The sequence below is a fragment of the Rosa chinensis genome, chromosome 2 (genome assembly GCF_002994745.2).
Source record: "Rosa chinensis cultivar Old Blush chromosome 2, RchiOBHm-V2, whole genome shotgun sequence".
Taxonomy (NCBI): domain Eukaryota; kingdom Viridiplantae; phylum Streptophyta; class Magnoliopsida; order Rosales; family Rosaceae; genus Rosa; species Rosa chinensis.
Genome location: NC_037089.1, coordinates 52,086,534 through 52,196,330, shown reverse-complemented (window position 1 = coordinate 52,196,330; position 109,797 = coordinate 52,086,534). Strand labels below are relative to the sequence as shown.

General features: G+C 38.7%; 11 protein-coding genes and 2 long non-coding RNA genes across 52 annotated transcripts; 11 read left to right on the top strand and 2 right to left on the bottom strand.

Moving 5' to 3' along the window:
• The first annotated feature begins 4,528 nt into the window (after positions 1 to 4,528).
• Positions 4,529 to 7,391, top strand: LOC112190185. Its single transcript, XM_024329607.2, has 5 exons — positions 4,529 to 4,973; positions 5,221 to 5,308; positions 5,449 to 5,548; positions 6,449 to 6,537; positions 6,858 to 7,391. The coding sequence occupies exons 1-5, from the start codon at positions 4,802 to 4,804 to the stop codon at positions 7,102 to 7,104; spliced, it is 696 nt and encodes a 231-aa protein (XP_024185375.1). The 5' UTR covers positions 4,529 to 4,801; the 3' UTR covers positions 7,105 to 7,391.
• Positions 7,392 to 8,114: 723 nt separating this feature from the next.
• Positions 8,115 to 9,506, bottom strand: LOC112184495 (lariat debranching enzyme). Its single transcript, XM_024322758.1, has one exon. It carries the CDS (start codon positions 9,504 to 9,506, stop codon positions 8,115 to 8,117), a length of 1,392 nt encoding a protein of 463 aa, XP_024178526.1.
• A 718-nt stretch (positions 9,507 to 10,224) lies between these two features.
• On the top strand, positions 10,225 to 14,192 carry LOC112187255 (E3 ubiquitin-protein ligase KEG). Of its 2 annotated transcripts, none has more exons than XM_024325976.2 (5): positions 10,225 to 10,432; positions 11,381 to 11,747; positions 11,882 to 11,973; positions 12,053 to 12,526; positions 13,030 to 14,192. In XM_024325976.2, the coding sequence occupies exons 2-5, from the start codon at positions 11,385 to 11,387 to the stop codon at positions 13,955 to 13,957; spliced, it is 1,857 nt and encodes a 618-aa protein (XP_024181744.1). In that variant the 5' UTR covers positions 10,225 to 10,432; positions 11,381 to 11,384; the 3' UTR covers positions 13,958 to 14,192. The 2 variants fall into 2 exon arrangements, with proteins under 2 accessions (XP_024181744.1, XP_024181743.1); XM_024325975.2 differs by having other exon boundaries at positions 11,378 to 11,747.
• Positions 14,193 to 16,276: 2,084 nt separating this feature from the next.
• Positions 16,277 to 18,465, top strand: LOC112188645. The gene is made up of 4 exons (XM_024327802.2): positions 16,277 to 16,435; positions 16,619 to 16,764; positions 17,210 to 17,729; positions 18,016 to 18,465. The coding sequence occupies exons 1-4, from the start codon at positions 16,377 to 16,379 to the stop codon at positions 18,182 to 18,184; spliced, it is 894 nt and encodes a 297-aa protein (XP_024183570.1). The 5' UTR covers positions 16,277 to 16,376; the 3' UTR covers positions 18,185 to 18,465.
• A 2,516-nt stretch (positions 18,466 to 20,981) lies between these two features.
• Positions 20,982 to 24,355, top strand: LOC112189306. The gene is made up of 5 exons (XM_024328607.1): positions 20,982 to 21,295; positions 21,640 to 21,772; positions 22,715 to 22,935; positions 23,172 to 23,345; positions 23,873 to 24,355. Exons 1-5 carry the CDS (start codon positions 21,128 to 21,130, stop codon positions 23,957 to 23,959), a joined length of 783 nt encoding a protein of 260 aa, XP_024184375.1. The 5' UTR covers positions 20,982 to 21,127; the 3' UTR covers positions 23,960 to 24,355.
• Positions 24,356 to 26,424: 2,069 nt separating this feature from the next.
• Positions 26,425 to 48,491, top strand: LOC112185244 (chaperone protein DnaJ). Of its 7 annotated transcripts, none has more exons than XM_024323494.2 (11): positions 26,425 to 26,915; positions 27,395 to 27,463; positions 28,359 to 28,451; positions 29,421 to 29,536; positions 30,184 to 30,379; positions 31,939 to 32,114; positions 32,983 to 33,112; positions 33,516 to 33,676; positions 34,204 to 34,295; positions 34,539 to 34,599; positions 48,184 to 48,491. In XM_024323494.2, the coding sequence occupies exons 1-11, from the start codon at positions 26,631 to 26,633 to the stop codon at positions 48,227 to 48,229; spliced, it is 1,425 nt and encodes a 474-aa protein (XP_024179262.1). In that variant the 5' UTR covers positions 26,425 to 26,630; the 3' UTR covers positions 48,230 to 48,491. The 7 variants fall into 7 exon arrangements, 5 of the variants coding, with proteins under 5 accessions (XP_024179262.1, XP_024179260.1, XP_024179261.1 ...); XM_024323492.2 differs by having other exon boundaries at positions 26,426 to 26,915; positions 34,506 to 34,599; XM_024323493.2 differs by lacking the exon at positions 48,184 to 48,491 and adding an exon at positions 34,939 to 35,253 and having other exon boundaries at positions 26,426 to 26,915.
• On the top strand, positions 39,563 to 42,308 carry LOC112185248. Of its 4 annotated transcripts, none has more exons than XR_002930186.2 (5): positions 39,563 to 39,981; positions 40,091 to 40,171; positions 41,444 to 41,599; positions 41,751 to 41,828; positions 42,049 to 42,308. It is a non-coding gene; the product is annotated as an uncharacterized LOC112185248 (long non-coding RNA). The 4 variants fall into 4 exon arrangements; XR_002930183.2 differs by having other exon boundaries at positions 39,565 to 39,981; positions 41,417 to 41,599; XR_005806466.1 differs by having other exon boundaries at positions 39,568 to 39,981; positions 41,519 to 41,599.
• On the top strand, positions 43,482 to 45,379 carry LOC121051707 (putative disease resistance protein RGA3). Its single transcript, XM_040514724.1, has 2 exons — positions 43,482 to 45,104; positions 45,233 to 45,379. Exons 1-2 carry the CDS (start codon positions 43,482 to 43,484, stop codon positions 45,377 to 45,379), a joined length of 1,770 nt encoding a protein of 589 aa, XP_040370658.1.
• LOC112185251 lies at positions 45,525 to 47,915 on the top strand. The gene is made up of 3 exons (XR_005806467.1): positions 45,525 to 45,797; positions 46,368 to 46,653; positions 47,399 to 47,915. It is a non-coding gene; the product is annotated as an uncharacterized LOC112185251 (long non-coding RNA).
• A 264-nt stretch (positions 48,492 to 48,755) lies between the features above and the next one.
• Positions 48,756 to 102,039, top strand: LOC112185241 (putative disease resistance protein RGA3). Of its 30 annotated transcripts, XM_040514605.1 has the most exons (13): positions 48,756 to 52,068; positions 64,290 to 64,292; positions 91,067 to 91,197; positions 92,098 to 92,281; positions 93,043 to 93,276; positions 93,363 to 93,447; positions 93,553 to 93,563; positions 93,988 to 94,071; positions 94,209 to 94,461; positions 94,690 to 94,929; positions 95,049 to 95,334; positions 100,617 to 100,834; positions 101,342 to 101,954. In XM_040514605.1, the coding sequence occupies exon 1, from the start codon at positions 49,011 to 49,013 to the stop codon at positions 52,038 to 52,040; it is 3,030 nt and encodes a 1,009-aa protein (XP_040370539.1). In that variant the 5' UTR covers positions 48,756 to 49,010; the 3' UTR covers positions 52,041 to 52,068; positions 64,290 to 64,292; positions 91,067 to 91,197; positions 92,098 to 92,281; positions 93,043 to 93,276; positions 93,363 to 93,447; positions 93,553 to 93,563; positions 93,988 to 94,071; positions 94,209 to 94,461; positions 94,690 to 94,929; positions 95,049 to 95,334; positions 100,617 to 100,834; positions 101,342 to 101,954. The 30 variants fall into 30 exon arrangements, with proteins under 30 accessions (XP_040370539.1, XP_040370536.1, XP_040370542.1 ...); XM_040514602.1 differs by having other exon boundaries at positions 93,049 to 93,276; positions 93,363 to 93,563; XM_040514608.1 differs by lacking the exon at positions 93,553 to 93,563 and having other exon boundaries at positions 93,372 to 93,447.
• LOC121051680 (putative disease resistance protein RGA4) lies at positions 86,832 to 91,008 on the top strand. Its single transcript, XM_040514620.1, has 2 exons — positions 86,832 to 90,647; positions 90,752 to 91,008. The coding sequence occupies exon 1, from the start codon at positions 89,267 to 89,269 to the stop codon at positions 90,617 to 90,619; it is 1,353 nt and encodes a 450-aa protein (XP_040370554.1). The 5' UTR covers positions 86,832 to 89,266; the 3' UTR covers positions 90,620 to 90,647; positions 90,752 to 91,008.
• On the top strand, positions 87,728 to 88,938 carry LOC112184494 (putative disease resistance protein RGA3). The gene is made up of 2 exons (XM_024322756.2): positions 87,728 to 87,955; positions 88,000 to 88,938. Exons 1-2 carry the CDS (start codon positions 87,728 to 87,730, stop codon positions 88,936 to 88,938), a joined length of 1,167 nt encoding a protein of 388 aa, XP_024178524.2.
• Positions 102,040 to 107,169: 5,130 nt separating the features above from the next.
• On the bottom strand, positions 107,170 to 109,151 carry LOC112185247. The gene is made up of 2 exons (XM_024323497.2): positions 108,818 to 109,151; positions 107,170 to 107,551 (listed from the first exon to the last, which is right to left on the bottom strand). Exons 1-2 carry the CDS (start codon positions 109,076 to 109,078, stop codon positions 107,348 to 107,350), a joined length of 465 nt encoding a protein of 154 aa, XP_024179265.1. The 5' UTR covers positions 109,079 to 109,151; the 3' UTR covers positions 107,170 to 107,347.
• Between the last annotated feature and the right edge of the window lie 646 nt (positions 109,152 to 109,797).

The window sequence follows — 109,797 nt, the reverse complement described above, 5'->3', positions numbered from 1 at the left end:
AAGGTACACAGATGTTGTAGTAAGAATTTTGAGATATCTGAAGTCAGCACCTGGAAAAGAGTAAATGTTCCCTAAACATCAACACCTTGATGTTAGTGGATGCAGATTGGCTAGTTGCATCATTGACAGGAATTCTATATCTGGTTACTCACCTTTGTACGTGGGAGGTAACCTTGTCACTTAGAGAAACAAGAAGCAGAAGGTTGTTGCAAGATTAAGTACTAAAGCTTAACACAGAGGTATGACACATGGAGTGTGTGAGCTCTTGTGGCTTCGTAGTTTGCTACGAGATTTGGCTGTAAACTCAAATCTGCTCTGCAACTGTTTTGACAATCAAGTTGCAATTGAAATCTCTCAGAATCTTGTGCAATATGATCGAACAAAGCATGTGGAAGCTGATTGACACTTCATTAAGGAGAAGTTGGATGCGAAGTTGATCACATTTCCTTTTGTTCCAAGTTCCAACTGAAGAACAATTAGCAGATTTACTTACCAAAACTGTATCTAGCAAGTTGTTCTATGACTCACTGGACAAGTTGGGTCTTCGAGACGTACGTTTATGCCCCAACTGAAGGGAGAATGTTGACTTGTGAGTCATAATTAGAATTATTAGGAGAATATATGTATTTAATAGTTACCTTATATGAAAAGGTTTTCTATATTCAGTTGCACTTCGGTTGTATTAACTTGTAGTACAATTGGTTGTGTAGTACTTTACGGTGTGAATAATACATTAGAAAATTCTCTCACAAATATTTATCTTCTCCAACTCAATATTTGACTCCATATGACAGATGAGTGAGTGAGTGAGTACTACCCTGCAAAGTCTTTTAACTTCTTCCATGGGTCACTTTGATCATCTTCTTCCACTGTTTCATCTGTAACTATTCCCACCTCAATTTGGGTATTTACTGTAGCATGAAAGAACAAATTCAAGTCGATCAGATAAAGCTATACACTTAATCTGAAAGAAAAGCTCTGTCATGCATATTGTCAATATCCATTCACCCTTATTTTCAAAGTTCAAATATGTTCACCAAGGGACTTGAAGATCTCTGAAGATGAGTGTGCACAGAAATGCACAAACTGAGAGCACATTCTCAAATGATAAAAGTGAGCATGCACCAATTGGCTGGGACTTGGGTTGAGTATGTGAATGGCTACCGGTAGTATTACTGAGTAAAGCAAGTTCTTCAAGAAATTCACGTTCCTTGACAGTAAAAATGAAAAGAAAATCTGTGGGTTAAATTCCAATAATAATGTCCATTATTTACAGCTTACAACATTATGTAGGTTTATATATCTCCTCTCTCTACTCCCCCCTCCTCTCCCATATCTTACAGCTTAGTGCATTCTTCAGCCTCCGATTATTAGATGAATCCAAAAACCTCAAGTGCACCAACACGCCAACCTCGTCCGGAACTTCTTCGATATTGTTGTCACTCAAATTCAACGTCCTCATGCATTTTAATTGTAATATCAACACTCTGTTAAGAGTTGTTATTTTTTTTTGTTTTTTTTTTTTAATTAAGAGTTGGTGTAGCTACTATTAAGCCTTGATTAATGAAATCGCTGAATATAAGGGGGGAGACATTAAGTCTATACCTCTGATTGCAATAAGCATATAGAGTATTTCCCAAAATAATATCAGGAATCTCTACAAAATACATGTATTCTAACAAGCACCAACTAGCAAAGAGTGCTCTACTGGCTACTTCATTCGCTTGACATGGTCGTGATATAACAGAAAGATAACTCGATATGTAACCCAATTACAACATAACATAATTACCATATACACAACTTTCCTATTATGTTGCAGCGGGATAATAGATTTGACGACACTTAGCTTCACCTTGCCACTAGGCGGCAACGACCATTTGCGAAGCAAGGAACTCGATGCCTACCTAGAGCAGACGTGGCACTATGAGTGCACGTACAGGCACAAAGCAGACTCACCTTACACAACAAGTGTAGGGACTTATTACTCGCAAAAAGCGCAAACGAACTAAATAACATAAATAAATAAGAATTTTAAAGAAAAAAACAGCTGGGGCAGGACCTAAGAATGGAGCCCAAACCCAAACACTAGTAAGGAGATCATAGCCATGTAAGGCCCAACCCAATTCAAGCACAACCCATGACTGCCTATCGTCCTCGTAGCCCCTCCTATGTCTGGCTGCCACTTCCAACAAGCCACCAACCCAATTGCCCAATGGTTGCTCCACCACCCTCGCCCTCTAAATCCGATGCACCATGACCTACATCCTTCCAATCCAGATCGAAACTGGAAACACAAACCCAAGAAAGATCGGTGTCAATCCAGAGTAGATCACAACCAGAGAAAGGAGGCAAAAACCTCGATTGCCCTATAGTGGTCCGCGTTCCACCAACCAACAGCACTGAATCCGTCGACCATAGATAAACCCAGCGGTGACACTGGCCTCCAACCCCCCCTACAAGAATCGAACCACCACCCGACAACAACAACCACCACCTCCACCACCTCCCTCAAATCGCAGCGATCCAGGTCAGAATCCCAACGAGTGAGGACACTACTACCTCACAGCAAGTCCAGACAACATAGCCCGTCTAACGACAACAGCCGAACGGAGAGGGGAAAATTTTTCTAAACCCTAGAGCGCGTATAGAGAGAAAAAAAGCTGTTTCAATAAGATGCAGATTCTTTTAATAATAATGCTTTTTTTTTTTTCTCAAAAAAGGAATATATATTATTTTTATCTTATTAAAAAATTAACAATATTTTAAGATCTTTAAAATTGGAATTTGAACTTAAAACCTCTTCTTCTATTCCGAGGGAGTTAGATACCACAAAATAAATATTTAGTAGGTTAAAATATAAAAACTTTGTGTGACCCAAAAAGGTAGAAGAGAAATGTAATAACTTTAATCCTTATAAATCAAATTCTTGGTATGATTTTAATTTAATTCTCGCTCTTTCTTACTACTTGGGCTAACCATAAAGACTTAATCCTTATATTGTTATTCTATTCTTTACAGTCATCAAAGTTACTCATTAGGTTCGATATAACGTAATGTTTATACCTTAAGAGTGAAAAACTTTCGCATTGCACCAAAGTTTATACCATTTGGTCCTTATTGTTACGCTAGATGTACAATTCTTAGGTTCGCTCCTAAGATGAACGAACATATTCACCCCTATTGTCGATTAACATACTTTTACTTAATAAATTCATAATCCAACGGTCCATATTTTAAATAAGCCTTTAAAGATCATCTTTGTGAAAAATCAATCGAATTAGAAATTGTTTAATTATCTAATTGAATCAAACAGATGTATGGTTTTAACAACACTTATTACTATTATGATGAACCCTTCATGTATTTCATAGAAATGAATAACTAAAAGGGTCTTCAATTTGATTGGTTTTTTACAAAGTTAATATTTGTATTACGTTATACAACATGAATGGTCGGATTAAAAAATTATAAAGTTATTATGCCTTAATCGCAAGAGAGGGTGAATATACTAGTTCATCCCTTAAATGAGTCTAATTAAGAATTGTCCCTAGTTTCATCGATTACAATTAAACAGATGCAGGTATCTAAAAGGAGTTCGAAAAGAAAATAGGGGACGGATTGATAACATCTTAAATTATAGTTAAGATTATACTTCAATTTCTGTCTATTAGATTCTTATGTAATTAAATGCTGAGATTAAACATTTTATTTCTTTGTTTTCATGTTTAATTTAATTAAATTAATAGACTGATTTTTAATTAAATAAAAAAAGTAAATGGAAAACAAAGCCATAGCTGCCCTGAGGATTCAAAAAGGATTAAGGTAGATGAAGATGCCTCCTACTACGTCTTCTTTATCCCTTGATGGAAAATCAAAAGGGATTGAAGAAAGCCCAGGCCATTATCATACATATCTAAACTAAATAATTATCACCAAACCATGTAATTAAAACCCCAAAACTAGAGCATATTTGATGCTTTGCGTATATGCAACACAAACGCATACAAAACCAGCCAACCATGAACAAAACCTACCATATGCTAGATGTTCGGCAAATTCAATCCCAGAATATAACGTAAACTTTTGCATCATAAGTATGAAGGCGAACAAGGGGTGCGCTGATTAAAGTTGAAGTGAGGACGGAGACCTAGTCGTTAAGGTGGTGAGGACGCCAATGATGGCGGAGGTGGCCAAGAGAACAGCTTGGTGGGTGGGACTGTTGGGGGAGGGATTGGCGACTCTCTCTGGCAACAGGCAAGAAAAAACTGTTAAATGATAGTTTCTAGAATTTAAAATTAATTAATTTACTTTAATATACAAGATTTAATCTCAGCCCTTAATTTCGTACTAATCCAATGAACTAAAATTGAAGTATAATTTTAACTATAATTTTGTATGCCATTGATCCGCTCCCAAGAAAATATATAGGGGCTTAAAAAAAAATCCTCCACAATAGTGGCTTTAAAGTAATTTTGAAAAATAGAAAAGGTCGCCGTGCGCTATAACTGACAAAAAGAAGCCGTTGGGGGAAACTTTAAATCCTCCCCCACTCTCAGTAAATGTCACGCGCGCACCAGAGAGCCAAATGCTTCGATCAAACCATAACGGTCTCTCCGCTTTCAAACCCTCTCTCTCTCTCTCTCTGCAACTCTCTCCCAAAAACCCTAATCACCACTATATTGGATTCTGATCTATTCCAAAAATACTCTGTAATTTGATTTGAGAAACTTTGGGCTTGAATTTCAAGTATTTAAGGCTCTGGTTCTCACAGAATCAGAGAGAATCTGCACTAGTATATATGAGGGTTTTGAAGCTGATAGAGCGGCGGCGTTTGGCTCCGGTGAAGCGAAACGACGTCGTTGATGAGAACGAAGGTGTACGGAGCAGGAGCGTCACTCACTCGTATAAGAAACTAGCTCCGTCGCCATTGCTCACGCTCTCCGTTCTGAAGCTCGACGGCTCTGTTTTCGGTAATTCGTATTCCTTTTTTGACTTTCTTATAAGTCTCTGGCTCTGCTTTGTGGAAACTGCTTTTTTGGAATGGAGAAAGTGGATTTTGGAAAAGTGCTTTTGAAAAAAAGCTCTTACTTGTCTCAAAATGGTGGGACTTGAGTAGAGCCCCTAATTGAAGGAACGGTTTCTTGAAGTCAACCCAAAAGTGCTTTTTGTTCTCTTCTGCATTCGTTAAAATTAGTTGATGAAATTTCGATTCTACAGAAATTCATGTTGGGAGGACAGCGACTGTAGCAGAGCTCAAACAAGCAGTAGAGGTGGTGTTTACTTCTTCTATTAGCAAGATTCCATGGTAAAGCTCTCGGATTATATGTAATCGATTTCGTGAGGCCTTTTCGAATTTGGGATTTTTTGATGTGCTTTGGTTGGAGTAATGGTGTTTAACATTGTCTCTAAGATGCAAAGGCTATTTGATGATTTTTGTGGAATCAGGTCACTAGTTTGGGGGCATTTCTGCTTGTGCCATGTAGGTAAGAAGCTAACTAATGACAGAGCGCATATTCGGAATTTTGGGATCAAGGATGGTGATCAAGTATGTACCATAGGAATATCAACTTTTTTTTCAATAAAGTGTCTCCAGCCTTTTTTTTTTTTTCAGTTGCTGCACTTTTGAATCACAATGCATATGTCCACATCGTCAAATTATGTTTGCATATTTAAAGATAGCTATGATCGGATGACTTCTGTACCGGTTATGCAAATCTATAGTATTGACCCTCAGTTGTTCTAATTTTACAAGCATTTATTTGGATATCATTGTCCAAACATCCGACTCTTCCAAATCCTTATTTTGATCTTTATAATTGCTTTCTGGTAGAGAATCCTTTTTGACATATGTCTCTTGTGTGAAAGCTAAGTTTGAACCACTAATACAGTAACACTTTGACTTATACCATAGAACTAAGTAGGAACCTAAATATGGTGATCAACTTGTATTCCATTCCATTTGTACCTTTTTGGTAGAACTCTAAGGCGTAACAGATATGAAATATGCAATAAAGATTTAGCCCTAAAGTGGATGTACCCCTACTTAGGATGCACAGTGAAGTGATATGTAGTGAATTATTCAGAATTTCTACTTCTACATGATATATATTGAATTACTCAGAATTACTGTCTTAGCTCATTTAGCAGGTTGTGGAGTGAAGTTTTACCGCACAAATTATCAGTGTGCAGCAATGTATGAAAAGTATACCAGCATTTATGTGTGCCTATAGTTCAACCCTGTTTTATGTCATCTATTTATGCTCTGATGGGAATGGAGTAAGGGATGTCAATATCATCATGTTTGTTTTAGTTAATTTTTTAATATGCCATATTGCAGTCAATAACTGTTAGCCAAGTAATGCCATTCCTTTTTCAAATTCATCTCCATGTCTTTCCTTGAAGCTATTGCCGGCAAATTCTTAATGTTTGTTCTCTGGTAATGCAGATTGAATTCATTAGGCATATGTCCATCAGCAACATGCCTTTGGAAAAAGGGTCTAAGAATGAGACTGTGCCATACAAACAGCACTTAATGTAAGAATCGCTTCCATTTTTTTTACTGGGTAGTCAGGCTCAAGATGCATTCAATGATATTTATCTGTTCTTAACACTTTGCATAGACAATCTCTAGCATCAGGGTATAAAGCACTTGTAGGAAACATTTGAAAGATTCTCAGTAAATATTGAAAATAAGATAAGAAGGCTTAGCTCTAGAGTTGAAAGGGCTAAATTAGCTAACTGGTTTGGATCTCGCATAAATTCCATCTTCTTTCAGTGCACTATTTTTCTTCTTTTATGTTTGCACATTTTAATTCATGTGTAACTGAGAAATGGAAATACCTGTTGACTTGAAGGTTGTCATATGGATCAAGTGGTCATGAGGAGGAAGTACAGAATGGTTCAGAGGATTTTGACAATAATGTAAGTCAGGAGGACAACTCTGAGTATCCCAATAGAGCTGTGAAGGAAGGTCCTGTGCCTGACTTTAAGTTGCCTCGTTTCTGGAAAGGGTGGCTCTCCTACTCCAAGGTTGTCGAAGGTTTTAAGAGAGGGCAGGAATTATTGATTGAGATGCCTGAATTCCTCAGGAAGCGGATCTAGGATGATGCATCGAAGGGTACTTAGCCACAGCCACAGCAGTAGAATCCATTTCAAATTCAAGTATGACCTGTTTGAGCTAGATTTCCTAGGCATATATATTGTATGAAGTTATTCTGTCGCAGATTAATGCCTTTGATGCTCCCTTGGTCCTACACCTATTTTCTGCATCTAGGCAAAAAAGTGAAAAAAAAAATGAGGCTGTATCTAAATGATGCTTGTGTAAGTACTAACTTACTAATTCTAATTCCAATATTCTCCTAAAACAGATCTTGTAAGTAAGGATTTTTTTTTTCCCCAATTCTTAGATGAAACAGGAATTTGGGCTGTCTGAACCATGGATATTAGGCAACAACTATGAATTTCAATTTGACAGGAAATTGCTGAACTGTATGTCTGTATGAGTTTTGTTTAACATAAATCTTAATCTTTGCTCCTCACTCTTTTGTGTAAATTAATTTGGATGTAGATTTGAAAAAGTGTTAATGACAAAATCAAGAATAATGAGGCTGCATGCCAAAGGAGGAGTGAACAGGTCCATATATACCAGTGTTATAACATAACATTAGCATTGCTTGCTTGACTTTAACAGAGGGGGTTGTAACATCAATTTTGGCTGCTTTAGAGTTTAGACAATTTATCAATAAACTGAAACTCAAGTTTCTCAGATCCCCTTGGATTAGCCCAAGTGGTGAGGGGAGTCTAGAAGTGGATTAAGATCAATAATTCCATTAGCTGTGAGTTTTATCAGATGCTTTACTATATTATCTGAAGTAAATTGTTTACATAATTCTATTTGTTCCAAAGTAAATGGTATCTTTGTTTAGAATTCTCTGGGAAGAAAAAGAAATGTTGCCTTTGATTAGACTTTAGACTTAATTTTGGCACTAACAGAAGCTAGCACCAAAAAGGATAGAACTATATAATTGAAGAATTTTTACAACCAAGGATCACCAGCGTACTGGATTTCCAAATATTTTCATGTTCAGCATCCACAGCCTCTTTCAGCAAGGTCATTCTTCTGGATCTGAGTCATCCACATCATCAATAAAAATCTCTTCGGGGTTATTGTAACTACTGCTTGATGGAAAAAAATTTCTTGCTGGATCTGACTCATCCGCATCATCAATGAAAATCTCTTCGGGGTTATTGTAACTACTGCTTGATGGAAAAAAATTTCTTGCTGGATCTGACTCATCCGCATCATCAATGAAAATTTCTTTGGGGTTATTATAACCATGGCTAGATGGAAAAGAATTTCTTGTTGCATCCGAAGATTCTGACATGTTATCAAGAAGGTAAGGAAGTTCCAGAAACTGCAACAAAGATTCTGTTTGAGGATTCCTAGGACATACAGGAAAGGCACCACTTGAGTCATCAGATTTCTTAGAGGGATTATGGGATGGAGCTGTCTGGCAGAATTCAAAAGGTCTGGCTCCTCTTGCTTGTAGCTTACTCCTCACCCAGTTTCGACAAGCTTCCTTGTCAAGATACACATTACTGAAATTCGCACTTGCGATGGTGAGAGGGAAAGCAGGGTTAAACCGTCTAGTTATTTCGAGCCATTCCTCATCATATTGAATCTCATAAGGCCCTGGCCCTGATTCAACATCAATAACCTGCAGAAAGTCCCTATGTTCACCACACTTATCAAGAGCAAGAAAATTCGTCACCGGACCCCCTTCCCCACCGTGTTGAACACGAGCTGCAAATTTGCAGTGCAGATGAGCTGAAAACCAATAGGGTGGTTTCAGTTTCTCTAGCAAGTAAGCAGCAGCATCACTTCCCAGCTTTTTCTCCCGAACCTCCTTCGTAAAAAATGGTTTCTTTTGAAGGAGTTGCTTCAAGTCTCCATGATCAGTGATGTTTACAGGCCAATCATGTGAAAGAAAAATATCTATCGGTTCCTCAACCTGCATGAGTTTGTGTACGTCATACTCGCGAACATGATATACAGACTTGATGGTCTGTTCATTATAAGGAGGCCTCTCATAGTGTCCTGAACTATAGTGATCTCGCGATTTATAAATACCAGAGAGGCCACCAATGCGAAGGTGTCCGAACTTGACGACCCCAGCAAACCCTAAGAAGTATATGTTAGGTGCGGCCCAACCTCCGTAGTAGAGTTCCCAGAGATAGTTAGAAGCTTCGTGGTTGCCGCCGATGAATATGGTGGGATAGGGAGCGATGGCCTCGCCGGAATAGTACTTCCAAAAGGAGTTCATCTTCCGGTGTTTTGGAGACGCCTTTAAGCTCTTCAAATCGTGTTCATTCCTGACGGCCTGAAAGTCGCCGCAGCAGAGGAGGAGGTCGATTTTGGTGTCGTGGATTCTTTCGATATGTTGGAGGGTCCTGTAGACATTGTCGAGGTCACCATGCATGCAACCTTCTACTGCAATTTTCATTCTCAAAAGGGATGGCCAGAGTCACAAAGTGCAATGTATTATTGGAGGAGTGGCAAAGCAACCTTGTATATATCGAGAGTTTCCCAATCTTTAGAGGAATGGAGTTTTGGGGTTTTTCCAATGCCAAGAGGATTGGAGTTTTTCTGAATACCCAGAGAATTGGAGATTTCCAAATGCCTAGAGAATTTGAGATTGATTGTTTGTTTGTTTTTTTTTTTCCCTTTAATCAAACAACAAGTTTGTAGTAAACCATCATACCCAATCCATATAAAAAGTGACTCTCATAATAGGAAGAATGTTGAAATTTTGCCATACTTATTTGGCTCGAGTGCAGTCTCTGAAAAGATGTACGTAGAGTCTCTCATATTGATCATCATTGCAAGATTTTTCATAGAACCACCAAGTTTCTTCTATTTTTTTTAAAAATTTTATTCTTTTATTTTCTATTTTGTGATTTTACTATGTTGTCCCTACCGCTGAGTTATACTTTTTAATAAACGAGGATTATATCGGTAAAAAACATTCAATCATATAGAGAGTCTAGCCAAGAAGATATGCTTTGAATGAATAGAAGACGAACGGTTCCGTTACAATCCAATCTCAAATATAAATCCAAAAATATTGGGATAGGGTGACCCATAATTTCCAGTGACGTGTCTCTACAAGTAGCTCCATCGCTGGACGTTCGTTGATGTGGCTATCAAATTCGGCCCGGTGCACCGAAGATTCGGTACCCCCTCACGTCACGATTCCATTCTATTCTCTTCTCCTTCTTCTTCTTCTTCAACCATCAAAACAATACAAAACACCAGTCGCGCTCCCACTCGCACATAAATATCTCACTCTCATTTTATAAAAAAACGAAACTTTTTCTGGTCTAGTTCGAGTTTCGCTCCCGGACGTCACAGAGCTTCTGTTTCTCTCCGGTAACTCTCTGCTTCAATTTCAATTTTATTTTCATCTCCGGTACCTTTTGCTTCCATTTTGATCGGTTTTTGTTTACAAAATTGGGCGGTTCAAGCTTTTTGCGCTGATGATTGATGTGTTTTGGGGTTAATTATGACTATTCCTGTTTACGTAGCTTTGATTGGTGTTAGGGCTTGGTAGTCTGAGTCTCCGGAGACTTGCAATTTGATTGTTAGATGTATATTTTGTTCAAGTAAATGATCTGATTTTTTTTAACCATAGGTGCAGTTTGTTCAAATAGCACTTTCTGTTACACTCAATCCATGAATTGGAATCTTTTGTACCTTCAGTTGTTTTCGTTTTCGCATTCGCCTGATACTGATTTGCAGTATCTTCACGCACTGGCGCTGTTAAGACTTAAGCTTGCTTCTTGAGTAGTAAAGCTCGTAGAGATGAATTGGAGTGAAGAACTAATATGTAATGTCATCGTGGTTGTAGTTTTCGCATTGAAAGCCTCGAGTTCTCTGTGAATATTATGTTTGAATTCTTCTCCTTGTGTCATTGTTATTCATACACCTCGTTCCTTTTAACAGAGTATTCATGCCATTTCACAGACTTCTAATGTGCTAACTAATTACAGCTCCTCAACTAACGAAAAAGTTACTCTACTGCTAGTAATGACATGCCACCCCGCGGCTGGAACTTGCAACATTATTAGTGTTTGTAAACTTAAATATTCTCATTGACATGGTTAACAGAAGTTAAGCGTAACAACTGTGTGTCTCGGATATTTATTTCGTAGCCAGACTACTATTTCACGCTCTTGGGGAAATTTCTTCCATGTTTTTATTATTAGTTTCTCTTTCTGTAGTTACTTTGCATGTTGATTGTATATTTTATATGGCAATAAAAAGGACTTGGAGATTATTGACTTGGAGCCTGTTGGTTCATCAATGTATTTATAGCAGCAAAATGGAGCAGCAAATTGCAAAAGAAAAGCCTGCAATTGCTTTCGAGTATGAGCTCTTTGAAGACCCTGATCATCTAACAACTGTTGTAGCTACACTCACTCCAACTAGTCCCTGGATCGATCCTGCCTCATTGAACTTTAAGTACCGAATTGGACGAGGCCCCTTTGGTGATGTATGGTTAGCAACTCATCATCAGTCAGCGGATGATTATGATGAATATCATGAGGTAGCGGTTAAGATGTTGCATCCTTTGAAGGAGGAGGACAGAGAAAAGTTTCTGAGCAAGTTTGAAAAGTTATTTTTCAAGTTCCGCAGACTGTGCGGTGTTTGTTGGTTTCATGGTATCTCAATCATTGATGGAAGGGTGAGTCCCATGGCACATCATTTTGCAATATATTTAGTCATATTTTTACTTTTTCACTTTTAACTGGACGAATTCTGTTATTTGTCCTTTCTCTTTCATAGCATTGATTAGTGGTCATTCAAATGTCTTGGCAGATCTGTATTGCTATGAAATTTTATGAGGGGTCAGTTGGTGACCGAGTTGCTAGGTTGAAGGGTGGAAAACTTCAACTTTTTGATGTTTTAAGGTTAGTTATATGTCTTTTCTGTGTAGCATATAGTTGGTGTTATTAGGAAATCATAACCCATTGTTGTGAATGTTTACAGGTATGGGATTGAGTTGGCAAAAGGAATTTCAGAATTGCATTCACTAGGGCTTCTGGTGCTAAATTTGAAGCCGTCCAACATCCTTGTAGATGAACACGGCCAGGTGGTCCTTGGAGATTTTGGAATCCCATTTCTACTTCTTGGGGCTTCATTGTCTAATCCTAATATGGCTTTTAGACTTGGCACTCCGAACTACATGGCTCCAGAACAGTGGGAACCAGAAGTGAGGGGTCCTATATCTTTAGAAACAGATTCTTGGGGCTTTGGATGTTGCTTTGTAGAGATGTTGACCGGTAGTCAACCCTGGTTTGGGAGTTCAATTAAAGAAATATATCATTCAGTTGTGATCAAGCGAGAAAAGCCACCTGTTCCAAGTGGTTTGCCTCCTGCAGTGGAGAATGTTATCAACGGCTGCTTTGAGTATGATCTCCGTAATAGGCCTTCAATGGAAGATATCATACGTGCATTGGAAAGGTATGCACTCTCTGGATATAATAATACCACTTATAGTAGCCAAAACCTCATCGTGTAGAAACTTACTTGAAGACCAGAAAACTACTTTTACCCTTCTACTTGACTGTGCGTACCCATACCATAACAAACTGTGCCTTTCTTGCTTGTTACCCGTCCCAAACTCTTTAACATTTTATTACGGCTCTTATGACCTTCCTATATTTAGCTATCTGTTACCCGCTCATACCAGCTAGATTCTCTTATTTCTGATAAGAAACATTGCTACATCACTAAGTCAGCACCCCTTATTCTATGAATCTATTTGATAACTAGAAACAATTTTATACAATCCAAAATCCTATGTAGTTGTTAAGCTTCAAACTGCTTCTTCGTAGTCTTTTGTTACTGTTGCAGCTTCAAAATGATGCTCATAGAATCTATTACTTTTAGTTTTCTCTTATGTGAATGAAGATATTAAACTTCAGCATTTCTTTCATGCTGATTATCTGCTAATAAACATGCAGCTCACAAAAAGATGTTCAAAGCGATGGAGAATGGCTTGGTTTAGGGAGCAGCACACCTGCTGGAAAACTTAGTAGCGGCAGTTACAGTGCGTGGCATCTCTTAAAAGATGATCTCCAGGTTGGAGACATAGTTCGCTCCAGAAAGCCAGTAAATGCACGCAAGCGTCAAGCTCTTGATGTCCCTGAAGGAATTGTAACTGGCCTGGAAAGTGATTCTTGTAGTGCCCTGGTGAAGATCCCTCGAGCGCGCAAGCCTGTCAGAGTATCAGTGTCAACACTTGAGAGAGTCACATCTGGCTTGACAGCAGGTGATTGGGTGCGGTTGAAGGGAGAACTGCACAAGCACTCTCCTGTTGGAATTCTTCATTCAATACAACGTGATGGAAGTGTTGCTGTTGGATTTATTGGGCTAGAGACTCTATGGAGAGGGAAATCATCTGACATTGAAATGGCTGATGCATATTATGTAGGAGAGTTTGTGAGGCTGAAGGTGAATGTGGTTACTCCCAGATTTGAGTGGCCTCGTAAGGGTGGAGGGGGGGTATGGGCTACTGGAAGGATCTCACAAGTCCTTCCGAATGGTTGTCTGGTTGTGAGGTTCCCTGGAAGATTGGAATTTGGAGATGAAGCTCGTAGCTTCTTGGCAGATCCATATGAAGTAGAACTAGTGTCCTTTGATACTTGTCCTGGTCTGGTTGAAAAATATCAACATGTTGAGGATTTTCACTGGGCAGTCAGGCCACTTACAGTTGCATTTGGTCTCTTTACAGCCATGAAGTTCAGCTTGTTTGTTGGACGAAATGTAAGCGCAAGGGTGAAAGGCCGAAGAAACTCAGTACAGGGCCAGAGTGGTGGAAATTCAGCTTGGCTTCCTCCACCGGTTGCAAATCTTTTCAAAGAAGGTTCTTCTACTGCTACTGCTAGGTAGTAGTTTATTATTGTCATCAGGCCAAATAGGAACGGGACTGGAAGATCATGGTCGAAACTCGAATGCTCTCAGGTTAAAGAAAAGATGTGTCCATAAGTAGAATGATGCAATGTGTAAATATTTTAAAAACTGCAAGTTGTACGTACTTTTTTTTTTCCTTTGGTACAGCAGTTTCTACATACTTTGTAAATATATAATCTTATGTGGAAATGCCTACTCTATCTGCATTGCATCATGGACTTGGGGGAGCCGAGTTTGGGTGAATCTGAAACGTGAAAACTAATTTTACCCATAATTGGTATCCGGAAATCTAATTGGGTAACAGGTTCAGCAGCAACACTATTCAATTATATTTGGGAAAATCCTTGACTGATGCAATTGTCAGTACGGGACACCATCCTACAGCTCAAGTTTTGAAAAAAAATCTTTGCCATTATCTGCTTGTAATGCTCACTTGTTTGACAGTTTGTGTTTAAGTTGTACTAGGGGTTCAGCTCTTTAGTTGTTTTATTTCTTGTATCGAAAAAAAACTTTATCCTATTATATTTGGTCACTTTTCTTAGTATCTACTTAAGGAATAATACTTTATACCATAACATTGAACTTGGTAAAATGAAATGGTTGAATAATTGAAAGGAAAAAGTCACAAACAGTATCCCAATTTAAAGTCATTTTACACTTTGATACCTCATCTTCTAAATATATCACTTTGATACCTTAACTTATTTTGTATGCATAAAATTCATACACGTCATTAATAACACCGTTAATTCAAGTGTTATGTAGCTTTTTGCTATGGGTATTTTCTTCAATTTATGTTTTCCCACCAAAAATTTCATGGGAGATGATCTAAAATTCTTTTCTTTTTGCGGAAAATAAATCTGTCATCAAAGAAAAAATTATATCTAGGTTTATGGAAGATCAATTTAAGTTATTGTACTGGAAATTTTGACTTATTGTTATGATCCCAGGAAACATAATAATTAAAATGAGAAGAGGTGAGAGATTTATCGTTTTCCTGCTAATTCACAAATAGAGAGTGATCTGGATAAGATCAGATTGTCTGCTAGCTTTATTAATTGTTGATTCTATATCATCTTATTTTAGCTCTTCAAATGTAATTTGTTGGGTAGATACTAGTTTCTTTCAAGTTTAGGGTTTGAGTCTTTCCCCTTTTAATTGAAGAACTCTTCAGACAAAGAAGGAAAAATGCTTGTTCAATTCATTATGCATAATCAATTTCAATACCAATCATAGCAGATTGTCTCTAGTAGAGTTGTAGAAATTGCTCGAAACTTTTAGTATTTATGGTTGTTGTAGTTGGTTGCTTACTCTTTAAATATAGATCCATGTTTATTTGGTTTCATCGGCAATGAAGAAAGATGTAGCAAGTGTTTTTGTTGTATTTTTGTTTTTTAATAAAAATAAATATGAATTAACAGAGTGAGTTTTTGTTAAATGGCAAATAACATGAGATTTTTGGTGGGAAAATATAAATTGACGAAAATACCCATGACAGAAAGCTACATGACACTTGAGTTAACGATGTTATTAACAGCGTGTATAAATCTTATGCATAAATAATAAGTTGATGTATCAAAGTGATATATTTAGAAGATGAGGTATCAAAGTGTATAATGACTTTAAGTTGGGGTACTGTTTGTGACATTTTTCCTAATTGAAAAATGAGATTATTCAGGAATAAACATTGAATGCAAAGATTATGCATTGAATTTCTGGTAGTAGATCCATAATCAAAAAAGTGTTTGTGATTGTTCCAGAAGAAATGAAGTTTGTGATTGTTCCAGAAGAAATGAAACAAAAGATACAATAGAGCTAGGACAGTTATTGTATGAGGTCTACACAATGCTAGATGCAAAGGCGTATTATAGATCGATATGAACATTATGAGCTGTCTCGTAATAAAACCGGTTGTTGCTGATACTTGCTTCTCGGTTCCTTCTTCTCCTTCTTCCATAACCCGAGCTCGAAGAAGAAAGAGATAAGAGGGCCCTATGGAAAATGTGGTCAGAAATCCAGAGTCCGACACTCCCTAACTTATTTGAATTGGTTGCCCTTTGTATAATTTTAAGATTCAATATACTAAAATTCATGGTCGGACTTGTTGCATTTTCGAGCACGAGCCGAATGAGTTTCGACTCGAATTGTAACGAGTCTATTTACAGGAATTACAGCCCTAGTTAGAACCAAAAAAAAATTACGGTTTCAAATTAAAAGATATGTAAAAGGTAGGGTACCAGAACAAATACCCAAAATAATGTAGGGGGATAATAAGTAAATTACTCTTTTCCTTTTTCTTTGTGTCCATTTTGCATTCTCGCTCTGGAAAATCAGTTACAGCCAGTCTCGCAGTTCAGAGTCGAGAGAAGTGTGAACGCCATTAACACACAGAGAGAAAATGCTTCAGAAAAAAGAAGCAGCAGCGATGAAGGGGATGGTGCCATCTCAGCCCTCCATGTAAGTCATTTCGCCACCTCTCTCTTATTTGCTTCTTGATTTTTAGGCACGGAACCTCTGGGTTGCTGAGAATTTAATCAGGACAAAGAAAATGTGGGTTCTCAAGAACCCTGAATTCAATTTTGGGTGCCAAGAAAAGAAGGCAACCAAGTTTGAATCTTTTTATTGATTTTGTTGCTTCAGGAAATACCCAGATGAAGATGATGAACATGAAGTGAAAGAAGGAAATGGGGGGTTGCCAGTAGAAGGTGGTTTTGCAATTGAGGACATTTCTGAAAAGTTTCAGTCTCAGTGCATCAGCCTTTACAAGCGAGACCTCTCAAAACGAGGTACGTTCTGATAATGCATATTTGAGATTTGAAATGCTAGCTAGGAAGAGATTGGTGCTCATAATTTGAGTAGAAGCCTTTTACTTGCTTTGAATCATTTCTTGGAAAACCGAGTGTTAATCTTTTCTGGGCCAAGAATGAAAACCACAAGTTTTCGGGCATTACATGATTATAGATTCAGTCTTAGGAAACTGCAATATGAGTCTATTGGGGGTCATCAAGATTGGTAAATATTTCTAATATAGAGGCCTATTTATATTCTTGGTGCCGGTTCTCGTAACGGTGGTTTCTGTAGTATTAGTGGGAGGGTGTAGAGCTTCTTCTGTAAAGAACCAAAATGTGGATAAGTTTTCGACTAAATGATGCATTTTGTATGTTTGAATGGAGGCTGTTATTTTTGCTTGGTCTGTGTTGTAGACAAAATGTAATCTTATATGGTTTTCAGGTGAAGAGCTCACTTTTGAGAAGAATGGTGGGTGGAGGCAAGAGCAGAAGGGCAGAACTGCAAGGCTGGAGAAACAGCTCAGGTTGAGGTGGGAACTTGAGGAGATAATTGAAGAACAAGTGAACAGGTTCCATGCACACTACAACTTGGATATGGTCCCAACCCGCCTCAAAGACATTTCCCAACTCCTCATGCCCAATTGGACTCCGCCTGATGAGCTTGCCTCCATAGGTTGGTTTGGTGATTGGCGGCCCTCTTCCATTCTGGAACTTGTGCGTTGCTTGTCTGCTTCCTGCTTTCCAATCTCTGCTAGCACAGACCACCTCTTACTGCAGCTCATTCATGAGATTCGGATCGAAGAGGCAATACTTGATGAGGAGATGGCTGAGATTCAGTCTACATGTATCCTCTACCTTCCGTTTGCTCCAATCAACATTCAATCAGGTGGATCTGCCTTGGCTTGTGTTCACTCTGAGTTCAAGAAGATTGAAAGGGTTATCACAAAAGCTCAGCAACTCAGGTCTATTTTCTTTCCTTCCATAGTTTCTCTGAAATTGTTCCACTGTTGCAACTTCAAGAAACACGACTGTTAGCAATTTATATCATCTCAGGTCTAGTAAATACATGTGTTGGAATACCCTATACTATAGGGGTTTGGTTTTGCTTCTCTGTGATGATTGTTTGATCTTATTTTTTGGCTTTCCCCCATACTTTGTATTCCTAGTAAGTAATAACTGTATATCCTCCACAAAGAGATAAAGGAGAGGATAACTAACTACCAGATATGTGATACTGTATGCTAACAGGTTCAAGGCACTGGAATTGGTTTTGAAGAAGATACTGAATGAAATTGATGCAGCAGAGTTCTTAGTGGCATTTGAGGGAATACAAGATGCTATTCACCAGTTTGCAGCAAACCAGAGGTTCCAGAAGGGTCCAGTTGCTATGCCTGTCAAGGCTTTGGGGTCTGCCTGAGAACAAAGGAGATAAAAGATCGTATGGAACTTGCTAACCAAATCAGAAACAGTACTCACTGAAAGAAAAAAATGACAAACCTCTTTTACTTGCCGATTGTTGCTGTATGATATGATATCTTATCGTAGTCTTAGCTTTGATGGACAATCTCGTGTTGTCTAAACAGTGTGTGTAGAGAACTCAAAACAGGTTTACAGTGTCATTCATTCGAAGCTGTTCATGTAAATATGTACAGAGCATGGATTTCGAGTATAGTTTGGTCTGCAAGGGGCCAAATTTTGGTGAGAAGCATGTAGTATGCCATTGTTGTTGCACGTAGACGTAGTATGCCATATTCAGATCTCAATCATCTCATGGTTCCCACAGTGGCTCGGTCCAACAAGTCAATATTGGTTGATAAGGTTGGACTGCTTAGTTGATTGTTAATTTGGACCAAATATTATTATCTCTAAACGAACTTGGAAAATGTTAGATTGTCCAATTCACATGTATAATTTGGAATGAATTTGATTTTAAGCCAACTTCTTACAGTGAAGGGTGTCAAATTACCTTTGCCAATCCCACGAGATTAATGACTTTCTATTCACAATTTAAATTTGAATATATTCATTTTTTGAACGGTTGACTCAACTTAGGGTTTAGAACGCGCGGGAGGAAAAAAGAAAAAAAAGGAGTGTTTTCTCTCCCGGCCGAACGCTGCCGGCGATCTCGCCGCCGCTTTTCTGGCTCGAGAGAGGATGTTGTTTCTGAATAAGGGCGGGTTTTTCGAGCAAAGGTGCGATCCAGGGATGGAGGACGGGGTGTTGTTTTCGGGTTGGGCAGATCGTTCTATCCCTCTCGAATCAGGGGTGACGGAGGCAATGGTGCCGCGATGTGCTGGTTCTTTCCGGCGGTGGGATCTGGCGCTTCCGACTTAACGATCTGTGCTGTGGAGGTGGAGATCAGAACTCGGCGGGGGAGATTTCTTTTAGGATCTGTTTCGTTCTTGGGTTTGGATCTGGTTGAGGCTTTTAACAGGGTGCCGGGTATGTCTGCAATTTGGCGAGGCAGAGTGGCAGCGTAGGGATGTAGTGAGGCGAGGTTGAGGAGTTGGGACGATGGAGTTCGCCGGTGGCAGGAATGGTTGTCGAATGCACACTCTCTCTATTGGGGGAAAGGTCGTTGGGTCGGGCCTTTGCTTTTGGGTCGTGCTGGTGGTGTTTTGGTTTCCAGTTTTTCAGGCTTTATTTGTTTATTTTCAGTTCTGTTTTTGGTTGGTTTTGTGTTAATAAGTCCCTACTTCTCGGAGCTAGGGGTTGGGTTCCTACTCCTTTGAGCTAGGATTAGGTCTAGGTGGTATGTTAGGTATATGGTGTCATTCCCATGGACAATTTGGTTCTATTCTGGTTTACCTTTGTTGTCGAGTCGCTGGCATGCGATCCTTTACATGTGGTCTGGTACTTTTGGACACGGTGTTGAAGAGGACGTTGTCGTTTTTGCGGTTGATTACGAGGTTTTACTGGAACTTTTGGGTAATATGTCTCAAGGTAGCCCTGGACATGGGCGTTTGGCGGTTAGAGTTTGGGCCTTTTGGCCTGATGGTTTCTTTAACTGCGGTTTGGGGTTGTGGTCATGTCCTCCCCAATGTATTGCTTTTGGGTTGAATGAATGAATGATTTTTGGTTCGTCTAAAAAAAAAAATAAATAAATAAATAACAGTTGACTCAACTTTATACATGAATAGGTAATACATACATCGGGAAGTACACTCCAACCTTGTACTTTCCCCAAAATAATACACATACAAATAACAATTATAGTTCACTATTCAGTACCTTCTAAAGCTCTACTCCAAAACAATACACACACACACACATATTTTTGCCAAAAAAAAAAATACACATACAATTATACAAATAACAAGTACAGTTCACTATTCATTATTCAATGAACCTCTTATCTTCTAGTCCACATACAAATTATACTAAAGAGACAATAGGATTGTTTTTCAATACGTTTAAAAAACCAAAGAAGAACCGTCCCTGCCACCACTTGCACCCGTAAAGATTGCAAAAGCCATTGGCAACCAGATTGATGCCTAATAAATATCCAGTGGGTTAGAATTGACCAAAAACAGCCGTGCACTCTCCACCGCCATCGCCCTTTAATCATAGGGGTGGTCTGAGTAAGCCTAAAATGTCGATGCTCGATGTGCAAAAGCCACCTTTGTTCTCTACTAGAAACTGTAGTAGAGCTTTTTCTAGTTGCTTGTTTTCATAAAACAATTTTAACATAAAAAGTTATCTTGATATTAAAAAAAATAAAAATAAATAAATCACGGCAAGTATAATCCCCGAGCTTGGGAATCCAATTCCCTAATGTACTAGGTCATCCCCTTTTCAAATTCATTTCAATACGTACTCGATTTCTAAGAAAATAAGATGTATCAATATTTGCGATAAAAAATAATTAAACTACTTCATGAGTTATTTTTCTCGATAACAACATTAATTTTTTTTTTCAGTTTCTAAATATCAGAAAAATTAGGCCATATACAATGCATGTGATGATTTCTTCATAAGGAAGGTATTCAAAATTCCAACACCCTAACGTCTTTCTTTATTTTTTTCCCAAATTTTCTTATAATCGCCAACAAATCCCGATCATTACTTTTCAAAAAAAAAAAATCGTTGAAAGTTGAATCCCCAACATAAAAGCCAAAACTCCCATAAACGCGCCCGCAGAGCGCGTGCACTGCCGTCTCCTCGACCGTCTCTGTCGCCCACCACCACTCAAATACATATAAAATCGAACAAAAGCTCCCCCATAACCCAAACCAAAAGGAAAACCTAACCCCAAATCCTGGAAACCCCAAACCCTAATTGTATCTCGCTCTGAAACAATCGGATTCAATCAATCTGGTCGATTCATCCGCAATCAGGAATCTTGAGAGAACCCTGAAGGATGTCTGCGGCAGTGTGCGGAAGCAAGAGGTCCTTCTTCGAAGAGCTTCCTCCGTCGCCTCCGTTAACCAAGAGACTCCGCTGCTCTTCTTCTACCTCCCCCGTTCGATTCTCTTCTCCTTATCTCATTGATCAGCTCCGTTCCGTCTTCCCTCACATGGACCCTCAGGTAGTCTCTCTTTTATCATTTGTATAAAACTATGCATACATAGGGTTTCGATTAGGTTTTGTGAAAGGTTTTGGATTCCTATTGTTTGTTTTTGGTATTGAGAGATTGGAATTTTTCGATTTGTGTTGCTTGCCTGTGGTTAATTTCTCGGAAATGATTTGTTATTGTATGTTTCGCGGTAATGCAAGAACTTTCTACTGTGATTGGTCAAGTAGATTGTTCGGGTTTTTTTTTTTCTTTTTCGAATGAAGTATTTTGATCAAATGGATGGATTTAATGAATATTTTCTTGATTTATTGGGAAAAATTGTTAATGATGCTGGCTGTGAAAATTTGATCTTTCAGATTCTTGAGCGAGCATTGGAAGAGTGTGGCAATGATATTGATGCTGCTATCAAGAGACTGCATGAGCTTCACATAGGATATGGGGATGAAAATGCTGTTCCTGCTGCAGAACCGAATGATATTTTACAGAAAGGTATAATGTCTCTATTTTGTGGCTATGTTTGGTTTTTGCTTGCTTAGTAACATACAGGGATATACTTTGTTATTTTTTTTTTTTTCACTTTACCATCATTTGGTACATAATTCTTCATTTGTTAGCTTGGATAGGACTTCAATGATCATTTATGAGGTTTGTGATTCAATTTATGGCTACTTGTGGATACGGATTGGTATAAAAGGTCTGTCATGGTCTGAGTCATGCAACTATACTAAAACACGGTTTCTTGTGGATCCATCTCACAATATGTTTACTAAACTTAACCAGTACTGTCTCCCGTTTTTCTGTCATGTGTTTCGTGGTCTTCAATGAACCGAGTGAGTTTCTTAGTTGCTAATAGTGCACTCATGTTGGTTGTAGCTGAAGAAAGACCTTCTGCCCCCTCCCTTTTTTTATCCTTTTGTAAATCAACCCTGTAAGGTGTTATAGAATGAATTGCTTGTTTGTGATTTTGAACGATTGAATTAGCATTAGGCATGAACAAAAAAAAAACCACCTGAATTAATACATTTTCAATTGGTTGTATGCTTTTCAGCTAGATGTCCCAGTATAGGGATACTCAATATTCATCTTGAGAACACTGTATAGGTGTCTGTCTGTTTGTCTGTGAACATTGTTCTTTATTATTTTTTTTTTCAGACCCTTGTATGTATAATATATAATGTTTCATATTTCTGTGATTTATGGCCAGAAAAAATTGGTATAGGACTAGGCATATCAAATTGTTCTTTGAAACAGTTGCTCATTATCACCTAAATCTTGTATTATCTGATCAAAGTAAATATGCTAGTAACAATAAGGATGTTGTTTTGTCAATTATGTTACTCTTTTATTCTGTTTTCGGGGAATATGCTTCAGGCATAGTTAATGTTGGGATTAGAGTCTTTTCAATAACTCAAATGCCTGCTAATTTGTCAGGGGTATTAAATGATGAGGAAGCTGCAGCTGCTTCTGAGAACCCATCAGCTCCACGCAACTTGCCTGCAGATGGTGCGGAATGGGTTGAATTGTTTGTCAGGGAAATGATGAGTGCCTCTAGTGTAGATGATGCTAGGGGACGTGCTGCAAAAGTGCTAGAGGTTTTAGAGAAATCCATCAGTTCACGTGCTGGTGCGGAGGCAGCCCAAAATTTTCAGAAGGTGAGTCTTATATTTATGGTTCTTGTACATGCCACTTTGGGTTATCTGTTATTCATGGTATTGTTCTCTATCTAGCTTCTGATAAGAAGCAGATGGGTTTTCAGGAAAAAATTTTAAATAACCAATGGTAGACATCTTCGTAGATAGGATGCTAATAGGAGGGATGGCACAAATAATTTTGTAATGGTTATCTTTATTCCAGTACGCTTTTGTGATAATTGTTTTATGATTATCAGGAGAATATGCTACTGAAAGAACAAATCGAAGGACTGATAAGGGACAATTCAGTCCTCAAACGTGCTGTGTCTATCCAGCATGAACGTCAGAAAGAGTATGAGGGCAGAAGCCAAGAATTCCAGCATCTGAAGCAGTTAGTAACTCAATATCAGGAGCAGTTGAGGACACTTGAGGTCAGAATCTGCACTTACTGCTCACAGTTGTTTAATTATCGGTTTGGATGATTTAGTAAAAGATCTGAAAACATACATTTTTCTTGAATGCTTTAAGAAGATATTGCAGAAATTAAGGAGAAAATGTGAGCCAATTGTGCAATTTGTTAGTTTTATTTAGGGTATATTTTCCTCAGCTAGAGGGATGGACATGTCATTAGACTGGGTTGATGAGGGTAATAGATTTTAATCATATTTCACATGAACAATGGAGGTCGCTATCCAGATTGACTGTAAATTTGGCTGAGTACATTGCTTTTGTATGTTGTTTACTTTAGTAATCTTAAATATGTTCTCTTATGAGGGTAATGGATTTTAATCATATTTCACATGAACAATGGAGGTCACTGTCCAGATTGACTGTAAATTTGGCCAAGTACATTGCTTTTGTATGTTGTTTGGTAATCTTAAATATGTTATCTTCTTTGTGTAAGTTGGCATTATTTTTTCTTTTGCTTGCTAACTAGTCTTTTGTTGTTTGTTGGCAGCTCAACAACTATGCCTTGACAATGCATCTGAAGCAGGCACAGCAAGGCAACTCCATGCCTGGACGTTTCCATCCTGATGTCTTTTAATTAAATAAACAAAAATTAAAATGTGCTTTGTTGGTAGAGTCAGCAAGATATGTTCTGTTGTGAGCCCTGTTCACATTGTGTTTGTCGATGCGTCAGCTTTTGTAAATCGAAGCTGCTTTGCTGTGTTTGTGTTTCAGTTCAGGTCAGTCGGGATGTGTCAATCAATTGCGGAAGTGGTTAACTTTATTGTCTGGTTTAATATTGGTGAATTTGTATTTACATATGTCTAGCTTGTAAAATGAGAACAGGGTGCTTATGGAGATGGATATACTTGAGCTACTTCTCTCTGCCGTTGTCACCTTAGAATGCTGTTTGCATTCTTTTGATCCTCGTAGGCTTACAGTGAACAAGCACACATGCTAAAATAATAAAAGTTGTGGTTTTTTTTTGGTCTAATTTGGTTACCGTGTTAGTGTATGACTCCTTTCCTTTATTTCTTTGGTTCAAATGTATGGACAATTTCTGTCATCCTAATCTTAGAATAATCACTTCCCTACAGAAATCCAATTTTGGTTATCTATTCATTCTTCTGTTTGTACTAAACCTAATTTATCATCTATCCAATCATTGTTAATGGCTTGCTTTGAGGATTATATTACTTTTATAATTTATTTTTACAACTCATTTTATTAGTCATCCCGTTAATGATGTTGCAAGTAATGGTGGTCTCGTTTAGTCAATAACGTGGAATGGTTTAATTTTGGCCTTTTGGGTTATGTAATGGAATGGCACCATTATCCAACATGGTGGTGTCCATATCATTCTACATTCTAGACAGTTGATTCCGCACCTAGTCGAGTTTAATTATCTTCGGATTTAGAATCAAGGGTGAAAAAAAAATAGTGAGGCAAATAAAACAAGTCTATTAGTCTCATGATTCTCTATTCTTGGATTAGGGAAAATGATCATTTACCCGATTTCTGCTTAAAAATTGCCCACTTGCTCCACCAACTGTTTTTTAACCTCATTTACTCAAAACACTCTAAGGGATTATTTCCCCTTTACCCAATTAATTCTTTTTTATTAATTTTTGAGACTTTTTTGCCCTCTCCTTCTTTCTCACTTAGAGGGAAAAGTCATCCTCCACCTTGCTGTGCTCCGGTGACCAGCGGCCGGTCCCGGGATCCTGCGACCGGTGACTGGAATCTGGCGACCAGTGACCGGAATCCGGCGACCGGTGACCGGAATCAGGAATCCAGCCACCTGACTGTTAACCGGATTCCGGCTTCTGAATTTACTGCCCCCTAATAATACCCAGTAACCATATTATTGCCCCCCAGTAATCATATTACTGCCCCCCAATACTCATAATATTGCCTCCTAATAATCATATTATTGCCCCCCAGTGAATTGCAAAAAACTCCCAAAACCAAAATGAATACTCTACATGCACAATTGATCAATTTATATGCATATTATTGCCCCCCAATACTCATATTACTGCCTCTCAATAATCTTATTATTGCCCCGCAATAGACTTGTATAACTACTCAATATTCATTCTTCTGCCAAATTTACCAAAAAAAAAAAAAAAAAAACAGAACGACTTCGTCCTCCAAAATCAACAAATTGCTCGACTTCAAATCCAGATGTGGTCTATTGGGGGGCAATAGAAATATTCTTGCCCCCCCCCCAGTAATGTGATTTTTAGTCGTCTATTGCCCCCAATAGACATTTAACTTCTCTCTATTGGCCTCCAATTTACATTCAAAACATTTTTTTTTCTTTTTTTCTTTCCTTCTGCCCCTTATTTTACTTAAAAACAAAAAAACAAATTTGGGCACCCAGAAAAATGATCTGGGCACCCACATCAAAACCGGACGCGCTTCTCGCCTACCAGGTGTTGGAATCCGGCGAGGTAGGCGGACCAAAGCTTCTTTGTCGTCTTCAGGAGTGGATGCTGCTTCTCCAATCGGCACGGCAGACCGGAAACCCCAAATTGCAAAAATCGACCAGAAGGCCGGTCGCAGAATCAACTGTGCTCGTCGCCGTCCGATCTCAACAAAGACCTCGATCTGCAGCATCTGAGGCGTCGCCTTCGGCCTATGCGGCGTCGTCCGGCCTCTGTGGCGTCATCTCCGGCCTAGGCCGCGTCGTCTGACCTCCTGTGGATCGGTGCATGGTGCGGGGGGAGAGAGAGAGGGAGAGAGAGAGAGAGAAGGGAGAAAACGTAGATCGGAGGGATGAGAGAGAGATAGATATGAGTGTAATTTATAAATTAAAACGAGGGCAATACTGTCAAACACTGTTGAATTGGGTAAATGAGGTTAAAAAACTCTTGGTGGAGTAAGTGGATAATTTTTGGGCTAAAATTGGGTAAGTGATCACGGCCCCTCGCCATGACTTTGCCCTAAAACCCTGACCCGGACCCAGACTCGCCATGGGACTATGGGTGCCCCAAGGCCCAAAGGGTGTGAGTCGAAAGAAAAGCCTTAAATTTAAAACGTGGGTGCCTGAAACGGAGTCGCAGCATTGACCACACATCCTTTGCATTCCAAGCTCTGCCACTTCACCACCAGTTCCTACCACTCCCTTCCATCCAAACCCCCAGACCTCTTCCTCAGCTCTCTCTCTCTCTCTCTCTCTCTCTCTCTCTCTCTCTACTAGTCACCAAGCAATGGACGCTACATTAACCGCAACCAAATCCTCCAACTGATTTCCCCACACTCCGATGGCCGCCGCGGCCCTTTCTCTCCTCCCTCCTTCCTCTCCTCACCTCCTCTTCCCGCCGTCGCCGTCGCCGTCTTCGTCTTCATCTTCTTCCTTTGCTCTCTGCGGGTCCCGCAAGAGCTTCGCCTCACTCAATTGTACTACTCGTCCGTGGAACAAGTTGAGTAGGAAACGCCGCGTTGGGACGGTGTTCGCCGCTTCCGGTGATTACTACGCCACTCTCGGGGTTAATAAAGCCGCTACTAGCAAGGAAATCAAAACCGCTTATCGGAGATTGGCTCGCCAGGTACCTACTTCTTCTATTCCACCATTATTGATTTTCACACTACTAAGAATCTTTTAGTGTTTTGGTGAATTAACTCTTGGCATCGAATTTTGATAGAATGGAACTGTTAATATGTAGTTTGAGGCATTTTTCAGCAGCCAAACTTACTGCAAACTCCGCTAGCTCCTTCAGGACTTTAATCAACCTGTGATAACTTATTAGGATGCTATAAGCTTGATATTAGTTACGCTTTGATTCGCTGTGCTTATCCTCAGTTAGTGGTCTACTTTTGTTTTGTGTTAAGAGGGAATTTGAGTGCCATTGTCATTTATCCGAAACGCATGAGGTAGAGGAGCTCTTTGGTGGTTGTGATTATAATTAGTAATTACTAAACCTGTATTCAGTATATTTTTAGTGCAATATTTACAACTGGACTCGTGTATGGTCTGAGTTTCTTTTATGTAATTCTGACCGCTTATGTGTATCATTCTGCTCTCAAGTTCCACCCTGATGTCAACAAGCAACCTGGAGCAACTGAAAAGTTTAAAGAGATCAGTGCTGCATATGAGGTATGCCTAATTCACACCCCCTCCCCCCCTCTTATGTAATCTGTATCAAAGACATTTTGTTGCATCTCAAGACTATGGCGTGAAGTGATGAACTAAATTCTGTAAGATGGGTTTCATTGAAAGTGTATTACTGCATTGTGTTGGGTATACTTGTGGTACTAGTTCTCTTTAATTTTGTTCTACTGACATAAGCTTGGTAAGTGCAGGAAAAAAAAAACATATATAAGTTTGAAATACAGGAAAGAAATTATCAAATTCCAATCAGAAAATTTTCAATATTTTTGTTTTGTAGTTTTATTTTATTTTATTATTATTATTATTTTTAGTTAAGCACTTGTAGGTCTTGTGTTTCACTGTTTGGTTCCTTATTTTGACCATTAGTGTTTCAAATTGTTTTGTAATTTGTTGCCCAACATTTTTTCTTTTTAGATATGGTTCACTGTTTTATATTTTGTACAAAGTTGATCTTTTCTATCATATAAGTAGTTTTGTTTACAGAACTGCAGTGGAAGCATAGGCTGCATAACTTTAAGTAGATTATGAATCATTGAGAAAAATTCTGTTAAGTTTGTGCCTGCAGTGTTGAAAACAGTCCATCTCCTCTCTGTCATTTGTATCTTCATATATGTCATTTTGCCCATCATTTTTTCAAGCTGTTGTTCCATCTCTATCCCTGACATAAACAATTTCTGGGTTTTTCTTCCATATGAATCTTTAAACATGATAAACTCTTTTTGTTTTTCAGTTAGTCTCATACTCTCATTAGATCTGGTGTTAGTTTCCCCCTGCAGTGAATATAATTCTAATATTCTCCCATGAAGTATATTATGTTGTTCATTTCTTCATTTCAAATTTATGATATTGTCTTTTGAATTCTGAAGTACAACACTGTCAGGTGCTATCAGATGATAAGAAGCGGGCTTTATATGATCAATATGGTGAAGCTGGAGTTAAGAGCACGATGAGTGGGGGATCTTCAACCTATACGGTAGTGGACTTGGGTTCAGATTTTGTTTTTTTTGTTTTTTTTTTCTTTCAAATTTCATCTTGTATATTATAGATTTGAAAAGGTGGCAGGTTCTTGATGCATGTGCAAATTTGCATGTCAACGATTTGCCATGCATTATCTATTGGTGGATATGTTCTGAGACAATCTGGCCTCAATTTGATGATTATGTCTTTATCTCAGGATTTAAGCAAGCACAATAACTATACCTTGCACAACACATATATACCTTTTGGTCTTTGCACATGACAGCCCACTTCGCTCCAAGTTCCGTCACGATTAGTGAATCAATTTTTGTTTTTTTCACAATTAGCCTTATTTAATATTTACGGTATATGCTACTTCCTCGGCAACATTTGTACACTATAACAGTATTATTTGAAAAGCCATAGACTATATGCCAGTGTCTGTGCAACATTCTCTATAGAGCAGAATTATTTCAAAAAGTAAGCATTCTCCGTAGAAAAATTGTTTAGAGTATGTATGCTATTTTTGGACAGTTGCTTTGTTTGTGAAATGTGTGCCCAAGTTTACATTTGGGTTGATTTATTGGTTATTGTTCTTGTTATTTTCAGTACTTCTCTTGAAGGGCCTGTAGATTGTGTATATATACTTTTAGCAAATGTTGCTTACCTGTAATCCATGGAAGAGAATGCTCTCTCAGTTTCTATGCTGATTTCCTAGTTTCTCATGGATATGTTAATTTCTCTTAATCTCGAAAAACTACCTCTACTTGTTCTCCAATTGTTAATCCGAGATATCTGATGAATGTTTAATTTAGTTAAATGCAATGTTGTTCTTATTTTTGACAGGGCTTACAGTATTATTATGTGGTACTGGAATAGACCTGTATAAGCAACTATAGAGTTGTAAATGGTTTCCATAGCCAGTTGCTTAATGATGCATATTATATGTTTAAAACTTACACAATTTAGTTTTGTTTTTGTGCAGACTAATCCTTTCGATTTATTTGAGACATTTTTTGGGTCAAGCAATCCTTTCCCTGATATGGATACTCGTTTTGAAACACGTCGTCGCAGTACTGTTACTAAGGGTGAAGATATACGGTGAGTCATAATGTTGCAGACAAGAGTCATTGGTTCTTGATTAACATCATTCATTTTTGCATGAATGATACAGAAATTGTATAATTTGAGTTTAGGTGGCCTTTCTTCTTGACAATGAGATGCTATGGCGATTCTAATTTTAGTTCAAATACAATTGCTGCTATTAAATATTTTTTTTCCTCATTTTTCTAAAATGTCAAACCGCTTGTTAGAAATGAGTCTAAATTGGAAGGGCTCTTTGTGGATACCTGATTAGTGATTTGTTCTCCAGGAAAACATAGGCTGAGTAAAAATTTTATACAGAGCAGTTTGAAATTGATTGATTGCCAGAAAAGATTACTTTAATTTAAATATCTATCAAGTTCTTTATCTTGGGTTGCTTAGGCGGGGTTTGAGTTGTTTGCAATAGTCATAGCACATGATTTTTGAAGTCCTTCATTTAACCTGTTTGATAACCTCCAGGATGCCTTGTGAATATGACAACAGATTGATAAAGAATATTAGCGCCTCACTGCTACTTGTTCTTTTCACTACCTTTCTGTGTCTTAGAAATGCCTTTCTTCTCCTATTGTTCAGTAATTGTTGTGATACAAAATGAATATACCATGGACGACTTCTTAGTTGACTCCTGATCCGCGTATGTTCAGTTATGACATCACTTTAGAATTTTCTGAGGCTATATTTGGAGTGGAAAAAGAATTTGAACTTTCCCATCTGGAAACATGTGAAGTTTGCGCTGGGAGTGGGGCAAAAGTAGGCTCCAAAAGGAGGATATGTTCTACTTGTGGTGGGAGGGGTCAAGTTATGAGAACAGAGCAGACACCTTTTGGCTTGTTTTCTCAGGTAACTTTGGGTTTCTGGTTTCTCTGTCGGTGTTGATTTTTATTTTTATTGTTTCTTTCGTTTGAGAAGTACATTTACATATATTCTGAAAAATGAAAAAGTAAGTACTGTTGGCTAACGATCAAATTCTAAAGAAAACTTTGGACTGTTTGGGTTTGATTTTTGGAGACTCAAAACTGCTTTAAAATTAATAAAAATAAATATTTATAAATAAAATAATTGAGGAAAAAAAAAAAGTGACTTGGGTGACTTTTAGAACCACTTAAAAAGTGTTTTGAGCTTCCTGTTAGAAAAACGTTCTTGCAAAATTTAACAAGCGCCTTTAGGCCTTTCAAAAGCATACCCAAACAGACCCGAACATGTAATGAGACAAGTGCATATGGTATAGTTTCCACATTCTATTTCCCGGTCTTTTAGCTGGTTTATTTCCTGTGGTTTAGAAATGTGTCCGGTGTCAAACTGAACTCACCTTAACAGTATCTCAATTGTTGATACTCTTGGAGTGCTTTCAATATCTTTTGGTTATTCAATTATAAAGTTGACATATAATCTTCTCATATTCTTTGGTGAGGAAGTCGATATTTTTTTGGTTGATTTAGACTAACATTTTCTTCAATCAGCACTGGGATATCAATCCTTGAAATGTAAAGTGCAAATTTCTGAGGAAGATATGAAAGTACAATACCAGCTGTTAGTTGTACGAGGCCTTTAACCTTTTGTGTCCTTTTTTTGTCTGTATCTTGTTGGGATCAATTTATATGTATGTCCAAGGAATCAGTAGGAGAAACAGTAGAAGTGGTTTAAAGCATTTGCCGTACGTCAAATTCTTCCTGATGTATAATGGCATAGGTTATGGTTGCCAATGTACTGTCACCAAGTCAATCATGGAATTGTATTTTATGCTAGAGCTTTGTTTTCCTAAGATCGTTGTAGTCTTTTGTTGGGTGGTTGGCATGGTCAGGGTCTTTAAAATGCTGATGCTAAATCAACGAACGTTATGTAAGACAATTAATTTTGACCCAAAATAAAATGTAATGGTTGTGCAACAAAGTCATAAACTATAATTTGTTCTTATATTTTCTCAGGCATGCAACGCAATCAAAATTGGATAAGGGTTTTACAACCTGACATGACATGAGAAGGCACAAATGGTTGCCTTAGATGGCGCCAAGTGGATAAGAAGAATTTACATGTAAATACATGAATGTGGAATAATCACTTAGGGTGCTGTCTGGGAAGGCTAAACATAAAATGATTTAAGTAGTGAGAAATGACATAATGGCCAATCATTACTCTAGGTGGAGCTGATTTGCTAATTGATTCCTATTTGTTCATGAATGCTATGCTGCTTTTGTACATTTTCCAAGTATTTACGGCTAAGGGCTACTTTGAAGTTTATATTGCAACCATATAGATGAGGCCGGTACCCTTTTCCTTTGCCTTAGGGACTTATTCACTCTGTGTAGATTAAAAAACACGATACCTAAATTACTGGTACCTCATCTTCTGGGCAAAAATAATTGGATGGTGGTTTTACGTTGTCTTTCTGTTCATGTTAGGTTTCTGCATGTCCGAAATGTGGTGGAGATGGTGAAGTTATTTCTGAATACTGTCGGAATTGCTCTGGAGAAGGACGTGTTCGTGTTAAGAAAAGTATCAAAGTGAAAGTTCCTCCTGGTGTTAGCAGGGGAAGCATTCTCAGAGTTGCTGGAGAGGGAGATGCTGGACCGAGAGGGTAGGTGTTCGAATTTCGCTGATGTTTGGATAAATCATTGAACAAAATTCCATGTCACTGGATTCTTTTGTCTAAGCTATGATATTTCCATTATAGACTACATGTTCTCGTGATATCTAACTATCTAAGGCTCTGTAGTAATTACCAGGCTTTGAAACAAATGCTGATATCTATTTTTCTTTTCCCCCAAGTGAATATGTTTCTTCTCTCCCCGACAGATTCTCATCAGTATTGATATATCTTAGATGTATCTGTCACTATATTCTTAGGTTTGAGTGCCGATATGTCTAATCATATCCAATATTTTAAACTTTGGTATTTACAATTGGACATCCCTTTACATGGAATTCTTTGGTTCCATGAATATGGAATTATGGATTAACTTCTTATTGTTTCGTTGAGTGAATATTACATCAACTTCTTATTCTATGGCTGTGCAAATATTAGAGGAACTTCAATCAACTACATAGTTTATAAACTCATCATTCATCCAAAAGACAAACTACATTGGAGCGGAAAAATTTGACGATTGCATCTAGGTGGCAAATTTGTTTTGTTATTAAAGTTGCCTTACTCAAATTTGTTATGTTATTAAGTTACCTTATTCACGTATTGTCATGTTGAATATGCACAGTCAAGACAATTTAAGTCTTGTGTGGCCCAATTCATAGTGCAGCAGATTTTCATACCCTTACGAATTTCAGCATCCAGGATTTCATGTTGCTCGTAATTTTGTTTTCAATCCTCAGATGGAATAGTTAGTACTTTTTTTTTGAGAGAATATCATTCTGTTGTATAATTTCAGTGTTTATGCCACATATAATGGTTCATGGTTTAGAATCACTTGTTGATTTTGTTATTCCATCAGGGGCCCTCCTGGAGATCTTTATGTATATCTTGATGTTGAAGAAATAGAAGGAATTCGAAGAGATGGCATAAATCTCTCTTCAACAGTATCTATAAGCTATCTGGACGCCATATTGGGAACTGTTGTTCAGGTGAAGTTTTCATTGGATTATTTCATGCTCCCATTTTATTTTTGAGATTTTTATCCATCATTAAAATGATTTTTTTTCTGTTTTTCTTTTTTTCTGTTGAATAGTTTAAAATTATCTTATCAACAATTTGTTGGTAACCTTGTTCATGATGCTTACTGCTCAAATAAAGTGATTACTCCTTTCACTATTTTTGCACGTGTTGATTTTGCTTCTACCCTTTTAAGACCAAATAGTTTATCATATCTGTCTGAGCTTTCAGAAGGTGAAATTATTTTTCTGGACCAACTTGACTATGGATCTGTTGTAGTACTTACCATGTTTATTTTGGTCCCTTTTTTTAACCCCTCTTCCTCACTTGTATATTTAGCATGACCAATTGATGGAGGTTCTGGCATGTAAACAGGTTAAAACAGTGGAAGGATTAACAACACTACAAATTCCACCAGGCACCCAACCAGGTGACATTTTAGTCCTGACCAAAAAAGGAGTACCAAAGCTGAACAAGCCATCAATTCGTGGTGACCATGTGTTTACAATTAAAGTAGCCATACCAAATCGTACCAGGTATGTCATATTGTATATGGTAGCTGACATTGTCACTTCTTCATTTACCTTCCCCTGTTCATTTCTCAGTTCAGTTCACTGTAAGTCTATTACGTATGTCAAGTATATTTTTGGCGTATGCTCTGTAGAGCCATGTAAGCTGTGCAAGCGTTAGAACATCCTTATGAAAGTAAAAGACACTAACATGCTTGAAAGATAAATTTCAATTAAACAGCACTACTTTGTTGAGACTTGGAAACATGCAGAATATATGGCAGTAGCTTCCAAAGACACTGCGATACTTAAACCTTGAAAAAAAAAAAGAAAAAAAAAAGGACAATCAAAGACAGAATAAAACTGTTGAAAGGCTGGGGTGTCTGCTCACCTGCATACTTGGTCGTGCTGTGCAGAAAATTACAAATAAGTACTCAGAGAGGGAGAGGGGGGGGAGTAGAGGGTGGAGAGAGATGTAGGTTTTTAATGCTGTAAGCTGTAAACAATGGACATTATTATTGGAATTTAACCGCACAGATTTTCTTTTCGTTTAGTGTCAAGGAACGTGAATTGCTTGAAGAACTTGCTTTACTCAGTAATACTACCGCCAGCCGATCACGTACTCGACCCAAGTCCCAGCCAGTTGGTATGTGCTCACTTTTATCATTCGAGGATGTGCTCTCTGTTTGTGCATATCTGTGCACACTCATCTTGAGAGATCTTCAAGTCCCTTGGTGGACATATTTGAATTTTGAAACTGAGGGTGAATGGATATTGACGATATGCATGTCAGAACTTTTCTTTCAGATTAGGTGTATGGCTTTATCTGACTTGAATTTGTCCATTCATTCTGCAGCAAATACCCAAACTGATGTGGGAACAGTTGCAGATGAAACAGTGGAAGAAGATGATCAAAGTGACCCATGGAAGAAGTTAAAAGACTTTGCGGGGTAAGACTCCTCCCTCACTCACTCACTCATCTGTCATATACTCCTAATTTAGTCATCAATTACCGAGTGTAAATTGTAAATCTATTCCAAGGGAGAAAATCCATTGCATACCAATTTCCTGGAGCTATTATGTTAAAAATCTAGGATATACATACACATGCATAGGCTATAGCCTTTGATTGACACGAGATCTTGTCAGTTTTGATGGTATTTTGTTTTCATGTACGGTATTATGTCCATTGGATGCATATTTCTGTATCATTTTTGCTTTTATCTTCGCTATTCAATGTATTCACTATGTGCACTGCAGTTGACCCGTAAAGTTTTTGGAATTTTCAGGTCTGTTGCAAATGGTGCTTTAAAATGGCTGAGAGACAACCTCTAGTCCGGTTTCTGTCAACTAAAATATTGGCACTAGATATATTTCTTCCTGCCAGGTTCCCTTCTATGAGTGGTCTTGAATGAGCCTTGCAGTCAACACTCCTATGTCTTACAAAGTACAAACTGGATAACAAGTAGTTAGGTATTATTTTATTTCTTGATAACATTTTTACCAAATTAATGATGAACAATCGCATGCCGCATGCATTTAGCAATTTGTATCACCTACAAAACTAGTGGAGTTCAAGGGTAAACTTGTTATCTTTACGGAAATCCTTGTGATGCGATTGGGTTTTTTTTTTTTTTTTTTTTTTTCATGTACTACCTTAGGTTTTAGAAAGTTATTCTAGAGTTATTGAACCATTGAGATTCGGGGGATTGGTTTGATACCAAACAGAAATGAAACAGACAGGGAGAAATGAAATGTGAGGCATAAAATGAAAACGGAATAAGTAAAGAATAATCTATTCCTTCAGAAATAAAACCGGAACAATTGAACAAGAAGTTAAATGAAAGAGAGGAGCAAGGAATCATGTTCAAAAAAGAGAAGAGCAAGGAATAACTTTAACTGTTCACTGCCGTGAGTAAGTGGTGGTGCTAGCATTGCCGAAGCATTCTTCGGCCTCATCACTATAAAGATGTTTGGGGGAGAATAACTATAACACCACAAGCCCATAGTTTGTTTCCTTTCCAGATTGTACCATTCTCGTTTTATAAAATTTCTCCGATATCATCAAATATCATCGATATGTAAGATATTTAGAATCCATAAAATGAAGAAATATCTGTAAAATCTGACGAAAGAAACAAAAAAATAAAAAAGTTACCTTAGTTATTCATATAGAAATATACATTATGGAATATGAAGGTTATGTGAGGATATAAAATTTTAAGAACAGATTCTAGTCAGCAAATGACCTAATAAAGAAGCAGCGCAACCTGTTTGGGAAAAATGCCTCGAGGTGAAACCTCTCAAAGCAGATTTAGGTGAGGCCAAGTCCCCTTTGGGTGAGGAGAAATCCCCTCAAAGAGAATTTAGGTGAGAAGTAATTCCCTTAAGGTGAATCTGTGTGAGGCGAATATGGATAAGGAGTAATTTCCTCAAAGCGAAACTGAATGAGGATAAATCTTCTTAAGACGAATCTGAGTGAGGAGTAATCCCCTCGAGGAAAATATGGGTGAGAAGTAATCCCCTAAAAAAGAATCCGAGTGAGGAGAAATCCCCTCAAGACAAATCTAACAATTATTATCTGGAATTCGTACAATAGTCCACAGTCGACATATTCAAAGAGATCTATGACTAATTGACTATCATGTTCATCACTACAATTCGTACTATATAGGTCATATGTTATATGTTTTAGGGGTTGTGACCACTTACCCCATTTTAGCCCAAAAATTGCCCACTTACTCCACCAAGAGTTTGTTGACCTCATTTACCCAATCTAACCTATAGTGACAGTTTTGCCCCCTATTAAACTCTATCATCTCAGACTCTCTCTCTGCCGCGCCCCACCTCCGGCTTCGCTCTCTCTCTCTCTCTCTCTCTATCTCTCTGTGCCATGGTTACTCCGGTAGCTTCGGGCCACCACCTCCATCAAGTCTCCACCGCCATCAGAGAAGATAGGAGCACTGCATCCGGATTCGACCTCAACCTCCGAGCGCCGCCGTCACCCGAACCATACTCTCTCCCCCCCCAAACTCTCTCTCTCTCTGCCATGGCTGCTCCGGCGCTCCACCTTCTGATTCGGGCCAACAACTCAATCGATCCGGCGGATTCTGGGCCATCTAGTCTCTGTTTCTCGATCCGGATCTTGGCCGGGTCTTAACTGGGGAACCCAAGGCGACGAAGACGTACGGTGGTTGAGGTTGAGGTCGGTGGTCCGGTCCCATCAACCTTGTTTCGCCAACTCTTCCCATCTTGACGAAGACGATGACGATCCGACCAATCCTGCACCGGCCTCACACTCGGTGAACCCCGTGAATGAGGAAGGAATTGCAATGTAACTGTGGGGTTTGTTTGATGGTCTACTGGGGGGCAGTAGACACATTATTGGCCCCCAGTAGACTTTGATATGAGGGACAGGGATCACTATAATGTGGTGTTTTGATAAGTTACCTGTTGTTTTCTGTGTATTAAAGTCAAATTATCTGTGAATCCTACAAAAAGGTGCATTTTTGGTGGCCTATTGGGGGGCAGTAGAAACATTGGACTTTGTATTGGGGGGCAATAATATGATTACTGGGGGGCAGTAATATGATTATAAATTGATCTATTGTTCCTGTAGTGTATTCATTTTGGTTTTGGGAGTTCATACAATTCACTGGACGGCAATAATATGATTTTTGGGAGGCAATAATATGATTACTGGGGGGCAGTAATATGATTACTGGGGGGCAATAATAGCCGGATTTCGGATTCCAGTCATCTGTCGCCGGATTTCGGTTACCGGTTTCCTGAATCCGGTCACCGGTCGCCGGAATCCGGTCACCGTTCGCCGGAGTCCCGTCACCGGAGACCGCGTCGGCCACTGGTCACCGGAGCACAGCAAGATGGAAGATGACTTCTCTCTCTAAGTGAGAAAGAAGGAGAGGGCAAAAAAGTCTCAAAAAAAAAGAAAAAAGAATTAATTGGGTAAAGGGGAAATAATCCCTTAGAGTGTTTTGGGTAAATGGGGTTAAAAAACAGTTGGTGGAGCAAGTGGGCAATTTTTAGCCTAAAATCGGGTAAATGATCATTTTCCCTATGTTTTAGTCTAATTATTATATTTTTGTAGATTAGCGAGCAACTTTTCAACTACCTAAAGTCTCTTTTTAAAAGTAGATGAAGTTGACATTCATATATATTTATATGTAAATTCAATAAATTAACTATTTTAAAAATTTATTTTATAAAATATTTCAGATATATCCATCGTATTTTTGATATATATTTTTTAATTTCAATAAATATGTAAAAATTAATATTTTTATCCTTAATTTTAGTGGCAATAAGAGTTATGACCTCTTGTGGTTTGTGATGGCTTCCACGGGAAAGCTAGATCAATATTTTGTGGTGGATGAGAATATATCTTTTGTGAGTCATGCCCTGTAGCTATTAACTTTGATTCCATACATGTAGCTATTAACTTTTATTCCATACATTCAACAAACAATTCCGTCAAATCTTCTATCCGCTTCTGATTCTGAGCACTTACAATTGGTACGTATACATGATTTAGCGGTCACGTCAATTTAGTGGTCACATCAATGTTCATAAGCTCAATTCATTCAGTAATTGAGCAATTGAATTGGTATACACTCGATGACCCATTCATCAATCCATAAATTATGCATCATTTATTGATTTTAATTGGATGAAGGGCATTGTGGAAAAATTTAGAGAGATGCAGATAACATGTTGATTATTTGTAATAGTAAATTTGAGGTCTATTATTAAGTAAAGGAGTCTATTACATTTGAGGTCTATTATTAAAGGAGTTTTAAATGTCAATTTTAAAGATATGAATAGAAACTCTCAAATTAATATTATAAATTTTTTTTTCTTTAAAAGAGGATCAAAGAGTTTCACTTCTTCCCCCATGGTGACTCGAACCCATGACTTCGTACATAGATAGTGAGTGCTCTAACCATTGAGCTAACACCACTTCGTCTAATATTATAATCCTTAATTAATAAGGATGGTTGAAACTTTGTCACCTAATGTCACTGATTAAATTTGACATAAATAAGTACATAGGTGAATTTAAATATAACTTGACCTATAATAAGTTTTGTGGAATATCTCCGGGTATGTTGAAATGGTTAGTTGACGAATTATATGTTATAAAACAAGTCTACAGACAATATCTGTGGCGATGACATTGACAACAATGAAGCAATATTCAAGAAAGGGTGTGTGAATTTGTGCTCCAAAATGGATGACTGATGTCATTAAATAATTTCAGAGGGCTTAGGTTTGACGAGTGCAGTTTAAGTGAATTTGTGCCTCTTTTAGGAAACTTAATGACTTTTAAATCACTACAATTATTTTTTTACATTAAATATGAAAGGTTGGTAGGAGTTGAGTTTCTAATTATCAAGAATAAAATCTTTAGTCCAGAATTAATTGTCTGTTTAATCAAGGTCATAGGTAACAATATCTTACTGTATTTAATATGTGTTGGTATACTAAATGTGGTTGAATTTTTGTTTAATCAAGGCCTGACCAATAATGCATTCTTGTCATTGATCGAACCTGACCAATAATGCATTCTATCCAACATGACTCTGTCGTTTCCTTTCCAACCGTCTTTTTTGCTCTGCAGATTTTATTTCAAATATTTAGCAAGATGACGATTACGAAAGCAAGAGAAATGAACGATTTCATTTTACTGGAATTAAATTTGATAAAGAAAACAAAAAAGTTGAAAAGGAAAGTCTATGATATAAAGTTGAAAAGGCTTAGTTTGGCATTGCTTCCTAGGGTGCTTTTGGAGCTGCTTCTGTTTTTGGACCAAGAGCATGGTGTTTGGTAAAATATCTGAAAGCTGTTTTTGGTTGAAATGACTTCTCCGTAAAGCCGAATTTGGGAAGCTACAATTTGTAGCTTTGAGAAGCTGCTTTGGGAAAACACGGAGGAGCTACAGTGCAATGTTTAATGAAATTTGACTTCATGCCAATTATGTCCTCCTCCTTTTCTGATAATTACATCGAAACAACAGAACCCTATCTTTTCTCCATCTCTTTGCCGTCATTTTCATTATCACTCCACATCTCTTCATCTCCTCCTTCCTCTTCTTCAATTCGTGGATTCTCGCCGGCCTCACCTCCTTCAATTCGTGAGTTTCATCTCTTTGCCGTCATTATCGTTATTATTCCACATCTCCTCCTTCCTCTTCTTCAATTCGTGGATTCTCTCTACAATTTGGGTATTCTGGGTTATGCTTCTTCTCTAAAGATAATCTATCAAACAGAACTCTATTCCTCTGATTCCTCCATAGCTGCACAAAAAGGAGTAAGGTATGTGAGCTTCACTCAGTCAGATCTCCATATCCCAAAGTTTGCTTGACTGCTTCTCTTTACTTTTTATTTCGAGAAATTGATGAGATTTCATTGAATTGTTATATAGGAGAATTCTTGTACATCTCAACATTGGATAATTCGATCCTCATCGAACTTCTCCTCCTTCTCTCTCTGCTATCACTAAAAGGTTCAATCTTGCTCTCTAAGCTCTTTCAGATTCAGTCTTTTTTTTTTATTCGTACCCATGTAATTGGTATTCTTCTGTGAGTTTGGTTTGTGCTTTTAAGATAGATTGAAGCTTGTGTCTTGCTTAATTTGGGATACAAAGCTGAAAGTTTTAATTTTTGTGAAGTATAATTGTCCTGCTTAAGATAGAGATTGGAATGAGGAGAAATTTAATTTTGGTGGATGAACTTTGTTATTCTTATTGTTGATTCTACCTGAATTATCAGGTGGGTTTGATTTGGTTTACTTAACTATGAATAATGGCTATTGGGATGTGAAGCTTTGACAGTTGAAGCTTTCTGGGTTTCTTAAAAAATGGTGGGGAAGATACTTTTCTACTTCTTGTTTGTCATGTGTGTATGTCATGATATCACATTAGTTAACGTTCTGATTGAAAATCTTCCTGGGTATACATCTATTACTTAACTCCATATGTGAGTAGACGAGGAGGTATGTGGGGATTAATCTCAGTGACAACAACGTGGAGAGGTATGCTTATAGGTCTGAGTAGGCCCAAAGGGCTGAAACAATTAGATTTAAGAATTTGAGTTTGCCAATAGATACATATTTCGTTTTGTGATTTGTTTTTGGATTTATTTCTGGGTTTCTCTTTGGTTCTTGTAGATGTAGTTGAGGCGAGAGTACTGTTAGAAACCATTGTCAATTGAGTTTTGAACTTGATTATTTTGTCTTATAGCTTTTTTGCAAAAGAGATACATGATTAATCGGATGGAATTCCAAACAAGAAGCAAGATCTTGTGTATGAATGCGGATGAATGATTAGGAATGCACATTATTAAAAGATTCGGAAGTTTAGGACTTGACGTGTGGGAATGTAAGCTTCAGGTTTGAAAGATCAATCGGGGACATACATGTTACAGGTTTGGTGGTGTACATTCATGTTCTTCATGGAACATATTCGTGAGTGTTTTGAGTAATAAATGGTTTGTCTTTTCCAATATTAGCTCGTAACGGTGAATTGATGCAGTTTTAGGCTTATTCAATGAGTAATTAGGATTACTAATAACCAATTAGCCACTGAGCTAGCTGGGCACAATACGAAGTTTAATAACTAGCCTTAACTTGTAACCCGTCTATAATTGTAGCCAAGTAAGCTATAGAAGATTGCTTCTTGTTAGCTTATACAAGACTTTAAACTGAGGCTTCAAATCTTTCCTAATGTTGTTAGCTCGTGGACCTAATGCAGCATCTGTTAATGGCATATTATATGCAGCATCTGTTAATGGCATATTATATGCAGCATCTGTGTGTGATTTTGGAGTTGTTATGCTCGAATTGTTATAACCAGTTATTGACACCAATCGGCCAACCAGGGAACAGGATCTAGTTGAATGGGCCAAACCATACCTTGCCAGCAAATACCTCACAGGTACTTCCCGCTATGCAAGTGTTAACACTCATCTTGGAATTGGTAAATATTATTTGTCATGATACATTACTATCTAATGCTAGGTGCGCTTACATACCTATAGCTGACATATCTGACTTTCTATGTTCATTGTGTTTAATTGCACTTACAGAACAAAGCATAAGGGATGATTTGGAATCACTTGGTTATGTGGTTATGTATTTCCTAAGAGGAAGGTAAAACTTTCCAGGTAATACAAGTTGATTGGTCTTGTATCAAACTTTCTAGGTAATACAAGTTCATTGGCTTGAAAACATATGAAAAACTTCTTTATATGAGAAGAAATTTGTTGATATCCACTTATTCTTATCTGGGACAAGTGGCCCTCTACTTGGATTTATGCTTTTTTCTTTATGTCATGTTTGTGCTTTCAATGAACTTCAAATTTGTTAACCATAATCTAATGCCAGGTGATGACAAACCAAGAAGTTGTGGATGCCATAAAAAATATAAAGGATTCTCGGGCAGCAGCAAAGCACCTTACTGAAGAGCCAGTCAATAAGAAGAGCTCGGACGATATTTCCTGTGTAGTTGTAAGATTTCGGTGAATGTATAATTTCTGTCTGGCATGTTTGTTGTCTGATTGTACCTCGTTTAACAATGTCTCAGATATGTTTTTATAAAACACCTATGGAATTGAAGTGTGCTTCATCAGTGTGGTATTCCCTTACATGTTGTACACTGACAATCAAGAGGTTTTTATTTTGCAATAGTTTGCCCAAACTTAACCATAAAAACTGATGTCCACTAAGAGGAATACATCAATTCCAAAATGAAAATTGATGTCCCATTAACTACAGAAGATTGAATTACAATGTTGGAATCGATGTGCCACAAACTAGTGCACATCGTGTTTTAGATAGAGATCGATGTCCAGTATAAGTATTGTCATCGATGAAGAAAAGAAAACCGATCGATGTTATGAAAACCTACGAACATCGTAGTGGAAATTACATAAGTGAAGAGACTAGTGAAGATATGGAGGATAATGAACATGATGGAGATGGTCTGGGAAGATAAGAAATGGAGGTGTTAAGAAATACAATTGCACAAAGTCTAATGAATGCTTCTACTAGTTCCATTTAGTTGCAAATTTCAAGCGATTTTAATTTATTTTGTGTAATGGTTCCCGTTGAACTATGGTCGGGAAATTAATCCAAATATTCTATACTTGTTTTGTGTAATAGTAAAACGTAATATGCATATTGAAGGGTTTAATTTATTCGGTCCAACCAAGGGTAGAAGAATAATATATGAGAAATTTTTTCATTTGGTATGGTTACATAATCAAAAAACAGAATTATGTATTTTAGTAGCATATCTTACTATGTATGCCCATTTTGGTAATTATACACAGCCAAACCACTTTTGCCTTGCAACTTACCAAACATCTAGAAATTGCTTTTCGTTCTCACAACACTTTTCAAAACAGTTTACCAAACACCTCAGCTGCTTCTTCTCACAGCAAGTTCGGAAGTGTTTCCTCTCACAGCAAGTTCGAAAATGCTTCCTCTCACAGCACAGCAATCCCAAACTAAGCCAAAGTAAAGTCTTGCCCCTTCGGCCCCCTCATCACGTGGATGTCAGTGGAGCTTATCACCTATGTACAAAGTCAAGTCTGGCGGCAGCATAGGCCCATCACAACATGTGGATGTCGCCCATCACAACATGTGGATGTCGGTGGACCTTATCACCTATGTACAAAGTCAAGTCTGGCGGCCGCATAGGCCCATAATCAACATCTAATGGTATCATGGTATGTACATATATGTATTGACACACCTTATTCTTAGCTACTTTGATCGGTCTCCCCTTCTTTCCACTACAAGTTGATCAATTTCTGATGGCTGAAGCACTCATTTTGGCTGAAGCACTCATTTCCGTTCTCCTAGAACAGTTGGCTTCAATCACCATTCAACAGGTACAACAACAAGTGAAATTGGTAGTTGATGTTAAGAAAGAAGTTGCAAATCTCACCCACAATTTCCAAGCTATAGAAGTCGTGCTCAAAGATGCAGAGGAGAGGCAAGTGAAGGAGGCTACCGTTAAGCTATGGCTGGATGATTTAAAGGACGTGTCCAACGAGATGGAGGACGTGTTGGATGATTGGAACACTGAAATTCTGAGGCTACAAATTGAGAAACAAGAGAAAGAAGCTGGAAATGCTCTTGATACGACTAAGAAGAAGGTATGTCTATGCATCCCTACTGCTTCCTTTTGTTATGGCCAAGTTGGTCGAGTTATTTTTCGTCACGGCATTGCTATAAAGATTAAAGATCTCAATGAAAAGTTAGCAACAATTGCTAGGAGGAGGCAAGATTTTAACTTTCAGTACACGAAAAGTGCTACTGAACATATTGAGCGACAAAAGACTACTTCTTTTGTTGATCAAACATTTGGTCGGGTAGATGAAAAGGAATTATTGGTGCGCAAGTTGTTGAGTGAGAGTAATCCTAAAGGGCAGAGCCCCCTTGTCATCCCTATTGTAGGGATGGGCGGAATCGGTAAAACAACCCTTTCCCAACTGGCATATAATGATAAAAGAGTCCAGGAAAATTTCAAAGATAGAATATGGGTTTGTGTCTCAGACCCATTTGATGAGCTCAACATAGCCAAAACCATCCTTGCACGCCTCGGTGGAAATGTCAATTCCATTTCGAGTGACCTAGACGCTTTCTTCGAATGTCTGCAGAAGTCTATTGAGGGGAAAAAGTTTCTCCTCGTCTTAGATGATGTGTGGAACCAAGACTATATGAAGTGGGCAAACTTGAAGCTACATTTACAGCAGAAAGATGCTGTAGGTAGTAAAATAATTGTCACTACACGAAAAGAAGAAGTAGCTAGGATGATGGGAGCACCCGATAACACTATCAATTTGAAGGTGTTGAGTGATGAAAATTGTTGGTCATTGTTTGCTGGAATTGCCTTTGCCAATAGTAACCAAGATGAGTGTCGAAATTTAGAACCTATTGGTAGGGACATTGTAAACAAGTGCAAAGGGTTCCCTCTTATTGCTAAGACTTTAGGTGGCCTCATGCTTTGTAAGAAAACAAAGAGAGAATGGCAAGATGTTTTGAGTAGTAAGATATGGGAGTTAGACATAGTGGAGCAACAAGTTTTCCAACCGCTATTACTAAATTTTTATGATTTAACTCCAATGATCAAGCGTTGTCTCTTATATTGTGTTATTTTTCCAAAGGACAGTATAATTAACAAAGAAGTTTTGATTAAGTTGTGGATGTCGCAAGGTTTTCTTGGTTCAGTTGGGAACAAAGAAAAGACAATGATAGACATTGGAGAATCATATTTCAATAACTTAGTAATGCGATCTTTCTTCCAGAATTTCAAGAAAGATAAATTTGGAGATATTAAACAGTGCCAAATGCATGATATTGTGCATGACTTTCTCCAATTTTTAACCAAGAATGAATACTTAATTGTGGAGGGCAAAGGTGGTGAGGCGAGAGTAAAATTGCCCAATAAGCTCCGTCATTTGACCATAATGTTTACAATCTATCCTTCTCCCTTTTCTATTGACCACTGCCAACGTCTGCGGACCATTACAACATTTAATTGTGCAATTTCAAGTCTCAGCCGAGAGTGGATTTTACAATTAAAATGCGTGAGGACGTTGAATTTGAGTCACAACTTAATCAGCGAAGTTCCGGACGAGGTTGGCGTGTTGGTGCACTTGAGGTATTTGGATTTATCCGAAAACAAGTGGCTGCAGAAATTACCTGATAGTTTGGGTAATTTAGTCAATTTGCAAACCTTGCGAGTTGGTTTTACTGATGTTGAAAAGTTACCCGAGGCCATGGGAAAGATGATCAGCTTGCAGCATCTTGATGCTAAGAATTGTAAGAGGCTGAAGAAATTACCTGATAGTTTGTGTAATTTAGTCAACAGCTGAAGGTTTTCACCGAATTGAAATAGTGGAACAGCAGAAATGATCCAAAAGTCTCATTTGATTTCACGTTCAAGATTTTTGTGTCATGCTAACCTCTGTATAGTATGGCATATTGAAGACTTTGTGCAACTCTGTTTAATGTAGTGGGGATATTCATATTATCATCCAGTCATATCATTCTCCATGATATCATCATTCCTCTTCTTCATCGTCACTTCTATTTTTCGTAATAATGCTCCAACTCCTGAAGAGGTATATTTGACATCTGTTCTATCCTCCTCTTGAAGTTATATATGCTTAATACTTCTGTAATATTCTGTTTTCGATGAGTGGTCTGAGTAGTTGCTAAGTGCTTGAATGAGTTTGCTTCACTTAATTTTATATAAGGGCCTAGGTCTGCTAAGCTATATTTCCTACTCACTATTACATTTAGGGCAATTGTGAAAGCATACTGAATTTCTGTTTTGGCATACATATTAAGGACAACTCAGAAGAGGAGAGCTGATCCTCGAAGAAATACTGAATACCTACTACCATATCCAAACCTCGAATTCGAAAATACAATGCCACCAAATTGATGCCCCATTGTCTCTGAATAATTCCAAAAGGCTTGAGGTCTCATGTTGGGGGTATATGTAAAGTCTTGCCTCTTTTGGTTTTGGGGAACATGGCGTTGTCCTTTGACTCGGTGCAATATTTGAAGATGTCTGTTGTGAAACAGGTGGGATTTGAGTTACTGATAATGGAATCATCATCATCTTCATCTCATCCTCAACTTTTTTTTTTTTCAAATTTGAAACAATATAGCTTTGTCATTTGCAGGAGTGGGAAGAGTGGAAAGGAATGGCAGCTGGGTCTGGGTGGAGCGGAGAGGTTGATTGTCAAATTAAAGACACCTCTGCGAAATTTGAGGATTATATGTTGCCCAATTCTTAGGCAAAGTTGCTGAAAAAGAGGAAACAAGGAGTGGCTCAACATTTCTCACATCCCAAACATCCAAATTGATAATGAGTTTGTACAGAGAGATGGAGTTTGGATCCTACAAGAAGCTGGCGAAACTGCCCTTAAGTACTTCATCATCAACTCATACATCTTGATCTTCTTTCTGGTAAGTAATTAAGTTATATATATTATTTTCAAAATTTAACGATTTATTTCAATTTCTTTATTTTTATTTTTATTTTTATTCAGTAGTACTTGCTACATACATGTTTGAATAGTACTTGCTACATGTTTGCTGGTTAGAAGAGGCACAAACTGTTTAATTCACTTTTTTACTTTGTAATCATGGTAGTACTGCATATGCTAATTTATTTAATTTGCGTCATGAACATATAAATTTAGACAGTTTGATAAGAATACATGATCATAAATAAAAAAATTGAGACTCTTTCTTCTATTAGTACTGTCATGGTTGAGTAATATATGCTCACCACAATACTATATCAGAACACATTGTTTTTTTTTCCCTCTTTTGCAATTGTAATTCCCTCTTTTCTACCTGTAATTCTCTTGTTATGTACCTCTTATTATGTCTGCCTGTCTGATATCCCTGTTCTATATATCAATTTCTTCTTCTCTAATGAATTGCAACATTTCATTCACTTTTTCTTTCAAAAATATGCATCAAGATCAAATCTGTTAATACTTGAAAAAGATCAAGTCTTCAACCTATTATAATCTTCAATCATTGTCACTCTATTTCACCCCTGTACCTCTATGTCATCCTGAGTATCATTGTTCTGTTCAGTTTTTGTTTTATTCTAGGACTTCTTCCTCTTATCACCTCTCTGCATCTGCATTTTTTTGAAATCTTTTCCCACAATACTAACTCCATTCTCTTTGTTTTAAAGTGAGAGGCAAACCAGACATGGAACAACAACATCATCATCATCAGCACCATCTTTAGCAAGCAAAGTACAAGCTCGCAAACAGAAAAACGACTGAACCTAAATAGCCAGTTTATGTAACTATAACTTTTGCTACACTAACCTATTTTGTGTAGCTGCAACAACAACAACAACAACTGCTCTTTTTGTATAGATAGAATGAAGCAGTTGACTGAAGTATTTTGTATCACTACAACAGAAGCAACCACTGTTTTTTGAATGAACTCCAGCAGCAACTTTTCCTAACCAACCCCAGCATCTAACACAGCTGCAACCGAAGCAATCAGCTAGAGGATTTTGGGAGCAATGACCTTTTTGAACAAGCTCCAGCAACAACCTTTGCTAGATTAGCTTACAACCCTTATATAAAACTAGCATTTTTGTACCAGCTCCAGTTGAACAAGCTTCAACTAGAATGTAATATGTATAATTGTATAAACATTGTTTGACTACAATAATATGTAACAATGTTCCTTTTCTAGTTGTATATCTATTCCAAGTGAGAAAATCCGATGCTTACCAATTTCCTGGAGCTGTTATGTTAAAAATCTAGGATATACATACATGCATAGGCTATAGCCTTTGATTGAATCACGAGCTCTTGTGAGTTGTGATGCTATTTTGTTTTTATGTATGGTCTTATGTTCATCGGATGCATATATCTGTACCATTTTTGCCTTTTATCTTCGCTATTCAATGTATTCACTATGTGCACTGTAGTTGACCCGTAAAGTCTTTGGAATTTTCAGGTCTCTTGCAAATGGAGCTTTAAAATGGCTGAGAGACAACCTCTAGTCCGGTATCAGTCAACTAAAATATTGGCACTAGATATTTTTCTTCCTCCCAGGCTCCCTTCAGTTGGATGAGCCTTGCAGTCATTTACTCTGATGTCTTACCAAACTGGACAAGAATTAGTTAGGTATTATTTTATTTCTTGATAACATTTTTACCAAATTAATGGTGAACAATCACATGCCGCATGCATTTAACGATTTGTATCACCTACAAAACTAGTGGAGTTCAAGGGTAAACTTGTTAATGTAAATTTCATTTTCTCGGACACATTTATGGAAATCCTTGTGATATGTTTGGGTTTGATTCGTAAAATTTTTACTACCTCTGAGTTTGTAGAAACTTCTTATACTCATTATACCATTGAGATTCGGGGGATTGGTTTGATACCAAACAGAAATGAAACATACAGGGAGAAATGAAATGTGAGGCATAAAATGAAAAGGGAATAAGAATAATCTATTCCTTCAGAAATAAAATCGGAACAATTGAACAAGTGAAATGAAAGAGAGGCGCAAGGAATCATGTTCCAAAAGGAGAGGAGCAAGGAATCATGTTCCAGAAGGAGAGGAGCAAGGAATAACTTCAACTCTCCATTGCCGTGAGTAAGTGGTGGTGCTAGCATTGCCTTAGAAGCATTCTTCAGCCTCATCACTATAAAGATGTTTGGGGAAGAATAACTATAACACCACAAGCCCAACCCCTAGTTTGTTTCCCTTGCAGATTGTACCGTTTTTGTTTCATATTTCTCCCCTTCTTTCTCCTACAAGTCGATCAATTTCAGATGGCTGAAGCACTCATTTCCGTTCTCCTAGAACAATTGGCTTCAATCATCCATCAACAGGTACAACAACAAGTGAAATTGGTAGTTGATGTTAAGAAAGAAGTTGCAAATCTCAACGACAATTTCCGAGCTATAAAAGCCGTGCTCAAAGATGCAGAGGAGAGGCAAGTGAAGGAGGATTCAGTCAAACAATGGCTGGATAAGTTAAGGGACGTGTCCAACGAGATGGAGGACGTGTTGGATGATTGGAACACTGAAATTCTGAGGCTACAAATTGAGAAACAAGAGAAAGGTGGAAATACTCTTGATACGACTAAGAAGAAGGTATGTCTATGCATTCCTGCTGCTTTCTTTTGTTCTGGCCAAGTTAGTCGAGTTATTTTTCGTCGCGATATTGCTATAAATATTAAAGATCTCAATGAAAGGTTAGCAACAATTGCTAAGATGAGGCAAGATTTTAACTTTCAGTACACAAAAGGTGGTACTGAACATATTGAGAGACAAAAGACTACTTCTTTTGTCGATCAAACATTTGGTCGTGTAGATGAAAAAGAATTATTGGTGGGTAAGTTGTTGAGTGAGAGTAATCCTGAAGTGCAGAGCCCCCTTGTCATCCCTATTGTAGGGATGGGTGGGATTGGTAAAACAACCCTTTCCCAACTAGCATATAATGACGAAAAAGTGAAGGCCAATTTCAAAATAAGAATATGGGTTTGTGTCTCAGACCCATTTGATGAGCTCAACATAGCCAAAGCCATCATAGTTGCCCTTGATGGAAATGTCAATTCCCTTTCGAATGACCTAGAAGCTTTCTTCCAATGTGTGCACAAGTCTATCGAGGGGAAAAAGTTTCTCCTCGTCTTAGATGATGTGTGGAACCAAGACTATAAGAAGTGGGAACAATTGAAGCTACCTTTACAGAATGGTGCAGTAGGTAGTAAAATTATAGTCACTACACGAAAAGAAGAAGTAGCTAGGATGATGGGAGCACCCGATAACACTATCAATTTGAAGGTGTTGAGTGATGAAAATTGTTGGTCATTGTTTGCTAGAATTGCCTTTACCAATAGAAACCAAGATGAGTGTAAAACTTTAGAACCTATTGGTAAGGAAATTGTAAAGAAGTGCAAAGGGTTGCCTCTTGTTGCCAAGACTTTAGGTGGTCTCATGCTTTGTAAGAAAACAAAGAAAGAATGGCAAGATGTTTTGAGTAGTGAGATATGGGAGTTACACACGATGGAGCAACAAGTTTTCCAACCGCTATTACTAAGTTATTATGATTTAACTCCAATGATCAAACGTTGTCTATTATATTGTGTTACTTTCCCAAAAGACCATGTAATTAAGAAAAAAGTTTTGATTGAGTTGTGGATGTCACAAGGTTTTATTGGTTCAGTTGAGAACAAAGAAAAGACAATGATAGACATTGGAGAGTCATATTTTGATGACTTAGTAATGCGATCTTTCTTCCAGAATTTCAAAGAAGATAAATTTGGAAATATTAAACAGTGTCAAATGCATGATATTGTGCACGACTTTCTTCAATATTTAACTGAGAATGAATGCTTAATCGTTGAGTTTAAAGGTGGGGAGGAGAGAATAGAATTGCCCAACAAGCTTGGTCATTTGACCATAATGTTTGCACCCGAAGGACGTTTTCCCCTTTCTTTTGACCACTGCCAACGTCTGCGGACCATTACAACATTTAATTGTAAAATTACAAGTCTCAGCCGAGAGTTGATTTTACAATCAAAATGCGTGAGGACGTTGAATTTGAGTCGCAATGATATCGAAGAAGTTCCGGACGAGGTTGGCGTGTTGGTGCACTTGAGGTATTTGGATTTATCCGAAAACGAGAGGCTGCAGAAATTACCTGATAGTTTGTGTAATTTAGTCAATTTGCAAACCTTGCGAGTTGATTGGTGCCAGGAGTTAGAAAAGTTACCCGAGGCCATGGGAAAGTTGATCAGCTTGCAGCATCTTTATGCCAAGGGTTGTCGGAGGCTGAAGAAATTACCTGATAGTTTATGTAATTTAGTCAATTTGCAAACCTTGCGACTTGATGGGTGCGAGGAGTTAGAAAAGTTACCCGAGGCCATGGGAAAGTTGACCAGCTTGCAGCATCTTCATGCTCAGGGTGTTTCGGGGCTGAGGTTGCCCAAATCAATTGCGAGGTTGAAAAGTCTACGGACGCTAGATCTCGAGTCTGTTGTAATTGAAGGTAGTGGAGATGAAGAAGGATTGAGGTTAAGTGATTTGAGAGACTTGGACGAGCTTCAGGGGGAGCTTGAGATCAAATTGGTGGGGGAATTGAAAGAAAGTGCTGCGAGTGATGCGGAGAAAGCCAAATTGGTGAACAAGAAACACCTTCTTCATTTGAGACTGTGGTTCTACAGGGGGGAGAGGGACCAGAGTAGCATCCAGGAAGCAGTATTGAATGCCTTACAGCCAAATTCAAATCTTGAATCCTTAGAGATCGAAGGTTACGGTGGCAGCACCCTGTACTACCCCAATTGGACCTCCTCTTTAATTAACTTGAAAAGCCTGACCTTCAGTCGGTGCGATGTTTGGAAGTATGTGCCTCTTTCGGTTTTGGGCTACTTGGGGTCCCTTGAGACACTCAGATTTGAAGGCATGGAACAAGTGAAAAAGGTTGGATTTGAGTACTCACTTGATCATCAAGTTATATTGTTCCCCAATCTGAAACAACTCCAGTTCTTTGAGATGCGGGAGTGGGAAGAATGGGATCATGATGAGAATGATGCTACTTCATCGTCACCAACTTGTTTCATGCCACGCCTTTCTACTTTATCCATCACTTACTGCAAAAAGCTGAAGACACTGCCAGACTTCCTTCCAAGGAAGACGCCGCTGCTTCAGAATTTGATCATCAGACTGTGTGACATTCTCTCCCAAAGTTGCAAAGACAGGCAAGGCCCGGAGTGGTCCAAGATTTCTCACATCCCAAACATCACAATTGGTTGGAAAACTGTACAAAAAGATGGAGTTTGGATCGAACAAGAGGATTGATCAACAACGTCATCCATCCAATTCCTTGGTACGTAATTTGTTCACCAATCATTTTTTTTTTTCTGTTAATTTCCAATTTTCACAATCATCTATCTCTTTTGGCTTGAGATGAAACCAGAGCAGTCCGTCTGTCTCAAGGTTTAGGAAGGCCTAAATGAAAATGATAATAGATTGGTATCATTTCTCTCAGTCAAGGTTTACAACTCAACATGTGGATCTGACGAAAAAAACTTACTGCTTTAGTTTTATAAAACCTGACAATTTCCTTATCAACCAAGCAATAGAAAAAATATTACATAAATTTGAACTTGCTGTGCTCTAATGTGAATTTAGTCAGCTATGTATTTTAGTTTAACAATGTCTGACATGTCTCATCTTTTCTGCTCTTGACTCGTAGTCTCAGCCTCTCTACTTTCAAATGCAATGATTTATTTACTTCTTTTCCATCTTTTCATTACAACTCAATAGCTAGATTGATAGGATCTTTAATTGATGTTCTCACTCAATCTATATCAACTATTCTCAGTTTCTACTCTTTACTAAGTTAGGAAGGCGCCTTTGAACTCATCTTGCATCGGGTAAGGCCAACAATCAAACAAATTGCATAAATTCAAGAAGTAATCAATAAACATATTAAGGCCAGGACTAAACTTGATAGCCGAGTAAGTTATCATCACTTTAGTATATCAAGTCACCACTTGAAATTTAGTTACATGGATTGATTCACTCAGTTCTATAGAATGGCTTGGTCTGATAATATACTTGTACAATACAAATATGGGGACATTTGAAAACATATTGAATTTTTCTGTTTCTTTGTTTGCCAGAGAAAACCTTGTCTGATGCAACTTATATGTTCAGATCATTTTCAGAAAATATTTGTACATTATACAAACTACTGCACTTGTTTTTGTTTTTTCTGGTACATGAATATCCCCTACGGTCAACTCTAATTTAGAAAACATTTGTACCACCAATTTCCTGGAGCTATTCAGATTCTGTCTTAGACAAGTATGGAAACTTACAATTCAAACCAGCTCTTCGATGCATAGTGTTCTTTTTTCATGTATAGAATATTCTGGTCTTGAAATTAATTCTATATTATTTTATATATCTTCTTTTGAATGTGTTGCTGACTTAAGAAGTTTATGGAATGTATCCAGGAATGTTGAAAATGGTTGAAAATTACCAAGGCCGTGGGCAAGCTGTTTAACTTACAGTATCATAAATAATTATAAGCTGGAAGTCTTCAAAAGCTTAGTGAGGTTAACAATATCCAAGAAAGTGTGTGAGAGATAAGGGTGATCCTGAGCAAGCACGATTGGTAAATGAGAAGAAACTTGATTTGGGACCAAGTTTGTGGTACTCAACAAGAGAAGATCAACAAATACTGAACCCCTTGCACTCAAATCCAAACATCAGTAACTACAGTTGCATTGTGCACACTGTGCAATAGATGACAGATGTCTTCAAATAATTTCAGAAGGCTGAGGGATGATGAGTGCTGTTTATGTGAATTTGTGCCTCTTTTGGGGAATTTGGTGTCTGTTGAATCACTGCAGTTATGTTTTGACATGAAAACCAAAGAGGTATATAGAAGTTGAGTTTCAAGATACAATTATCATGAATTTTAATCTTTAATTCGGGAGTCCAGGATTGATTGTCTTATTTAATTCAGGCCATAGGTAACAATATCTTATTGTGTTTGGTATGTGTTCATATTATTGCAGTGCTCCAAAAGGATAAATGATAAGTTGAGAAGAGCAAGTAGGGTTTTTCAAGGGGTGTGCATTTAGAGATGTGAGTAGACAGACCTGAATCATCATCTAATACCTGCCTAGCTTGTCGAAAAGGAAGGTTGGGGAGCCCTATAAGGAGGAAAATGTAACTTTTGGACCTGCGGTCAGAGATGGAGAGAGCGTTTTTGGCGTCGGTGCTCATATTTATGCATCCACTCCTTGAGTGATCCCTTCATTTATGTGATGGACTTGCAAATGCTGCTAGGCATGCTTGCCACACAGTATGTATGTACATGGTGCAAGGTGCTTACGTATAGAGCTCAGGGCTGCTAGTCGAGGTGCTGAATCAGCAATGAGAGCACTTGATCTTGCTGACATGCCCAATTTCCTCCAACTGTAGCCACAGAAAGCTTGGCTGGCACTCTGGGACATATATAGAAGGTCGAGATTTCTCAAACGTGGGGTTTCAGATGTTGCTCTCATTTCTCATACATTTTGGTATGGTTGGAGGTGAAGCCTATTCTCTCTCAAAGTTGCAAAGACAGGCAAGGCCTAAAGTGGTCCAAGATTTCTCACGTCGCAAACATCAAAATTGATCACAAAATTGTACAAGAAGATGGAGTTTGGATTTGATCACCCATCCGATTCCTTGGGTATGTACCAATCATTTTCTTTCTTCTTTTATCTGTTAATCTCCAATTATCTGCATGCAAATTTGATTATTAAGTCTCTTTTGACTGTCCAAAGATGATGATGATCTAACTCTAGGTTGAGTTCAAGCCAGAGCAGTGCCTTGGCCAAGCCAACCAAGGCAACTGCGTTGGATCTCTAGCTTTAGGAAGGCCTAAATGAAAAGGAAAATGACAAAACCTGAAGAAGTTTACTGCATTAGTTTTACAATAGTAAAAAGATTCACCAATTTAGTTCCATAATGTAAATTTGGCCTTGCTCTGCTCTAATTTAAATTTAGTAAACAATTTTAGTTTAACAAAGCCTGATATTTCTCATCTTTGCTGCTCTTGTAGTCTCAGCCTCTACTTTCAAATGCTAATTAATATTTATTTATGTTTGTTTTTCTGTTCTGTTTTTTCTATCCAAAACTCAATAGATTGATAGATCTTAAATTGATGCTCTCACCCAATCTATATCTCCTAGTGTCAGTTGCTTCTCATTACTAATTTAGGAAGGCACCTTCAAATTTAGCCTTAGAACTCATTTGCATTGGGTAAGGCCAGTGATCAAACAACCTGTATATCAAGGCCAGGACTAATCTTGATAACTGAGTAGGTTATCATCACTTTAATGTATGAAATTTAGTTACATGGATTCAATTGCAAAAAGGCTGATCTTCTCACTACACTTCCATCAATTATGAATGACTTATACATCTGCTTGTTAAACTTCTTATATCAGGTGCAAAAGAAATTGATTGCAATGAAATAGTGGAACAGCAGAAATGATCCGAAAGTCTCATTTGAGTTCACATTCAAGACTTTCGTATCATGCTGACCTCTGTATAGTATGGCAGATTGAAGACTATGCAACGCCGTTTTATATGTTGGGGAATTTCATATTCTCACCCAGTCATATCACCATCCAGGATATTGTCGTTCCTCCTTTTTTTATACTGCAGCTCCTTAAAAGGTAAAATAGTTTGTTTGAACATGTCATTTTGTAGTTGAACTGAATCTTTTTTTTTTTATGTTAGATTTGATGTCTGATTTTCTTATCTCAGCAGCACAAGATCTCCATGGAATAGTGGAAAGGTGGAAGCCTGAATCTCATTGGATGTGACCTCTTTGTTGTAGGCCAAATTGAAGTCTCTTTCTTGTCAATCAGTTCATTATGCTGAGGATTTGACATCCTTAATTAAGAAACTTCGACTCAATTCATCAATCACTTCTATTGTTCGTAATTCTTGAGCTTCTGAAGAGGTATATTTGACATTTATTCTGTCCTCCTCTTGGACTTATATATATATATATATATATATATATATGCTAAGTACTTTAGTGGTAGTCTGTCTACAACGAGTGGTCTGAGTAGTTGCTATGTGCTTGAATGAGTTTGCTTCACTTAATTTTATTTAACGGCTAGGTCCACTTAGCTAAATGTCCTGCTCACTGTTACATTTAGGGGAATGTGAAAGCATACTGAATTTCTGTTTTTCCATATATAGTAGAGAAGACTCAGAAAAGCAAAAGATCCTCAAAGATATACTCAATAAACTCTATATCAAGGCCTGAAAAAACTTGATAGCTAAGTAAGTTATCATCAAGTTAGTGTATCAAGTAACCCTATTAAATTTGGTTACATGGATTGAATTTGCAAAAAGGCTATTCTTTTCACTACACTCCAATCTATTATGAATGACTGATACATTTGCTTTGCTAATCTTCTTATATCAGCAGCTGAAGATTTTCGCCGCATTGAAATAGTGGACCAGCAGAAATGATCCAAAAGTCTCATTTGATTTCACATTCAAGATTTTTGTGTCATGCTGGCCTCCGTGTAGCATGGCACATTCAAGACTTTGTGTAACTCTGTGTTAATATAGTGAGAATAGTCATATTCTCATCCAGTCATACCATTCTCCATGACATCATCATTCCTCTTCTCATCGATCACTTCTATTTTTCATAATAAAACTCCCAACTCCTGAAGAGTGAAGAGGTATATTTGACATTTGTTCTATCCTCCTCTTGAAGTTATATATGCTTAATACTTCAGTAATATTCTGTTTTCGATGAGTGGTCTGAGTAGTTGCTATGTGCTTGAATGAGTTTGCTTCACTTAATTTTATATAAGGGATAGGTCCGCTAAGCTATATTTCCTACTCACTATTATGTTTAAGGAAATTGTGAAAGCATACTGAATTTCTGTTTTGGCATACATATTAAGGACAACTCAGAAGAGGAGATGAACCTCGAAGAAATACTGAATGCTTACTACCATATCCAAACCTGGAATCCTTGTATATTGGAAACTACAATGCCACAAAATTGATGCCCCATTGTCTCTGAATAATTTGAAAAGGCTTGAGTTCTCATGTTGGGGCTATATATAAAGTCTTGCCTCTTTTGGTTTTGGGGAAATGGTGTCGTCCTGTTACTCGATGCAATATTTTAAGATGTCTGTTGTGAAACAGGTGGGATTTGAGTCACTGATAATGGAATAATGATCATCATCATCTTCATCCCATCCTCATCTTATTTTTTTTATTTTTTATTTTTTCAAATTTGAAACAATTTAGCTTTGTCATCTTGGAGGAGTGGGAAGAGTGTGAAGGAATGGCAGCTGGGTCTGGGTGGAGGGAAGAGGTTGATCTCAAATTAAAGACACACCTCTGCAAAATTTGAGGATTATATCTCCCCCAATTCTTAGGCAAAGTTGTGGAAAAAGAGGAAACATGATGTGGCTTGACATTTCTCACATCCTAAACATCCAAATTGATAATGAGTTTGTACAAAGAGATGGAGTTTGGATCCTACAAGAATCTGGTGAAACCTGCCCTTAATTACTTCATCATCAACCGATACATCTTGATCTTCTTTCTGGTAATTAATTAAAGTTATATGTGTGTGTGTGTGTGTGTATTATTTTCAAAATTTATCGATCTATTTCAATTTCTTTATTTATTTTTTATTTTTTATTCAGTAGTACTTGCTACTTACATGTCTGAATAGACTGAATAGTTGCACCTCGTATTTTATCCATCTTTCGATTATGTTCATGTTAGGTTTCTTTATGTCCAAAATATTGTGGAAGAGATGGACAGTAGTCATTGCTACAGTTCTTAAGGAAGACACTGGTGAAGAATTTGTTCATCTTGGGAGGAACAGATCTCCAGTGAAGTTGCAAGAACAGAGGCATGGAATCCAGAATGGGCCCAGATTTCTCACATTCTAAACATTGTTTCTCTAACGAGCTGAACAGGTATGTGCTTAAATGAGTTTGAGTCACTTAGTTTTATAGAATGGCTGGGTCAGGTATATTGTCTGATAATATACCTGTACGTTACATATAGAGGGACATTTGAAATAATATTGAATTTTTCTGTTTCTTTGTTAGCCTGACAAAACCTTGTCTGATGCAACTTATATGTTCAAATCACTTTTAGAAAAGATTTGTACATTATACAAGCTACTGTACTTGTGTTTTATTTTTCTGGTACATGAATATCCCATTGGGTCAACTCCAAGAAAAAATTTGTACCACCAATTCGTGGAGCTATTCAGATTCTGTCTTATACAAGTCTGGAGGCTTACAATTTTCAAACCAGCTCTTAGATGCAGTGTTCTGTTTTCATGTATAGAGTATTCTGTTCTTCAAATTAAATCTATATTCTTTTATGTATCTTTTTTTCACTGATGGAACTGACCTAAGAAGTTTATGGAATCATTGGAGCAATCACTGATATATTCTATTATATATCCACTTTTATATATTAAATGCAGTACTCCAGAAGGACAAATGATTAATGGTGAAGAGCAAGCAAGGTGTTTCTAGGGGTGTGCATTCGGAGATGTGAAAAGACAGACCCAAATCATCAACTATTAGCTGCCTTGTCGAAAGGAAGATCAGGGAGCCCAACAAGGAGGAAAATGTTACTCTTGGACCTCCTGTAAGAGAAGGAGTGAACTTTTGATGCTCAAAGTTATGCCACGCCATGCATGCTTGCAACACAGGATGTATCTACGCAGTGCTAGGTGCTTGGAATTAGGCCTTTTCTTATAAAGCTCAAGGCTACGTACTGATCCATGTTCAGAGTCAGCAATGAGAGCACTTGCTCGTGCTGACATGACCAATTTCCACCAACAGTACCAACAGAAAGCTTGTCTGGCAGAAGAAAGTTTGGGATTCCTCAAATGTGGTGTGAGATGATGCTGTCATTTCTCATGCATTTGGGGTTTGGTTGGAATTGAAACTAATATTCTGGTATTATCTAGCCTCGTATCTGGCAGGAATGTAGTTATGAAATCTTAAGAAACACAATTTGCTTTATTTCATTACTTGTTAACTCATTGTGGTGAGTACATTATACAAAAATCTTTATTACATGCATGTTTAGTTTTTTATTGTCGTATGTATAACTCCAGGTATATGTATACCTTCTGGGGTGAACTGTGATAAAAACTCTAGTGCCACCAATTTCATGGTGTTATATACTCAGATAAATTCTATACAAGTCAGGAAAGCTTACCATATAACCACAATACTCTTAGACGGAACTCGATCTGTTTTCTTCTGCAGAGAGTTCTTCTTATGTAAATTTCGATCCTCTATTTGCTTTATGTTCTCTTCAACCTTATTTGATTTACTTGTACTTAAATTCACTGCAATTGACAAAGTAAGTTATTGAATATTTCCAAAAGCAACCACGAGAATAATAGGTCTAGCAAGTGCTAGCAGTTGGTGCCTATGGTGATGACATTGACAACAGAGAATTTACCTCTGACATAGAGTGCTGTTTTGCAAGATGAAGCATCTTCAAGTAGCCTGAGAAAGCAAAATTAATGAACTGTTAATAGGTTGGCAGTACTAGACAAGACCAGATCCACCAATAATTACAGTGGCACCACACTGTACCCCAAACGGATGATATCGTTAAATAATTTGAGAAGGCTTGCCTTCAATGAGTGGCACAGTGACTTATGTGAATCCGTACCTCTATTGGCCAAGAATCTAAAAAAGGTCAGAGTTGAGTCTAGACTCTAGATTGATACAAGTATCCTTAACTTAATTAGGCAATCCATGATAAATTGTCTGATTTCATTCAGTTCATAGGTGACATAACATCATATTGGGTATAACTAAGTTCATAGCAAGAAGGCTTTGCGCTGGAGGAAAATGTTACTCTTGGACCTGTCAGAGAAGTAGAGCATTTTTTTTGCGCGTGGCAAGCTCAGTAGCTCATATATTCTGAATGATACCTTCATTCATGTGACTTGACCTTTCTAGAATATATAGAAACTCTTGTTTGCATTAGTGGTAGTAGGAAGGTGAAGGCTGATAGGGACTAATCATCAGTTCATCACCACATGCTGCCACGCATTCGTGCAGTAGCACAGACTGTTTCTAGTTTGAGACAGTGCAAGGAGCTCAGGGACTAGTGCTGGGAACATGACCAAGATCTCCTGGTCTAGGTGCTTAATTAGCTCTAAGAGCACTTGTTGTTCTGACATGATGAGAAGGGTTCATATTGAGGATGTCACTCCAACTCCTTCGACACTACCTGCACAAAGGGTACGAGTTTATGGTTTCTCAACTGTGAGGTTTACATGTTGCTGCCATGTCTCAGATTAGAAATTTTTGACTCCTATTAGATCGAATATCAAAAGAAGTAAACTTTAGTTTGGTTCACAATTATCAATCATCACACGACAAGTTTATCTCTTATGTACATAATTCATTAGTGTTTTTGCTGGGGGAAAAAAAAAAAAAGAAAAAAAAAAACAACAACAGAAGGATTGTTTAATTATCAGCCCTTGATAAAGACCCTCATTAGCCCTAATCAGGTGAGCTATGTTCCTGGCAGGCACATCTCTAACAATGTCATGATTGCTCAAGAGATGTTGTTTAAGTTCAAAAAGTCTTGTGGCCATAAAGGGTTCTTTGCTTGGAAGGTTGATTTGTCTAAAGCCTATGATAGACTAATATGGAACTTTATTGAGCGTGTGCTTTGGGAAGTTCAATTTCCTGAACCTATTCTGAAATTAATCATGCACTGCATTACTTCCACCAGTTTCCAGATTTGCCTTAATGGTGAACTCACTAATTCTTTTAAAGCTTAGAGAGGGATTAGACAAGGAGATCCTCTTTCTCCTTACATCTTTGTCCTCTGTATGGAAAAGCTATCTCATTTGATAGTCTGCTGTGGAGTTTGGCCAATGGAAACCTGTTAGAGCTTCTCAATCTGGCCCTATGGTTTCTCATTTATTTTTTGCTGATGATTTAATGTTTTTGCTGAGGCCACTACTAATCAAGCCACTACGCTCAAAAAATGTCTTGACCTCTTTTGCTCTCTCTCTGGACAAGCTGTTAGTTATCAGAAGTCTCTTATTTTTTGCTCTCCTAACACTACCAAGATGACTGCTGCTGATATTTCCAGGACTTGTGGCTCTCCCCTTACTGAGGATATTGGAAAATATCTTGGTATGCCTCTCATTCACTCTCGAGTTAATATGCATACGTATGCTGGTGTTTTTGACAAGATCCAAAATAGACTCTCTAGCTAGAAGAGTAAGGTGCTTAGCATGGCTGGCAGACTTACTTTAGTTCAATCTGTTACTTCTTCTATCCCTATTTATGCCATGCAAACTGCAAAACTACCTGCTAGTCTTTGTGATAAAATTGATAAATTAAATAGAGACTTTATTTGGGGGGATACTAATGGCAAAAAGAAAGGTCAACTGGGATATGGTCTGCCAACCCAAACAGTTGGGTGGTTTGGGAGTTAATTTGTGCTGAGATGAACCAGGCAATGCTTTCTAAAGCAAGTTGGAGAATCTTCTAAAATGATAGTGGTTTATGGGCTTCGATTTACAAAGCTAAGTATCTATCTAAAAATCTTCTTACTGATATGAACTATAAGCCTCCTCCTGATTGTTCTAGCACTTGGAGAAGCATCTATGGTGCGAAGTTGATGAGAAAATGCTTAAAATGGAGAGTTGGTGATGGGAGAAGAATTAATTTTTGGACTGATCATTGGCTCATGCCCAATCCCCTTATCACTTTTGCTCTTCCTTTAGCTACTATCAATATTAATGCTGTTATCAGTGATTTCTCCTTACTTTGGTGCCAAGTCACATTGTCAGCCAAATAGTCAGTGTCCCTACTGGTTTTGCGAACTGTGGCAGTGATTCTCTTATCTGGGGCACTACTTCCAATGGTAAATTTTCTGTCAAGTCTGCCTACAATTCTAAGTTTGATTTGAGTAGGCCTCATGTCTCCCATTGGAACACTATATGGAAATTTAATGTTCCTCCAAAACTCAAATCTTTCTTATGGGTGGTTATGCATAAAAAACTTCTGACTAATGTCCAAAGAGCTACAAGAGGCTTCACACTGGATCCTTCATGCCCTATATGCCATATGGAGGAGGAAACTATCTTGCACATGCTCATAGATTGTCCTAGAGCATCTGCCATTTGGAGAGCCTTTCTCAAACCGGGTAACATTCTCAACTCTTTCTTTCTTGATTGGATTGGTTGGATTGCTGCTCAAATTCATTGTCAAACTGTCATTCAAAAGAATGTGAAATGGTGCAGTCTCTTTGTTTTCACTTGTTGGTTCATATGGAAATGGAGGAATAAGGCTGTTTTTATCCCAATTTTGCTATGCCTACCTACCCTAGAAAAGTTATTTGGAACTATGCAGATGAGTGGACTAGTGTCAATCCCAGGAAAAATGTGGATTCTGTTTTCAGTAGTGTTTATCTTGCTTGGCAAAAACCTGCTGATAATTTCTATTAGTTAAATGTGGATGGGACTAGGAGCTCATCTTCTGGTAAGATTGGAGCTGGAGGTGTGATTAGGGATAAATTTGGCAACTGGATTTCTGGATTTCAAGTCAACTTAGGCATTGGTGATATCCTTGATGCTGAGGCCTGGGGTCTTTACTTTGGACTTAAAATGGCTGCTAACTTGCAGATCCCTCAATTGGAGGTTGAGTCTGACTCTGCGGTCCTGGTTCAGCTGATCCAATGTGCTGAGCTTGACACTCACCCTCTTGGTTCTTTATTGATTGGTTGCTTGAACTACATGAAGAGCATGGGAATGGCTCATATCTGCCACATCTTCAGGGGATGCAATATGACCGCAGATGCTTTAGCCAAAGACAGTATTAATCATGAGCTTGGTCTTATTGTTCTTGATAGCCCTCCCCTGCATGCCGCTCAGTTCTACCTTGATGACATAGCCTCTGTGTCTAGAGCTAGAAGGAGTGCTTGTGTTAATTCTTAGTTGTTGTTCTTTTCTGTTTAGGTCTTTTAGGGCCCGCTTGTAACAAAAAAAAAGGATTGTTTAATGGTTATCAATCAACTTATGATCAGTATCTCAAGTAATGATCCTATGTAATATTAGTTTAAGGGCTTGAAATGCAGTTTCTGATTGCCAAATCCAAATGTGACTGATGAATTCGATCAATAGAACTTTTGAGACACAAAACAAATTCCAGGAGTGCGAAAATTATTTCTTAGTCAGAGGAAGTTCTACCTGTCTGATTTGATGTATATGTTCCGGTCAGTTTCAGCAATATTTTCACATTATACAAATATATATGATGTTTGAGGACAAGTATATATTGATAAACAGAGAGAGAGTAAAATTTCAGAGAGAATGGAGATTCAAGTGTTCTTATTCATCTCATACAAAGAGGTATTTATAAGAATACATTTCAAGTGTGAAAGCTCAAAGAGTAACTCAATTTGATAACAACTACATTTACAGCTGCAGCTTCACATGGTGGCTATGATGATGATAATTGCCATGCTTGTTGCCCTTTGGCATAAAGCTTGTCACACAAGTCACAATACCTACATTATACACTCAAGTACCTATTGTATACATGATATAGACATTTATACTAGGACTCATGTTGTACATGTGAATCATATATACTACAACACTCCCCCTTGGATATTTCATGTTAATAGTATTGTCTAGGTAGTGCGCTTCGAAATTGCCTCGTTAAAAACCTTGCCAAGTAATAAAACCCTGTGGGAAAAAACAACCTTGGTCGAAGGAGAAAAAGAGTACAACGCGCGTTGAGTGTGGAGTATGTATCTGGATACTCCCCCTGATTTAGACTCCCCCTGGAGATCGTGGGAGTTCGGATAACCTTTTCAATCCGATACTCTTCACATGTTTCTCGAAAGGGGATTTTGATAACGACTTAGTAAATAAGTCCGCTACATTTTCCTCTGATCGGATTTGATTTATTTCAATTTTTAGAAGTGTTTGTTGTTGCTGATTGTAGAAGAATTTTGGCGATATATGCTTGGTATTGTTCCCCTTGATGAAACCTAATTTCATTTGCTCAATACAAGCTGCATTATCTTCGTAAATGCATGTAGGTTCTTCTGTGGCAGACTTCAAACCACAGGTTCCTCGAATGTGTCTATTTACAGACCTTAGCCATATGCATTCACGCACAGCTTCATGTAGAGCAATAATCTCTGCATGATTTGAGGAAGTAGCAACAAGGGTCTATTTTGTGGATCTCCAAGATATCGCGGTGCTTCCCATGGTAAAGACATAACCTGTAATACCCTGAAAAATCCAAATTAATTTCCGAGGACATTTTAGAATGATTTCGTGGTCATGGGTGATTATACGAAGCTTGGAGAAGTGTGGAATTAGTTCGAACGTTTTTATTTCGAAAAACGTACGTTAATTAGGGCACGCGAAATCGACTTTTTATACGTGCCGAATTTGGGAAAATTTCCTTCACGAAAGTTGTAGAGCGCGTCGATACAACTTCGTGGACATATGGAACGCGTAAATCGGAGTTCGTATGAGGAAGTTATGGCTATTGGAAGAAGTTTCCATTTTAGTATATAAAGGAAAAATTAGAAAATATTTTCATTTTAGCCATTTCCTTTTCCGGAAGGCGCTCTCTCTCTCTCTTCTCTCTCGTCCGCTCCCTCAGAGTCGAAGTTTTTCGACTGACCCGACCCGAACCCGGCATTCCGACCAGACTTTTCCGGCGAGCTCCGACCACCTCCGGCGACGAAACTTTCCAGACAGGATCGCCTCCGCCGTCTGGTCGTCCCTCTGGTGTTCTCTACCGCCGATTCTCCTTCACGGCGGCGCTGCAAGTCGACCCAGTTTGAGGAAAACGGACCCGGCCGGAAAACACAGCTCCGACGTCGGCAAGGCTTCGATTTTTCTTGGTTGAGCTCAGAACTGCCTCGTCGATCGATCCTTGGTGGTAGTTTGGATCGATTCAAGTGAAACTCCGGTCAACTCAGTTGTGATTACTGTTCACGGCTTGTGAGGTAGTTTTTGATCCCTTAAGCTTGTTTTCTGACTTCGATCCAGTTATGAAAGTTCACAAGCATGCTTAGATGAAGAACTTTCATGTTGGGAGTTTTGTCTAATTTTGACTTGGGATGGGCGGCGGTGCCGCCACTGTGATGGTGGTTTCCGGCGACCTCCGGTCACCCAAGGACAGTTTCTGTCCATTTTTGTGTTCTACGTGTCGATATGATCATTTCGATATATTATACGCATTTTTTGGATATCGTATGATTTAGTTATGAATTTTTACGGTTTCGATCGATTTCGATAATCCAATTAATGTTTTTCGAAGATCGGACCGTCCGATGGACTTGTAGATTTGATATGTTGATCGTATGACTGTCCCGGTGACTTTGTGAGGTCACGGGCGAAGATCCGACCGTTGGATCTTCGTATAATTGTGAATTAGGGTTTTGGGAAGCGATTCGTGAGAATCCGACCGTCGGATTTTCATGAAATTTTGTGGAGATGTTGATGAGGATGATTCAGGAAGATCCGACCGTTGGATCTTCGTGATAATTTTGGGGGATGATCCTATGGGCGATCCGTGAGGATCCGACCGTTGGATCATCATATAATTTCGATCCGACCGTTGGATCGTCTTTATTTTTATTTATGAGTTGGTTGGCTAAGTTATGTTCATATTGGATTTAGGTGATTGACGGTCTTCCTTGGTGAGCGGTTTTGGCGTGTTTTGTGAAATTGAAGACGCAGCGGGATTAGAGGTGAGTAAACCTCACGCGGTTAATATTACGAACCGAGTAACTTTAATTAATTTATTTGTCGTAATTGTGTGAAAAATATTTATGGAATAAATATTTGTTTTAAATCATATGGACTTGATCAACTACGGTCCATAGGTAAGTAAAATGATTTTAAGTATACAAAATGAATTTCACGATTTTTATGCGTGAATTATAGTTGGTATTAGTGGTCATTCCTGAGTGGGTGATTACGTATATATATATTTACGTGATTATATGTGGAATGGTGTGACATTGAAGAGTGTGGAATTGTGGTGATTTAGTTATTATGAGTTGAGATGTGACTTATCACATTTATATGTGACTTATCGTATTTATACGTGAATTATCACATTTATACGTGACTTATCACATTTATATGTGACTTATCGTATTTATACGTGACTTATCATATTTATATGAGACTTATCACATTTATATGTGACTTATCATATTTATATGTGACATTATCACATTTATATGTGTCTTATCACATTTATATGTGACATACCATATTTATACGTGAATTACTATATTTATATGTGATGATCATGATCACTGAATCATGTGGATTTTATGATGGACATTGGGGGATGTATAGAGTGTTGGAATGTAGTGCTCTGAGGACAGGGAGTCCGAAGAACGCCGGTTAAATAATAACCGAGATGTAGTGCTCTGAGGACGGGGAGTCCGAAGAACGCCGATTAAATAATAACCGAGATGTAGTGCTCTGAGGACTGGGAGTCCAAAGAACGCCGGTTAATTAATAACTGAGATGTAGTGCTCTGAGGACAGGGAGTCCGAAGAACGCCGGTTGAATAATAACCGAGATGACAGGTAACAAGGTAGTTAGAACTCTAACGTGTTGTTGGTGTTGGGTCCAAACAGTTGGGATGGATCAAAGTGGTAGTATTGTGGGTAGAGAATTGTGGAAATGTATTCGTTGGGGATTTTCCGTGTTTTGTTTTGATGTTTCCTTGCAGATGTTGAGATTGTTGGTTGTTTACTTGAGTTAAAATAAAAATGAATTAAAATCAACAGTTCTTTCTTGTTTACTCATACGAGCTTTGCAAAAAGCTTACCGGGTTTTGTGTTGTTGCAATTTCCGGTACACTATTCAAATTTTGTAGCGGGAAATCCTACAGGTCAGGTGAATCGAGAAGGTGATCAGGCTGCTGAGAGTAGTGGGATTGAGGTTACAGCTTTATTGTGAGGTTGTTATGCTCATTGAGCTTGCATTTAAATTTGGAGAGAGCGTGTTGTAATATTTAGTAACTTGAGGATTGTTTTATTGTTTTATTGAGAGGTGTGAAGTGTGGTTGTTTTGAGAAAAAATTTAGGATGTTTATTTGTAATAGTTATTATTCATGTTTCGGATTTGAATTGTTTATTCAAAATTCGGGGCGTGACATAACCTGTTTGGGAGCGACCTTTGTGAGGGTCAGAGAGATACCCTGCATCAGCAAAACCCATCAAGACATCATTATCATTTTGATGGAGGGGAGGAGGAGAACGTCGGCCACCATGGATGGTGTCGCCGGCGTTCATATTACGGAAGGTGGCCTTTTGCCTTGTGGGATCTAATCCCATACCTCCGTCTTTTCTTTTCTCCCTGTAGGGATAAAACAAGCCCATATCAATCGTACCTTTTAAGTATCGAAAGATTGTCTTTATACCAATCCAATGGCGGCGTGTTGGCGAGGAACTATGTCGAGCCAACAAGTTAACTGCGAATGAGATATCCGGTCTTGTGCATTGAGCTAAGTACAATAATGCACCTATTGCACTTAGATATGGCACTTCAGCCTCTAATAAGCCTTCGTCCTCATTCTTTGGACGAAATTGATCTTTTCTGGGCTCAAGACTACGGCTGATCATGGGAGTACTCACAGGCTTTGCTTTATCTTCATTAAAGCGCCTTAGTAATTTTTGAGTATATGCTGACTGATGGATCATAATCCCATCACTACGGTGCTCGAGTTCTATTCCGAGACAAAACCGTGTTTTCCCAAGATCTTTCATCTCAAATTCAGATTTCAAATATTTAGCAGTTTCTTTTAACTCATTTAGAGTTCTAATTAGATTCATGTCATTGACATATACTGCTATAATTGCAAATCCAGAACTTGTCCTTTTAATGAACACGCATGGGCATATTTCATTGTTAATATATCCCTTCCTAATCAAGTAGTCACTTAGACGGTTATACCACATCCGTCCGGATTGTTTCAATCCATATAGTGAGCGTCTCAATCTTATTGAAAACGCGCTCCATGGTTTAGAGCCATTTGATTTGGGTAATTGAAGTCCATCTGGAACCTTCATATATATCTCTGAATCTAGATCCCCATAGAGATATGCTGTAACCACATCCATAAGCTGCATGTCAAGTTTTTCGGAAACTACCAAACTGACAAGGTAGCGGAACGTTATAACGTCCATTACGGGAGAATATGTCTCCTCGTAGTCGATTCCAGGGCGTTGTGAGAAACCTTGTGCCACAAGGCGGGCTTTGTATCTAACAACCTCATTTTTCTCATTACGCTTTCTAACAAAGACCCATTTATGGCCAACAGGTTTTATATTTGGTGGTGTCAGCATTATAGACCCAAATACTTGTCTCTTTGTTAGTGAATCCAATTCAGTTTGGATCGCATCTTTCCATTTAGACCAATCTACTCTTCGTTGACATTCTTCAACGGAGCGAGGTTCGATATTATCGTATTCTATAATTCCTTTTGCAATATGATATGCAAAGGCATCATTAATAGTCATAGAATTTCTATCCATCACCACATGTATACTAGTGTAATTCATGGAGATCTCTTTATTCTCTGGAATTGGTTCTGTTATTGGAGCGTCCTCCAATGATGTCTCTTTGACATAACCATAATCCGGAATATTTTCATGAGATGGATTAATTGTATCGATGATTAATGGATTATTTTGTGCCAAACTCGCTTTCTTTCTTGGGCGAGAATCCATCGAGCCTATGGGCCTCCCGCGCTTCCTGGCGGGAGCCATGGGTCTAGCCACTACGTCACCCATATAGGGGACGTTGGCGCCATTCTCATGTACTCTTGAGATGGCATCATGTCCTCTAGTGTTAGGGACATCAATCCTTGCAGGCACATTTGCAGCAGGTATATGTGATCTTGTCACTTTAGCGATATCAGAAAACGCATCAGGCATTGATTCTGCTATGTTCTGAAGATCGAGAATTCTTCGCACTTCTATTTCAGATTGTGCTGTTCGGGGATCAAGATGAGACAGAGTGGGGACAAACCAAGACAATTCCTGTCTTTTTTGTTGAACATTACTGTTCATGTCTCCCCCTAATGACGGGAAGACTGTCTCATCAAAGTGACAATCCGCAAATCTAGCGGTAAATAGATCACCTGTCAAGGGTTCTATATAGCGGATAATGGTGGGAGAGTCATATCCAGTATAAAGACCTAATCGTCTTTGAGGACCCATTTTGGTGCGCTGTGGCGGCGCAATTGGCACATAGACTGCACACCCGAATATTCGTAAGTGTGAGACATCGGGCTCATACCCAGTGACCATCTGGGAAGCAGAAAATGGTTGGGTGGCAGTGGGCCTCAGACGAATAAGCACAGTTGCGTGCAATATTGCATAGCCCCAAGCAGAAATAGGGAGATTGGTGCGCATAACCAGTGCTCGAGCAACCATTTGAAGTCTTTTAATGGCAGCTTCTGCGAGACCATTTTGGGTGTGTACATGAGGTACAGGGTGTTCAACCTCGATCCCAATGGACATGCAATAATCATCAAAAGTTTTTGATGTAAACTCTCCAGCATTGTCAAGACGAATTGACTTAATAGGATGATCAGGGTGGTGAGCCCTTAATTTAATGACCTGTGCTAGGAGTTTAGCAAATGCAGCATTTCTCGTGGATAATAGCATGACATGTGACTAGCGTGTCGATGCATCAACCAACACCATAAAATATCTAAATGGTCCGCAAGTTGGTTGAATAGGTCCACAAATATCACCTTGTATTCTTTGCAAGAATGGTATATTTTCTTTAGAGTCCTTTGCATAGGATGGTCTTGATCCTACCTTTGCTAAAGAGCAAGCCTTGCAAAACGAATGATATGAAGTAGTTCTTTCGACCAATCTTTGGTTCGTACTTCTTTTCGTTTTGAAGAATGGATGTCCGTGTGAAGTTTTTAATATACGAAGCATCATATCACGACTTGGGTGACCCAAGCGGTCGTGCCAAAGTCTATATGTGTCAGAATCCCATAAATTTTCATTCATGACATGGTTGGATTCAATTGCTCTGATAGTGGTTGCATATAATCCACTAGAGCGACACATAAGTTTCTCTAATACTCGTGTATTTCTGTAGTTATTAGAGGTAATGCAAAGGAACTCTTGTCCATTCTCACAATGTGTTTCCACATGAAGGTCATTGGCTCTTATATCTTTAAAACTCAATAAGGTTCTTCCAGCCCTAGGAGCGTATAGAGCTTCGATGATATTAATATTCGTGCCATTTGGCAACAAAAATTGAGCTGGTCCTCGACCATGAATTAATTGTGATGATCCTGCCATCGTAGTTATTGAAGATCGACTAGGCGTCATCCATAAAAATAATTGCCTGTGTCATAATATAGTATGTGTGGTGCCACTATCAAGAAGGCATTCCATTTCTCCGGAAAACATACTGAAAAAGAATAAAGTTCGGAATATTAACACATGTCCATGACATTGAATGCGATACTTTATTGATAAGGAAAATAACCAATGATTACATCAAGGTTTCCAAAGTCTATTCCAAAATACAATCAAACTTTATACAACTTGTAATTGCTTATTCCGTTTGGTAATTCCAATGAAATATGACCAGGGAAGTAGAGAGATGTTGGTGGAGCGAGGCTCGCTTAAATACCTTGATCGCAATTACTTTCCTAGACATCATACTTCATTGGGTACGCCACATGAGAAAAAGTCAATACCATTGTTATTGATTAAGGCACATTTGCCATTCTTGGAAAATAGAAAGGACTATTCTAATCAAAGTCTGCTGCATCCTCGTGCACTTGTTTAGCTTTGAAGTCCTCTATGGTGAGATTGACATCTTCACTCTCTTCATCTTCGGGTTGGATTCTTGCAGATGCTTCGGCAGGACTCGGCAGGAGCTCTCGGCAGATGCTTCGGCAGGACTCGGCAGCACTCGGCAGGACCTCTCGGCAGATGCTTCGACAGGACTCGGCAGCACTCTGCAGGAGCTCTCGCCAGATGCTTCGGCAGGACTCGGCAGCACTCGGCAGGACTCGGCAGGACTTCGACAACGGTTCGGCAGCGGTTCAATTTTTCCGGTGGCCGGTTCAGGCTGTTTCCGGCCGGTTCTGGCGGTTCTGAAACCGGTTCTGGGCCTCTTGGATCAAGGGCTTTGATATGGGCTAGAGTTTGGAGGCTTTTTGTAAGTTTGAAAAAATGACTTCGATCGGATTATGAACTACCTCTCCTCTTTTCAATTTCGATTCTAATTCTAGAGCAATTTCGTGCTGATAACGTGTTTGAGGACAAGTATATATTGATAAACAAAGAGAGAGAGAGTAAAATTTCAGAGAGAATGGAGATTCAAGTGTTCTTATTCATCTCATACAAAGAGGTATTTATAGGAATACATTTCAAGTGTGAAAGCTCAAAGACTAACTCAATTTGATAACAACTACATTTACAGCTGCAGCTCCACATGGTGGCTGTGATGATGATAATTGACATGCTTGTTGCCCTTTGGCATAAAGCTTGTCACACAAGTCACAATACCTACATTATACACTCAAGTACCTATTGTATACATGATATAGACATTTATACTATGACTTATGGTGTACATGTGAATCATATATACTACAACATATGATAATATATTTTATGTTGTCTGATCTCAGTTACATGGATACCTTCTGGGGTGAACTTTAAGAAACTCTAGCACAACCAATTTTGTCGAGCTATTTAGATTCTGTTTTATCAAAGTTTGGAAGCTTAGAATCGAGTCACATGGTCTCAGATGGAAATTTGTTTTGATGTCCAGGGTATAAATTTCTTCACATACAAAATTGGTGGACAAGAAACTCCTAGTGTATTTGGGAATAGGTTGTCTATACTCGTTTTGTCATATATAGTAGAGAACAATGAGAAGGGCAGATGATTCTCGAAGCAATACATAGTCAAAATCTGGAATCGTGATATATTGGTAACTACAGTACCACCAAAATGATGCCCAACTGGATTTTATCTCTAAATGATTGAGAATGCTTGAGTTGTCCTGTTGGGGATATATGTAAAGTTGTACCTCTTTTGGTTTCAGATAACATGGCGTCCTTTGAATCAATGAAATTTTTAAAGATGTATGTTGTGAAAGAGGTGATGTTAAGTCAACGAGAACGGAATAGTCATCATCTTCATCCTCATTTTCCCCCAAATTTGAAACAATTTAGCTTCGTAATCTTGCGGGAGTGAGAAAGGAATGGCAGCTGGGTCTGGGTGGAGTGAATTTAAGGATCAGATCTTGCCCAATCCGAAAAAGAGGAAGAGAGTGTCCCAACATTTCTAGTAATAGTATAGGGAATTGAGAAAACATATAAAAATTAGTTCAGTTTCTTTGTGAGCCAGAGGAAGAGTGGAAGACCTCCTTTTCTTATGCAACTTATTCTATAGAAATGCAGAATGGCGGTGGGTCACTATTATTATAATTATATATGTATCCTAATTTAGTACGCCTTTTATATAGAGACACCCTGTCATTTTTTTTTTCTCGAAAATCCAAAAAGAAAAATACAAACTACACCCTGTCAAGTTTCCAACTGGGAGAAATTCGTGCACCAATAAATAGACCTTCCCTGCATAACACCTCTTCTCTGCATATATCATGACAGATGAATTGCTTTAATTAATTTCAAGTTGGCATGATTAACCATTTTCTATGACATTTTGTTTGAAGTTTTCCAGACACCTACTGGGTCTTGTGTTGATAAACAATTCCTTGTAGACACCTACTACGTCTTGTGTTGATAAACAATTAGTTGTATTGGTGAGCACGCTTCAAGAATTGACTTCGTTTAGCAGCTAGAATTTTTGATAATTCATAATTGGCAAAGATAATTAAGAAATGCTGGAGTATATATCAAGGTAGACTAGCATTCGGTGCTTTCATAAGTTTGCCGAGGTTGTTGGGGAAAATATTGTTGATCAAGACTCTGAAGTTTGAACTTGGTGAACTAGCTTGATGAGTTCTGAGAATTCGGAGGCTGAGTGAAAAAATTTGAATAATTCTTACCAATTGTGGTCTTAACTGGAACCCCGTTTGAGAGGAAGGAAAATTTTGAGTTGCACGCCTGCCCGACTATCTTTGAGTATTCTTTACTGAGATTCTTTTCCTTTCTTTTAGCCTTTTAGGCGATTTTGATTTTTTTTAATAGCGATGTAGTTATAAACCCTGTAGTCTTTTACCGTCATTGAAAAGATGAGAGCACTACTACAAAGTTGCTATTTGAAAGAGTTTAATTTAGGGAAAATGTCTCTTTACCCTAATTCTAGGGACATTAATCCCTCTTACCTCACCTAATTATTAGTTTTCACCCCCACCCTTAAGATGTCTCATTTTGTTTCCTAACCCAATTAAGTTTTTTTTTATCTTTTTTTTATTTTGGGACTATTTTGCCCTCACCCCTCACTCTCCGGAGGTCTCCGGATTTCGCCGGAAACCCCGTCAGACTCCTGTCATCGGCCGCCGCATTTCGGTCACTGGAAATTGTCGGACTTCACCAGAGAGGTCACTGGAAATCTCATAGGTCACTTAAGAGGTTGTCGTAGACTTTTATTGCCCCCCCCCCCCCAAATAAAAAAATTTATTGCCCCCAATAAACAATAAAACCAATAAAATTTGGACTTTGCCAGAGGTTGCCAGACTCTTGCTGGAGGTCCACGAGAAGATCATCGGAGATCTTATAAAAGTTTTAAGAAGTTTATTGACCCCTAATAAAAGCTGTTATTGCCCCCAATAGAAGTTTTATTGTCTCTCAATAAAAGCTAATAAAACTCTTATTGCTCTCGATAAAAGTTAATAAAAATTTTATTGCCCACAATAAAAAAAAAGTTATTGTCTCCCAATAAAAGTTTTACTGAGGATCAATAATCAATAAGAAATGAAGAGGTTCTTGATTTTGAAAATTTTAGGAGGTTTATTGACCCTCAATAAAAGTTTATTGTCTCCAAATAAAAGTTTATTACCTCCTAAAATATATATACAGATCCTATCCAGAGCGGAGCTCCTCTTTGAAATTAACGTGTGAAGTTCGAGTTTTGGGTTACTTTTCGGTCGCATATCCACATCTCGACGGTTCAGTTTTTAGGTACTAGTGTATAGATCATCTATGCAAATTTTCAGCCAAATTGATGATCGTTAAGGCATTAATAACTACTTCAGTACTCAGGTTGACAAATTCAGTCCGTCCATTGGTTTAAGCGAGTTAGATACCTTAACGATCATCAATTTGACTGAAAATTTGCAGAGATGATCTACACAGTAGGACTTAAAAAATGAATGGTCGAGATGTGGATATGCGACAAAAAAGTAACCGAAAACTTGAACTTCACATGTTAATTTCAAAGCGGAGCTCCGATCTGGATAAAATCTGTATATATATATATATATATATATATTTTTTTTTTCCAACTTTGTTTTTACTCTGTCAGATTTTATTTCAAATATTTAGCAAGATGACAATTACGAAAGCCAGAGAAATGAGCAATTCCATTTTACCGGAATTAAATTTGATAAAGACAACAAAAAAGTGTAGAGAAAAGTTCACGATATAAAGTAAAATTTTGATAAAGACAACAAAAAAAGTTGAAAAGAAAGTTCACGATTTGTCTGTGGCCCCTAAAACAAAAGCATTTGATCAACACGATCATTCTCTTTCTTGACCTAGCCGCTCTAGCCCTAGGGATACTTTCTCGTTGGTAGAAAGCAAATCGGTCCATCATGGATCTGGACATACTCAGCTGGAATTGCCGAGGTATATGTAACGATGCCACGGTCAGGGCGCTGAAAGATTTGATTACTCAGAACAGGCCCCAGATCGTGTTTCTCTGTGAGACCAAAATTAGCCGCAGGGAAAAGTTTGAGCGCCTACAGCATGCTTTAGATTTTGCTCATGTAGAGGCTGTGCTGAGTGAAGGACAAGCAGGAGGCCTAGGTTTCTTTTGGAGTGATGAGGTTCAGTTGCGGATCCGAACGACCTCGGCGCATCACATGGATGCGGAATTGGTAGGGGGCGCAGGTGTACTGTCATGGCGGCTGACTGGTTTTTACGGTTATGCTCGGACTGCGGAGAGAGACCGATCATGGCAGCTACTCCGTGAACTGTCCGATCTTGATTCCTTACCGTGGATTGTGATTGGTGATTTTAATGAGATACTGAATAATGGGGAGAAGATTGATGGGCCGCTTAGGGCGGAAAGGCAGATGCGAGGTTTCAGGGAAGCGTTGGGATATGGGGATATGCTCGACCTAGGGTTCCATGGATCTTTAGCTACGTGGTGGGATTCAGAAACTCAGCTGCGACTGGATAGGGCGGTTTGTACGCCATCTTGGTTTGACCTATTTGGGCATTCTAAGCTGTTTCATTTGTTGCCCTCTGATTCAGACCATGTTCCTATATTGTTAAGGGCTAGTTCAGTTCCTCTGGTGTCCAGACCAAAGTCTCATCGGTTCAAGTTTGAAGCATATTGGGTATAGCATCCGGATTGTGCTGGGGTTGTGGAGGAGGCTTGGCGGACTGATATTACTAGTACCCCAATGTTTTGCGTTGCAAAGAAAATTGAACACACCCGAATTCATTTGGATAGATGGCAGAAGCAGACTTTTCGTTGTAGACAAATCCAAATGCTCGGTATAAGGACTCGAATGGAGGAACTCCTTGGAGTGCCTATTTCTGAGGTCGTACAGTAAGAGAAGAAGGAGTTGTTGGAGCGCCTTCAAACTTTGTTGCATCAAGAGGAGATGTTTTGGAGACAACGATCTAAAGTTACCTGGCTTAAGGAAGGGGACCGAAATACGGGTTTCTTTCATAGGAAAGCTGATAATAGAAGACGCAAAAATAGGTTGCAAGGACTATATGATGCACATGGGCAGTGGAAGGAGGAGGATGCGGATGTGGAGGAAATTGTCACGTCCTATTTTGAAAACATGTTCCAGGCTTCTGACATGGATTTTGAGGCTGTGAATAAGACATTGGACGCTATTCAACCTTGCGTTAGTCAGGAGATGAATGCTCGGTTATGTGCAGATTATACGTTCGAAGAGGTTCGTCATGCTTTATTCCAGATGTATCCAACAAAGTCTCCAGGTCCATATGGGATGCCCCCATTATTTTTTCAACAATATTGGAATATCATTGGGGTTGATGTGTTTGAAGCAGTGAGGAGCTTCTTACAATCAGGGCAGTTACTCTGCCAAATTAATTACACACATATATGTCTAATTTCAAAGGTCAGTTCTCCTGAAAGTATGTCTGATTTGAGGCCAATTGCGTTGTGTAATGTTATTTATAAGATATGTTCAAAAGTGATTGCGAATAGGTTGAAAGTTATCTTGCCATCAATGATTTCACCCTTTCAAAGTGCTTTTGTTCCGGGACGTCTCATCACGGACAATATTCTTGTTGCTAATGAGATAGCGCATTTTGTGCATAATAAAAGGGATGGTGGTGAAGGTTTTATGGCTCTCAAATTGGATCTAAGTAAGGCGTATGATCGCATGGAGTGGGTCTTCCTGAGAATGGTGATGGTCCGGTTTGGTTTTACTCAGAGTTGGATTGACACAGTCATGCAATGTGTATCCTCTGTTCGGTATTCCTTTTTGATTAGGGGCAAACCGAGAGGCCATGTTTGCCCTAGTCGGGGTTTGCGTCAGGCCGATCCTCTGTCACCGTATTTGTTTTTGCTTGGGGCTGAAGGTTTCTCTACGTTGTTGCAACATAAGCAGGCGTTGGGGCTATTGCCTGGAATAGAGGTGTGTGCAAATGCTCCATCCATAAATCATTTACTGTTTGCTGATGACAGTATGATTTATAAGCATGCTTCTCTAGAGGCTTTCTATGAGTTGACGGATGTTATTGAGACATATGGGAGGGCCTCAGGACAACTTGTCAATTTTGAGAAGAGTTCAGTGGCTCTTAGTAAGAATACTTTGGTGGAAATCCAGGAGGAGGTTTCGAGTTATTTGGGGGTACCGGTGGTGGAAGCACATGAAAAGTACCTGGGATTGCCTACATATGTAGGTAATAAGAAGACTGCTATGTTTCAATACATAAAAGAAAAGTTGGAGAAGAAACTGGCAAGCTGGTAAGGAAAATTGCTTAGTGGGGCAGGAAAAGATATTCTAATCAGAGTGGTGGCTTCGGCGTTACCTACTTATGCTATGAGTGTTTTTAAACTGACGAAGAACTTTTGTGATGATATGGAACAAATGAGTGCCCGGTTTTGGTGGGGGAGCACTCTAGACAAGCGGAAGATCCATTGGAAATCTTGGAATGTATTTGGTAATCCAAAGGACACTGGTGGTCTTGGCTTTCGGAGTCTGACGGACTTTAATTCTGCTATGTTAGCCAAACAGGCTTGGCGCGTGCTTATTAATCCTTCTTCTCTAGTTGCTCGTATGTATAAGGCAAAGTATTTTCCAGATGGCTCGTTTTGGGAGGCTACTCCTCATGCTTCACCTTCCTATTCCTGGAGAAGTATATTTTCTACACGGGATTTGCTTCAGGAATGTTGTTGTTGGCAAGTGGGGGATGGGAAGGATATTGGAATTTTCTCTTCTAATTGGATTCCGGCTTTACCTAATGGGAAACCGTCAGCCACAGGCTTGGCTCAACGGGAAGTAACATTGGTGGAGGATTTAATTGTGGAGACAGGGGTGTGGGATGAGGCCAAAATCTTGCGGCTGTTTTCGATGGAGGAAGCAGAGGCTATTATTAATATTCCTTTGAGTCGAAGGGTGGTAAATGATAGGTTGATTTGGAGGTTGACCAAGGATGGTAAGTTCTCTGTGAAATTGACCTACCATTTTTCGTTTTCTAATTCTTCTCATTTTAATCCCATCCTATCGTCTGTGGGAGCACCTTTTTGGAAGAAGATTTGGAAATCATCTATTCCAAATAAGGCAAAGATTCATATGTGGAGGGTATGTTTGGATATTTTGCCTTCTCTTGTTAAGTTGGATTCGAGAATGGTGCAGTTAGAGTCTTTGATGTGTGTGTTATGTGAGACATATCAGGAGTCCACTTTACATCTTTGTAAGGATTGTGCTTTCACTCAGAGGGTGTTGCAGTCCAATATGGTTTTGAGACAGGTGTGCTATGGACCTCAACATGAAGGCCGAGATTTGCTTCAATGGTTAGCTGCATGTGCAGCGGAGTTGTCTCCAACAAGCTTTGGAGACTTTCTGTTTCTTCTGTATGGGATTTGGAAGGAGAGAAATGATCGGGTATGGGACCAAAAGAAGGGGGACGCAAGTGATGTGGTGATTCGGACGATGTCTAGATTACAGGAATATCGGTTTCATACCTTGAACAATGGGGAAGGAAAGATTAGACAAAGCAGGATGGTGCGGTGGGTTGCACCTCCGGTGGGTTTTTTGAAGATTAATGTCGATGGGGCATTCGATCATGTGACCCGAAAGGGGGGAGCGGGCTTTGTGATTCGTAATGAACTCAGGGTTATGCTAGCAGGAGGAGCTTGTCCTCTCACTTGGTTATTGTCTCCGGAGCACGGGGAGGTGCTAGCTTGTAAGAAGGCAATGGAATTTGTGCTGGACCATACTTTCTTTCCTGCCATATTGGAGACAGATGCGTTGGTAGTTCAAGGTCAGTTGAGTGTTTCTACTACTGGTAATACGTCCGTTCTGGGACGATTATATGATGATATGGTGACTATGTTGCGGACTCATTCTTTTGTGAAGGTGACTCATTGATAGGAGCATAAAATGTGACGTTTATAATGTTTAAACCCTATATTTTACTAAGTTATTTCCTTTATCTTGATCAATTTAACTTAGTTAGTGTTTTTACAGATAAAATGGAGATCTACTCATACTAGGAGACCTGTGGAAGACATGTGGAAGCATCTAAGAAGTCTGAAGAAGATCATTACCAAATTGAACACAAATTGTGCTTTAAAAATCAAATCCATTATAGATTCGGAAAACTGCCAGTGCAGATCAGTCAACTTCAACAGAGTGTCACAAATCTATCAGAGCTCAGAAAATTATGATCTTTATATGGTTGGAAAGCTACGGATGTCTAGTTTCCATAACTTTTTACAGCTCGTCGATATCGATTTTCTAGAAGAAGTTATGACTATTTTAGTGCACTGAGGTCAAGTCTGCCGGAAATCTGTTTTGTCAAAGAAGTTCTAACTCAATTTGGTTTCTACAACCTAAAAGAGATATTTTGGGAGTTCTAAATCAAATTGAGTTAGAATTGCTTGTGGAGGATTCCTATTGGTCGAAGATTTCTATTCCATGGCTATAAATAAATAGAGGAGGGTGACAAAGAATATATACACATCTCTTCCTTCACCCATTTCATCTTCTTTGTCTCTCCATCTCCTCTCCATTTTCTGTCCATTCTCTAGTTTTCTTTGCTTCGATTTGTAGAACTATGAATTCTAGTTAACAAATAATGTTAAGGGCAAAGTTTAAAGCCCGTTTATATGTTTTGAAATAAAGTTGTGATTTCTATATGTTGATTTATATGTTACTTATGTGAGATTGATCAATTGATTTTGTTTTATGGAAAACTTTTATATGTTTTTGTTCTTTGGTGCGCAACTTAGAATGATTGCATATAATTGGAGCTAGTAATTAGGTTCATGCTTTGTGACCCTAATTCGAATAAGTAGTAAAGGCTTTGGACAAAAGTCGAAATCAATTGGTTTGTGTTATTGAATAGACATGCTTTGTGTACTAGGATTAATACAATTATTGACTAAACTTTCACTTGCTCTTAATGATTTGAAACTTGAGTTTGCATGGTTGCTTTGATTGTGTGAAACCTGTTTTCAAAATATATTGGTTAGGTGCTTTGCTTGATCAATTGTGTAAAGGGAAGTAAAATAAGGGACATTGGTTGCTTTGATCTTTGTTTCTTGGTTGATATATTCTCGTCTCATAGATAACCAACTATTAGAATTGTGACCGGATTTCTTGCATATGGATGTAGTTTTGATCTTTGTTCCTTACGTTCCACCCTTGTAAATGTGTTTTTACATTCTCTTTATTTTATTTAGTTTAATTTTCGAAACCATAATTCTTAAACCCCCTTTTGTTTAGTTATTTGTATATATTTCTTTTCTTTATTTTATTTTTGTAAATAATACTTTATTGTTTAATTTCTTTATTTGTTTACACAATTACAGGTGTACCCTCAATCCCCGGCTAGAACGATCCCTATTTACTATATACTAACGATGACTTACAGGGTTAAATTGCGTGCTGCTTTTAGCGCGTCAATTTTTGGCGCCGTTGCCGGGGATTTGAAAAATCACTTGTTTTTGTTTATAATTGTTGTATATAAATTGTTTGAAACTTAGTTTGAATATTATTTATATTATTGAACACGAATTTTAATTGTAGGTTGTAAATTGAGAGGAATAGGTGAAGTCTCTTTTGTTAATATTGGTCTAAACCCCTTATTGGTACCTAGTTCAGGTCCCGTAAGGTTGAGGGTGGCCTTTATTAACACTTGTTGAACTGTCTTCACACTTATGAACTTTTTCATCTTAGTAAGTATAGCCTATGTGGAATGGTGTCTAGGAAGGGGACAACGTTCTTGACGGGTTTTTGAATCCAGAAGTGCTTGCAAATGGGCCTAAACCACTATGTGGGAGTAGCTCATGCCAAAATGGATTTTTCCTCTCGTGTTCGTCCTCCCCCACCTGGCCATTTCAGTAAGGTTGCCCAAACGATCTGAAAGGGAGTTTGTGTCTAGGCGACTATACTTGGGCCGCACGTCCACTTGATTTACCGCTTGGAATTTAATTCGATATCAATAATGTTTATAATAAAAGAAATACTTGTGAATACTCTATACGTGTAAATTATTTTGTTGTTTCACATTTTAAACTTGTAAAAATACTTTCACGTTTTTTTTTACTCACTTGAGTACTTAACTTGTGTCTTATGTACAATATACTTGTTAATACTTGTAGTTTGTAATTAATAGTTATACTTGTTTTTATTTTGTATTTCTTTGTTAATTATAGTTACTAACTTTATTTAATGTAGGTACCGTCTGGCTGCAAGACGTAAAATACAAGCGCTACTTGGGAGGCAACCCATGCAAATCAGATTTGCTTTCTCTTTCCCTATTTCTTTTTATTTTTCAATTTTTCTCTTTTGTTTTTATTTTAGGATTTGTTTTCGTAAATGACTTCTATCTATGCTTACTTATTTCATTGCATGCTTTTAATTGATTACATTGAGGAAAATGCAATATTTAAGTGTGGGGGAAGAGATTTATATTTTTGTCTTTCATTTTGAGTCCTATATATATATTTGTCTTTTATTTTTGAGTCCTTTATATAAAAAATAAAAAAAATATAAAAAAAAATATTAAAAAAAAAAATTTGCATTCATTCAGTCTTATTAAATTCACCTATTTACAAAAAAAAAAAAAAAAAAAAAAAATTTAAAAAAAAATATATAATAATAATAATAATAATAATAATAATACTAAGCCATGTCTGCATCTCTGTAGGAGTTGAGACTGAGCTCAAGGGAAATGTGAGAGCCACCGCCATAACCGCCACCTCCCTCGGAAGTAGTCTTCATGTTGCCCAAGATGTCCTCACCATGCATGGGGAATAGTGGAAGGGTTTCAATCTCCTGGTGATATTCTCCTCGTTGTTCCATGATCGATCCATCAGCACCATAGCCGACACGTGACCCAAAGTTTAGATCAATGGATCTGTCAGTGGATCTGTCATTACTAGTAGAACCAGTGGAACCAAAATTGAGATCGAGAGATCCACCAACCGGAACGTTCCGAAATTCCTTCAACTTCTGCCTCTCACGAGCCTTGAGGTTCTGGAACCAAAAGAAGACGTTTTTGTCCTCGATCTGCCCATACTGTTTCAGATGAAGGCAGATCTCTTGAATCTGCTCTGGAGTTGGGTACTTAAAACCCTTATCATAGTAAAGGCCCTTGAGGATTCTTAGTTGAGGCGGTGTGGGAGCCCACCGGTTACTACTCCCGGCTGCTTGGATGCTTCCTCCCTCCTCGGTTGGTTGCTGGGCTTGTAATTCCATTTGTTGCTGGGTTTGTAACTCCATTAGTTGCAGAGTTCGTGGTTCCATGTTGATGAAGAAAGGATTTGAGTTTCGAAAGAAAGGCTGAAGGGTTGAGAGAGAAAGGTTGGAACTCGGAAGAATTTTCTTTTGGAGTGAACAGTCGCTCAGAATGCACCTATTTATAGAACGAGTGAGCAGATCTCCACCGTTGGATCGACGATCTCTGAGATTAAATCTACGCGTTGGATTAAAGTCACCCGAAAACACGGAAAAGCTGTTGGCTCGTGAAGGACACGTGGGGGAACCAAACTGATCTCAAGGAGCTGTGACAGACAAGCTACAGCCGAAAGCAGGTTTAATTGCCGTGAATCAAGGAAAAGAAAGGACGCGTGGGGGAATCAAACGAATCTCGAGGATCCGTGACAGACAAGCTATAGCCGAAAGCATGCCATAAATCCAGGAAAAGAAAGGAATATTTACACGTGGGGGAGTTTCTTGGGCCGTGAACTGTCATAACTCTTCTCCTTCCCGGAGAAGCTTTGTTAAAACCGTGTGCCTGTTGAGATTTCTACCCTATTTTGTGCTTTACATATACATCCTTTTTTGTCTCCTCCAGATTTTACTAAGGTTTGTCTAAGCGTGCAGTTTCAAATTCCTTCTACTTCCTCATGGCTCGAACCAAGGTTACCCCTCGCAGGGACGTCAATCAACGCCGTGTTCTCTCTTTGGAGGAAGAAGGTCGTCAAGCGGCCACTAGAGCTGGGCTTACTCATCCATGGGACCATCGTCCTATCCGTGAGCGTACCCGCAGTCCCCCTCCTCTGCCTCGTCGCTCTCCCAGACTGCATCCCGGAGAGTCTTCTTCCTCACCAGCTGCTCGTGCTCCTCGGCCTATGGTCACCCTGGAAAGCTTGTCGGATTCGATTGATGATTTGCGTTCCTCTCTCCGCGATGGTATTATGGTGACAGATTGGAGAGTCAATTGCATGATCGATTACATCTCTGAGATGAACTGCTCTTTGATCCGTTGTCACACTGCAATAAACAAGCTTGCTCAGGAAGTCAATAACTTGCAGGAATATCCTCCTGGGTTTCTTCGCAAGGACGCTACTGCATCACACCATGAAGACCCTCCTCCGGAGGCTGAAACCAGCAAGAGAGCTGCTACCCTCCCGCATACCGCTCCTCCAAAGGAGTAAATGGAGGTACAAGTCTAGGCTGAAAGACTTTAAACATTAAGCGCTGCATGGGAGGCAACCCATTTCAACTGTAGCTGTGGAGGAGCCATCAAACGCAGATTTGCTTTCTTGAACTCTTCCTTCTATTTTATTTTCATGAATTTTAAGTTGTTTTAGGTTTCGTTGTGTTAAATTTCTTTTCTATGCTTGATTTATGCTTTGCATGCTTTATATTTGTTTATACATTGAGGACAATGCATGAATTAAGTATGGGGGAAGGATTATTGCTTTATTGTGTTTTTATTTTATAAAAAAAAAAAAAAAATTATTGTGTTTTTAGTTGTGATACACTAAGGTATATTGGATTAAACATAGGCTTGAAAAAGGGTAGCTGTTTCAGTCCCATTGCACATCGAGACTCCATGTTCCCGTACCTAAGTGTTGAAATTAATGAAAAAAAAATGAAAAATGAAAAATATATAAAAAAAAAAAATTATTTTTGTTTTTCTTTGAGTCTTAGGATGCCCTTTTAACTGTCTAGGATGAGCTTATATCTCTGAAATTAAGGCTAAAAGAGGATCACAAGATTGGGATAATATTTGATGATATTCTTTGGTTAATTATGATTTATGAAAAGCATACGAATGTGTAGTAGATATGGTGCATGCGTAACTTTGGTACAGAATATGAACATATGGATGATAAGTTATGATTCATAATAACCCTTGTGAGAATTTGAGCCATGTGCCCTCTCTTTGTTGAGTGATTAATGAAAAAAATGAATTATACTCTTATTTTCTTGGCGATGATTTTGTTGATCTCATTATTCTTTCATCTTGATTGATTACATGCCATAGATTAAGTTTGATGGACTAGAGAATGCTAGAATTCACTTTTATGCTTGTTGAAACTTTTATCAATACCTGTCCCTGATTTCGGAAAGGATTAAAGGCACTTAGGATTTTTACCACCATAACCAAATATAGTCTGTGTCCCTATTTGTGCCCGTCATGGGACTCCTCTAGTTTAACCATTTTGAGCCTACTTTGAGCCTTTTTATTTCATCACCCTCAAAAATCCCTTAACCCTTAACCTTAGTATAGTTATATCTTTACCCTTTGTTCTAAAGATTTAGTAGAGCATATTTTTGAGACTTTGCTTGGAGTTTTGGTGTCAAGGAAAACTTTTGAAGACATGAAGAAGTTCAAGTGTGGGGGTAGACTTGTCCATATGTAATGTTTGTATGTATTTGCCGAAAAAAAAAAATATGAAATCGAAAGAAAAAAAAAAGAAAAGAAAAGAATATTACGGCAAAATAAAATAAAAAAAGTTGTGTTATTGTTTATGAATTTTAGTCCCCTATACTTAGTGGATCAGGAGTTTGTTTTAAAGTGAAGGCCCATTGTTGAGAAATTTGGTCTTTGTCCAATTCACACTTGTTCAAGAGAATGTTAGAATGAAGCATAGGCCCAACATGATGTCACTTGGCCATTTTATAAAGCATTGGAGGATACATGACGTCATGTTTGCATGGTGGATTCGAAATTTAGTCTCTCTACATTAATAAGTGCTCTACTAGGTTTTTAGGATACTTTGTGATTTTCCTATCCCTTTGTTTCTTTAAACCTTAAGCCTTGGCCCCATTACAACCCTTCATAAAAACCTTTTTGATCCTTAAAATGGGACAGCCTTTGATCTGTGGAGATGAGTTATAAGAGTTGAACCTATGGCTTGGGTTCATTCGTGCATGTAGTTGATATCTTTCATGAGATCTTGAAAAATTATATTCACAAAGTGCTTTTCATTTCTTATATATGTGAGCTATTTGATTGCCTCAAAATATTTTCTCTCACATATAATTGAGTGATTATAAACTTTTAAGCATGAGCCTTGAATCTGAGAGAAGAAAGAGTGATATATCCATGTGAGGTTTGAATCATGACTTGTTTGAAATATGTTAAGCTCCACCCACCACCATTGTTTACTCCCAAGTCTTACATGCTTATATGTGGATTATATTTTGTAATTAGCTCTTGAATATCTTGATGATGTGATTCATGGTTAAGTGCTAATCTTGGTGACTTGAAAGTATGAGATTTCTGAGACAATATGTTAAAGGGCAATAGAGGTCTTTGTGATGTCAACATCTTGATCTTTGTCTTTGAATTTAGTTTCTTTTAGTCTTTTATGTGTGACGTTTTTCTTCTTTGTGTTTTGCTTTGTGTTTTACGTTTTTGGTTTCTTTGAGTCTTTGTGTTTTTGTTTCCATACTTGGTCAATTTTTCGTTGGTTTCTTTGTTTTGTGTCTTAGTCTTTTTGGTTGGTTAGTTTTTGATTTTGCTAAGGGACTAGCAAAAGTTAAGTGTGGGGGAATTTGATAGGAGCATAAAATGTGACGTTTATAATGTTTAAACCCTATATTTTACTAAGTTATTTCCTTTATCTTGATCAATTTAACTTAGTTAGTGTTTTTACAGATAAAATGGAGATCTACTCATACTAGGAGACCTGTGGAAGACATGTGGAAGCATCTAAGAAGTCTGAAGAAGATCATTACCGAATTGAACACAAATTGTGCTTTAAAAATCAAATCCATTATAGATTCGGAAAACTGCCAGTGCAGATCAGTCAACTTCAACAGAGTGTCACAAATCGATCAGAGCTCAGAAAATTATGATCTTTATATGGTTGGAAAGCTACGGATGTCTAGTTTCCATAACTTTTTACAGCTCGTCGATATCTATTTTCTAGAAGAAGTTATGACTATTTTAGTGCACTGAGGTCAAGTCTGCCGGAAATCTGTTTTGTCAAAGAAGTTCTAACTCAATTTGGTTTCTACAACCTAAAAGAGATATTTTGGGAGTTCTAAATCAAATTGAGTTAGAATTGCTTGTGGAGGATTCCTATTGGTCGAAGATTTCTATTCCATGGCTATAAATAAATAGAGGAGGGTGACAAAGAATATATACACATCTCTTCCTTCACCCATTTCATCTTCTTTGTCTCTCCATCTCCTCTCCATTTTCTGTCCATTCTCTAGTTTTCTTTGCTTCGATTTGTAGAACTATGAATTCTAGTTAACAAATAATGTTAAGGGCAAAGTTTAAAGCCCGTTTATATGTTTTGAAATAAAGTTGTGATTTCTATATGTTGATTTATATGTTACTTATGTGAGATTGATCAATTGATTTTGTTTTATGGAAAACTTTTATATGTTTTTGTTCTTTGGTGCGCAACTTAGAATGATTGCATATAATTGGAGCTAGTAATTAGGTTCATGCTTTGTGACCCTAATTCGAATAAGTAGTAAAGGCTTTGGACAAAAGTCGAAATCAATTGGTTTGTGTTATTGAATAGACATGCTTTGTGTACTAGGATTAATACAATTATTGACTAAACTTTCACTTGCTCTTAATGATTTGAAACTTGAGTTTGCATGGTTGCTTTGATTGTGTGAAACCTGTTTTCAAAATATATTGGTTAGGTGCTTTGCTTGATCAATTGTGTAAAGGGAAGTAAAATAAGGGACATTGGTTGCTTTGATCTTTGTTTCTTGGTTGATATATTCTCGTCTCATAGATAACCAACTATTAGAATTGTGACCGGATTTCTTGCATATGGATGTAGTTTTGATCTTTGTTCCTTACGTTCCACCCTTGTAAATGTGTTTTTACATTCTCTTTATTTTATTTAGTTTAATTTTCGAAACCATAATTCTTAAACCCCCCTTTTGTTTAGTTATTTGTATATATTTCTTTTCTTTATTTTATTTTTGTAAATAATACTTTATTGTTTAATTTCTTTATTTGTTTACACAATTACAGGTGTACCCTCAATCCCCGGCTAGAACGATCCCTATTTACTATATACTAACGATGACTTACAGGGTTAAATTGCGTGCTGCTTTTAGCGCGTCACTCATGTAGGCCGCCTGGGCAATGGTGTAGCCCATCAGTTAGCAGCTTATGCTTGCTCTTTGCAGCAAGATTGTTTTTATTTTTCTACTCCTCCTTTTCTTTCAGCTGCAGTTGCAGCGGAACTTTGTATGGTTTGATTGATTTTCTATTGCAATAAAGGGCTGACTTCTTCTTTAAAAAAAAAAGCATTTGATCAACATTGTATTATCAAACAATCAAGGCAAAATAATCTCTTATGTCCAATTTGGTCATTCCACAAACAAAAAGCACAAGCCAGTTTGAGTTTACCAAACACTTTGCCACTGCTTTTTGCCATTGACAGCACTTAAAAAAAGCCAGTTTACCAAACACTCAGCTGCTTTGCTTTTCAGCTACTTTTTCTCAGAAATAAGCAGTAGCCAGCTTTTCTGAAAAGCACAGCCATACCAAACACACCCTAGGCCTATCATCACATGTGGATGTCGGTCGACCCATTCACCAAAATGACCAAATAATGGTTGTACAATATACATGATATATGTATGGATGTCGGTGGAGCTAATCACTAAACAATGGTACGTACAAAGTCAAGTCTGGCAGGCCCTTGGGACCATCATCACATGTGGATGTCGGGGGACCTGAATCACCTGATCACCAAATAATGGTATGTACAGTTGAACATCATATATGTATGGACACAGCTTGTTACTCTCAGCTACTTTGATCGACCTCTCTTCTCTTTTCCGAGCTTCCATCAATTAATTCCAACGCCCGTCAACAATGGCTGATGCTTTCGTTTCCGTGCTACTGGAACAACTGGCTTCAATAACCTATCAACAAATAGAGAAAGAGGTGAGACTGGTTGTGGGGGTCAAGAAAGAAGTTGCCAAGATCACCAGCAATCTGAAAGCTATTCAGGCCGTGCTCGAGGATGCAGAGAAGAGGCAAGTCAAGGAAGCCATCGTCAGAGACTGGCTGGAGAAGCTCAAAGATGTGTCGTACGAGATGGTGACTATGTGCTTGATGAGTGGACTACTGAGATTCTTATACAGCAAGTTGTTCATCACCAACAAGGTGGTGAAGGTAGTACTAGTACTGCTGCTGCTGCTGTTACCAAGAAGAAGGTATGTTTCTTCGTACCCTCCAACTGTTTTTGTTTTGGCCAAGTGAGTCGAGTGATCCACTGCCGTGACATTGCTCGTAGAATACAATATCTGAGTGATAGGTTGAATGAGATTGCTAGAGAAAGACAAAGCTATAACTTTCTAAACACTGAAAGGGTCTTTGAACAACTTGAGAGGATTGAGACTTCATCTTTGATCGATCTCTCCAAGACATTTGGGAGGGAAGATGAAACTGAACTAGTTGTGGGTAAGTTGGTCGGCGAGAGTAGTCAAGAAGAGAGGAACCCTTTAATTATCCCTATAGTAGGGATGGGGGGTATGGGAAAAACTTCTCTTGCCCAGATAGTCTACAATAATGAAAAGGTGAAGTTAAATTTCACAAAAAGGATATGGGTTTGTGTTTCAGACCCCTTTAGTGAGATCAAAATTGCCAAAGCTATTATTGCAGATCTCAATAAAGATGATGCTCCAAATTCAAATGATTTGCAACCTTTATTGAAATGTATACAAAGAAATATTAAAGGCCAGAAGTTTCTCCTCGTGCTAGATGATGTTTGGACTGATGATGACAGAAAGTGGGAACAATTAAAGCTATCTTTACAAAGTGGTCTTGTAGGTAGTAGAATATTGGTGACCACACGGAAAGAGGAAGTTGCTATGATGATGGGAGTAACCTCTGTGGATATGATCCATTTGGAGAAGTTGAGTGAACAATGTTGTTGGTCAATATTCTATCACATTGCTTTGGCCGAGAGGGAAAGAGATGAGTCTAAAGTGTTAGAATCTTTGGGTAAAGACATTGTAAAACGGTGTAACGGTTTGCCTCTTCTTGCAAAGGTTTTAGGTGATGCGCTCCAAGAAAACTAAAAAAGAATGGCAAGATGTTTTGAGTAGTAAGATATGGGGGTTAGACAAAGTGGAGCAACAAGTTTTTCAACCGCTATTACTAAGTTACTATGATTTAACTCCAATAATCAAACGTTGTCTTTTATATTGTGTTATTTTTCCAAAAGACCATATAATTGACAAAAAAGTTTTGATCAAGTTGTGGATGTCACAAGGTCTTCTTGGTTCAGTTGGGAACAAAGAAAAAACAATGATAGACATTGGAGAATCATATTTCGATAACTTGGTAATGCGATCTTTCTTCTAGAATTTCGAGGAAGATGAATTTGGAGATATTAAACAGTGCCAAATGCATGATATTGCGCATGACTTTCTTCAATATTTAACCAAGAATGAATATTTAATTATTGAGGTCAAAGATGGGGAGGAGAGAGTAGAATTACCAGCAAACAATAAGCTTGGTCATTTGACTGTAGTGTTTGCACCCGAAGGACCTTTTACCCTTTCTTTTGACCATTGCCAACGTCTGCGGACCATTACAACATTTAATTGTGAAATTACAAGTCTCAGCCGGGAGTTGATTTTACAATTAAAATGCGTGAGGACGTTGAATTTGAGTTACAACAATATCGAAGAGGTTCCGGACGAGGTTGGCGTGTTGTTGCACTTGAGGTATTTGGATTTATCCTATAATTGGAGGAGGCTGAAGAGATTACCTGATAGTTTGTGTAATTTAGTCAATTTGCAAACCTTGCGAGTTGATGAGTGCAAGGAGTTGGGAAAGTTGACCAGCTTGCAGCATCTTCATGCTATGATTCCGTCGAAGTTGATACAGCTGAAGTTGCCCAAATCAATTGCGAGGTTGAAAAGTCTACGGACGCTAGATCTGGAGTCTGTTGTAATTGAAGGTGAAGGCGAAGGATTGAGGTTAAGTGATTTGAGAGACATGGACGAGCTTCAGGGGAAGCTTACGATCGCATTGAAAGATAGTGCTGCGAGTGATGCGGAGAAAGCCAAATTGGTGAACAAGAAACACCTTCTTCATTTGAGACTGTGGTTCTACAGGGGGGAGAGGGACCAGAGTAGCATCCAGGAAGCAGTATTGAATGCCTTACAGCCAAATTCAAATCTTGAATCCTTACAGATTGAAGGTTACGATGGCAGCACCCTGTACTACCCCAATTGGACCTCCTCTTTAATTAACTTGAAAAGCCTGAGCTTCTATATGTGCGATGTTTGTAAGTATGTGCCTCTTTCGGTTTTGGCCTACTTGGGGTCCCTTGAGACACTCAGATTTGAAGGCATGTTTGGAGTGAAAAAGGTTGGATTTGAGTACTCACTTGATCATCAAGTTATATTGTTCCCCAATCTGAAACAACTCGAGTTCTATTTGATGTCGGAGTGGGAAGAATGGGATCATCATGATGAGAATGATGCTACTTCATCGTCACCAACTTGTTTCATGCCACGCCTTTCTACTTTATCCTTTAAATGGTGCGCGAAGCTGAAGACACTGCCAGACTTCCTTCCAAGGAAGACGCTGCTGCTTCAGAATTTGATCATCACCTGGTGTGACATTCTCTCCCAAAGTTGCAAAGAAAGGCAAGGCCCGGAGTGGTCCAAGATTTCTCACATCCCAAACATCCAAATTGAGCACAAAACTGTACAAAATGATGGAGTTTGGATCGAACAAGAGGATTGATCAACAACGTCATCCATCCAATTCCTTGGTACGTAATTAGTTCACCAATCATTTTTTTTCCTGTTAATTTCCAATTTTGAAAATGATCTACTGCACGCATAACTTGATATCCTCTGCATTTTGATTATTAAGTCTCTCTTTTGGCTTGAGACGAAACTAGAGCAGTCCCTTGGTCTCCAGCTTTAGGAAGGCCTAAATGAAAATGACAATAGGAGATAAAGTTTACAACTTAACGTATATGTGGATCTGAAGAAGCTTACTGCTTCAGTTTTACAAAACCTGACAATTTCCTGTTTCTTCATCAACCAAGCAATAGAAGGGAAAAAAGGATTCACCAATTTAATCCACGTACAATGTAAATTTGAACTTCTATTGTTCATTATACTCCAACTCCTTAATATGTGGAGGAGATGGACTACAGACGTTTCTGACTACTTTTGGCTACAGTTGTGGAAGACACTGGTGAAGAATTTGTTCATCTTGGGAGGAACAGACCTTCACTGAGGTTGCAAGAACAGAGGCATGGAATCAGATTTCGCACATTTTAAACATACGGTGTTCTCTAACTAGCTGAACAGGTATGTGCTTAAATGAGTTTGATTCACTTACTTCTATAGAATGGTTTGGTCTGATAATATACGTGTACGTTACAAATATGGGGACATTTGAAAACATATTGAATTCTTCTGTTTGTTTGTTAGACAGACAAAACCTTGTCTGATGCAACTTATATGTTTAAAACATTTTCAGAAAATATTTGTACATTATACAAACTACTGTACTTGTCTTTATTTTCTCTGGTACATGAATATCCCCTAGGGTCAACTCTAATTAAGAAAACATTTGTACCACCGATTTCCTGGAGCTATTCAGATTCTGTCTTATACAAGGATGGAAACTTACGATTCAAACCAGCTCTTAGATGCATAGTGTTCTGTTTTCGTGTATAGAGATTTCTGGTCTTGAAATTAATTCTATATTCTTTTATGTTGAATGATGTTGCTGACCTAAGAAGTTTATGGAATGTATCCAGGAATGTTGAAAATGGTTGATAAATTACCATGACCATGGGGAAGCTATTTGACTTAAAGTATCATAAATAATTATAAGCTGGAAGACTTCAAGCAAGCAATATTGGTAAATGTGAAGAAACTTGATTTGGGACCAAGTTTGTGGTACTCAACAAGAGAAGATCAACAAATACAGAACCCTTTGCACTCAAATCCAAACATCAGTAACTACAGTTGCACCATGCACACTGTGCAATAGATGACAGATATCTTCAAATAATTTCAGAAGGCTGAGGGATGACGAGTGCAGTTTATGTGAATTTGTGCCTCTTTTGGGGAACTTCGTGTCTGTTGAATCACTGCAGTTATGTTTTGACATGAAAACAAAAGAGGTATATAGGAGTTGAGTTTGGCGGGCACTCTGGGACATATATAGAAGGTTGACATTTCTGAAATGTGAGGTTTCAGATGTTGCTCTCATTTCTCATACATTTGGGTTTGGTTGGAGGTGAAACCAATTCTGTCTCAAAGTTGCAAAGACAGGCAAGGCCCGGACTAGTCCAAGATTTCTCACATCCCAAACATCAAAATTGATCGCAAAATTGTACAAAAAGATGGAGGTTTGGATTTGATCTTCCATCTGATTTCTTGGGTACGTACCAATCATTTTCTTTCTTCTTTTATCTGTTAATTTCCAATTATCAAAATTGATCCACTGCAGGCAGAATTTGATTATTAAGTCTCTCTTTTGACTGTCCAAAGATGATGATGATCTAACTCTAGCTTGAGATCAAACCAGAGCAGTCCCTTGGCCAAGCCAACCAAGGCAACTGCATTGAGTCTCTAGCTTTAGGAAGGCCTAAATGAAAAGGAAAATAACAAAACCTGAAGAAGCTTACAGCTTTAGTTTTGCAGTAGTAAAAAGATTCACCAATTTAGTCCATAATGTAAATTTGCCCTTGCTCTGCTCTAATTTAAATTTAGTAACAAAGCCCGACATTTCTCATCTTGGCTGCTCTTGTAATCTCAGCCTCTACTTTCAAATGCTAATTAATATTTATTTATGCTTGTTTTTATGTTCTGTTTTCTCTATTCAAAACTCAATAGATTGATAGATCTTAAATTGATGCTCTCACCCAATCTATATCTCCTAGTCTCAGTTTTTACTCATTACTAAGTTAGGAAGGCACCTTCAAAATTTAGCCTTAGAACTCATTTTGCATTGGGTAAGGCCAATGATCAAACAAACTGTATATCAAGGCCAGGGCTAAAATTGATAGCTGAGTAAGTTATCATCACTTAGTATATGAAATTTAGTTACATGGATTGAATTGCAAAAAGGCTAATCTTCTCACTACACTCCAATCAATTATGAATGACTAATACATTTTCTTGCTAAACTTATTGTATTAGGCGCAGAAGAAATTGATTGCAATGAAACACTGGAACTGCAGAAATGATCCAAAAGTCTCATTTGAGTTCTCGTTCAAGACTTTCGTGTCATGCTGACCTCTGTATAGTATGGCAGATTGAAGACTTTGTGCAACTACGTTTAATGTGTTTGGGAATTTCATATTCTCACCCAGTCATATCATCCTCCAGGATATCATCACTCCTCTTCTTTTTTATACCGCAGCTCCTTAAAAGGTAAATTAGTTTGTTTCAACTGTCATTTTGCAGTTGAACTGAATCTTTTTCTATGTTAGATTTGATATCTGATTTTCTTATCTCAGCGGCTCCAGATTTTCATGGAATATTGGAAAGGTGGAAGGCTGGAATCTCATTGGATGTGACCTCTTTGCTGTAGGCCAAATTGGGGTCTCTTTCTTGTCACTCAGTTTCATTATGTTTAGGATTTGACACCCTTAATTAAGAAACTTTGACTCAATTCATCAATCACTTCTATTGTTCGTAATACTCCAGCTTCTGAAGAGGTATATTTGACATTTATTCAGTCCTCCTCTTGGAGTCACACACACACACACACACACACACACACACAGATATGCTAAGTACTTTAGTGGTATTCTGTCTACAACGAGTCACACACACACACACACAGATATGCTAAGTACTTTAGTGGTATTCTGTCTACAACGAGTGGTCTGAGTAGTTGCTATGTGCTTGAATGAGTCACACACACACACACACACACACACACACAGATATGCTAAGTACTTTAGTGGTATTCTGTCTACAACGAGTGGTCTGAGTAGTTGCTATGTGCTTGAATGAGTTTGCTTCACTTAATTTTAATTTTATATAACGGTAGGTCCACTTAGCTAAATTTCCTACTCCCTATTACATTTAGGGGGAATGTGAAAGAATACTGAATCTCTGTTTTTCCATACATTGTAGAGAAGACTCAGAAGAGCAGATGATCCTCAAAGATATACTCAATACACTCTATATCATGGCGAGGAAAAAACTCTATATCATCATGTTAGTGTATCAATTAAGTAAACCTATGAAATTTGGTTACATGGGATTGAATTTGCAAAAAGGCTGTTCTTTTTGCTACACTACAATCTATTATGAATGACTAATACATTTGCTTGCTAATCTTCTTATATCAGCAGCTGACGGTTTTCACCGAATTGAAATAGTGGAACAGCAGAAATAATCCAAAAGTCTCATTTGATTTCACGTTCAAGATTTTTGTGTCATGCTGAACTCTGTATAGTATGGCATATTGAAGACTTTGTGCAACTCTGTTTAATGTACTGGGGATATTCATATTATCATCCAGTCTATCATTCTCCATGATATCATCATTCCTCTTCTTCATCAGTCACTTCTATTTTTCATAATAATGCTCCAACTCCTGAAGAGGTATATTTGACATCTGTTCTATCCTCCTCTTGAAATTATATATGCTTAATACTTCAGTAATATTCTGTTTTCGATGAGTGGTCTGAGTAGTTGCTATGTGCTTGAATGAGTTGCTTCACTTAATTTTATATAAGGGCCTAGGTCTGCTAAGCTATATCTCCTACTCACTATTACATTTAGGGCAATTCTGAAAGTATACTAAATTTCTGTTTTGGCGTACATATTAAGGACAACTCAGAAGAGGAGAGATGATCCTCAAAGAAATACTGAATGCCTACTACCATATCCAAACGTTGAATTTGAAAATACAATGCCACCAAATTGATGCCCCATTGTCTCTGAATAATTTGAAAAGGCTTGAGTTCTCATGTGGGGGGTATCTGTAAGGTCTTGCCACTTTTGGTTATGGGGAACATGGCGTTATCCTTTGACTCGGTGCAATATTTGAAGATGTCTTTTGTGAGACAGGTGGGATTTGAGTTACTGATAATGGAATCATCATCATCTTCATCTTCATCTCATCCTCATCTTTTTTTCTGTTTTTTTTTTTTTTTCAATTTGAAACAATATAGCTTTGTCATTTGCAGGAGTGGGAAGAGTTGGAAGGAATGGCAGCTGGGTCTGGGTGGAGCGAAGAGGTTGATTCTCAAATTAAAGACACCTCTGCGAAATTTGAGGATTATATGTTGCCCAATTCTTAGGCAAAGTTGCTGAAAAAGAGGAAACAAGGAGTGGCTCAAAATTTCTCACATCCCAAACATCCAAATTGATAATGAGTTTGTACGAAGAGACGGAGTTTGGTTCCTATAAGAAGCTGGTGAAACTGCCCTTAAGTACTTTATCATCAACTCATACATCTTGATCTTCTTTCTGGTAAGTAATTGTTAGAAAGTAGAGCAAAATTAGCTTGATATAGCTGTCAACATTCAACACAATCATTATGTATCATCACAGTTAATTCTATATAATTAGGCATTAATAGGCCACGAATAGTTTTCCTTTTTGTATCCTAGAATCAAGCTATATCTTTGTATATATGATATACAGATCAATACAGCAAGAATCACTTCCTGAAAATCTGTTTCTGTTATTTTTCATGGTATCAGAGCAGGACGCATAATCCTGACTCTTCTCTAGTCTTCTCAACATCAAATCCACAAAGCCATAATCACAATGGCTGGTGATAACGTTCCACCATCACCATCCAATCCCAGCAAATCAGATAATTCAAAATCTGATGTCTCAAATCCATTCTTCACTCATCATTCAGACCACCCTGGATTGGTCCTAGTCTCCAAGCCTTTGAATGGAGACAATTACACAGGTTGGAAGAGGGCTATGACATTGGCTCTTAATTCTAAAAACAAACTCGGCTTTGTGAATGGTTCAATCAAAGCTCCATCATCCGAAGCTGATCCTGAAGGATATGCAACTTGGTCAAGATGCAATGACATGGTCCATTCATGGATCGTTAACACTGTCAGTTCTGAAATTGCTGACAGTATCATCTACTATCCTACAGCTCATGAGGTATGGGAAGATCTAAGTGAGCGTTTTTCACAAGGCAATGCACCTCGCATATTTGAAATTCAGCGAGACATCGCTTCACTCAGGCAAGAACAACAATCAGTTTCAGCATACTACACGAAATTGAAGAGTTTATGGGATGAATTGGCAACCTATTCAGAAGCATCACAAGGAGCCCAGGCAGATCAACAGAAACTTATGCAGTTCTTGATGGGATTAAATGAGACTTACAGCGCAACCCGCGGTCAAATCCTCTTGATGAATCCCCTTCCAAGTATCAGACAAGCGTATGCTGCCGTTGCCCAAGAAGAGAAGCAACGTTTCATTGCAGCAGCGGAGTCTGGTTCAAGCGCTGCTGCCATGGCAGTTCGAAGTGGCGGCCGGTCGAACCAGATCGGCAGCAGAGGCGGTCGTGGTGACCGACTGAATTTTCGGACCGGTCAGGATGCAGAACGCGGCTTCACCCCGCGTTTTGGTTCAGGTCGAGGAAGGGGAAGGCCGCATTGTACCTATTGTGGTGATCCTGGACATTGGGTCCAAACATGCTTTCACTTGATTGGTTTTCCTCCAGGTCATCCCAAAGCAAAGCAAGGATCAGGAAATTTCCCCAAGAAGCACACTGCTTCACCAGTCGCGCCCTCTCCTTCTGCTCACCAGGTTCGTGCGACAAGCATCGTAGAAGAGGAGAAAGGATCAGCAATTACTTTATCTGAGGCCCAATTCCAGCAGTTTTTAGCTGCTCTTCAACAAGCCCAAAAGCCCAATCCAAATACTGACTCGAGTTCCAAAGCAAATGCAGTAACGCAGCCAGGTTTGTCTAGAGTTGCTTCCCGCAATTGGATTATTGATAGCGGGGCGACAGATCATATTACTTCGTGCTCTAAATTGTTGAATAAAAATAAAAAATATGCATTACCGCCTGTTTTGCTACCTAGTGGAGAAAAAATGCATATTGAAGCCACAGGTTCTATGCCTCTGAGTACCGCATATTATCTACATGATGTACTGTTTGTGCCAAAGTTTAAGGTTGATTTAATGTCGGTTAGCCGTTTGACAAGAGGTCTGAATTGTTCAGTGACATTCTATCCTTATTGGTGTGTTTTACAGGATCTGGCTACGAAGAGGACGATTGGTTTGGGTAAAGAACGTGATGGGCTATACTATTTGGTGGCACTGGCGACGGAGCAAACCAAACATTCCATTACTAAACCTTCTAGATCATCTTGCAACCTTGCCATTTCCGCTACCAACCTTTGGCATCATCGCTTGGGTCATGTTTCTTCTCCATGTTTAAGTCACATAGCAAAACAGTTTCTGCATTTTTCCATTCAGCCATTTAATAATTGCCATGTATGTCCCTTGGCTAAACAGAGTCGTTTACCATTCGGTTCTAGTTCTATTTCTTCTACAAGACCTTTTGAAATGATTCATTGTGATATTTGGGGTCGTTATCGACACCCTTCTCTTTCTGGTGCCTTTTATTTTCTTACAATTGTGGATGATTTCACCCGATTTACTTGGGTTTTCTTAATGAGGCACAAAGATGAAACACAACCACTTTTAAAGCATTTTTTTGCTCACATTCTCACTCAATTTGACTCTCGCATTAAAACTTTCCGAAGTGATAATGGTAGTGAATTTATTTCCCTTCGCTCTTTTTTTCAAGATCATGGCGTTGTCTTCCAACATTCTTGTGTTTACACGCCTCAACAAAATGGGGTTGTGGAGCGCAAGCATCGTCATATTCTACAGGTAGCTCGTGCTTTAAAATTTCAAGCTCACCTCCCTTCACAATTTTGGGGGGAGTGTGTCCTCACAGCCGTCCATATAATCAATCGCTTGCCCTCGCCCATCCTTTCTTACAAAACTCCATTTGACCTTCTTTACTCCAAACCGCCTTCTTTTTCTCATCTTCGAGTTTTTGGTTGCTTAGCTTATGCAACTAATGTGCACCCTACTCATAAATTTGACACTCGAGCCATACCTTCCATTTTCATTGGTTACCCGGTCGGTCAAAAAGCCTTCAAATTGTTTAACTTATCGACTAAGAAAATTTTTACGAGTCGAGATGTTAGATTTCATGAAGATGTGTTTCCTTATGCCTCCAATCCGCCTACTATTCCTTCTGCCTCGTTGGCCCATGACCCAGGCCCAGGCCCCATTCCACTTCTCTCTAACTCCTTTTTTGACTCAGCTTTTGATTCTCAGATGCCTCCCACACCAGTTCGGCCTCCCACACCAGTTCCTTCTTCTCCGCCATCCCCAACCACGCGATCTTCTCCGTCAATCCCAGACCCACGATCTTGTCCGCTTCCGCCACCTCCGCCTCCGCCTCCGCCTCCACCAGTCCGGCCCCCCGTCACCCTTCGCCAGTATTCCCGTCGACCCAGGCCGCCTGCTCCACCCCCGCTCGTCCCTCCTCTTCCTACCCCACCATCTTCTCCGTCTCCTCCTCCCTCACCTCCACCCGTCGCTCTTTCCGACCAGCCTCCTCCCGGCCCACCACTGCTCTGTCGCTCCACCCGCTCCGCTGCGCCACCTGCTCGGTTCGCCGATCTCGACTTCTCCAAGCCTCAGTCCAATGCTTGCACTTACCAATCGCCCTCCTTCCCGCCAGGTCCTTCCAAAGGTACGCGTTATCCATTGGCCAATTATGTCTCTTATCATCGTTACTCTCCTGCCTACTCCTCTTTTGTGGCTCAGCTCAGTGCCGTCCATGAACCAAATTCCTATTCTGAGGCAGCTGCTGTCCCTGAATGGCAGGATGCCATGAGAGCCGAGTTGGAGGCCTTGCAGGCCAACGGTACATGGACACTCACCACGCTGCCCCCTGGGAAGTTCCCCATTGGTTGTCGATGGGTTTATAAAGTCAAGCACAAGTCTGATGGTTCCATTGAACGATACAAGGCCCGGTTGGTGGCCAAGGGCTTCACGCAGATGGCAGGTATTGACTATCAGGACACCTTTTCTCCTACTGCTAAAATAGTTACAGTCCGTTGTCTACTTGCATTGGCTGCGTCCCGTGGCTGGTCCCTTTCTCAACTCGATGTCAACAATGCCTTCCTCCATGGCAATCTGGATGAAGAGATTTATATGTCTCCACCGCCAGGGCTTCGGAGACAGGGGGAGGAGCATTTGGTTTGTCGGTTGCATAAATCCTTGTATGGTCTAAAACAAGCTTCAAGGCAGTGGTTTTCTAGATTTTCAGAAGTTATTCGATCTGCTGGTTTTGTGCAATCTAGAGCGGACTACTCTCTTTTTACCAGAAGGCAAGGCAAGTCATTTACAGTCTTATTGATATATGTTGATGACATCTTAATTACTGGCAATGATCCTGTGAGTATTGCTGATGTTAAGAATTTTCTGCATAAAACATTTTGTTTGAAAGATCTTGGCTGCGTAAAGTATTTTCTTGGCATTGAGGTTTCTGCATCCAAGAGAGGAATTTTTATTTGTCAGCGCAAGTATGCGTTAGAAATTATAAAAGATGCAGGATTATTGGGCGCTGCCCCTGTCGATACACCCATGGAACGTGGTTTAAAGCTGTCAGATAAGACTGAGTTACTCAAAGATCCAGAGAAGTATAGGCGTTTGGTTGGAAGATTGATCTATCTCACAGTGTCAAGGCCAGATATTACATATCCTGTTCATATATTAAGCAGGTTTATGCATCAGCCTCGAAAAGCCCATTGGGAGGCAGCCTTGCGAGTGGTACGCTACCTCAAGTCAGCTCCTGGTCAAGGCTTATTCTTTTCCTCAAATAGTGATCTTCGGCTACGAGCCTTTTGTGACTCAGATTGGGCCGGGTGTCCACTTACAAGAAGGTCTACTACAGGGTATTGTGTGTTCTTAGGACCTTCTTTAATCTCATGGAGGTCTAAACGTCAGAAAACAGTCTCTCTTTCTTCAGCTGAAGCTGAGTATCGTGCTATGACAGGAGCTTGTTGTGAGTTGACTTGGCTACGTTATTTACTTCAAGACTTGGGGATTTTACACCAGGAAACGGCATTGCTTTATTGTGACAATAAGGCTGCTTTACATATAGCAGCAAATCTAGTGTTTCATGAACGTACAAGACATATAGAAATGGATTGTCACTATATCAGGGATAAGATCCAAGATGGTTCAGTGGAGACACGGTTTGTGAGTTCTGGAAATCAATTGGCTGATGTTTTGACTAAAGCTCTTGGCAAGGAAGACTTCATGCTTATGATTCGCAAGTTGGGCGTACAAGATATCCACTCTCCAACTTGAGGGGGAGTGTTAGAAAGTAGAGCAAAATTAGCTTGATATAGCTGTCAACATTCAACACAATCATTATGTATCATCACAATTAATTCTATATAATTAGGCATTAATAGGCCACGAATAGTTTTCCTTTTTGTATCCTAGAATCAAGCTATATCTTTGTATATATGATATACAGATCAATACAGCAAGAATCACTTCCTGAAAATCTGTTTCTGTTATTTTTCAGTAATTAAGTTATATATATTATTTTCAAAATTTATCAATTTATTTCAATTTCTTTATTTTTACTTTTATTTTTATTCAGTAGTACTTGCTACATACATGTCTGAATAGTTGCACCTCCTATTTTGTCCATCTTTCTATTCTGTTCATGTTAGGTTTCTTTATGTCCAAAATATTGTGGAAGAGATGGACAGTAGTCATTTCTGACTAGTTTTGGAAGTGCTACAGTTCTTATGGAAGACACTGGTGAAGAATTTGTTCATCTTGGGAGGAACAGATCTCCAGTGAAGTTGCAAGAACAGAGGCATGGAATCACAGAATGGCCCCAGATTTCTCACATTCTGAACATTGTGTTCTCTAACTAGCTGAACAGGTATGTGCTTAAATGAGTTTGATTAACTTGGTTATATAGAATATCTAGGTCTGATAATATACCTGTACGTTACATATATAGGGACATTTGAAACATATTGAATTTTTCTGTTTCTTTGTTAGCAAGACAAAACCTTGTCTGATGCAACTTATATGTTCAAATCATTTTCAGAAAATATTTGTACATTATACAAAGTTACAAACTACTGTACTTGTGTTTAAATTTTCTGGTACATGAATATCCCATAGGGTCAACTCTAATTATGAAAACATTTGTACCACCAATTTCCTGGAGCTATTCAGATTCTATCTTATGCAAGACTGGAGGCTTACAATTCAAACCAGCTCATAGGTGCTAGTGTTCTGTTTTCATGTATAGAGTATTCTGTTCTCTAAATTTAATCTATATTCTTTTATATATCTTCTTTTCACTGATGTACCTGAGCCATGAAGTTTATGGAATCATTGGAGCAATCATTGATATATTCTTTTATATATTAAATGCCAGTACTCCAGAAGGATTAATGATTAATGGTGAAGAGTAAGCAAGGTTTTTCTAGGGGTGTGCATTCAGATATGTGAATAGACAGACCCAAATCATTAGCTATTAGCTGCCTTGTCAAAAGGAAGGTCAGGGTGCCCAACAAGGAGGAAAATGATACTCTTGGACCTCCTGTAAGAGATGGAGTGAAATTTTCATGCTCATAGTTATGCCACGCCATGCATGCTTGCAGCACAAGATGTATCTACGGGGTGCTAGGTGCTTGGAATGAGTCCTTTGCATATAAAGCTCAAGGCTGCTGGTCCATGTGCAGAGTCCGCTGACATGACCAATTTCCACCAACAGTACCCACAGAAAGCTTGTCTGGCAGAAGAGGACAAATATAGAAGTTTGAGATTTCTCAAACGTGAGGTGGAGATCTTGCTGTCATTTCTCATACATTTGGGCTTATCATCAACTTATCATCAGTATCTCAAGTAATGATCCTATGTAATACTAGTTTAAGGGCTTGAAATACAGTTTCTGATTGTCAAATCCAAATGTGACTGATGGACTTCGATTAATAAGACTTTTGAGACACAATGAATTCTTGCAGTAGTGCGAAAATGGTTTCTTAGTCGGAGGAAGTTCTGCCTGTCTGATTTGATGTATATGTTCCAATCAGTTTTAGCAATATTCTCACATTATACAGATATATTATCATATACTTTATGTTCTCTAATCTCAGTTACATGGATACCCTCGGCTGAACTCAAACTCTAGCAAAACCAATTTCGTCGAGATATTTAGATTATGTTTTATAAAAGTTTGGAAGCTTACAATTGAGTCACATGCTCTTAGACGGAATCTGTTTTCATGTCCAGGGTATAAGTTGCTTCACATACAAAATTGGTGGATAAGAAACTCCTAGTTCATTTGGGAATAGGATGTCTGTACTCGTTTTGCCGTATATAGTAAAGAACAATGAGAAATCAATAAAATCCATTGTATCAGACAAAATGAGGATGAAACCCAAAATAATAATGAAAGTCAGACGAATGTAGTCACCTAGTGCATCTCAAAGCACATCTCAGTTATTCTACAACCATTGGCACCTCTTTCAGAGAACATTGTTTGCTTATACATTCTCTTCAATCTAGTAAATTTTTAAAAGGATCATTTCTTTATTATATACAAAGAGAAGATGAAGAAATCTTTTGGACCACGTACATGGCTTCATTCGTTTGCACGACTTTGCTTGTGTTGAATATGATTTTCATTGATGAATGATTTTCAAGTTTACATATATATAGCAGATTATTACATGCCTAACAATAACTGCATATTAAAGTAAGATCCACAAGTTTAGCCTAATATCAATGCTAATACAGTAACTGAAGATATTAGTGTTAATGAGCTTGATTTGGGGAAGAGATCACGCTTGATTGAGGCAAGGAGTTAATGTCGCTAACACCCCCCCTTCAAACTGGGCGGCTCAGAACGCACAAGTTTGGTACACAAGAGAGTATGGCGCTACTTGTGGAGTGGTTTAGTAAGAAGGTCAGCAGGTTGATCTATGGAAGGGATGAAATGAACCTGATGACTCCCAAGGGCTACCTTTTCCCGAACAAAGTGATAATCTAACTCTTTGTGCTTGGTGCGAGCATGGAAGACCGGATTAGAAGCCATGTATGTGGCACTGAGATTATCACAGTAAAGCAGAATGGGGTACTGAATATGGACACCAAGCTCATACAGTAAGAAGCCTAACCAAGTTGTCTCAGCACTAGCACGAGCAAGGGATCGATATTCAGATTCTGCACTGGAGCGAGCAATGGTTGGCTGCTTTTTGGAACACCAAGAGACAAGTGTATTGCCAAGGTAAATGAGATAGCCGGAAGTGGAACGGCGAGATTCAGGACAACCGGCCCAATCGGCATCAGAGTAAGCAGAGAGGTGGACAGGATGGCGCTGAGGACTGAAAGAGAGACCATGGCCCAGAGTGCCTTTGACATAGCGGAGAATACGTTTGGCAGCAATGAGATGGGGAGCACGAGGATGACTCATAAATTGGGACACAGAATTGACAGCAAAGGCAATGTCAGGACGTGTAAATAGTGAGGTACTGTAGTGAGCCAACCATCTCGCGAAAAACAGTGGGATTTGCAAGAAGGTCCCCATCATGTGTGGTGAGAACAGTCTTAGCTGACAGTGGGGTGCTCACTGGTTGACTGTGTAACAGATCATGCTTCTTTAAAATGTCATGAGCATACTTGAGTTGATTGATGTGGAGGCCATTGGAATTAGGTGTGACCTGTAAACCAAGGAAATAGTGTAGGGGACCAAGATCCTTAATGTCAAATCCACGACCCAAGGCAGCGATAAAACTTTGAAGAAGTCGGTCACTGCTGCCCGTGACAACAATATCATCAACATAGAGTAAGAAGAAAATCACATACAGGCCATGTTGATAGATGAATAAGGATGAATCAGCCTTACTAAGGTGAAAACCAATAGAAAGCAGAAAAGAACTCATGCGTTGAAACCAAGCACGGGGTGCTTGTTTGAGGCCATAAAGTGCCTTGTGAAGCTTACAGACATAGGAGGGCCGAGAGGAATCGACGAAGCCAGGGGGCTGGGTCATGTAAACGTCCTCTTGTAGATAGCCATGTAGGAAGGCATTTTTGACGTCCAGCTGACGAAGAGACCAACCCCGAGACACCGCCACACATAGAACGGTTCGAATGGTAGCAGGTTTGATAACAGGACTATAAGTTTCACCATAATCGATTCCGTGCTGTTGATGAAATCCTTTGGCAACAAGGCGGGCCTTGTAACGCTCTACTGAGCCATCAGGGTTTCGCTTAATGCGAAACACCCATTTGCAGCCCACAACATGCTGAGATGGTGAGGGATGAACAAGCGACCAGGTATGGTTTTTCAACAAAGCGTTAATCTCCTCGGTCATGGCAGCTCTCCAATTCGCATCTTTGGAAGCCTGAGTATAACAAGTTGGTTCCATGGAAGTAAGAACAGATAAAAGAGATTTTGGGATTGGATACTTTAAAATGCCATCTGTGCGAATTTTGGGTTGAATGATCCCATCTCGGAGCCTAGTCCTCATGGGGTGGGTTGGTGGTGGTGGAGGAGGCGGCGGGACAGAAGGAGAAGGGGGAGGAGCAGTAGCATGTGGCTGAGGAGAGGACGGGGCTGGGATCGCTGCAGAAGGGACGGCTGCGGCGGAGGAGAGACGACGGCTGTAAGTCTGAATTGGAGGAGGGGGAGCCGGGATTGGTGCTGCGGGTTGAGATGATGCGCTGGAGGAGGGACGACGATGGTATGTCTGAATTGGAGGAATTGGACTGGAGTGGAGTTGAAGATGAAGAAGAGAGTGGGCTTGGGCCCGACGGTAATAGATCCGGGCTCGGTAGGGGGGCCTGCGGAGGTGCAGGTGGGCTAGTACGTTGTAGTGGGGTGAAATCAAGATAAAATGAATCTGATGGTGATTGGACCTGCAAACCCTTATAGGGAAAATTGGTTTCATTAAACAAAACATGACGTGAGACATAAACACGACCGGTGTTGGGATCAAGACAACGATAACCTTTGTGGTGTGGACTGTAACCAAGGAAGACACACTCAACACTACGACGAGACAATTTGTTAGGAACATTATCTCCAAGGTAAGGAAAACATGAGGACCCAAAAACACGAAGGGAAGAATAGGAGGGAGGATGACCATAGAGACGTGTGTGGGGAGTATCCCAATTTAAGGTAGGAGTAGGAAGAAGATTAATGAGATATACAGATGTGAGTATAGCCTCAACCCAAAGGGATTGAGGAGCACCTGAAGTGAGAAGGAGAGTGCGGGCCATTGAGGCAATATGTTGATGTTTTCTTTCAGCAAGCCCATTTTGTTGGGGAGTGTATGGGCAAGAAAAACGTTGTTGGATGCCCAAAGAAATACAAAATTGGGAGAAGGCATTGTTGATATATTCGGTGCCATTGTCACTTTGAAGATATTGTACAGAACTATGGAAAATATTGTGAATCATGGCAACAAAGTTTTTAAAGTGTGTAAGGACCTCATTTTTCCGGCGCATAGGATAAAGCCATGTGTAACGAGAGAATTCATCGGTAAAAAGAACATAATATTTGAAACCAGTTGTAGACAAGGTGGGGGACATCCATACATCACTATGAATTATTGAAAATAGAGAAGAAGCAGAAATATGGTCTGATGGAAAAGGTAATTTATGAGATTTGCTAAGAGCGCAATTATTACAAAAGGAATTATGAGAAACTTTGGACCCATTAGTAGATCCTAAACGAGCTAAAACTGAAGAAGAGGGATGACCCAAGCGGTTGTGCCAAAGAGACGAGTGAACGGAAGAGAGTGCTTGTGGAAGGGTGGACTCAGAAGACAAGCGAAGTGGATAGAGACCATCTTTACATGGGCCCTGAAACAATAATTGACCAGTACGTAAGCAATATATTTGATAGTAATCTGGAGCAAACAGGAAGAAGACAAGATTATCTTTCGTAAAACGAGCAACAGAGAGGAGATTTTTACGAATGGATGGAATTCGAAAGACATCACGTAAAGAGAAATTAGAGGCACCCAAAGTTAAGGGAAGGTTACCAGTATGGGAGATTGGCATAGAGCTACCATCACCCATATAAACATTGTGAGGACCACCATAGGATTGGGAATTGGATAGAGGCATGGCAGTCATATGATGTGTGGCTCCGGTGTCAGGATACCAATTTGGATCACTAGAGAAGTGGGCACCAGCAAAAGGAGGGGTGGAATTGGGCCCGCTGAACCTGTGAGGACATTGGTGCATGCCATGTTGAGAGGTGTGGCAATTGTGACACCATTGGGGTGCTGGGCCAAGCAGTCCTTGAGTCCAAGGAGGCCGTGCGGCCCTTGGAGGAGAATTAAAGGGCTGATGTGGTGGCATAGGAGAGAAAGATTGACGCGGATAGTTGCGTTTATATCTACCTCCTTGGTTCTGCTTACGGCCTGTGGGGAACGACCGGTGAGAATGATGGGGCTGGTCACGGCGAGAATGGGAACTGGAGGGCGAGCTATGATGGAAGAGAGCAGTAGCAGGACTTGAGTCAGAGGATTGTTGGGCTTCGAAGGCAAGAATCCGAGCCCGGAGGTCTGTGAAGTCAGGAAGTGATGGGTTTTGAGACAGCGCCGTTCTGAGCATGAGGTAGTCAGGTCCAAGACCATGGAGGGTTGCAAGAACCAGATCGTCATCCGAAACAGGTTTATTGATAGAAGCCAAAGAGTCTGCAATTGATTTGGCGTGACGAAGATAATCGTCAATGGATTGAGAGCCTTTTTGAAGCTCAAGAAGCTGCAGCTTGAGACTAGAGGCACTGGCCGTAGAACGCTGGGAAAAATGGCGAGCAAGACAGTCCCAAATTGATTTGGATGTGTCAAAACCAATAGTGAGCTGAGCAACACTTTCAGTCAGAGAAGTGGTGAGAAGACTGACAATTTGTTGGTCCACAGTGAACCAATGTTCATGGGCAGGGTTTGGAATAGATTTGGCTGGTGCAGTTTCGGTGGCGGTGGTTGTAGTAGTGGGAGAAGGTTCAGGGATAGACCCATCTACATAGCCCCAAAGTTTTTGGCCATGAAGGTAAGGTTTAATCTGGCGAAGCCAAGTTAAGTAGTTGGTTTCGGTTAATTTGGTGAATTGGGCAGTGTTTTGGGAAGGAGTGAGTGAGGAAGGTGGGGTGGCCATTGATGCGGGTAATAGGAGTAGAAGACCCAGAAGCAAGAGAAAGAGAAAGGGAACGGAAAGGAACGACAGGTGAGGATCCTAAATTAGGCTGATACCATGTTGAATATGATTTTCATTGATGAATGATTTTCAAGTTTACATATATATAGCAGATTATTACATGCCTAACAATAACTGCATATTAAAGTAAGATCCACAAGTTTAGCCTAATATCAATGCTAATACAGTAACTGAAGATATTAGTGTTAATGAGCTTGATTTGGGGAAGAGATCACGCTTGATTGAGGCAAGGAGTTAATGTCGCTAACAGCTTGATCAGAAGTAAAGTAGCTATAATGACAGGAGTAAATATCATAATAAGGGCCAGTATGATGTTGGGTCTGGTTATCTCAGGAAAAACTATGCTGCCATACTTTATTACAGCTCCACCGACAATAGAACCAGCTAGCAACATCCCCAGATATTCCAAATCATTCTGTTTACACCAAAGAAATCATTTAAAATATTGTCAGATCATGGGAATATTTGAAGAACCATTGCATATGAAATTCAGAAGATGGATTGCCTTTTTAATTATATGGACTCAGTTACTGTGGATATGACTCATATCAGGTAATATCCTGAATGCCTAAATCAGTGCATTTGAAATCATAAATCAACTAAAGAAGTCAACAACTTATTACTACTATGATAAACACGTCAAGCAGGTCATATCTGTCTGATCATTTATTGTACAGATGAGGAGAAATATTGACAAGGATGGAGTGGAAAACTTTCAGAAGATCTGTAAGGCTACAAGCTAGAACATAACTGCTTCTTGTTACAGAACAAAAAAGGGGGGAGATTTTCAGATGAAAACTAGACTGTTAAAAGGGGACCAACAATTCATATCCATAACGCACACAACCATTATGCATTTTAACCGAGAATAAATTTGTAGTAGACACAGACCTCTAATACAGAAACTGAAGCTACACTTTTTTTTTCTTTTTCTGATTGAGCGAACTACCAAAGAAAACTTTAACCAAATTTAAATCTGTGCAAAACCCGTATGACTGAACATGGACGGTACATATTTGATACGCAAGTCATGATTTCGCAAAGTCTAAACCCATATGAGATACAGAGGAGTAGGTTATTCTTTTATTGAATGACGCCGAAGAAACTTCATATTTACCATTGTGACTCACTCATACACATTCTCAGCCCGGATTGGGGTGTTTCTGTTTGAGCTGATGAAAATTTTATATACAGATTCGAATCCCTCCTCATCCAGAACCAGCCAGAAAGGGAAGGATGGTCCTGAAAAGTTGCATTCGAAAGGGAAGCATCTCCCAGTGTTTCTAGTGATTTGGTGCATCCTATCTACAGTGATCACTAATCAGCTTCATATAGATGAAGAAACTATTAATCGACAACATAGCTGCCCAGCTAAGCTATTTGATTAACCTTAAAAAAAAACTCTCTTTGACCAAAATTCCCCTGCAGATCCAAGATTCTAGAATCACTGCAATGTCTTCCAAACATTTTGTGACTCTCTCAATCATGTATTCTATACGACTCTCGTGCACAACTCTTATATCGATGGTCAAAATTATCTTATGCATGACTTTCTCTGTTGCCACTAATCCACGCATACCATATTGAATTCCTTATCCAAACTATTCCGACTGACATATATAATCTAAGCATAGCAAAGCGAGACGGAGAAAAACAAAAGGCCTAAAAAAGAGAAAGTTACCCGATAGTTGAAACCGGTGGCGTTGTTAACTATGCTTGAATTCTCTTCTGCTTCTTCTTCCTCTTGTCGTCTGCGAGGGTCAAGAGCTCGGATGGGGAAAGACCCTTTGGCCCTTGTGGAAGAGAAGCAATGTGGGATATGGATGGCAGCTTTTGAAGAGGCCATGAAGTTGTTTGCAGGCCCAGAAGAGGGGGAGTGCCTGCACCGGAGGAGGAACTTGGGGGCTCCAGTAGCTGCTGCTGCTGCAGTTGCCGCCGCCATATTCTATGCTGTCAACTGTTTACAACTGTCTACTGTTGACGCCAACTGCCTCCTCTCACGGCGTCCAAGCATTCTGGGAGTTTAAATGCCAAGTCACGTTTTTGATTGGCTTAAATTTGCTTACAGGGTTTGAGACTTTGGGTTTTATTTTTATTTTTATTCTTTCATATTTTTTATTTGTTTTAATGTTATTTTTGAATTTAGTGTAATGACTGTCTTTGCCAGTAGTTTTGTTAACCAAAAAATTAACACTATATATGTGCCATGTAAACAAATTTAACAGCAAAGTGAACAGAAGTAATAAATTGGCTAACGGAGCAATAGTTCAAGTACTATAAAGGTAGTTTTGAAAGTTTTTAGATATCAAAATGTGCATTGGACGATAATTCAGGTACCATTTAAAGATTTATTTTTTTTTCAATTAGTATTTAAACATTATAATGAACTAATTTTCATAATAAGTTACGGAACTACAATATAAGAGCATCTTTAGCAATGCTAGCCATTTTTGAGTTAAATTTTAGTTAAAGTAGCTAAAAAGTTATTTTAGCTAGTGATGCGCTTTTGAAAGCGAGCGCATAATTTAACCCTGAAATATCGTTAGTAGTATAAGCAAATAGGGATCGTTCTATTCCGGGGATTGAGGGTACACTTGTAATTGTGAAACAAATAAAGAAAAGTATTATTTACAAAAATAAAATAAAGAATATAAATATATA

Coding starts and splice junctions, on each gene's coding strand:
- LOC112190185 (XM_024329607.2), top strand. CDS start 4,802: ATGAGGGTTTTGAAGCTGATAGAGCGGCGGCGTTTGGCTCCGGTGAAG. Junction 4,974..5,220: donor GCTCGACGGCTCTGTTTTCG/GTAATTCGTATT, acceptor TCGATTCTACAG/AAATTCATGTTGGGAGGACA. Junction 6,538..6,857: donor CCATACAAACAGCACTTAAT/GTAAGAATCGCT, acceptor GTTGACTTGAAG/GTTGTCATATGGATCAAGTG.
- LOC112188645 (XM_024327802.2), top strand. CDS start 16,377: ATGCTTCAGAAAAAAGAAGCAGCAGCGATGAAGGGGATGGTGCCATCT. Junction 16,436..16,618: donor GTGCCATCTCAGCCCTCCAT/GTAAGTCATTTC, acceptor TTGTTGCTTCAG/GAAATACCCAGATGAAGATG. Junction 16,765..17,209: donor GCGAGACCTCTCAAAACGAG/GTACGTTCTGAT, acceptor TATGGTTTTCAG/GTGAAGAGCTCACTTTTGAG.
- LOC121051680 (XM_040514620.1), top strand. CDS start 89,267: ATGCATGATATTGCGCATGACTTTCTTCAATATTTAACCAAGAATGAA.
- LOC112184495 (XM_024322758.1), bottom strand. CDS start 9,506: ATGAAAATTGCAGTAGAAGGTTGCATGCATGGTGACCTCGACAATGTC.
- LOC112189306 (XM_024328607.1), top strand. CDS start 21,128: ATGTCTGCGGCAGTGTGCGGAAGCAAGAGGTCCTTCTTCGAAGAGCTT. Junction 21,773..22,714: donor GAATGATATTTTACAGAAAG/GTATAATGTCTC, acceptor CTAATTTGTCAG/GGGTATTAAATGATGAGGAA. Junction 23,346..23,872: donor AGCAGTTGAGGACACTTGAG/GTCAGAATCTGC, acceptor GTTTGTTGGCAG/CTCAACAACTATGCCTTGAC.
- LOC112185244 (XM_024323492.2), top strand. CDS start 26,631: ATGGCCGCCGCGGCCCTTTCTCTCCTCCCTCCTTCCTCTCCTCACCTC. Junction 30,380..31,938: donor CTTTTGGCTTGTTTTCTCAG/GTAACTTTGGGT, acceptor TGTTCATGTTAG/GTTTCTGCATGTCCGAAATG. Junction 34,296..34,505: donor ACCCAAGTCCCAGCCAGTTG/GTATGTGCTCAC, acceptor TTCATTCTGCAG/CAAATACCCAAACTGATGTG.
- LOC112184494 (XM_024322756.2), top strand. CDS start 87,728: ATGGCTGATGCTTTCGTTTCCGTGCTACTGGAACAACTGGCTTCAATA. Junction 87,956..87,999: donor AAGATGTGTCGTACGAGATG/GTGACTATGTGC, acceptor ATTCTTATACAG/CAAGTTGTTCATCACCAACA.
- LOC112185247 (XM_024323497.2), bottom strand. CDS start 109,078: ATGGCGGCGGCAACTGCAGCAGCAGCAGCTACTGGAGCCCCCAAGTTC. Junction 107,552..108,817: donor CCACCGGTTTCAACTATCGG/GTAACTTTCTCT, acceptor TGGTGTAAACAG/AATGATTTGGAATATCTGGG.
- LOC121051707 (XM_040514724.1), top strand. CDS start 43,482: ATGGCTGAAGCACTCATTTTGGCTGAAGCACTCATTTCCGTTCTCCTA. Junction 45,105..45,232: donor GCAAAGGTGGTGAGGCGAGA/GTAAAATTGCCC, acceptor TTCAAGTCTCAG/CCGAGAGTGGATTTTACAAT.
- LOC112185241 (XM_024323489.2), top strand. CDS start 49,011: ATGGCTGAAGCACTCATTTCCGTTCTCCTAGAACAATTGGCTTCAATC.
- LOC112187255 (XM_024325976.2), top strand. CDS start 11,385: ATGGAGCAGCAAATTGCAAAAGAAAAGCCTGCAATTGCTTTCGAGTAT. Junction 11,974..12,052: donor CAACTTTTTGATGTTTTAAG/GTTAGTTATATG, acceptor GAATGTTTACAG/GTATGGGATTGAGTTGGCAA. Junction 12,527..13,029: donor ATCATACGTGCATTGGAAAG/GTATGCACTCTC, acceptor ATAAACATGCAG/CTCACAAAAAGATGTTCAAA.